Raw genomic sequence first — 117,607 nt, forward strand, 5'->3', positions numbered from 1 at the left:
GCTAATCAAAAAATCATCCTCTGGACAGGCTACTTGATAACAGTGAAAGGATTATACACACACGCAATTATTTTTTCGCCAGCTGCTTTATAATCAATGTTATTCTAAAAAAAATTACTTTAATGTAATATTTAGCATTTACAATTTGTTATGAAACATTTTATCCCTCAGTGGAACAGCGGTGAATTTATAGATTTACAACCCCTAAATCTGAGATTCAATGCCTTTGACTGGACACAGGCATTGAAATGTGGTTTTGGTCTAAAAGAAACAAACAAACTATATCGGTATTCAGTGTCATTTCTAATCTTATCCACCTATACTGTGCATTGGTTAAAATTTTGTTGTAAAGCAAGTAAATAATTTTATTTAAAAAATTGTGTAATTTACAAATATATTAAAATTGATGAAGTTGTAATCCGACAAACAGTTACTTTATGTATGTTTTCATCACTGATTGCAGGCGGCAGGTGTTGATGAGAGGCTATCCTTTTCAGCGCATCACGTCCACGGCAATAAATGCGCAGTTGCCAGGTTTGTATATTTCTGTGTGTGAATTACCTCAATACTTTTTAAATTACTATCAAGCGGTCACTAAAGTTAATGAAAGTTCATTCCTGCTACTTTTGACATTTTCCTCATCTTCTACTGTAGTCAGTTTAATGGTCATGACTAGAACACCACAGCTTTCATCGTAACGAACTTTTACAAAGTACGATGAAATCAACCTTAAACCACATCTTTTCACAAATTTTCCATTGTAGTGCAACTTACAAAACCACTTATAAGCAGATAAAACTACTATAGCTTATTTTAGGTGCATCAGAGGATTTGGCAAAGATGTGACACAATACGGTTGCTTTAATCTCAGATTACTTACCAACCCTCTTGTTAAACATCTGTTTAATTTGAGGAACGTTTATCATCGTTTATTATTTTGTTAAAGGTACCAGATGATATCGTGAGTTTGATCACAAAGGCTTTTTGAAACATTGTTTTTGTTGGGTTTTTTTTTCATAGTCATAGCTATCGTTTGGCAAATGACGGCATTGTTTGGGATTTGGTTGTACTATGGTTTCAGAACCGTTCTTGCCAAAAGTACTCTGTTGTAAGATTTTCTGTCCTTATCCATGGAGAACGCTGAAGACTGTTTTTGAAACATTGTTCTCTGTGTCTCTAAACTAGTTAACAATCTTATATGAATATTCTCGTTTTGTAAATGTGTATGTGTGTGTGCATAATGTATCTCTAACCATAACCTACCTTGGTAACATCGCACTGTCAAATGTCAGGAGTTGACTGTGGACCAAAGATATGTGCTCAAGACATTCAGACTCCAATATGCAGCAACATACTATTGAATTAGCACATAAGTCGTTAAAAGAAATTACAACTAACTTTGAGCACAAGAAAACAGTTTACCCTTGTTGAAAGAAATCCTCATGCGTCACGTATTTACGAACAGCTATTCAAGTTATTATTCTTATTTTTTATCTTTTTGATTACATTCCAAATGTTTCTTTCTACTTTCATTTTTCTTGTTTTTGAAGAGGAACTTTGTCATCCTTCTATCCTCTCCAAACATCAACACTTATCTTTCTATCTTATATAAAGTGTTTACATTTATGTATGTTACTATTTTTATGTTATTAGTGCTGCTTTATAAATCTATTTCATAAAAAAAAGAAACATGCAAAGACACATTACCAAAATATTTATGGAGTCTTTGGGTCCATTTAACACACCATATCATAAGAGACAGTAGATTGTACATGTAGGGATAACCAAAGTACTCAATAGACCTAAAACAAATACGCACGCTAAAAATCAACAATGATAGTGAGTTTTACTTTAAAGGATGGTTGTCACTCACACACACTCAAAAAGTCCAAAAACAAAAGAACTGTGAAACCGTCGCTAAGACACCAAACCAAAAGACTGACCCACAAGGTTGTTAATCTTTCTCTTTGGGTCAGTTAATTCTACAACTACTTTATCAGTAACGTTAGTTTAAACCTAAATATACTCTAGGTATTTCTGGACAGTGTATGATGTCATCCTATCTGCTTGTTTCCATTGTTTAAAGCACTACCATCTCTACATCATTTTACGTTTACAATTAATTAAGGTACATTTAGGTACATGAATAACATTAGGACATTGTTATGCTTAATTTATTATTCGATATATACAACAAAACAACTGTTCAATGATTGTTTTACAGATTTCAGATGTTAAAGAGAAAAATGTAATCTATGATGTAGAGAGCTCATGCATTCTTTGAATGACTGGACCCTCTGTAGTGTACTGCAGTTTCACCTATTCAAGACTTACCAACACTGCTTGGGTCAGAAATTCAAAGAAATACAGCTATGCCTCTTATAATTGTGATGTGTCTATAATAGTTTTAGGAGTTTCTGCCATTTTTTTCTCACCAATCAGTAATCTAAAGATATTATCTTAAAACCTAACCACGAATGTTTGTTTCTCCACAGAAATACCTGAGGTTTCCACACGACATCGAATAGTCGGGTTATATGGTCAAACCGTTGTAATGAAGTGTTATGTACAATCTTTAGTGCCTTTCATTGTACAGTGGTTTAAAGAGAACATTCCAGTTAGCGTGGACCAACAGTTTCCGTGAGTAACTCATGCAAAGGATCAAATGATCACTTAGTTTAAGAGAGTTCTGCTTTTGTAGGGTTAAACCTTATAAAGTTTTGAATCTAGGTGATCAGAGGTTATCATCTAGAGAGTCCTGCCTTTATAGAGTTTAACCTCACCAATGTTTCATTTCTAGATTTAAGAGGTTATCATCTAGAGAGTCCTACCTTTATAGAGTTTAACTTCACAAATGTTTCATTTCTAGATTTAAGAGGTTATCATCTAGAGAGTCCTACCTTTATAGAGTTTAACTTCACAAATGTTTCATTTCTAGATTTAAGAGGTTATCATCTAGAGAGTCCTACCTTTATAGAGTTTAACTTCACAAATGTTTCATTTCTGGATTTAAGAGGTTATCATAGAGAGTCCTACCTTTATAGAGTTTAACTTCACAAATGTTTCATTTCTATATTTAAGAGGTTATCATCTAGAGAGTCCTGCCTTTATAGAGTTTAACTTCACAAATGTTCCATTTTTAGATTTAAGAGGTTATCATATAGAGAGTCCTACCTTTATAGAGTTTAACTTCAGAAATGTTTCATTTCTAGATTTAAGAGGTTATCATCTAGAGAGTCCTGCCTTTATAGAGTTTAACTTCACAAATGTTTCATTTCTATATTTAAGAGGTTATCATCTAGAGAGTCCTACCTTATATAGAGTTTAACTTCACAAATGTTTCATTTTTAGATTTAAGAGGTTATCATCTAGAGAGTCCTACCTTTATAGAGTTTAACTCACAAATGTTCCATTTCTAGATTTAAGAGGTTATCATCTAGAGAGTCCTGCCTTTATAGAGTTTAACTTCACAAATGTTCCATTTTAGATTTAAGAGGTTATCATCTAGAGAGTCCCTACCTTTATAGAGTTTAACTCACAAATGTTCCATTTTTAGATTTAAGAGGTTATCATCTAGAGAGTCCTGCCTTTATAGAGTTTAACTTCACAAATGTTCCATTTTTAGATTTAAGAGGTTATCATCTAGAGAGTCCTACCTTTATAGAGTTTTAACTTCACAAATGTTCCATTTTAGATTTAAGAGGTTATCATCTAGAGAGTCCTACCTTTATAGAGTTTAACTCACAAATGTTCCATTTCTAGATTTAAGAGGTTATCATCTAGAGAGTCCTACCCTTTATAGAGTTTAACTTCACAAATGTTTCATTTCTAGATTTAAGAGGTCATCATCTGAGAGTCCTGCCTTTATAGAGTTTAACTTCACAAATGTTCCATTTTTAGATTTAAGAGGTTATCATCTAGAGAGTCCTACCCTTTATAGAGTTTAACTTCACAAATGTTCCATTTTAGATTTAAGAGGTTATCATCTAGAGAGTCCTGCCTTTATAGAGTTTAACTTCACAAATGTTTCATTTTAGATTTAAGAGGTTATCATCTAGAGAGTCCTGCCTTTATAGAGTTTAACTTCACAAATGTTTCATTTCTAGATTTAAGAGGTTATCATCTAGAGAGTCCTGCCTTTATAGAGTTTAACTTCACAAATGTTCCATTTTTAGATTTAAGAGGTTATCATCTAGAGAGTCCTACCTTTATAGAGTTTAACTCACAAATGTTCCATTTTAGATTTAAGAGGTTATCATCTAGAGAGTCCTGCCTTTATAGAGTTTAACTTCACAAATGTTTCATTTTAGATTTAAGAGGTTATCATCTAGAGAGTCCTGCCTTTATAGAGTTTAACTTCACAAATGTTTCATTTCTAGATTTAAGAGGTTATCATCTAGACAGTTTTGCCTTTATAGAGTTTAACTTCACAAATGTTCCATTTTTAGATTTAAGAGGTTATCATCTAGAGAGTCCTGCCTTTATAGAGTTTAACTTCACAAATGTTTCATTTCTAGATTTAAGAGGTTATCATCTAGAGAGTCCTGCCTTTATAGAGTTTAACTTCACAAATGTTTCATTTCTAGATTTAAGAGGTTATCATCTAGACAGTCCTGCCTTTATAGAGTTTAACTTCACAAATGTTTCATTTTTAGATTTAAGAGGTTATCATATAGAGAGTCTTGCTGTCATAACAGTTTAACCTTGTAATACTTTCATTCTTGGCCATAAAGGTCATAAAATAAAGCGTAACATCTGCTTTGCATCTTTAAAAAGCTTCTGTCTATTTGCTTGTCTTCATAATTTTTTCATTGACTGAAGAGTGCTGTGTAAAAGGTGACATTCAAGTCTCTCTAAACATTCAGAATATAAATATTAATGAAGACAAACTGTGTGTGTGTGGTGTTAATTGTGAATTCCAACAGTCTGTACAACAGTAAGTGGTTAACTTTTTAATATATCTCCCGTAACTGAAACATCTATCCTGGAAAGGCAGTGGGTGACAACGTTTCAGAAGACAGGTTACAAACGTCATCACCCACGGACTCTCTAGTCCAGAGTATTCAGTTATGGAAGACAGGTTCCTAAATGATCGGAGACGTCATCACCCACGGACTCTCTAGTCCAGATTATTCAGTTATGGAAGACAGGTTACTAAATGATCGGAGACGTCATCACCCACGGACTCTCTAGTCCAGAGTATTCAGTTATGGAGGACAGGTTACTAAATGATCGGAGGCGTCATCACCCACGGACTCTCTAGTCCAGATTATTCAGTTATGGAAGACAGGTTACTAAATGATCGGAGACGTCATCACCCACGGACTCTCTAGTCCAGAGTATTCAGTTATGGAGGACAGGTTTACTAAATGATCAGAGACGTCATCACCCACGGACTCTAGTCCAGAGTATTCAGTTATGGAGGACAGGTTACTAAATGATCGGAGGCGTCATCACCCACGGACTCTCTAGTCCAGAGTATTCAGTTATGGAAGACAGGTTCCTAAATGATCGGAGACGTCATCACCCACGGACTCTCTAGTCCAGAGTATTCAGTTATGGAAGACAGGTTACTAAATGATCGGAGACGTCATCACCCACGGACTCTCTAGTCCTGAGTATTCAATAGCACTACTAGTGCTATTGGAATCTATATTAAACCTTCTGACAAACGCAGCCGAAATTATATTATCTGTTAAAAGTCGTGTGGATGAATTTCTCCTACTATTGAACAAAGATATGTACAGTAGCCATGGCATTAACGCACCCAAGTGGTACACTGTTGTGCTTGCGGACTCACACCGCCAAATATCAGCCGAGTTTCGATACCCGTGGTGAGAAGAGCAGAGATAGCTCCTTGTGCAGCTTCGTGCTTAACATTTAACTTACTGATAAGAAACCTCTTATTATTTGTGTTAATAATAATTTAATATATGTTTAAAGACTTTGTTTAAAAACACTTGAAAATGATTCTTAATAAAATCAAAATTTCACGATTTTTCTCTCCAGTTTATTGGTCCGTTTTTTGTTCTAACTTCATGTCACATGCGGTTATCGTAAACTTGTGTATCTTGTATTGAAAACAGAGACTTTGTTCCATTCCTATGTGTATCTTGTATTGAAAACAGAGACGTTTGTTCCATTCCTATGTATATTGTATTGTAAACAGAGACGTTTGTTCCATTCCTATGTGTATCTTGTATTGAAAACAGAGACGTTTGTTCCATTCCTATGTGTATCTTGTATTGAAAACAGAGACGTTTGTTCCATTCCTATGTATCTTGTATTGAAAACAGAGACGTTTGTTCCATTCCTATGTATCTTGTATTGAAAACAGAGACGTTTGTTCCATTCCTATGTTTCTTGTATTGTAAACAGAGACGTTTGTTCCATTCCTATGTATCTTGTATTGAAAACAGAGACGTTTGTTCCATTCCTATGTGTATCTTGTATTGTAAACAGAGACGTTTGTTCCATTCCTATGTGTATCTTGTATTGTAAACAGAGACGTTTGTTCCATTCCTAATGTGATTTTCTTCGGACCAGGCAAACTGCTGAGGTAACCCTAGCCGTCTCCTGACGTGACCCTGCTGTCCGAGGGTCTGTTTTCGTGCAACGCTTCCAATATAGCTGGAAGTGCGTCCAGTACAATATACTTGGATGTCGTAGGTGAGATGGATGTTTATTTTCTTAATTTTCTTTAAAATTAAAACAAAAACATAGATAGTGTATTATTTATTAAGTCTCCCCATTTTCAGAAAATGATCCTTCATGTAATCCAAAGCTATATGTATTTTAATATAAGAAAATGTCGTAGCAAGGTTTTGTTTACAGTTCTCATACAGTGTCTATTTTAACCGTTAGGAAGTTAAAATTAAATAGTGCAAAGAATATCTACATCATATCTCACCGTAAATATGATACTGATATTTTGTCATCTGTTGTTAGTCACTTTAAAAGGTATCAAAACTCTTGTAGTTCAATATTTGTTGTCAATCGTCGTAAAAAAAAAGGGAATCCTCAACAGCTGCGGCGCTTCAAAGTCTTTGAAGCAGGGTTAGAAATAAATTAATCTATAAAATCTTGGGCGTGGTCAAATACACCAATCGAGAGGGTTTGACCTCCTGAGGCCAAAACTGTAATTAGATATCAAATTCGCTAAAAGATGGCAGAGTTATGAAGTGAATGTTAGTGTTTTAGAAACTGAGCTATTCTATGAGCCACCGTGCCGCGGCTAAAAAAATCAGACTAGCTTTCCGAATTAATCGTAGAACGGCTATAGTTAAGGATATGATCTACTCATATTTCTATATTTGTTTCTTTTATAAGGTTCTCATTTCCATTCTAATGATAACTTCCCACCGCAGAATCTGCTCTATGTTTATCATAAGAAGATTTCGTATTATTACAGAACCTCCGCCAGTTATCGCTAAGCCTAACAACATCAGCGTCACTCCAGGATCTGTGGCAGTGGTCACTTGTGATACATCTAGTCTTGTTGACCACAACACAACATGGGAAAGACTAATTGATGACGGTACAAGGAGTGGATACTTGCGGTCAGTTCCTGTTGAATTTGATTCACGAATAGAACAACTTGATAACGACTCCTTGGTGATACACGGTGTCGACCAGAACGATGAAGGCTGGTATCGTTGCATTGCAACTAACGAAGGAGGTTTATCTCGAGAAGATCTCCACCTGATTGTCCAGGGTCTGTTCTTCCCTTCAAGGGTTTTTAAATACATATTTGTTTTGTTCATGACATCTAAAACGCTGAGAACGTTTTCGAGTATTTCACTGTAAGAGTTGATCAAATAATAGGTAAAACACGAGAAAGTCAAGAATTACCTTCACAGGACAACCAATAGAATGTTTTATTTCTTTCAGATCCACCTAAAGTATCTATAGTTCCGTCTAGCGTTAACTTCACCAGAGGCAGTACAGTAAATCTCACGTGCCTTGCTGAAGGGTATCCGGTTCCTTTAGTTGAATGGCGCTGGGGTGAGCCCCACGATAAGGACGTTCAAACAGGCAGAATATTCACCTCAAGCAATTCTTTGATAATAGAAGAGGCCCACCAGCAGGACCAGGGACGGTACCTTTGTGCTGCTAGAAATTCTGCTGGGTCTGACACAGAGACTGTTCAAGTCCGATACATAGGTAATAGAAACGGTTACTTATCAGGAAGTTTTCTAGTGGGAGACAATCATTTCCAAGATATTATTGTGTAACAGTGACCTCCCTGTTGTTACTATGTAACAGTGACCTCCTTAGTTGTTACAGTGTTACTTATATATTACCGTATTACAGTGACCTACTTAGGTATTACTATGAAGCAGTGACCTAGTTCCTAGTTAGATATTACTGTGTAACAGTGACCTATTTGTTTATTACTGTGTAACAGCGACCTACTTAGTTATTACTATGTAACAGTGACCTAGTTGGATATTACTGTGTAACAGCGACCCACTTAGTTATTACTATGTAACAATGACCGAGTTGGATATTACTGTGTAACACCGACCTGCTTAGTTATTACTATGTAACAGTGACCTAGCTGGATATTACTGTGTAACACCAACCTACTTAGTTATTACTATGTAACAGTGACCGAGTTGGATATTTCTGTGTAACACCGACCTACTTAGTTATTACTATGCAACAGTGACCTAGCTGGATATTACTGTGTAACAGCGACCTACTTAGTTATTACTATGTAGCAGTGACTTAGTGGGATATTACTATGCAACAGTGACCTAGCTGGATATTACTGTGTAACAGCGATTTACTTAGTTATTACTATGGAACAGTAACCTAGTTGGTATTACTGTGTAACAGTGACCTACTTAGTTATTACTATGTAGCAGTGACTTAGTGGGATATTACTGTATAACAGCGACATACATAGTTATTACTATGTAACAGTGACCGAGTTGGATATTACTGTGTAACAGCGACATACTTAGTTATTACTATGTAACAGTGACCTAGTTGGATATTACTGTGTAACAGCGACCTACTTAGTTATTACTATGTAACAGTGACCTAGCTGGATATTACTGTGTAACACCAACCTACTTAGTTATTACTATGTAACAGTGACCGAGTTGATATTTCTGTGTAACACCGACCCACTTAGTTATTACTATGCAACAGTGACCTAGCTGGATATTACTGTGTAACAGCGACCTACTTAGTTATTACTATGTAGCAGTGACTTAGTGGGATATTACTATGCAACAGTGACCTAACTGGATATTACTGTGTAACAGCGATTTACTTAGTTATTACTATGGAACAGTAACCTAGTTGGTATTACTGTGTAACAGTGACCTACTTAGTTATTACTATGTAGCAGTGACTTAGTGGGATATTACTGTATAACAGCGACATACATAGTTATTACTATGTAACAGTGACCGAGTTGGATATTACTGTGTAACACCGACCTACTTAGTTATTACTATGTAACAGTGACCTAGTTGGATATTACTGTGTAACAGTGACCTACTTAGTTATTACTATGGAACAGTGACCTAGTTGGATATTACTGTGTAACAGCGACAAACTTAGTTTTTACTATATAACAGTGACGTAGTTAGATATTACTGTGTAACAGCGACATATTTAGTTATTGCTATGGAACAGTGACCTATTTGATATTACTGTGTAACAGCGACCTACTTAGTTATTACTATGTAACACTGATCTAGTTGGATATCACAGTTCCTGATGAAACTCTAATGACGAATTAATGAGCTAATCAAGTTACATTATGGAAATAATGGACGTGATTGTATTTACAAACCTGAGGAGTTAATATGTAAGTTAATATGTAAGCTATTTATACACTGGATGTTTTAATCTACGGTATGTACTTCACTCGTTGTGAAGGCGGACGGACAAGTGTTACTTTGTTATTTCATACCAGGTCATAGTGTTCTGTAGTACAAGTGTTACTTTGTTATTTCATACCAGGTCATAGTGTTCTGTAGTACAAGTGTTACTTTGTTATTTCATACCAGGTCATAGTGTTCTGTAGTACAAGTGTTACTTTGTTATTTCATACCAGGTCATATTGTTCTGTAGTACAAGTGTTACTTTGTTATTTCATACCAGGTCATATTGTTCTGTAGTACAAGTGTTACTTTGTTATTTAATACCAGGTCATATTGTTCTGTATTGCAAGTGTTACTTTGTTATTTCATACCAGGTCATATTGTTCTGTAGTACACGTGTTACTTTGTTATTTCATACCAGGTCATATTGTTCTGTAGTACAAGTGTTACTTTGTTATTTCATACCAGGTCATATTGTTCTGTAGTACTAGTGTTACTTTGTTATTTCATACCAGGTCATATTGTTCTGTAGTACAAGTGTTACTTTGTTATTTCATACCAAGTCATATTGTTAATGTAAAGCTCTCGTATTTATGACAAAACCTCGAAGATTATCAGTTGCTGTCCGTAATGTTGAACTACTGACCAAGATTATCAGTTGCTGTCCGTAATGTTGAACTACTGACCAAGATTATCAGTTGCCGTCCGTAATGTTGAACTACTGACCAAGATTATCAGTTGCTGTCCATAATGTTGAACTACTGACCAGAAAGAACCACCCACCAGCCCCAATTCACTAAGGGATTCATTGTCACTCTTATAACACTCACAGTTTAAAGTGCATAGAATGATTGATATCACACGGATTCGAACCTGGTTCAACTTTAGCAAAATCTAAAATTCCACTGGAGGGCCAGTCTGCATCCAATTCAACCTATCAGTGTTATCAAGTTTGTTCGTTTAAAGAAGTTGTTGTACGAAACTCGTTTGTTAAGTTTTAGTTCTGACACATTTCGCATCTTACTTTCATTGAAGTGTGAACATAACGTTTGTGTTTAGGTAAGAAATGTGTATGTACATTTACCTCACTAACTGAATACATTTTAAAACGTTACATAATAACAGGTATATTTTAGGGTGGAGATATGACATAGCCTGGTGTTTAGAGCACTCGCCGGTGGTGTTTGGTGAAGGAAGTCACCATATTGCAAAGCCACATCGGGCTATCTGCTGAGTCCACCGAGGGGAATCGAACACCTAATTTTAGCGTTGTAAATCCGTAGACTTACTGTTGTACTAAAGGTTGGCCTTGTTTGTAAAAAGAGTAGCCCAAGAGTTGGCGGTGGGTGGTGTTGACTAGCAGCTAATCTCCTAGTCCATCATTTCAAAATTAGGAACAACTACCCTAGATAATAATAGCTTTGTACAAAATACAGTATTTTATAATGATGGGTTATAAACTTTTCAGAGGCACCGACCATCAATATCCCCAGAAAGAACTTGTTAGTGGCGACAGGAGACAAGGCAGAGTTGAAATGTGAGGTGACAGGAGTGCCCCACCCTACAGTTTCCTGGTACCGTGGTGGGACACAGATTTTACCCCTGTCATACGTACAGATTACAAACGACGGAATGCTGACAATTCTCGGCAGTGAAGACTCCGACGCCGGAGAGTACACTTGTGTGGCAGAGAACGAGGCCGGGACAACTCAAGATTCCGTCAATCTGGATGTTGGATGTGAGTCTCAGATTGGGTTTTTAGTTATTATTATATTATGAGAAGGGTTGCCACCTGGACAGCCCTACAATAATGAAATAAGGAACACTTTGACGTCAGTAAGGTTTCAATAAGGAGAAAACTTTCTATACAAAATAAGCTTTCGTTCCGTTTTCACCCGAAACGGAACACTGTATATTACTACTGAATGGCTAACAGTTGTGTATACTACATAATAGGTGGCGCTTCTACTATAAAAATGTAACTTACTTTATAAGTGCGTCCCTGTGTAGAGGTAAATTATTCTAGAAAGTAAAACTAACAAAACAGACACATTTTTTAGAGCTTTACAATACGCTGAAAAGTGTATTTAGTTAAAGACTAGGCTGAGCCCCAGGGCCCATGGATTTAATGGGGTCCATTGATAATTTTATTCTATGTAAAATTACGTGGGATGTAAGGCCCGCAAACGTTATTAGCCTCTGGGCCCACACAACCTCACATCCGCCACTGAATACATTACTTTACTAATAGTAATAAGATGTGTATTCATTAGTGCTTTATCATACGTTACTTTACTAATAGTAATAACATATGTATTCATTAGTGCTTTATCATACGTTACTTTACTAATAGTAATAACATATGTATTCATTCGTGCTTTATCATGTTAATTTACTAATAGTAATAACAGATGTATTCATTAGTGCTTTATCTTACGCTACTTTACTAACAGTAATAACAGATGTATTCATTAGTGCTTTATCATACGTTACTTTACTAATAGTAATAACATATGTATTCATTAGTGCTTTATCATACGTTACTTTACTAATAGTAATAACAGATGTATTCATTAGTGCTTTATCATACGTTACTTTACTAATAGTAATAACATATGTATTAATTAGTGCTTTATCATACGTTACTTTACTAATAGTAATAATAGATGTATTCATTAGTGCTTTATCACACGTTACTTGACTAATAATAATAACATATGTATTCATTAGTGCTTTATCATAACGTTACTTTACTAATAGTAATAATAGATGTATTCATTAGTGCTTTATCACACGTTACTTTACTAATAGTAATAACAAATGTATTCATTAGTGCTTTATCATACGTTACTTTACTAATAGTAATAACAGATGTATTCATTAGTGTTTTATCACACGTTACTTTACTAATAGTAATAACATATGTATTCATTAGTGCTTTATCATGTTACTTTACTAATAGTGATAACATATGTATTCATTAGTGCTTTATCATGTTACTTTACTAATAGTGATAACATATGTATTCATTAGTGCTTTATCATGTTACTTTACTAATAGTGATAACATATGTATTCATTAGTGCTTTATCACATGATATTTTACTAATAGTAATAACAGATGTATTCATTAGTGCTTTATCATACGTTACTTGACTAATAGTAATAACATATGTATTCATTAGTGCTTTATCATGTTACTTTACTAATAGTGATAACATATGTATTCATTAGTGCTTTATCACATGATATTTTACTAATAGTAATAACAGATGTATTCATTAGTGCTTTATCACACGTTACTTGACTAATAATAATAACATATGTATTCATTAGTGCTTTATCATACGTTACTTTACTAATAGTAATAACATATGTATTCATTAGTGCTTTATCACACGTTACTTTACTAATAGTAATAACATATGTATTCATTAGTGCTTTATCATACGTTACTTTACTAATAGTAATAACATATGTATTCATTAGTGCTTTATCATACGTTACTTTACTAATAGTAATGACAGATGTATTCATTAGTGCTTTATCATACGTTACTTGACTAATAGTAATAACATATGTATTCATTAGTGCTTTATCACACGTTACTTGACTAATAATAATAACATATGTATTCATTAGTGCTTTATCATACGTTACTTTACTAATAGTAATAACATATGTATTCATTCGTGCTTTATCATGTTAATTTACTAATAGTAATAACAGATGTATTCATTAGTGCTTTATCATACGCTACTTTACTAATAGTAATAACAGATGTATTCATTAGTGCTTTATCATACGTTACTTTACTAATAGTAATAACATATGTATTCATTAGTGCTTTATCATACGTTACTTTACTAATAGTAATAACAGATGTATTCATTAGTGCTTTATCATACGTTACTTTACTAATAGTAATAACAGATGTATTCATTAGTGCTTTATCATACGTTACTTTACTAATAGTAATAACATATGTATTCATTAGTGCTTTATCATACGTTACTTTACTAATAGTAATAATAGATGTATTCATTAGTGCTTTATCACACGTTACTTGACTAATAATAATAACATATGTATTCATTAGTGCTTTATCATACGTTACTTTACTAATAGTAATAATAGATGTATTCATTAGTGCTTTATCACACGTTACTTTACTAATAGTAATAACAAATGTATTCATTAGTGCTTTATCATACGTTACTTTACTAATAGTAATAACAGATGTATTCATTAGTGTTTTATCACACGTTACTTTACTAATAGTAATAACATATGTATTCATTAGTGCTTTATCATGTTACTTTACTAATAGTGATAACATATGTATTCATTAGTGCTTTATCATGTTACTTTACTAATAGTGATAACATATGTATTCATTAGTGCTTTATCACATGATATTTTACTAATAGTAATAACAGATGTATTCATTAGTGCTTTATCATACGTTACTTGACTAATAGTAATAACATATGTATTCATTAGTGCTTTATCACACGTTACTTGACTAATAATAATAACATATGTATTCATTAGTGCTTTATCATACGTTACTTTACTAATAGTAATAATAGATGTATTCATTAGTGCTTTATCACACGTTACTTTACTAATAGTAATAACATATGTATTCATTAGTGCTTTATCATACGTTACTTTACTAATAGTAATAACATATGTATTCATTAGTGCTTTATCATACGTTACTTTACTAATAGTAATGACAGATGTATTCATTAGTGCTTTATCATACGTTACTTGACTAATAGTAATAACATATGTATTCATTAGTGCTTTATCATGTTACTTTACTAATAGTGATAACATATGTATTCATTAGTGCTTTATCATGTTACTTTACTAATAGTGATAACATATGTATTCATTAGTGCTTTATCACATGATATTTTACTAATAGTAATAACAGATGTATTCATTAGTGCTTTTATCATACGTTACTTGACTAATAGTAATAACATATGTATTCATTAGTGCTTTATCACACGTTACTTGACTAATAATAATAACATATGTATTCATTAGTGCTTTATCACACGTTACTTTACTAATAGTAATAATAGATGTATTCATTAGTGCTTTATCACACGTTACTTTACTAATAGTAATAACATATGTATTCATTAGTGCTTTATCATACGTTACTTTACTAATAGTAATAACATATGTATTCATTAGTGCTTTATCATACGTTACTTTACTAATAGTAATGACAGATGTATTCATTAGTGCTTTATCATACGTTACTTTACTAATAGTAATAACAGATGTATTCATTAGTGTTTTATCATACGTTACTTTACTAATAGTAATAACAGATGTATTCATTAGTGTTTTATCATACGTTACTTTACTAATAGTAATAACATATGTATTCATTAGTGCTTTATCATGTTACTTTACTAATAGTAATAACAGATGTATTCATCAGTGCTTTATCATACGTTTCTTTACTAATAGTAATAACAGATGTATTCATTAGTGCTTTATTATACGTTACTTTACAAATAGTAATAACAGATGTATTCATTAGTGCTTTATCATACGTTACTTTACTAATAGTAATAACAGATGTATTCATTTGTGCTTTATCATATGTTACTTTACTAATAGTAATAAGAGATGTATTCATTTTTGCTTTATCACACGTTACTTTACAAATAGTAATAACAAGACTTCAGAAATGAAGAATACGTAAATAAAGCTAAAGTTATCCACTTTATGTTTCTTTCACAACCAAGTTGTCAGAGAACACTCAGACACTAGTAGAATACATTATGTTATTGTCGATCAGATAATAATTAACTGATCCATCAGAAGAGATAATTAACATAACGAGATTTTTTGTGAAACGTGACATGGTATTCAAAATATTAAATAAACTACATTTTACAGTTATACTGTGTTTTTAAACAATGTACATTTTTAAGTATTTAATGTTTACATAATATACAAATAAGGTTGTTTTTTATCCATTTATTTTTGGAGAGGTATGTACAACTTTAAAGAAGTTTGTTTGTTTGGAATAAAGTACAAAGCTACACAATGGGTAATCTCTGCTCTGTTCACCCCGGGTATGAAAAGCCAGCTTCTGGTAGTAGGAATCAACAGACGTACTGCCATGCTACTGGGGAACCTTTAAAGAAGTCATAGTTGTTGATACGTTAGTATGATACACTTAGAAGTATAATAAAATAATACGATATACAGTTTTAATGTACACACATGTTACAGTGTAAAATATTAACATGGACGAAAATCACAAAGTGTACTGTAGCTTTCTTATTTTAATAAGTTATTTTGAATTTTATCATTTTCTTCAGAAAGTATTGTAGTGCCACCTGCAAGTAAAATATCTTATATACTGTGGTGCCATCTTCAAATTAGACAGCTCCATCACGTTAATAGTTAGATTTATTAGAAATGAGAAACTATAAACACACAGTGAAATTCGACCTCATTTTATTAGAAAATAAAGGTAATTTCTATTTAATATTAAAATAACAAAAGATTTAAGATTGTTTTAACAATAGAAACAAAGAATTTAATAATACTTATATGGAGGGAAAGATACAGTATTAAGTATGTCAACTACTTTTACGAAAATTAATACTTACTGAAGTGAATAAACAATTAAAATAATAAACTGATATAAGTCTACCTCAAGTTTCAATCACAAGTTTATTTCCTTCTAATAATGAATCATACGCCTTAAAATGTTATTTAACGTAACATATGTATAGCAAACAAATAGCCTTGTGTTGCTGAGTTTACCAACCAGAGAAATGTTACCTTGAAGTGTAAACTTTAATTTGTCTTACTATTTTCAGCCCCTCCTGTTGTTGTTCAGCCACCAACTGATACAAATATTGAAATATTAAAAGATGGTAGTATCTCCTGCGTCGCTACCGGTCATCCAAAGCCAGAGACAAGATGGAGGAAAAAAGGGGGCGCCCCTTTGATAGATAATTCAAAGTTTACCATAACGCCGGTTGGGAATCTTCTAATACATCGTAGGTTCTGTTCGTAACACTAACACTAAGAGTACTTTACCCCATAAACTAGTATTAATAAACTGTACATACTATCAATAAACAATAATTTTACAAGACATAAGGTTTAGGGAATATTATATATTGTGTTTTCTTTCAGATGTTGGCCTAGAAGATGAAGGAACTTATGTTTGTACAGTAGAAAATAGGTTAGGAGTGGAGGAAAGAGAGGCAGACGTGCACGTCATTGGCATTGGTGAGCTCTGATATACGTCAAATGTTTATTTGAATAATAACCTTGAGACGTATGTTCCTACTATAATGTCACAAAATAATTATTGAAATTGCTATTTTTATCATAAAGACTATTTCCAAATTAATGAAGTGTAAAAAAATATTTTCAAATCAAATGTTCCAGGAACTTGCCCAAATTGTGCAGCAGTGGTTAGTGGTGCAAAGTGCTGACGTGGTGAAGAAACATTTTGAGTGTTCTTATTCAAGTGTTACAATAAAACGAAAATATAAAGACTTATGTAAATTACTGAAATGTGTATAAAGATTGAGTGGTGAAAGTGCTTTCTCATTTCAAATCCTAAATCAGTGGATTTTAGAAATCTAGTTATCTCAAAGTTAAATATAATAACTCCTATGCTTTATTTGACATTGCATTAGTGCAGAAATCTGCGGTGGATCTCTGCGCCCTGGTGTATGTTTAGATCTATTGTATGGAACTCTTATGATCAACCCTTGTGCTATAACTATGTTATGCTGCACTTAAGGATATTTTTAATGTTAACTTATTCCTTTCAGAAGAACTTACAAAAGTTACCGTGGTTATGTACCATTATATAATGTTACATAATACTTAATTATACCTCAGATCTGGCTCAGTACTGATGATATGTACATTATGTACCATTATATAATGTTACATAATACTTAATTATACCTCAGATCTGGCTCAGTACTCATGATATGTACATTATGTACCATTATATAATGTTACATAATACTTAATTATACCTCAGATCTGGCTCAGTACTGATGATATGTACATTATGTACCATTATATAATGTTACATAATACTTAATTATACCTCAGATCTGGCTCAGTACTGATGATATGTACATTATGTACCATTATATAATGTTACATAATACTTAATTATACCTCAGATCTGGCTCAGTACTGATGGTATGTACATTATGTACCATTATATAATGTTACATAATACTTAATTATACCTCAGATCTGGCTCAGTACTGATGATATGTACATTATGTACCATTATATAATGTTACATAATACTTAATTATACCTCAGATCTGGCTCAGTACTGATGGTATGTACATTATGTACCATTATATAATGTTACATAATACGTAATTATACCTCAGATCTGGCTCAGTACTGATGGTATGTACAATATGTACCATTATATAATTATTACATTATACTTAACTATACGTCAGATCTAGCTTGGTGCTGATGGTATGTAAATTATCTTTAAGTTATATGTCGTATCTAGCCTCAATACTTTAAGTTATACATCTGATCTGTCTAAGTATTAACTGTATGTATATACGTTTGTTTTTGAATTAAGCACAAAGTTACACAATGGGCTATCTGTGCTCTGCCCACCACGGGTATCGAAACCCGATTTTTAGCGTTGTAGGTCCGCAGACATACCACTGGAGAGCAACTGTATGTAAGTTGTCTTATACATTAGATTTAACTCAGTACTGTTGGTATGTATGAGGTAATTTAATGTATTTGTCGTCTTCCTATTTGTATTTAAAGTTCATGACTTCAATAGATAACACAAACCACTTATTTATTTATATGGCTTATAAATGATATAGCTTGTTATTATATAGCTTATGGAAATAATAAATTATAAGCTTAGCAGTTTTGTAATATCTCATTTGAAATAGAAATGTTTGAAAGTTATTCATAACTATGAATACTATTGTAGCCATCTGAAAATCCATTCCCACTAACCAGGATAACCCAGGATTAATGTGTATATCCATAACTATGAATACTATTGTAGCCATCTGAAAATCCATTCCCACTAACCAGGATAACCCAGGATTAATGTGTATATCCATAACTATGAATACTATTGTAGCCATCTGAAAATCCATTCCCACTATATGAAAAACAAACAAACAAACAAAGGGGTTTAATGTGTATGAACATATACAAAATTCAGTGTCTACACTGCTGTGAATACTGTTATAATAGCAAAGGGGCTTGCATCCCCGAAACCCTTCTCAGTTTAAAAAAAATAACCCAGGATTAATGTGTATATACCATAAAGGTTCTAGTTTGGGTAATAGAAACACTTTGTCTACTAAAGCTGGTTTTGGACATATGAAAATCTATAGAAATTATTGTATAAATTTATATGAATTTTTAGCCATTTGATAAATATTATTAATTCTAATTTTCATTAGTGGCCCCTGTGCTGGCACATATTGATCCTCTGGTGGAAGTTATTCGAGGTAAATCACTCTCTGTACCTTGTGAGGTTACACAGGGAAATCCTCGGCCAACCATCCAGTGGTTGAAGGCAGACCAACTGATTGGAGGAGAAGCTGACATTGATATCAAAACTGATGGAACGTTTGTGATCCACCAAGTTAAGGACCATCATGAAGGGAACTACACGTGCCTAGCTAGGAACATTGGGGGAGATGATTCAGAAACAGTGTTTGTTAATGTGCAAGGTAATAAACCCTTCTAATGTAAGTAAACGAAAAAAAAATGATATAAAGAACTGTATAGTTGAACGTTCGTTTTGAACTGGATTATTACAAACTAGTAAACATTTCAAAGTGCTTTGTATGCTAATTGTCGACACAGATAAACTAAATGTTATTACTTCAGATTAACTGCTGCTGAGAATATAGCATTATCCTCAGTGCAAAAGTAGATTTTGAAGTGTGATTACAAAGATGAGTGTATAAATTTGGTATGATAATGGTGGCTAGAAAAACAATAACAACTAATTTATACCTTCAATGTATAGTTTGTCTTTTGAATGATTAATTATTGAAACATTTTGAATGATAACTTTGGTTCAAGCATCAAAACCTTATCTTTGAGTATAGTTCCTCCAAGTATAGCCCATGGTGATACTCGTGACTATGTGGTTATTGAGGGAGATTCTGTTGTACTTCCCTGCAATGTAAAGGGGGAACCCCGACCAATAATCACCTGGCAGATGAATGGCATCCCTATCCTCCCATCTCATCCCCGCTACCAGATTGGTGTTGATGACAATTTACACATTCTGAAAACTGTGGAACAAGACACTGGAACCTATGTTTGTACAGCAGCCAATCTTGCTGGTGTAACCAACAAAGTTACTTCTCTGTTTGTACAGGGTAGGTTTTGCTTTAACCATTAAAAACTTTTTAAATCAACAGTAACCAATTCTGTACTTCCTAGCGGTAAATATATTTGTCTTCTTCATATTAAAAACATTGTTGTGATAAAACATTAAAGTTAAGTTTTAGATTACACAAGAAACCAGAGAGAGAAATCAAGGCTTTGCTACTGCCAGATGATTGGAGAGATCTGACTACCAGTTACACACTCACATGACTACTAGTTACACAAGAAACCAGAGAGAGAAATCAAGACTTTGCTACTGCCAGATGATTGGAGAGATCTGACTACCAGTTACACACTCACATGACTACACAAGAAACCAGAGAGAGAAATCAAGACTTTGCTACTGCCAGATGATTGGAGAGATCTGACTACCAGTTACACACTCACATGACTACACAAGAAACCAGAGAGAGAAATCAAGACTTTGCTACTGCCAGATGATTGGAGAGATCTGACTACTAGTTACACACTCACATGACTACTAGTTACACAAGAAACCAGAGAGAGAAATCAAGACTTTGCTACTGCCAGATGATTGGAGAGATCTGACTACTAGTTACACACTCACGTGACTACTAGTTACACACTCGCATGACTACTAGTTACACACTCATATCTTCTACAAGGTATTACTTGTTGAAGATAGTTAGGCTGGAGTTCAGACAAACTCCATCTTAATTTTGTTAAATTTAGTATTGAGACCAATATATTAAGATGTCCTTATAATTTCTACACTGAGTATTGAGGCCAATATATTAAGATGTCCTTATAATTTCTACACTGAATATTGAGTCCAATATATTAAGATGTCTATATAATTTCTACACGAAATATTGAGACCAATATATTAAGATGTCCATATAATTTCTACACGAAATATTGAGACCAATATATTAAGATGTCCTTATAATTTCTACACTAAATATTGAGACCAATATATTAAGATGTCCATATAATTTCTACACTAAATATTGAGGCCAATATATATAGATGTTCATATAATTTCTACACTAAATATTGAGGCCAATATATATAGATGTTCATATAATTTCTACACTAAATATTGAGGCCAATATATATAGATGTCCATATAATTTCTACACTGAGTATTGAGACCAATATATTAAGATGTCCATATAATTTCTACACTGAATATTGAGACCAATATATTAAGATGTCCATATAATTTCTACACTGAATATTGAGGCCAATATATTAAGATGTCCATATAATTTCTACACGAAATATTGAGACCAATATATTAAGATGTCCATATAATTTCTACACTGAATATTGAGGCTAATATATTAAGATGTCCATATAATTTCTACACGAAATATTGAGACCAATATATTAAGATGTCCATATAATTTCTACACTGAATATTGAGGCCAATATATTAAGATGTCCATATAATTTCTACACGAAATATTGAGACCAATATATTAAGATGTCCATATAATTTGTACACGAAATATTGAGACCAATATATTAAGATGTCCATATAATTTCTACACGAAATATTGAGACCAATATATTAAGATGTCCATATAATTTTTACAGTAAATATTGAGACCAATATATTAAGATGTCCATATAATTTTTACAGTAAATATTGAGACCAATATATTAAGATGTCCATATAATTTCTACACTAAATATTGAGACCAATATATTAAGATGTCCATATAATTTCTACACTAAATATTGAGACCAATATATTAAGATGTCCATATAATTTCTACACTGAATATTGAGGCCAATATATTAAGATGTCCATATAATTTCTACACGAAATATTGAGACCAATATATTAAGATGTCCATATAATTTCTACACTGAATATTGAGGCCAATATATTAAGATGTCTTTATAATTTCTACACTGAATATTGAGGCCAATATATTAAGATGTCCATATAATTTCTACACGAAATATTGAGACCAATATATTAAGATGTCCATATAATTTCTACACTGAATATTGAGGCCAATATGTTCTATTTCTAGTACCACCAAGAATTTATCCATCCAGAGAACTTTTCGAAGTTATTGAGGGAGATATTGTTGTGTTGCCGTGTAAGGTGCGAGCCGTTCCACCTGCTTGGATTCGATGGAATCGAAATGGTTCATTCTTGCAGCCCAACACATTGGACTTCACCCAGCTGAGTAATGGGAGTTTACGCTTTGTGGCAAAGGTTACTGATGCTGGAGAATATTTGTGTGAAGCAAGCAACGAAGTTGGTAAAGATACCAGGAAGATGGCTCTGAGTGTTTTAGGTAAGACATGCCACAGAACAAGTAAACCTCATGTCTGTAATCATTTGATGTGTACACCGTATATTAGAATATTTATTACTTTCTATTATTACTATTATTATGGAGAATAATAAGTGACTATTTTTATTTTCAATTAATCTGTTATATCATCTGTCAGTATCTAGCTCATATTCTAATATTTGTATCTTGTAGATAGTTCAACCAATGTATTAGACAGAAACATATCTTATGGTCTTAACTCACTTTACACATTAGTTGTTTAGTATTAAACTGTTGAACACTACTAGTTCACCTATATTATAAATAAATGTATTATTTGATAGTCTAATTTCATATTCATACATTATTGAAGTATTGTGATATCTTTATTACTATATTTATTAAGGCCTGAGTTTATCTTGAATAATTTAACACTTTAATTCCACATACAAGCTTTAATTTATTAACAACAAATATTTGGGCTGATATCCAGTTTGTATAATGATCTAATCTGAACATTGTTTATCTAATATCTTACAGAAAAAAATTCATTCTCTCTTTGATGGTTAATTTATCTTCTATAGTTCCACCGTCAATTGTACCACTGCCATTTTCCAACCTTACTTCTCTTGTAAACCAAACCATTTCTCTCCCTGCCTAACTTCTGGATATCCAACACCTGTCATCCATTGGCAAAAAAATGGAATAAATGTGACCACAGGTGATAGAGAATTAAACATCAACTCTGAAGGTGTGCTTCATGTTAACAGGACACAACTACATCATGCTGGTTTGTACACTTGCATAGCTGAGAATCCTGCTGGGAAGGCCAACCAGAAAGTTCACCTTTCTGTATTTGGTAGGTTGTCACTAATTGATATTTTTAATAATCCACTGGTACAGCACATCTTTATCATACAGAGATAAGCATAATGGTACCTCACATTGTTAAATATACTGGTACATCACATCATTCAGAGTTAAACATACTACTACCTCACATCTATACCATACACATTTAAATGTACTGGTACCTCAAATCTGTATCATACAGAGTTAAATGTACTGGTACCTCACATCTGTATTATAGAGAGTTAACATACTCGTACCTCATATCTTTGTTATACAGAGTTAAATGTACTGGTACCTCACATCTGTATTATAGAGAGTTAACATACTGGTACCTCATATCTTTGTTATACAGAGTTAAACTTATTGGTATCTCACATCATTCAGAGTTAAACATACTGGTACCTCACACCACTCAAAGTTAACCATGGTGGTACCTCACATCATACAGAGTTAAATATACTAGTACCTCACATCATACAGAGTTAAATGTACTGATACCGCACAACTTTATCATACAGAGTTAAATATACTAGTACGTCACTTCATACAGAGTTAAATGTACTGATACCGCACAACTTTATCATACAGAGTTAAATATACTAGTACGTCACTTCATACAGAGTTAAATGTACTGATACCGCACAACTTTATCATACAGAGTTAAATATACTAGTACATCACTTCATACAGAGTTAAATGTACTGATACCACACAACTTTATCATACAGAGTTAAATATACTAGTACGTCACTTCATACAGAGTTAAATGTACTGATACCACACAACTTTATCATACAGAGTTAAATATACTAGTACGTCACTTCATACAGAGTTAAATGTACTGATACCGCACAACTTTATCATACAGAGTTAAATATACTAGTACGTCACTTCATACAGAGTTAAATGTACTGATACCACACAACTTTATCATACAGAGTTAAATATGATAGTAGATCACATCATTCAGAGTTAAATGTACTGATACCACACAACTTTGTCATACAGAGTTAAATATACTAGTACGTCACTTCATACAGAGTTAAATGTACTGATACCACACAACTTTATCATACAGAGTTAAATATACTAGTACGTCACTTCATACAGAGTTAAATGTACTGATACCACACAACTTTATCATACAGAGTTAAATATACTAGTACGTCACTTCATACAGAGTTAAATGTACTGATACCACACAACTTTATCGTACAGAGTTAAATATGCTAGTACGTCACTTCATACAGAGTTAAATGTACTGATACCACACAACTTTATCATACAGAGTTAAATGTACTGATACCGCACAACTTTATCGTACAGAGTTAAATATGCTAGTACGTCACTTCATACAGAGTTAAATGTACTGATACCACACAACTTTATCATACAGAGTTAAATATACTAGTACGTCTCTTCATATAGAGTTAAATGTACTGATACCACACAACTTTATCATACAGAGTTAAATATACTAGTACGTCACTTCATACAGAGTTAAATGTACTGATACCACAAAACTTTATCGTACAGAGTTAAATATGCTAGTACGTCACTTCATACAGAGTTAAATGTACTGATACCACACAACTTTATCCTACAGAGTTAAATATACTAGTACGTCTCTTCATATAGAGTTAAATGTACTGATACCACACAACTTTGTCATACAGAGTTAAATATACTAGATGCGTCTCTTCATATAGAGTTAAATGTACTGATACTGCACAACTTTATCATACAGAGTTAAATATACTAGTACGTCTCTTCATATAGAGTTAAATGTACTGATACCGCACAACTTTATCATACAGAGTTAAATATACTAGTACGTCACTTCATACAGAGTTAAATGTACTGATACCGCACAACTTTATCATACAGAGTTAAATATACTAGTACGTCACTTCATACAGAGTTAAATGTACTGATACCGCACAACTTTATCGTACAGAGTTAAATGTACTGATACCACACAACTTTATCATACAGAGTTAAATATACTAGTACGTCTCTTCATATAGAGTTAAATGTACTGATACCACACAACTTTATCATACAGAGTTAAATATACTAGTACGTCTCTTCATATAGAGTTAAATGTACTGATACCACACAACTTTATCATACAGAGTTAAATATGCTAGTACGTCACTTCATACAGAGTTAAATGTACTGATACCGCACAACTTTATCATACAGAGTTAAATATGCTAGTACGTCACTTCATACAGAGTTAAATGTACTGATACCACACAACTTTATCATACAGAGTTAAATATACTAGTACGTCACTTCATACAGAGTTAAATGTACTGATACCACACAACTTTATCATACAGAGTTAAATATACTAGTACGTCATTTCATACAGAGTTAAATGTACTGATACCGCACAACTTTATCATACAGAGTTAAATATACTAGTACGTCACTTCATACAGAGTTAAATGTACTGATACCGCACAACTTTATCATACAGAGTTAAATATACTAGTACCTCACATCATTCAGAGTTAAATGTACTGATACCCACAACTTTATCATACAGAGTTAAATATACTAGTACGTCTCTTCATATAGAGTTAAATGTACTGATACCACACAACTTTATCATACAGAGTTAAATATACTAGTACGTCACTTCATACAGAGTTAAATGTACTGATACCACAAAACTTTATCGTACAGAGTTAAATATGCTAGTACGTCACTTCATACAGAGTTAAATGTACTGATACCACACAACTTTATCGTACAGAGTTAAATATGCTAGTACGTCACTTCATACAGAGTTAAATGTACTGATACCGCACAACTTTATCATACAGAGTTAAATATACTAGTACGTCATTTCATACAGAGTTAAATGTACTGATACCGCACAACTTTATCATACAGAGTTAAATATACTAGTACGTCTCTTCATATAGAGTTAAATGTACTGATACCACACAACTTTGTCATACAGAGTTAAATATACTAGTACGTCTCTTCATATAGAGTTAAATGTACTGATACTGCACAACTTTATCATACAGAGTTAAATATACTATACGTCTCTTCATATAGAGTTAAATGTACTGATACCGCACAACTTTATCATACAGAGTTAAATATACTAGTACGTCACTTCATACAGAGTTAAATGTACTGATACCGCACAACTTTATCATACAGAGTTAAATATACTAGTACGTCACTTCATACAGAGTTAAATGTACTGATACCGCACAACTTTATCATACAGAGTTAAATGTACTGATACCACACAACTTTATCATACAGAGTTAAATATACTAGTACGTCTCTTCATATAGAGTTAAATGTACTGATACCACACAACTTTATCATACAGAGTTAAATATACTAGTACGTCATTTCATACAGAGTTAAATGTACTGATACCACACAACTTTATCATACAGAGTTAAATATGATAGTAGATCACTTCATACAGAGTTAAATGTACTGATACCGCACAACTTTATCATACAGAGTTAAATATGCTGGTACGTCACTTCATACAGAGTTAAATGTACTGATACCACACAACTTTATCATACAGAGTTAAATATACTAGTACGTCATTTCATACAGAGTTAAATGTACTGATACCGCACAACTTTATCATACAGAGTTAAATATACTACTACGTCATTTCATACAGAGTTAAATGTACTGATACCGCACAACTTTATCATACAGAGTTAAATATACTAGTACGTCACTTCATACAGAGTTAAATGTACTGATACCGCACAACTTTATCATACAGAGATAAATATACTAGTACATCACTTCATACAGAGTTAAATGTACTGATACCACACAACTTTATCATACAGAGTTAAATATACTAGTACGTCACTTCATACAGAGTTAAATGTACTGATACCACACAACTTTATCATACAGAGTTAAATATACTAGTACGTCACTTCATACAGAGTTAAATGTACTGATACCGCACAACTTTATCATACAGAGTTAAATATACTAGTACGTCACTTCATACAGAGTTAAATGTACTGATACCACACAACTTTATCATACAGAGTTAAATATGATAGTAGATCACATCATTCAGAGTTAAATGTACTGATACCACACAACTTTGTCATACAGAGTTAAATATACTAGTACGTCACTTCATACAGAGTTAAATGTACTGATACCACACAACTTTATCATACAGAGTTAAATATACTAGTACGTCACTTCATACAGAGTTAAATGTACTGATACCACACAACTTTATCATACAGAGTTAAATATACTAGTACGTCACTTCATACAGAGTTAAATGTACTGATACCACACAACTTTATCGTACAGAGTTAAATATGCTAGTACGTCACTTCATACAGAGTTAAATGTACTGATACCACACAACTTTATCATACAGAGTTAAATGTACTGATACCGCACAACTTTATCGTACAGAGTTAAATATGCTAGTACGTCACTTCATACAGAGTTAAATGTACTGATACCACACAACTTTATCATACAGAGTTAAATATACTAGTACGTCTCTTCATATAGAGTTAAATGTACTGATACCACACAACTTTATCATACAGAGTTAAATATACTAGTACGTCACTTCATACAGAGTTAAATGTACTGATACCACAAAACTTTATCGTACAGAGTTAAATATGCTAGTACGTCACTTCATACAGAGTTAAATGTACTGATACCACACAACTTTATCCTACAGAGTTAAATATACTAGTACGTCTCTTCATATAGAGTTAAATGTACTGATACCACACAACTTTGTCATACAGAGTTAAATATACTAGTATGCGTCTCTTCATATAGAGTTAAATGTACTGATACTGCACAACTTTATCATACAGAGTTAAATATACTAGTATCGTCTCTTCATATAGAGTTAAATGTACTGATACCGCACAACTTTATCATACAGAGTTAAATATACTAGTACGTCACTTCATACAGAGTTAAATGTACTGATACCGCACAACTTTATCATACAGAGTTAAATATACTAGTACGTCACTTCATACAGAGTTAAATGTACTGATACCGCACAACTTTATCGTACAGAGTTAAATGTACTGATACCACACAACTTTATCATACAGAGTTAAATATACTAGTACGTCTCTTCATATAGAGTTAAATGTACTGATACCACACAACTTTATCATACAGAGTTAAATATACTAGTACGTCTCTTCATATAGAGTTAAATGTACTGATACCGCACAACTTTATCATACAGAGTTAAATATGCTAGTACGTCACTTCATACAGAGTTAAATGTACTGATACCGCACAACTTTATCATACAGAGTTAAATATGCTAGTACGTCACTTCATACAGAGTTAAATGTACTGATACCACACAACTTTATCATACAGAGTTAAATATACTAGTACGTCATTTCATACAGAGTTAAATGTACTGATACCGCACAACTTTATCATACAGAGTTAAATATACTAGTACGTCACTTCATACAGAGTTAAATGTACTGATACCGCACAACTTTATCATACAGAGTTAAATATACTAGTACCTCACATCATTCAGAGTTAAATGTACTGATACCGCACAACTTTATCATACAGAGTTAAATATACTAGTACGTCTCTTCATATAGAGTTAAATGTACTGATACCACACAACTTTATCATACAGAGTTAAATATACTAGTACGTCACTTCATACAGAGTTAAATGTACTGATACCACAAAACTTTATCGTACAGAGTTAAATATGCTAGTACGTCACTTCATACAGAGTTAAATGTACTGATACCACACAACTTTATCGTACAGAGTTAAATATGCTAGTACGTCACTTCATACAGAGTTAAATGTACTGATACCGCACAACTTTATCATACAGAGTTAAATATACTAGTACGTCATTTCATACAGAGTTAAATGTACTGATACCGCACAACTTTATCATACAGAGTTAAATATACTAGTACGTCTCTTCATATAGAGTTAAATGTACTGATACCACACAACTTTGTCATACAGAGTTAAATATACTAGTACGTCTCTTCATATAGAGTTAAATGTACTGATACTGCACAACTTTATCATACAGAGTTAAATATACTAGTACGTCTCTTCATATAGAGTTAAATGTACTGATACCGCACAACTTTATCATACAGAGTTAAATATACTAGTACGTCACTTCATACAGAGTTAAATGTACTGATACCGCACAACTTTATCATACAGAGTTAAATATACTAGTACGTCACTTCATACAGAGTTAAATGTACTGATACCGCACAACTTTATCGTACAGAGTTAAATGTACTGATACCACACAACTTTATCATACAGAGTTAAATATACTAGTACGTCTCTTCATATAGAGTTAAATGTACTGATACCACACAACTTTATCATACAGAGTTAAATATACTAGTACGTCATTTCATACAGAGTTAAATGTACTGATACCACACAACTTTATCATACAGAGTTAAATATGATAGTAGATCACTTCATACAGAGTTAAATGTACTGATACCGCACAACTTTATCATACAGAGTTAAATATGCTAGTACGTCACTTCATACAGAGTTAAATGTACTGATACCACACAACTTTATCATACAGAGTTAAATATACTAGTACGTCATTTCATACAGAGTTAAATGTACTGATACCGCACAACTTTATCATACAGAGTTAAATATACTACTACGTCATTTCATACAGAGTTAAATGTACTGATACCGCACAACTTTATCATACAGAGTTAAATATACTAGTACGTCACTTCATACAGAGTTAAATGTACTGATACCGCACAACTTTATCATACAGAGATAAATATACTAGTACATCACTTCATACAGAGTTAAATGTACTGATACCACACAACTTTATCATACAGAGTTAAATATACTAGTACGTCACTTCATACAGAGTTAAATGTACTGATACCACACAACTTTATCATACAGAGTTAAATATACTAGTACGTCACTTCATACAGAGTTAAATGTACTGATACCGCACAACTTTATCATACAGAGTTAAATATACTAGTACGTCACTTCATACAGAGTTAAATGTACTGATACCACACAACTTTATCATACAGAGTTAAATATGATAGTAGATCACATCATTCAGAGTTAAATGTACTGATACCACACAACTTTGTCATACAGAGTTAAATATACTAGTACGTCACTTCATACAGAGTTAAATGTACTGATACCACACAACTTTATCATACAGAGTTAAATATACTAGTACGTCACTTCATACAGAGTTAAATGTACTGATACCACACAACTTTATCATACAGAGTTAAATATACTAGTACGTCACTTCATACAGAGTTAAATGTACTGATACCACACAACTTTATCATACAGAGTTAAATATGCTAGTACGTCACTTCATACAGAGTTAAATGTACTGATACCACACAACTTTATCATACAGAGTTAAATGTACTGATACCGCACAACTTTATCGTACAGAGTTAAATATGCTAGTACGTCACTTCATACAGAGTTAAATGTACTGATACCACACAACTTTATCATACAGAGTTAAATATACTAGTACGTCTCTTCATATAGAGTTAAATGTACTGATACCACACAACTTTATCATACAGAGTTAAATATACTAGTACGTCACTTCATACAGAGTTAAATGTACTGATACCACAAAACTTTATCGTACAGAGTTAAATATGCTAGTACGTCACTTCATACAGAGTTAAATGTACTGATACCACACAACTTTATCCTACAGAGTTAAATATACTAGTACGTCTCTTCATATAGAGTTAAATGTACTGATACCACACAACTTTGTCATACAGAGTTAAATATACTAGTACGTCTCTTCATATAGAGTTAAATGTACTGATACTGCACAACTTTATCATACAGAGTTAAATATACTAGTACGTCTCTTCATATAGAGTTAAATGTACTGATACCGCACAACTTTATCATACAGAGTTAAATATACTAGTACGTCACTTCATACAGAGTTAAATGTACTGATACCGCACAACTTTATCATACAGAGTTAAATATACTAGTACGTCACTTCATACAGAGTTAAATGTACTGATACCGCACAACTTTATCGTACAGAGTTAAATGTACTGATACCACACAACTTTATCATACAGAGTTAAATATACTAGTACGTCTCTTCATATAGAGTTAAATGTACTGATACCACACAACTTTATCATACAGAGTTAAATATACTAGTACGTCTCTTCATATAGAGTTAAATGTACTGATACCGCACAACTTTATCATACAGAGTTAAATATGCTAGTACGTCACTTCATACAGAGTTAAATGTACTGATACCGCACAACTTTATCATACAGAGTTAAATATGCTAGTACGTCACTTCATACAGAGTTAAATGTACTGATACCACACAACTTTATCATACAGAGTTAAATATACTAGTACGTCATTTCATACAGAGTTAAATGTACTGATACCGCACAACTTTATCATACAGAGTTAAATATACTAGTACGTCACTTCATACAGAGTTAAATGTACTGATACCGCACAACTTTATCATACAGAGTTAAATATACTAGTACCTCACATCATTCAGAGTTAAATGTACTGATACCGCACAACTTTATCATACAGAGTTAAATATACTAGTACGTCTCTTCATATAGAGTTAAATGTACTGATACCACACAACTTTATCATACAGAGTTAAATATACTAGTACGTCACTTCATACAGAGTTAAATGTACTGATACCACAAAACTTTATCGTACAGAGTTAAATATGCTAGTACGTCACTTCATACAGAGTTAAATGTACTGATACCACACAACTTTATCCTACAGAGTTAAATATACTAGTACGTCTCTTCATATAGAGTTAAATGTACTGATACCACACAACTTTGTCATACAGAGTTAAATATACTAGTACGTCTCTTCATATAGAGTTAAATGTACTGATACTGCACAACTTTATCATACAGAGTTAAATATACTAGTACGTCTCTTCATATAGAGTTAAATGTACTGATACTGCACAACTTTATCATACAGAGTTAAATATACTAGTACGTCATTTCATACAGAGTTAAATGTACTGATACCGCACAACTTTATCATACAGAGTTAAATATACTAGTACGTCACTTCATACAGAGTTAAATGTACTGATACCGCACAACTTTATCATACAGAGTTAAATATACTAGTACCTCACATCATTCAGAGTTAAATGTACTGATACCGCACAACTTTATCATACAGAGTTAAATATACTAGTACGTCTCTTCATATAGAGTTAAATGTACTGATACCACACAACTTTATCATACAGAGTTAAATATACTAGTACGTCACTTCATACAGAGTTAAATGTACTGATACCACAAAACTTTATCGTACAGAGTTAAATATGCTAGTACGTCACTTCATACAGAGTTAAATGTACTGATACCACACAACTTTATCATACAGAGTTAAATATGCTAGTACGTCACTTCATACAGAGTTAAATGTACTGATACCGCACAACTTTATCATACAGAGTTAAATATACTAGTACGTCATTTCATACAGAGTTAAATGTACTGATACCGCACAACTTTATCATACAGAGTTAAATATACTAGTACGCCTCTTCATATAGAGTTAAATGTACTGATACCACACAACTTTGTCATACAGAGTTAAATATACTAGTACGTCTCTTCATATAGAGTTAAATGTACTGATACTGCACAACTTTATCATACAGAGTTAAATATACTAGTACGTCTCTTCATATAGAGTTAAATGTACTGATACCGCACAACTTTATCATACAGAGTTAAATATACTAGTACGTCACTTCATACAGAGTTAAATGTACTGATACCGCACAACTTTATCATACAGAGTTAAATATACTAGTACGTCACTTCATACAGAGTTAAATGTACTGATACCGCACAACTTTATCGTACAGAGTTAAATGTACTGATACCACACAACTTTATCATACAGAGTTAAATATACTAGTACGTCTCTTCATATAGAGTTAAATGTACTGATACCACACAACTTTATCATACAGAGTTAAATATACTAGTACGTCATTTCATACAGAGTTAAATGTACTGATACCACACAACTTTATCATACAGAGTTAAATATGATAGTAGATCACTTCATACAGAGTTAAATGTACTGATACCGCACAACTTTATCATACAGAGTTAAATATGCTAGTACGTCACTTCATACAGAGTTAAATGTACTGATACCACACAACTTTATCATACAGAGTTAAATATACTAGTACGTCATTTCATACAGAGTTAAATGTACTGATACCGCACAACTTTATCATACAGAGTTAAATATACTACTACGTCATTTCATACAGAGTTAAATGTACTGATACCGCACAACTTTATCATACAGAGTTAAATATACTAGTACGTCACTTCATACAGAGTTAAATGTACTGATACCGCACAACTTTATCATACAGAGTTAAATATACTAGTACATCACTTCATACAGAGTTAAATGTACTGATACCACACAACTTTATCATACAGAGTTAAATATACTAGTACGTCACTTCATACAGAGTTAAATGTACTGATACCACACAACTTTATCATACAGAGTTAAATATACTAGTACGTCACTTCATACAGAGTTAAATGTACTGATACCGCACAACTTTATCATACAGAGTTAAATATACTAGTACGTCACTTCATACAGAGTTAAATGTACTGATACCACACAACTTTATCATACAGAGTTAAATATGATAGTAGATCACATCATTCAGAGTTAAATGTACTGATACCACACAACTTTGTCATACAGAGTTAAATATACTAGTACGTCACTTCATACAGAGTTAAATGTACTGATACCACACAACTTTATCATACAGAGTTAAATATACTAGTACGTCACTTCATACAGAGTTAAATGTACTGATACCACACAACTTTATCATACAGAGTTAAATATACTAGTACGTCACTTCATACAGAGTTAAATGTACTGATACCACACAACTTTATCATACAGAGTTAAATATGCTAGTACGTCACTTCATACAGAGTTAAATGTACTGATACCACACAACTTTATCATACAGAGTTAAATGTACTGATACCGCACAACTTTATCATTACAGAGTTAAATATGCTAGTACGCCACTTCATACAGAGTTAAATGTACTGATACCACACAACTTTATCATACAGAGTTAAATATACTAGTACGCCTCTTCATATAGAGTTAAATGTACTGATACCACACAACTTTATCATACAGAGTTAAATATACTAGTACGTCACTTCATACAGAGTTAAATGTACTGATACCACAAAACTTTATCGCACAGAGTTAAATATGCTAGTACGTCACTTCATACAGAGTTAAATGTACTGATACCACACAACTTTATCCTACAGAGTTAAATATACTAGTACGTCTCTTCATATAGAGTTAAATGTACTGATACCACACAACTTTGTCATACAGAGTTAAATATACTAGTACGTCTCTTCATATAGAGTTAAATGTACTGATACTGCACAACTTTATCATACAGAGTTAAATATACTAGTACGTCTCTTCATATAGAGTTAAATGTACTGATACCGCACAACTTTATCATACAGAGTTAAATATACTAGTACGTCACTTCATACAGAGTTAAATGTACTGATACCGCACAACTTTATCATACAGAGTTAAATATACTAGTACGTCACTTCATACAGAGTTAAATGTACTGATACCGCACAACTTTATCGTACAGAGTTAAATGTACTGATACCACACAACTTTATCATACAGAGTTAAATATACTAGTACGTCTCTTCATATAGAGTTAAATGTACTGATACCACACAACTTTATCATACAGAGTTAAATATACTAGTACGCCTCTTCATATAGAGTTAAATGTACTGATACCGCACAACTTTATCATACAGAGTTAAATATGCTAGTACGTCACTTCATACAGAGTTAAATGTACTGATACCGCACAACTTTATCATACAGAGTTAAATATGCTAGTACGTCACTTCATACAGAGTTAAATGTACTGATACCACACAACTTTATCATACAGAGTTAAATATACTAGTACGTCATTTCATACAGAGTTAAATGTACTGATACCGCACAACTTTATCATACAGAGTTAAATATACTAGTACGCCACTTCATACAGAGTTAAATGTACTGATACCGCACAACTTTATCATACAGAGTTAAATATACTAGTACCTCACATCATTCAGAGTTAAATGTACTGATACCGCACAACTTTATCATACAGAGTTAAATATACTAGTACGCCTCTTCATATAGAGTTAAATGTACTGATACCACACAACTTTATCATACAGAGTTAAATATACTAGTACGTCACTTCATACAGAGTTAAATGTACTGATACCACAAAACTTTATCGTACAGAGTTAAATATGCTAGTACGTCACTTCATACAGAGTTAAATGTACTGATACCACACAACTTTATCCTACAGAGTTAAATATACTAGTACGCCTCTTCATATAGAGTTAAATGTACTGATACCACACAACTTTGTCATACAGAGTTAAATATACTAGTACGTCTCTTCATATAGAGTTAAATGTACTGATACTGCACAACTTTATCATACAGAGTTAAATATACTAGTACGTCTCTTCATATAGAGTTAAATGTACTGATACTGCACAACTTTATCATACAGAGTTAAATATACTAGTACGTCTCTTCATATAGAGTTAAATGTACTGATACCGCACAACTTTATCATACAGAGTTAAATATACTAGTACGTCACTTCATACAGAGTTAAATGTACTGATACCGCACAACTTTATCATACAGAGTTAAATATACTAGTACGTCACTTCATACAGAGTTAAATGTACTGATACCGCACAACTTTATCGTACAGAGTTAAATGTACTGATACCACACAACTTTATCATACAGAGTTAAATATACTAGTACGTCTCTTCATATAGAGTTAAATGTACTGATACCACACAACTTTATCATACAGAGTTAAATATACTAGTACGTCATTTCATACAGAGTTAAATGTACTGATACCACACAACTTTATCATACAGAGTTAAATATGATAGTAGATCACTTCATACAGAGTTAAATGTACTGATACCGCACAACTTTATCATACAGAGTTAAATATGCTAGTACGTCACTTCATACAGAGTTAAATGTACTGATACCACACAACTTTATCATACAGAGTTAAATATACTAGTACGCCATTTCATACAGAGTTAAATGTACTGATACCGCACAACTTTATCATACAGAGTTAAATATACTAGTACGTCATTTCATACAGAGTTAAATGTACTGATACCGCACAACTTTATCATACAGAGTTAAATATACTAGTACGTCATTTCATACAGAGTTAAATGTACTGATACCGCACAACTTTATCATACAGAGTTAAATATACTAGTACGTCATTTCATACAGAGTTAAATGTACTGATACCACACAACTTTATCATACAGAGTTAAATATACTAGTACGCCATTTCATACAGAGTTAAATGTACTGATACCGCACAACTTTATCATACAGAGTTAAATATACTAGTACGTCATTTCATACAGAGTTAAATGTACTGATACCACACAACTTTATCATACAGAGTTAAATATACTAGTACGTCACTTCATACAGAGTTAAATGTACTGATACCACACAACTTTATCATACAGAGTTAAATATACTATTACGTCACTTCATACAGAGTTAAATGTACTGATACCGCACAACTTTATCATACAGAGTTAAATATACTAGTACGTCACTTCATATAGAGTTAAATGTACTGATACCGCACAACTTTATTATACAGAGTTAAATATACTAGTACGTCACTTCATACAGAGTTAAATGTACTGATACCACACAACTTTATCATACAGAGTTAAATATGCTAGTACGTCACTTCATACAGAGTCAAATGTACTGATACCACACAACTTTATCATACAGAGTTAAATATGATAGTACGTCACATCATTCAGAGTTAAATGTACTGATACCACACAACTTTATCATACAGAGTTAAATATACTAGTACGTCAGTTCATACAGAGTCAAATGTACTGATACCACACAACTTTATCATACAGAGTTAAATATGATAGTACGTCACATCATTCAGAGTTAAATGTACTGATACCACACAACTTTATCATACAGAGTTAAATATACTAGTACGTCATTTCATACAGAGTTAAATGTACTGATACCGCACAACTTTATCATACAGAGTTAAATATACTAGTACGTCATTTCATACAGAGTTAAATGTACTGATACCACACAACTTTATCATACAGAGTTAAATATACTAGTACGTCACTTCATACAGAGTTAAATGTACTGATACCGCACAACTTTATCATACAGAGTTAAATATACTAGTACCTCACATCATTCAGAGTTAAATGTACTGATACCACACAACTTTATCATACAGAGTTAAATATACTAGTACATCACTTCATACAGAGTTAAATGTACTGATACCACACAACTTTATCATACAGAGTTAAATATACTAGTACATCACTTCATACAGAGTTAAATGTACTGATACCACACAACTTTATCATACAGAGTTAAATATACTAGTACGTCTCTTCATATAGAGTTAAATGTACTGATACCACACAACTTTATCATACAGAGTTAAATATACTAGTACGCCATTTCATACAGAGTTAAATGTACTGATACCGCACAACTTTATCATACAGAGTTAAATGTACTGATACCACACAACTTTATCATACAGAGTTAAATATACTAGTACGTCATTTCATACAGAGTTAAATGTACTGATACCGCACAACTTTATCATACAGAGTTAAATATACTAGTACGTCATTTCATACAGAGTTAAATGTACTGATACCACACAACTTTATCATACAGAGTTAAATATGATAGTAGATCACTTCATACAGAGTTAAATGTACTGATACCACACAACTTTATCATACAGAGATAAATATACTAGTACGCCACTTCATACAGAGTCAAATGTACTGATACCGCACAACTTTATCATACAGAGTTAAATATACTAGTACGCCACTTCATACAGAGTTAAATGTACTGATACCGCACAACTTTATCATACAGAGTTAAATATACTAGTACGTCACTTCATACATAGTTAAATGTACTGATACCACACAACTTTATCATACAGAGTTAAATGTACTAGTACGTCTCTTCATATAGAGTTAAACATACTAGCACCTCACATCGTTATTATAGAGTTAAATGTACTGGTATCTTACATTGTTATCATATAGGGTTAAAGGTACTGGTGCCTCACGTCTTTATCACATAGAATTACACATTTGTGAGTTCAAATACCTAAACTTGATGTTATCAACTGGAAAGTCTGTTTCTTGATGTTTCACCAAGTATATTAATTTATATACCAATTTATATTAATAATATAAATTCCCTCATGTCAGCCACCTCACAGGGACAATATTTTTAAAGTTTTTTATGTCAGCCATCATGTGGGGACAGTATTTTTAAACTCCCACATGTTGACCACCATAAGGGGACAGTAGTTTTAGTTTTTCATATCAGGCACCACACGGGGACAGTATTTTTAAAGTTTTTCATGTCAGACATCTTGTGAGGACAGTATTTTTAAACTCCCACATGTTAACCACCATAAGGGGACAGTAGATTTAGATTTTCATATCAGCCACCACACGGGGACAGTGTTTTTAAAGTTTTTCATGTCAGCCATCACGTGAGGACAGTATTTTTAGACTCCCACATGTCGGCCACTACATTTGTACATAGTTTAAAATTTTCTGTTCAACACAAAGACATTTAATATCTGTTTATTTAACAAATATTGTATCTAATTTTACCACTGATTTCAGTAAAACATGTTACATGAATAGGAACTGGTTTGGTTTTCATTCATGGTAGAGCATTGTTGTTAACCTGTGTTTTTTATTGAAGCGTGTTTGATGTTAGCTTATATTTTGTTGTGGATTTTAACCCATGTTTTATCACATGAAGGAGTGTTGGTGCTAATGTGTGCTCTCGTACAGTTAACTATGTTTTCTTTACACTAGAACCTCCAAGGATTAACCCTTCCACTCCTAAAGAAGTTGATGTTCTCGAACATTCAAGTGATCAGCTACTGTGTGAAGCTAGTGGACATCCACCTCCAAGTATATCTTGGAAGAAAGATAAAAGACTTGTAACAGGTTCTTAAGAATATTACTTAGAACCACAATAATATTTTACTTTATAAGTGATGGGATTTAACAGAAAAAGTATTTCTCTTAATATAATTTAACTTTGTTTACAGCTATCATGTGGATTTAGTGATATATTTATTAATCTTTGTTTACAGCTATCATGGGGATTTAGTGATATATTTATTAATCTTTGTTTACAGCTGTCATGGGGATTTAATGATATGTTTATTAATATTTGTTTACAGCTATCATGGGGATTTAGTGATATATTTATTAATCTTTGTTTACAGCTATCATGGGGATTTAATGATATGTTTATTAATAATTGTTTACAGCTATCATGGGGATTTAATGATATATTTATTAATCTTTGTTTACAGCTATCATGGGGATTTAATGATATATTTATTAATCTTTGTTTACAGCTATCATGGCAACTTGATGATATATTTATTAATATTTGTTTACACCTGTCATGGGGACTTGATGATATATATATTAATATTTGCTTACAGCTGTCATGGGGACTTGATGATATGTTTATTAATTGTTTACAGCTGTCATGGGGACTTGATATATTTATTAATATTTATTTACAGCTGTCATGGGGACTTGATGATATATATATTAATATTTGCTTACAGCTGTCATGGGGACTTGATGATATATATATTAATATTTGCTCACAGCTGTCATGGGGACGTGATGATATATTTATTAATATTTGTTTACAGCTGTCATGGGGACTTGATATATTTATTAATATTTATTTACAACTGTCAGGGGATTTAGTGATATATTTATTAATCTTTGTTTACAGCTATCATGGACTTGATGATATATATATTAATATTTGCTTACAGCTGTCATGGTGACTTAATGATATATTTATTAATATTTGCTTACAGCTGTCATGGGGACTTGATGATATATATATTAATATTTGCTTACAGCTGTCATGGGGACTTGATGATATATATATTAATATTTGCTTACAGCTGTCATGGGGACTTGATATGTTTATTAATATTTGCTTACAGCTGTCATGGGGACTTGATGATATATATATATTAATATTTGCTTACAGCTGTCATGGGGACTTGATGATATATTTATTAATATTTGCTTACAGCTGTCATGGGGACTTGATGATATGTTTATTAATATTTGCTTACAGCTGTCATGGGGACTTGATGATATGTTTATTAATATTTCCTTACAGCTGTCATGGGGACTTGATGATATATTTATTAGTATTTGCTTACAGCTGTCATGGGGACTTGATATGTTTATTAATATTTGCTTACAGCTGTCATGGGGACTTGATGATATATTTATTAGTATTTGCTTACAGCTGTCATGGGGACTTGATGATATATATATATATTAATATTTGCTTACAGCTGTCATGGGGACTTGATGATATATATATATTAATATTTGCTTACAGCTGTCATGGGGACTTGATGATATATTTATTAATATTTGCTTACAGCTGTCATGGGGACTTGATGATATGTTTATTAATACTTGCTTACAGCTGTCATGGGGACTTGATGATATATTTATTAGTATTTGTTTACAGCTGTCATGGGGACTTGATGATATATTTATTAATATTTGCTTACAGCTGTCAGGGGGATTTAATGATATGTTCATTAAGAGTTCAAGTAAATTTAGTAAATTTAAAATATGTAGAATTTTCTTTCTCAAATAAATAAATTATTGATCCAGGAAATGAGCTGGGCCTGCTTTTGGAAGCTAATGGGTCTCTACGGATTGAACAAGCTCGAACTGAAGATTCAGGACTTTACACATGTGTGGCCTCAAATGTTGCAGGCAATGACAGTGCTCACATTAAAGTGAATGTGCTCGGTAAGACTCCTTTAGAGATCTTGTCACACAAGAATACACCTTCATAACTGTTTAACACGTTCTTTGTCATCCATTAGCAGAGAACAACTATACACATGAGTATTTGTAAATAAAGATTCTGAAACTCAGGAGTATTAGAGGTTGAAACTTAGTGTTATGAAACAATAAACATTGTTAACTGTAATACTGATATGAAACAATAAACATTGTTAACTGTAATACTGATATGAAACAATAAACATTGTTAACTGTAATACTGATATGAAACAATAAACATTGTTAGCTGTAATACTGGTATAAAACAATAAACATTGTTAGCTGTAATACTGGTATAAAACAATAAACATTGTTAGCTGTAATACTGATATAAAACAATAAACATTGTTAGCTGTAATACTGGTATAAAACAATAAACATTGTTAATTGTAATACTGGTATAAAACAATAAACATTGTTAATTGTAATACTGGTATAAAACAATAAACATTGTTAGCTGTATTACTGGTATAAAACAATAAACATTGTTAACTGTAGTACTGATATGAAACAATAAGCATTGTTAACTGTAATACTGATATGAAACAATAAACATTGTTAACTGTAATACTGATATGAAACAATAAACATTGTTAACTGTAATACTGATATGAAACAATAAACATTGTTAACTCTAATACTGATATGAAACAATAAACATTGTTAACTGTAATACTGGTATAAAACAATAAACATTGTTAACTGTAATACTGATGACACATTGTTAGCTGTTGTAATACTCTTCATATGTTGCTAGCTGATGTATTATTGATAATACATTATTAGTTGCTGTAATACTATTCATTCGTTGTTAGCTATTGTACATTGCTAGCTGCATCAATAGTGTTCATACATTGTTAGCTGCTGTAATAGTGTTGATAAACTGCTATCCGCCATAATAGTGTTGATGTTGATACATTGTTAGTTTCTGTAATATTGTTGGTACATTGTTAGGTGCTGTAATATTGTTGATACATTGTTAGGTGCTGTAATATTGTTGGTACATTGTTAGCCGCTGTAATATTGTTGGTACATTGTTAGGCGCCGTAATAGTGTTGATAAATTGCTATCCGCCATAATAGTGTTGATGTTGATACATTGTTAGTTTCTGTAATATTGTTGATACATTGTTAGGTGCTGTAATATTGTTGATACACTGTTAGGTGCTGTAATATTGTTGGTACATTGTTAGCCGCTGTAATAGTGTTGATAAACTGCTATCCGCCATAATAGTGTTGATGTTGATACATTGTTAGTTTCTGTAATATTGTTGATACATTGTTAGGTGCTGTAATATTGTTGGTACATTGTTAGGTGCTGTAATATTGTTGGTACTTTGTTAGTTTCTGTTATATTGTTGGTACATTGTTAGTTTCTGTAATAGTGTTGATACATTGTTAGCTACCGTAATAATGCTGATACATTGTTAGCTTCTGTAACAGTGTTGATACATTGTTCGAAGTTCTTTTCTATAATCATGATTGTATATATAACACAGATATCAACAATCCTCAAAGTTATTGAATGTAATTGAAACAGTAAATTGAGTTTTATTTTAATTTCTTTTTTCTGGTACTTTATTGGAAACTTGTATTAAGGTGAATGAGAAAAATTTGTAAATGAATTTGAAAGCTATATTAGTTTCCTTTGTTAGAAAATCAAATAATATTTAATTTGGGAAATTATCTCTCACTTGATTGAACATTTTCCTGTTTCATGAGGTTAGCTGTTGATATGTTTTCAAACCATTCCTACAAACAGTTTTAATTTAAAGACTTCCTTCATCTATAGGTGTGTTTGGGAACAACAAAAATCTAAAAATGTTTATGGAGAGTATATGGACCTGTGATCCTTTTTAGTTTACCAGATATGAAGTATTAGGACTATATGGACCTGTGATCCTTAGTAGTATGTGTTACTGTGTATGAGTCCTAGATATGAAGTATCAGGACTATATGGACCTGTGATCCTTATTAGTTTGTGTTACTGTGTATGAGTCCTAGATATGAAGTATTAGGACTATATAGACCTGCAGTCCTTATTAGTTTATATTACTGTACATGAGTTCCAGATATGAAGTATCAGGACTATATGGACCTGCAGTCCTTATTAGTTTATATTATTGCACACAAGTCCCAGATATGAAGTATTAGGACTATATGGACCTGTGATCCTTATCAGTTTATATTACTGTAAATGAGTTCCAGATATGAAGTATTAGGATTATATGGACCTGTGATCTTTAGTAGTTTGTGTTACTGTACATGAGTTCCAGATATGAAGTATCAGGAGACCTGCTGTCCTTATTAGTTTATATTATTGCACACAAGTCCCAGATATGAAGTATTAGGACTATATGGACCTGTGATCCTTATTAGTTTGTGTTACTGTGTATGAGTCCTAGATATGAAGTATCAGGACTATATGGACCTGTGATCCTTATAAGTTTGTGTTACTGTACATGAGGTTCAAAGATGAAGTATTAGGACTATATGGACCTGTGATCCTTATTAGTTTGTGTTACTGTGTATGAGTCCTAGATATGAAATATTAGGACTATATGGACCTGTGATCCTTATTAGTTTGTGTTACTGTGTATGAGTCCTAGATATGAAGTATTAGGACTATATGGACCTGTGATCCTTATTAGTTTGTGTTACTCTGTATGAGTCCTAGATATGAAGTATTAGGACTATATGGACCTGTGATCCTTAGTAGTTTGTGTTATTGTGTATGAGTCCTAGATATGAAGTATCAGGACTATATGGACCTGTGATCCTTATTAGTTTGTGTTACTGTGTATGAGTCCTAGATATGAAGTATTAGGACTATATGGACCTGTGATCCTTATTAGTTTGTGTTACCGTACATGAGGTTCAAAGGTGAAGTATCAGGACTGTATGGACGTGTGATCCTTATTAGCTTATACTCATCTTACATTACCTGTGACATGTACAAAATACATTCAGTTTTAAAAGCAAGTTTGAAAGGGTTAGATATGAACATACATTGACTGAATGCTGGCCAGTGATTGGTGTAAGTATTAACATGTAATTTAGATCAGGGCTAAGATACAAGTAAGAAATCAAAGTGTATTCATGAAGTTCTAGTTGTAATGATTTGTATAAATGGTTATGTTTCTTCTTATTACAAATCTCTGCTGCAAGTTGTTTTGCACTTAAGTAAAATTCATTAAATAACTTATAATAAGTTACCTCTTGTTCCGTTGATGGAAAGTTTGTTTGTCTGCACACTTTGTAGTGCCTCCATCACTAGACCAGACCACACTAGAAAGAGACGTGGAGGTCGTAGCTGGAAAAACAGCTCGGTTTGTGTGTCCTGCTAGAGCTATCCCACCCCCTCTCATCTCGTGGTTCAGGGAAGATTTGGGTCTTGTTGATCCAACTACTGACAACCACTTCAGAGTGTTAAATGGTGGACGGGTCCTGGAGGTTCTGGAAACCAAAGAAGATGATGCTAAAACATACACGTGTGTGGCCAGTAATGTGGCAGGAGAAACATACAGTGACTTTAATTTAGATGTTCTAGGTAAGACTAATCTTTCATTTTTATCCAATAAGAAGTATAATTTAACACCTTTATAAGTACTGGTTAGGTGTTTAGTCAGAATGGTAGTCAAGGACCTTTATAAGTTCTGGTTAGGTGTTTAGTCAGAATGGTAGTCAAGGACATTTATAAGTACTGGTTAGGTGTTTAGTCAGAATGGTAGTCAAGGACCTTTATAAGTTCTGGTTAGGTGTTTAGTCAGAATGGTAGTCAAGGACATTTATAAGTACTGGTTAGGTGTTTAGTCAGAATGGTAGTCAAGGACCTTTATAAGTACTGGTTAGGTGTTTAGTCAGAATGGTAGTCAAGGACATTTATAAGTACTGGTTAGGTGTTTAGTCAGAATGGTAGTCAAGGACATTTATAAGTACTGGTTAGGTGTTTAGTCAGAATGGTAGTCAAGGACATTTATAAGTACTGGTTAGGTGTTTAGTCAGAATGGTAGTCAAGGACATTTATAAGTACTGGTTAGGTGTTTAGTCAGAATGGTAGTCAAGGACATTTATAAGTACTGGTTAGGTATTTAGTCAGAATGGTAGTCAAAGACATTTATAAGTACTGGTTAGGTGTTTAGTCAGAATGGTAGTCAAGGACCTTTATAAGTACTGGTTAGGTGTTTAGTCAGAATGGTAGTCAAGGACATTTAGGGATTTCTTTTCTTTCACACCTTCTGAGTAATGATTTGTGACATAGCAAGGCCCTACCATAATCATTACATTGGCAACAACATAAAAAATGCCACACAGCTAATGGTCAATGAGAGCACAGGCTAAAATGGATTTTGAGGAATGAAATCCAAATAATCATATATATGTGTGTGCAAATGTATGTATACATAAATGGTGAGAGAATGTTGTGATGTATATATGCATACTCTCTTGTACAGTCATTCTGTATTCATAACTTGTTGTTATGATTTGGGTGGAAGATGACATTAAATTCCAATTTTGTTATCAGTTTATGAGTTGTGAATTATCTGCCTGCAACTTGCATGGCATTAATTGGCTCGTGTGTCATTTATTTTAATTATTTACAATGCTGTATGTTGACATGTGCTCATGCATTAATTTACAGATGGGAAGATACAGCACTACACTATAAATATTAAACCATGGTACTGAAACAGAGATAACTTAAGATAAACATTTCCATATCTTTAGTTCCACCAAGTATTCCTAATGAGCATCTAAAGAATGACATTCAAGTTGTAGAGCAGGACCTGTTAGTGCTGGAGTGCCAAGTGACTGGAAACCCAACTCCAAAGGTAAACATCACTTGTTTGTCATTTAGTTTGTCTAATTCAACATGTGGGATCTTATGAAGAATGTAATTACAAAACATAGAGTAAAATAACTGAACTTTGTTAAAATTATTATCTACTGAAATAATACCTAAACTCTGTTATAATTATTATATCTACAGAAATAATACCTATACCATGTTAGAATTGTTATATCTACAGAAACAATAGATAAACTCTGTTATAATTATTATATATGTAGAAACAATAACAAAACTGTTAATATTATTATATCTACAGAAACAATAGATAAACTTTGTTAGAATTATTTTGTCTACAGACACAATAAGAAAACTGTTAATATTATTCTGTCTACAGAAACAATAGGTAAACTCTGTTAGAATTATTATTCTATCTACAGAAACAATAACAAAACTGTTAATATTATTATATTTACAGAAACAATAGGTAAACTCTGTTATAATTATTATTATATCTACAGAAACAATAACAAAACTGTTAATATTATTATATTTACAGAAACAACAGGTAAACTCTGTTAGAATTATTATTTTATCTACAGAAACAATAACAAAACTCTGTTAGAATTATTATTATATCTACAGAAACAATAACAAAACTGTTAATATTATTATATTTACAGAAACAATAGGTAAACTCTGTTAGAATTATTATTCTATCTACAGAAACAATGACAAAACTCTGTTAGAATTATTATTCTATCTACAGAAACAATAACAAAACTCTGTTAGAATTATTATTATATCTACAGAAACAATAACAAAACTGTTAATATTATTATATTTACAGAAACAATAGGTAAACTCTGTTAGAATTATTATTCTATCTACAGAAACAATGACAAAACTCTGTTAGAATTATGATTCTATCTACAGAAACAATAACAAAACTCTGTTAGAATTATTATTATATCTGCGGAAACAATAACAAAACTGTTAATATTATTATATTTACAGAAACAATAGGTAAACTCTGTTAGAATTATTATTATATCTGCGGAAACAATAACAAAACTGTTAATATTATTATATTTACAGAAACAATAGGTAAACTCTGTTAGAATTATTATTCTATCTACAGAAACAATGACAAAACTCTGTTAGAATTATTATTCTATCTACAGAAACAATGACAAAACTCTGTTAGAATTATTATTCTATCTACAGAAACAATGACAAAACTCTGTTAGAATTATTATTCTATCTACAGAAACAATGACAAAACTCTGTTTGAATTATTATTCTATCTACAGAAACAATGACAAAACTGTTAGAATTATTATTCTATCTACAGAAACAATGACAAAACTCTGTTAGAATTATTATTCTATCTACAGAAACAATGACAAAACTCTTAGAATTATTATTTTATCTACAGAAACAATGACAAAACTCTGTTAGAATTATTATTTTATCCACAGAAACAATGACAAAACTCTTAGAATTATTATTCTATCTACAGAAACAATGACAAAACTCTGTTAGAATTATTATTTTATCTACAGAAACAATGACAAAACTCTGTTAGAATTATTATTCTATCTACAGAAACAATAACAAAACTCTGTTAGAATTATTATTCTATCTACAGAAACAATGACAAAACTCTGTTCGAATTATTATTCTATCTACAGAAACAATAACAAAACTCTGTTAGAATTATTATTCTATCTACAGAAACAATGACAAAACTCTGTTATAATTATTATTTTATCTGCAGAAACAATGACAAAACTCTGTTATTATTATTATATCTACAAAAACTATGAAATGGTATCTGTTTACTACTGTATTTTGTGGAGAAAAATTTAACTAAAATATCCCAAAATATCTAAGTTCTAACAGGGGTGTATATAGTTTTTGTACATATAATAATCTTAACACACTGATAACATTTCATAGTTACAGTAACACACTGATAACATTTCATAGTTACAGTTACACACTGATAACATTTCATAGTTACAGTAACACACTGATAACATTTCATAGTTACAGTAACACACTGATCACATTTCATAGTTACAGTAACACACTGATCACATTTCATAGTTACAGTAACACTGATAACATTTCATAGTTACAGTAACACACTGATAACATTTCATAGTTACAGTAACACACTGATAACATTTCATAGTTACAGTAACACACTGATGACATTTCATAGTTACAGTAACACACTGATAACATTTCATAGTTACAGTAACACTGATAACATTTCATAGTTACAGTAACACACTGATGACATTTCATAGTTACAGTAACACTGATGACATTTCATAGTTACAGTAACACTGATGACATTTCATAGTTACAGTTACACACTGATAACATTTCATAATTACAGTAACACACTGATAACATTTCATAGTTACAGTAACACACTGATGACATTTCATAGTTACAGTAACACTGATGACATTTCATAGTTACAGTAACACTGATGACATTTCATAGTTACAGTAACACTGATGACATTTCATAGTTACAGTAACACACTGATGACATTTCATAGTTACAGTAACACACTGATGACATTTCATACTTACAGTAACACTGATCACATTTCATACTTACAGTAACACTGATGACATTTCATGGTTACAGTAACACACTGATCACATTTCATAGTTACAGTAACATACTGATGACATTTCATAGTTACAGTAATACACTGTTATCAAGCAAAAGGTTCACATATTTGTTGTTTATTACAAAAAGTTAATCAAATTCCAGATAAAAGTTTAACTCTCTAATTGTTTTGCTTCTCTTGGTATGAAAAATGTTTATCCAGACCTAACTGTTACTATGTAATACAAACAGAAGAACATAATTTTTTATCAAATAATGATTAGAAAATGGAAACACAAGAACAAATAATTATAGATCATTCTTATATTCTGTATTTTTCAATAAAATTTACAAAACCTTTGTTTGAGGGTTACAAGTTTTATAACCTCAATGTAGCAACATACATTACTTTGTAGTTTAAACTGTTTATATATTTTATCCATACAGATAGCTGGGATGAAAGATGGGGAGTTTGTCTCACCTTTGAACACTCCTGGAGTGAATATCTTACTTATATATATTTTATCCATACAGATAGCTTGGATGAAAGATGGGGAGTTTGTCTCACCTTTGAACACTCCTGGAGTGAATATCTTACTTATATATATTCTATCCATACAGATAGCGTGGATGAAAGATGGGGAGTTTGTCTCACCTTTGAACACTCCTGGAGTGAATATCTTACTTATATATATTCTATCCATACAGATAGCTTGGATGAAAGATGGGGAGCTTGTCTCACCTTTGAACACTCCTGGAGTGAATATCTTACTTATATATATTCTATCCATACAGATAGCTTGGATGAAAGATGGGGAGTTTGTCTCACCTTTGAACACTCCTGGAGTGAATATCTTACTTAATGGACGTAAGCTTCAGATCAATCGGACTAGAGTTTTTGATACAGGCTCCTACAAGTGCATTGCATCTAATGTAGCTGGCCGGGGGGAACAGCAGTTTGATGTCAGTGTATTAGGTCAGTACTTGTAAGGTGTTTTACCTAAGGTAACTGGACATGTGGGAAGTTCACTGGAAATATTAGGTTAGTACTTGTAAACTGTTCTACATAATGTATCTGGACATGGGATACAGGAGTTTACTGTGAATGTTAGGTTAGTACTTGTAAACTGTTCTACATAATGTATCTGGACATGGGATACATGAGTTTACTGTGAATGTTAGATTAGTACTTTAAACTGTTCTACATAATGTATCTGGACATGGGATACATGAGTTTACTGTGAATGTTAGGTTAGTACTTGTAAACTGTTCTACATAATGTATCTGGACATGGGATACATGAGTTTACTGTGAATGTTAGGTTAGTACTTGTAAACTGTTCTACATAATGTATCTGGACATGGGATACATGAGTTTACTGTGAATGTTAGATTAGTACTTTAAACTGTTCTACATAATGTATCTGGACATGGGATACATGAGTTTACTGTGAATGTTAGGTTAGTACTTGTAAACTGTTCTACATAATGTATCTGGACATGGGATACAGGAGTTTACTGTGAATGTTAGGTTAGTACTTGTAAACTGTTCTACATAATGTATCTGGACAAGGGATACAGGAGTTTACTGTGAATGTTAGGTTAGTACTTGTAAACTGTTCTACATAATGTATCTAGACATGGGATACAGGAGTTTACTGTGAATGTTAGGTTAGTACTTGTAAACTGTTCTACATAATGTATCTGGACATGGGATACAGGAGTTTATTGTGAATGTTAGGTTAGTACTTGTAAACTGTTCTACATAATGTATCTGGACATGGGATACAGGAGTTTACTGTGAATGTTAGGTTAGTACTTGTAAACTGTTCTACATAATATATCTGGACAAGGGATACAGGAGTTTACTGTGAATGTTAGATTAGTACTTGTAAACTGTTCTACATAATGTATCTGGACAAGGGATACAGGAGTTTACTGTGAATGTTAGATTAGTACTTGTAAACTGTTCTACATAATGTATCTGGACATGGGATACATGAGTTTACTGTGAATGTTAAGTTAGTACTTGTAAACTCTTCTACATAATGTAGCTGGACATGGATACAGGAGTTTACTGTGAATGTTAGATTAGTACTTGTAAACTGTTCTACATAATATATCTGGACAAGGGATACAGGAGTTTACTGTGAATGTTAGATTAGTACTTGTAAACTGTTCTACATAATGTATCTGGACATGGGATACATGAGTTTACTGTGAATGTTAAGTTAGTACTTGTAAACTGTTCTACATAATGTATCTGGACATGGGATACAGGAGTTTACTGTGAATGTTAGGTTAGTACTTGTAAACTCTTCTACATAATGTATCTGGTCATGGGATACAGGAGTTTACTGTGAATGTTAGGTTAGTACTTGTAAACTGTTTTACATAATGTATCTCGACATGGGATACAAGAGTTTACTGTGAATGTTAGATTAGTACTTGTAAACTGTTTTAATAATGTATCTCGACATGGGATACAAGAGTTTACTGTGAATGTTAGATTAGTACTTGTAAATTGTTCTACATAATGTATCTCGACATGGGATACAAGAGTTTACTGTGAATGTTAGATTAGTACTTGTAAACTGTTCTACATAATGTATCTGGACATGGGATACAGGGGTTTACTGTGAATGTTAGATTAGTACTTGTAAACTGTTCTACATAATGTATCTGGACATGGGATACAGGAGTTTACTGTGAATGTTAAGTTAGTACTTGTCAACTGTTCTACATAATGTATCTGGACATGGGATACAGGAGTTTACTGTGAATGTTAGGTTAGTACTTGTAAACTGTTCTACATAATGTATCTGGACATGGGATACAGGAGTTTACTGTGAATGTTAGGTTAGTACTTGTAAACTGTTCTACATAATGTATCTGGACAAGGGATACAGGAGTTTACTGTGAATGTTAGGTTAGTACTTGTAAACTGTTCTACATAATGTATCTGGACATGGGATACATGAGTTTACTGTGAATGTTAGGTTAGTACTTGTAAACTGTTCTACATAATGTATCTGGACATGGGATACAGGAGTTTACTGTGAATGTTAGGTTAGTACTTTAAACTGTTCTACATAATATATCTGGACATGGGATACAGGAGTTTGCTGTGAATGTTAGGTTAGTACTTGTAAACAGTTCTACATAATGTATCTGGACATGGGATACAGGAGTTTGCTGTGAATGTTAGGTTAGTACTTGTAAACAGTTCTACATAATGTATCTGGACATGGGATACATGAGTTTACTGTGAATGTTAGGTTAGTACTTGTAAACTGTTCTACATAATGTATCTGGACATGGGATACAGGAGTTTACTGTGAATGTTAAGTTAGTACTTGTAAACTCTTCTACATAATGTAGCTGGACATGGATACAGGAGTTTACTGTGAATGTTAGGTTAGTACTTTAAACTGTTCTACATAATATATCTGGACATGGGATACAGGAGTTTGCTGTGAATGTTAGGTTAGTACTTGTAAACAGTTCTACATAATGTATCTGGACATGGGATACATGAGTTTACTGTGAATGTTAAGTTAGTACTTGTAAACTGTTCTTCATAATATATCTGGACATGGGATACAGGAGTTTACTGTGAATGTTAAGTTAGTACTTGTAAACTGTTCTACATAATGTATCTGGACATGGGATACATGAGTTTACTGTGAATGTTAGGTTAGTACTTGTAAACTGTTCTACATAATGTATCTGGACATGGGATACATGAGTTTACTGTGAATGTTAGATTAGTACTTTAAACTGTTCTACATAATGTATCTGGACATGGGATACATGAGTTTACTGTGAATGTTAGGTTAGTACTTGTAAACTGTTCTACATAATGTATCTGGACATGGGATACAGGAGTTTACTGTGAATGTTAGGTTAGTACTTGTAAACTGTTCTACATAATGTATCTGGACAAGGGATACAGGAGTTTACTGTGAATGTTAGGTTAGTACTTGTAAACTGTTCTACATAATGTATCTAGACATGGGATACAGGAGTTTACTGTGAATGTTAGGTTAGTACTTGTAAACTGTTCTACATAATGTATCTGGACATGGGATACAGGAGTTTATTGTGAATGTTAGGTTAGTACTTGTAAACTGTTCTACATAATGTATCTGGACATGGGATACAGGAGTTTACTGTGAATGTTAGGTTAGTACTTGTAAACTGTTCTACATAATATATCTGGACAAGGGATACAGGAGTTTACTGTGAATGTTAGATTAGTACTTGTAAACTGTTCTACATAATGTATCTGGACAAGGGATACAGGAGTTTACTGTGAATGTTAGATTAGTACTTGTAAACTGTTCTACATAATGTATCTGGACATGGGATACATGAGTTTACTGTGAATGTTAAGTTAGTACTTGTAAACTCTTCTACATAATGTAGCTGGACATGGATACAGGAGTTTACTGTGAATGTTAGATTAGTACTTGTAAACTGTTCTACATAATATATCTGGACAAGGGATACAGGAGTTTACTGTGAATGTTAGATTAGTACTTGTAAACTGTTCTACATAATGTATCTGGACATGGGATACATGAGTTTACTGTGAATGTTAAGTTAGTACTTGTAAACTGTTCTACATAATGTATCTGGACATGGGATACAGGAGTTTACTGTGAATGTTAGGTTAGTACTTGTAAACTCTTCTACATAATGTATCTGGTCATGGGATACAGGAGTTTACTGTGAATGTTAGGTTAGTACTTGTAAACTGTTTTACATAATGTATCTCGACATGGGATACAAGAGTTTACTGTGAATGTTAGATTAGTACTTGTAAACTGTTTTACGTAATGTATCTCGACATGGGATACAAGAGTTTACTGTGAATGTTAGATTAGTACTTGTAAATTGTTCTACATAATGTATCTCGACATGGGATACAAGAGTTTACTGTGAATGTTAGATTAGTACTTGTAAACTGTTCTACATAATGTATCTGGACATGGGATACAGGAGTTTACTGTGAATGTTAGATTAGTACTTGTAAACTGTTCTACATAATGTATCTGGACATGGGATACAGGAGTTTACTGTGAATGTTAAGTTAGTACTTGTCAACTGTTCTACATAATGTATCTGGACATGGGATACAGGAGTTTACTGTGAATGTTAGGTTAGTACTTGTAAACTGTTCTACATAATGTATCTGGACATGGGATACAGGAGTTTACTGTGAATGTTAGGTTAGTACTTGTAAACTGTTCTACATAATGTATCTGGACAAGGGATACAGGAGTTTACTGTGAATGTTAGGTTAGTACTTGTAAACTGTTCTACATAATGTATCTGGACATGGGATACATGAGTTTACTGTGAATGTTAGGTTAGTACTTTAAACTGTTCTACATAATATATCTGGACATGGGATACAGGAGTTTGCTGTGAATGTTAGGTTAGTACTTGTAAACAGTTCTACATAATGTATCTGGACATGGGATACAGGAGTTTGCTGTGAATGTTAGGTTAGTACTTGTAAACAGTTCTACATAATGTATCTGGACATGGGATACATGAGTTTACTGTGAATGTTAGGTTAGTACTTGTAAACTGTTCTACATAATGTATCTGGACATGGGATACAGGAGTTTACTGTGAATGTTAAGTTAGTACTTGTAAACTCTTCTACATAATGTAGCTGGACATGGATACAGGAGTTTACTGTGAATGTTAGGTTAGTACTTTTAAACTGTTCTACATAATATATCTGGACATGGGATACAGGAGTTTGCTGTGAATGTTAGGTTAGTACTTGTAAACAGTTCTACATAATGTATCTGGACATGGGATACATGAGTTTACTGGGAATGTTAAGTTAGTACTTGTAAACTGTTCTTCATAATATATCTGGACATGGGATACAGGAGTTTACTGTGAATGTTAAGTTAGTACTTGTAAACTGTTCTACATAATGTATCTGGACATGGGATACATGAGTTTACTGTGAATGTTAGGTTAGTACTTGTAAACTGTTCTACATAATGTATCTGGACATGGGATACATGAGTTTACTGTGAATGTTAGATTAGTACTTTAAACTGTTCTACATAATGTATCTGGACATGGGATACATGAGTTTACTGTGAATGTTAGGTTAGTACTTGTAAACTGTTCTACATAATGTATCTGGACATGGGATACAGGAGTTTACTGTGAATGTTAGGTTAGTACTTGTAAACTGTTCTACATAATGTATCTGGACAAGGGATACAGGAGTTTACTGTGAATGTTAGGTTAGTACTTGTAAACTGTTCTACATAATGTATCTAGACATGGGATACAGGAGTTTACTGTGAATGTTAGGTTAGTACTTGTAAACTGTTCTACATAATGTATCTGGACATGGGATACAGGAGTTTACTGTGAATGTTAGGTTAGTACTTGTAAACTGTTCTACATAATGTATCTGGACATGGGATACAGGAGTTTACTGTGAATGTTAGGTTAGTACTTGTAAACTGTTCTACATAATATATCTGGACAAGGGATACAGGAGTTTACTGTGAATGTTAGATTAGTACTTGTAAACTGTTCTACATAATGTATCTGGACAAGGGATACAGGAGTTTACTGTGAATGTTAGATTAGTACTTGTAAACTGTTCTACATAATGTATCTGGACATGGGATACATGAGTTTACTGTGAATGTTAAGTTAGTACTTGTAAACTCTTCTACATAATGTAGCTGGACATGGATACAGGAGTTTACTGTGAATGTTAGATTAGTACTTGTAAACTGTTCTACATAATATATCTGGACAAGGGATACAGGAGTTTACTGTGAATGTTAGATTAGTACTTGTAAACTGTTCTACATAATGTATCTGGACATGGGATACATGAGTTTACTGTGAATGTTAAGTTAGTACTTGTAAACTGTTCTACATAATGTATCTGGACATGGGATACAGGAGTTTACTGTGAATGTTAGGTTAGTACTTGTAAACTCTTCTACATAATGTATCTGGTCATGGGATACAGGAGTTTACTGTGAATGTTAGGTTAGTACTTGTAAACTGTTTTACATAATGTATCTGGTCATGGGATACAGGAGTTTACTGTGAATGTTAGGTTAGTACTTGTAAACTGTTTTACATAATGTATCTCGACATGGGATACAAGAGTTTACTGTGAATGTTAGATTAGTACTTGTAAACTGTTTTACGTAATGTATCTCGACATGGGATACAAGAGTTTACTGTGAATGTTAGATTAGTACTTGTAAATTGTTCTACATAATGTATCTGGACATGGGATACAGGAGTTTACTGTGAATGTTAGATTAGTACTTGTAAACTGTTCTACATAATGTATCTGGACATGGGATACAGGAGTTTACTGTGAATGTTAAGTTAGTACTTGTCAACTGTTCTACATAATGTATCTGGACATGGGATACAGGAGTTTACTGTGAATGTTAGGTTAGTACTTGTAAACTGTTCTACATAATGTATCTGGACATGGGATACAGGAGTTTACTGTGAATGTTAGGTTAGTACTTGTAAACTGTTCTACATAATGTATCTGGACAAGGGATACAGGAGTTTACTGTGAATGTTAGGTTAGTACTTGTAAACTGTTCTACATAATGTATCTGGACATGGGATACATGAGTTTACTGTGAATGTTAGGTTAGTACTTTAAACTGTTCTACATAATATATCTGGACATGGGATACAGGAGTTTGCTGTGAATGTTAGGTTAGTACTTGTAAACAGTTCTACATAATGTATCTGGACATGGGATACAGGAGTTTGCTGTGAATGTTAGGTTAGTACTTGTAAACAGTTCTACATAATGTATCTGGACATGGGATACATGAGTTTACTGTGAATGTTAGGTTAGTACTTGTAAACTGTTCTACATAATGTATCTGGACATGGGATACAGGAGTTTACTGTGAATGTTAAGTTAGTACTTGTAAACTCTTCTACATAATGTAGCTGGACATGGATACAGGAGTTTACTGTGAATGTTAGGTTAGTACTTTAAACTGTTCTACATAATATATCTGGACATGGGATACAGGAGTTTGCTGTGAATGTTAGGTTAGTACTTGTAAACAGTTCTACATAATGTATCTGGACATGGGATACATGAGTTTACTGTGAATGTTAAGTTAGTACTTGTAAACTGTTCTTCATAATATATCTGGACATGGGATACAGGAGTTTACTGTGAATGTTAAGTTAGTACTTGTAAACTGTTTTACATAATGTATCTCGACATGGGATACAAGAGTTTACTGTGAATGTTAGATTAGTACTTGTAAACTGTTTTACATAATGTATCTCGACATGGGATACAAGAGTTTACTGTGAATGTTAGATTAGTACTTGTAAACTGTTCTACATAATGTATCTGGACATGGGATACAGGAGTTTACTGTGAATGTTAAGTTAGTACTTGTCAACTGTTCTACATAATGTATCTGGACATGGGACACAGGAGTTTACTGTGAATGTTAGGTTAGTACTTGTAAACTGTTCTACATAATGTATCTCGACATGGGATACAGGAGTTTACTGTGAATGTTAGGTTAGTACTTTAAACTGTTCTATGGGGAATTAACAACTATATGGATTGTTGATACATTATGTAATTTACTTTGTTCTTCAAGCATTAGGAAGTTGTTTGTTTATTGTTACAGTAATGTTTTATTTATTGGTAAAGTGTTAATAACTATTTTCAGTTTTCTGTTCAAGTAAAACATTTTTTCTATACTTCATTTTGTTCACTCAAGCTGGTTAAACATGTCGGTGGTGAAGACAACTTACTAACTAATTTTGTATTATAGTAACTTTCTGTTAGACTTAGAGTATTGAAGTAATTAATACTAAATATTCAGTATAACAAACTAATAAGTGAAAGAAAATATTCTTGTACTAGGACCTGAAGCAAGATCTTCTTACTAAGAAAACCAGTGCTGCACTGCTGACCTACTCAAGAGTAGCAACCATCCCTCTTGATGTTCTGAATAGTAAATTTTACTTGTCTTCTTAGGAAGAGATCCTGGTTCAGGAGTCTCTTTTCACTTAAGTATTTAATATTAATTATTAGGATAAGATAATCTTATTGTTTCATGGTTTCCTTAAAGAATAATAAAATTTGGTAGTTTTTGTATGTTTCTAGTTCCTCCGAGTCTCGATGGTCCAGAAACGGATTACAAAGAAGTGGTTATTTCTCAGCGTACAGTTTTAGAATGTCTTGTAACTGGTCTTCCAACCCCCAAGATTACTTGGAAGAAAGATGGCACAATATTTGAACCTCCTCTCTACGTGAACCCACAGAGTCGCAGAGGTGATATTGTATCAGATGTTCAACTTATGGACAGTGGTCAGCGCATCCTTATCAATCATGCCAAGAATGATGATGCTGGGCAGTATACTTGTGAAGCCAGGAACATTGCTGGAGAAGTCTCCAAAGAAATTAATCTGGATGTTTTGGGTATGATAAACTACAATTGTTATTTACATTAAAACATTATATACATAATGTGAGTATAAATAACGTTTATTTAAAAATCTATCAAAAATAAGCTAACTCAAAAGAAAATCATGTTTCATTTGATAAATTGTTCAAAGTAATGTGTTACAAGTAGAAGTTAGTAAACTAATATTAGTGGTCATTATTAAATTGTTTCAGTAAGGTTTTAAAATTATTTTGGTTCAGTCACTAAATAGCCACAATGAACCATTTTGTTCCCTTACTAAGTGACCACACTTAATTGTCTTGGTTAAGGGCTAATGAGTGGCCACATTGATTCATCTTTTTACAGCCTTGTGGAAATAGTTTCTCTTCTTAGTAGTAGATTTAAAAATGTGTTACAGTGCTATTATTAATTTATGTAACTACTCAGTCTTTATTTGAATAGTTGTTTAACTATTTCAAGATATTACAACAGTTGTTTATGTCTTCCAAGTTCCCCCTAGGATTCAGGCCCAGGAGAAAGTTGAAAATGCCAAAGTTAAGGAAGGTGACAGCATTGTGCTCGAATGTGAAGCAAGTGGTCACCCAAGTCCTGTTATAACCTGGATGAAGAATGGTCAGCTTTTATCATCATTTTCCTCTCCAGACACAATCATTCTGCCAAATGGTCACCTTCTAGTTGACAAAGCTGCCATAAGAGATGGGGGTCGATACACTTGTTTGGCTGCTAACAACGCTGGTTCTGCAGAGAAAGATGTAAACCTCAAAGTTTTGGGTTGGTTGCTTCAGTTGTTGACTGTTTTGTTGTTATGATTTGGGTTGATAAAATGTTGTTTTTGTGGCAGAAATACACTGGGTGATTGCCATTATAACTGACAAAACTCTTTTATACATTTAGAAACAAACATTAATGTATGTGTTTTTTTATTCTCACTGACAAAAATATAAAAAGTCAGTAACTCTGACACCAACTTTTTTTTTAAATATATTTCAAGCATGTTTTACACCAAAGTTTTGGAATTATTTATATACTAACATTTATAATATTCTGTTTTCATGTTTTGGTTTGAGAACCCTTATAATGTTTTATGTTGTTCATTTATAAGTCTTCTTATTTTGTGATATAGTTTATAATCCAAGGATCCTTTTATGCCTCATCATATAAATGTTTTTTGTTTTTTTTAATTGGAGTGAGATAAATATAGTTCTAAAAGTCATAAGGTAAATATTCTCAATTTATAGAATCTAATTTTTAAGCTTTAATTTAACACTTTGTGAAGGGAAGCAGTTGACAACATTCTTTTAGAGATTAATCACATCTACATCATCAGTATATGTGCATGTTTGGTCCTGGTCTGATTAAAATCAGGTGTGTGTAACAGTATTTATAGGCTTAACTCAATCTGTTGGCTGTAATAAGTTTCAAACTATATTTAAGGGCTTCATTAATCGAATTGGCTTCAATGAACTTGAAACTTCACATGATGTACAGAAGGTTATGTTATTCTAAAACAGTGTTGCATCCTCACCTTGTTACAGTTCCTGTTCTCATACTTGGTCATGCTCTGTCTGATGACTGTACACTGTGAAGGCAGCCCTCCAGCATAATTTGCATTACAAAAGGTTTTGCTGTAAGAATTTCATATCCAAAGGCCAACATACCTTCCATACTTCTGTCAGTAACAAACATAGTGATTGATGACAAAAGTTTACCAGCATTAATTTCAACAGTTATTTTATACAGAACTACATGCATCTGGCAGTTTGATCAGTATGTTTTCACGTGAAACATTAGTAATACACATCTAATTTTCAGCTATAGAACAGTTGAATGGGAGGTATAAGTGAAAGTGGTGAATTTATACCCTTGTTGGCCTCATTTGTAGACAAGATACTGTTGTCTAGTCATGTTAATGGCTTTTTCTTAATGGATTCTCACCTGTTACAAGATTCTGTACTTTGTTGGCAAAAGATATGGTTAAAAATTATCTGTGTTGGTTGTCTTGGTGCCCAAATTTGATGTGATTAAATATTATCTGTGTTGGTTGTCTTGGTGCCCAAATTTGATGTGATTAAATATTATCTGTGTTGGTTGTCTTGGTGCCCAAATTTGATGTGATTAAATATTATCTGTGTTGGTTGTCTTGGTGCCCAAATTTGATGTGATTAAATATTATCTGTGTTGGTTGTCTTGGTGCCCAAATTTGATGTGATTAAATATTATCTGTGTTGGTTGTCTTGGTGCCCAAATTTGATGTGATTAAATATTATCTGTGTTGGTTGTCTTGGTGCCCAAATTTGATGTGATTAAATATTATCTGTGTTGGTTGTCTTGGTGCCCAAATTTGATGTGATCAAATATTATCTGTGTTGGTTGTCTTGGTGCCCAAATTTGATGTGATCAAATATTATCTGTGTTGGTTGTCTTTGATACATATTACACGTCATGTAGGCTCTAATCCTTCAGCACAACTTTATTATTTGAGTCCATGAATATTTTGCATTTGGAAGGACTAGTATTTACTTTTACTAAATGAAGTGAATATCAAATAATGTGAAATTTTTATTCTGGTATGTGACATTCCATTATTGGCTGTGGTTATTACTTGTTGATTTGCTTAAAATCTTTTCATAATGCACATAATAAATATTTCATTAACTAAATCTGTTGGCTTGAGTAAGGATAAACCTTCATTTAAAAAATCTATTAACTAAATCTGTTGGCTTGAGTAAGGATAAACCTTCATTTAAAGAAAGTATTAACTAAATTTGTTGGCTTGAATAAGGATAAACCTTGATTTAAAAAATCTATTAACTAAATCTGTTGGCTTGAGTACGGATAAACCTTCATTTAAAAAATCTATTAACTAAATCTGTTGGCTTGAGTAGGGATAAACCATCATTTAAAAAATCTATTAACTAAATCTGTTGGCTTGAGTAAGGATAAACCTTCATTTAAAAATTTATTAACTAAATCTGTTGGCTTGAGTAAGGATAAACCTTCATTTAAAAATCTATTAACTAAATCTGTTGGCTTGAGTAAGGATAAACCTTCATTTCAAGAAAGTATTAACTAAATTTGTTGGCTTGAGTAAGGATAAACCTTCATATAAAGAAAGTATTAACTAAATTTGTTGGCTTGAGTAAGGATAAACCTTCATATAAAGAAAGTATTAACTAAATTTGTTGGCTTGAGTAAGGATAAACCTTGATTTAAAAAATCTATTAACTAAATCTGTTGGCTTGAGTAAGGATAAACCTTCATTTAAAAATCTATTAATTAAATCTGTTGGCCTAAATAAGTTTAAACCTTCATTTAAATAGTGTATTAACTAAATTTGTTGGCTTGAGTAAGGATAAACCTTCATTTAAAGAAAGTATTAACTAAATTTGTTGGCTTGAGTAAGGATAAACCTTCATTTAAATAGTGTATTAGTTAAATCTGTTGGCTCGAGTAAGGATAAATCTTCATATAAATAGTGTATTAACTAAATTTATTGGTCTGAATAAATTTAAACCTTCATTTAAATAGTGTATTAATTAAATTTGTTGTCCTCAATAAAGATAAACCTTCATTTAAATAATGTATTAATTAAATCTGTTGGCCTAAACAAGTTTAAACCTTCATTTAAAGAACATAGTAACTAAATTTTTTGGCTTGAGTATGATAAACTTTAAAGAATGTATTAAATAAATCTATTAGCTTGAGTATGTTTAAACTTTAAAGAACACATCAACTGAATCTGTTAGTTTGAGTGTGTTTATACTTAAAAGAACACATCAACTGAATCTGTTAGTTTGAGTGTGTTTAAACTTTAAAGAACACATCAACTAAATCTGTTAGTTTGAGTGTGTTTATACTTTAAAGAACACATCGACTAAATCTGTTAGTTTGAGTGTGTTTATACTTTAAAGAACACATCGACTAAATCTGTTAGTTTGAGTGTGTTTATACTTGAAAGAACACATCGACCAAGTCTGTTAGTTTGAGTGTGTTTAAACTTAAAAGAACACATCAACTGAATCTGTTAGTTTGAGTGTGTTTAAACTTTAAAGAACACATCAACTAAATCTGTTAGTTTGAGTGTGTTTATACTTTAAAGAACACATCGACTAAATCTGTTAGTTTGAGTGTGTTTATACTTTAAAGAACACATCGACCAAGTCTGTTAGTTTGAGTGTGTTTATACTTTAAAGAACACATCGACTAAATCTGTTAGTTTGAGTGTGTTTATACTTTAAAGAACACATCAGCTAAATCTATTAGTTTGAGTATGTTTATACTTTAAAGAACACATCAGCTAAATCTATTAGTTTGAGTATGTTTATACTTTAAAGAACACATCGACAAACTCTGTTAGTTTAAGTGTGTTTAAACTTTAAAGAACATATCAACTGAATCTGTTAGTTTGAGTGTGTTTATACTTTAAAGAACACATCACTAAATCTGTTAGTTTGAGTGTGTTTATACTTTAAAGAACACATCACTAAATCTGTTAGTTTGAGTGTGTTTATACTTTAAAGAACACATCGACAAACTCTGTTAGTTTAAGTGTGTTTAAACTTTAAAGAACATATCAACTGAATCTGATAGTTTGAGTGTGTTTATACTTTAAAGAACACATCAACTAAATATGTTAGTTTGAGTATGTTTAAACTTTAAAGAACAACTGAATCTGTTAGTTTGAGTGTGTTTAAACTTTAAAGAACACATCAACTAAATCTGTTAGTTTGAGTGTGTTTATACTTTAAAGAACACATCGACTAAATCTGTTAGTTTGAGTGTGTTTATACTTTAAAGAACACATCGACTAAATCTGTTAGTTTGAGTGTGTTTATACTTTAAAGAACACATCGACTAAATCTGTTAGTTTGAGTGTGTTTATACTTTAAAGAACACATCGACCAAGTCTGTTAGTTTGAGTGTGTTTATACTTTAAAGAACACATCGACTAAATCTGTTAGTTTGAGTGTGTTTATACTTTAAAGAACACATCAGCTAAATCTATTAGTTTGAGTATGTTTATACTTTAAAGAACACATCAGCTAAATCTATTAGTTTGAGTGTGTTTATACTTTAAAGAACACATCGACTAAATCTGTTAGTTTGAGTATGTTTATACTTTAAAGAACACATCAACAAACTCTGTTAGTTTAAGTGTGTTTAAACTTTAAAGAACATATCAACTGAATCTGTTAGTTTGAGTGTGTTTATACTTTAAAGAACACATCAACTAAATATGTTAGTTTGAGTGTGTTTAACCTTTAAAGAACACATCGACTAAATCTGTTAGTTTGAGTGTGTTTATACTTTAAAGAACACATCACTAAATCTGTTAGTTTGAGTGTGTTTATACTTTAAAGAACACATCACTAAATCTGTTAGTTTGAGTGTGTTTATACTTTAAAGAACACATCACTAAATCTGTTAGTTTGAGTGTGTTTATACTTTAAAGAACACATCGACTAAATCTGTTAGTTAGAGTGTGTTTAAACTTTAAAGAACACATCGACTAAATCTGTTAGTTTGAGTATGTTTATACTTTAAAGAACACATCGACTAAATCTGTTAGTTTGAGTGTGTTTGTATTTTAAAGAACACATCAACTAAATCTGTTAGTTTGAGTGTGTTTGTATTTTAAAGAACACATCAACTAAATCTGTTAGTTTGAGTGTGTTTAAATGTATTAATTGAACATCTTTTTTCAGTTCCTCCTAAACTGGAGGAGACATCACAGACAGAAGACAGTCCAGACATCCTTCACAAGGAGAAAGTTTTGGAGAATCTCCCTGTCAGTCTTGTGTGTCCTGTCTCTGGAACTCCACCACCACATATTATCTGGCTAAAAGATGGAGAGGTTGTGTCTCCAGAGACTCATCCTGGCTTGTCCTTCTTTGACAGCAGAAGAAAGCTGTGGATTGAACACACTCAGGAAGGGGATGCTGGAGAGTATATGTGTGTAGCCAGGAATGAAGTTGGTGAGATTAGGAAGAAGTTTGATCTGGATGTTCTAGGTACGAATAATCCCAGTTATTATGTATGCATAAATGGCTTGTTTGGGTTGAGAAAATATTTTACATCCTAAACCTGACGATGACCAAAGAAGGTCGAAACGTTGTTCGCTCTTCTATGTAAAATATTTTCTCAACCTGAACGAGCCGTTTTTGCAAATATATTTCTCTACAAGTGGGTTTTCTCGACATCACTCATCACTAATCCCAGTTATTAATATGAAAAAGTTTGATATGGATGTTCTAGGTAAGAATAATCTCAGTTTTTAATATGAAGAAGTTTTATCTGGATGTTCAAGGTAAGAATAATCCCAGTTTCTAATATGAAGAGTTTGATGTGGATGTTTCTAGGTAAGAATAATCCCAGTTTTTAATATGAAGAAGTTTGATCTGGATGTTCAAGGTAAGAATAATACCAGTTTTTAATATGAAGAGTTTGATGTGAATGTACTTGGTAAGAATAATACCAGTTTTTAATATGAAGAGTTTGATGTGGATGTACTTGGTAAGAATAATACCAGTTTTTAATATAAAGAGTTTGATGTGGATGTACTTGGTAAGAATGATCCCAGTTTTTAATATGAAGAGTTTGATGTGGATGTACTTGGTAAGAATGATCCCAGTTTTTAATATGAAGAGTTTGATGTGGATGTACTTGGTAAGAATAATACCAGTTTTTAATATGAAGAGTTTGATGTGGATGTACTTGGTAAGAATAATACCAGTTTTTAATATGAAGAGTTTGATGTGGATGTACTTGGTAAGAATAATACCAGTTTTTAATATGAAGAGTTTGATGTGGATGTACTTGGTAAGAATAATACCAGTTTTTAATATGAAGAGTTTGATGTGGATGTACTTGGTAAGAATGATCCCAGTTTTTAATATGAAGAGTTTGATGTGGATGTACTTGGTAAGAATGATCCCAGTTTTTAATATGAAGAGTTTGATGTGGGTGTACTTGGTAAGAATGATCCCAGTTTTTAATGTGAAAGTTTGATGTGGATGTACTTGGTAAGAATGATCCCAGTTTTTAATATGAAGAGTTTGATGTGGATGTACTTGGTAAGAATGATCCCAGTTTTTAATATGAAAGTTTGATGTGGATGTACTTGGTAAGAATGATCCCAGTTTTTAATATGAAGAGTTTGATGTGGATGTACTTGGTAAGAATGATCCCAGTTCTTAATATGAAGAGTTTGATGTGGATGTACTTGGTAAGAATGATCCCAGTTTTTAATATGAAGAGTTTGATGTGGATGTACTTGGTAAGAATAATACCAGTTTTTAATATCAAGAGTTTGATGTGGATGTACTTGGTAAAAATAATACCAGTTTTTAATATGAAGAGTTTGATGTGGATGTACTTGGTAAGAATAATACCAGTTTTTAATATGAAGAGTTTGATGTGGATGTACTTGGTAAGAATAATACCAGTTTTTAATATGAAGAGTTTGATGTGGATGTACTTGGTAAGAATGATCCCAGTTTTTAATATGAAGAGTTTGATCTGGATGTTCAAGGTAAGAATAATACCAGTTTTTAATATGAAGAGTTTGATGTGGATGTACTTGGTAAGAATAATACCAGTTTTTAATATGAAGAGTTTGATGTGGATGTACTTGGTAAGAATAATTCCAGTTTTTAATATGAAGAGTTTGATGTGGATGTACTTGGTAAGAATGATCCCAGTTCTTAATATGAAGAGTTTGATGTGGATGTACTTGGTAAGAATAATTTCAGTTTTTAATATGAAGAGTTTGATGTGGATGTACTTGGTAAGAATGATCCCAGTTCTTAATATGAAGAGTTTGACGTGGATGTTTCTAGGTATGAATAATCCCAGTTTTTAATATGAAGAGTTTGATGTGGATGTACTTGGTAAGAATGATCCCAGTTTTTAATATGAAGAGTTTGATGTGGATGTACTTGGTAAGAATGATCCCACATAAAAATTACTGAAAATTTCTGAATTTTGTCAATGTCCTCTAATTCAGCTGGAAAACCAATCAGTCTTAACAGTGATACGAAGTGCTGTAGAAAAACATTTAGACAAACTTAAAAAGAGATTTTATTGTTAAATTTAGTTTTTGTTTTTTTGTTACTGTCCAACATTTAGAAAGCATTTATCAGTACTGGCCTGCCATCATAAATTTATTCTTCTGAGTAAGTTTTTTTGCAAGGATTATGATATAAAGTTTGAGATAAATCTGTAGAAATGTCAGTAATGTGTTCCTACACTGGATTTTCTCTTGTGATAAATAGTGATATTTAAAAGAAACTTCATTGTGTAAGGAAAATAATTCATTTAATGGTGAAATATTTTACGTTTTTAAAAATACAAATGTACTGAACTAATAGAAGAAAATTTATTACTTTTAGTAACCTGGAACAATGGTTGTTATTACTTCTAATTGACCGGAAGACAGGTCGGAATTACTTTTAATAGGCTGGAACAATGGTTGTTATTACTTCTAATTGACAGTAAGACAGGTCGGAATTACTTTTAATAGGCTGGAACAATGGTTGTTATTACTTCTAATTGACCGGAAGACAGGTCGGAATTACTTTTAATAGGCTGGAACAATGGTTGTTATTACTTCTAATTGACAGTAAGACAGGTCGGAATTACTTTTAATAGACTGGAACAGTGGTTGTTATTACTTCTAATTGACAGGCAGACAGGTTGGAATTACTTCTAATATACTGGAACAATGGTTGTTATTACTTCTAATTGACAGGAAGACAGGTCAGAATTACTTCCGATAGGCTGGAACAATGGTTGTTATTACTTCTAATTGATAGGAAGACAGGTCAGAATTACTTCTAATAGGCTGGAACAGTGGTTGTTATTACTTCAAATAGGTTGGAACAGTGGTTGTTATTACTTCTAATTGACAGGAAGACAGGTTGGAATTACTTCTAATAGGTTGGAACAGTGGTTGTTATTACTTCTAATTGACAGGAAGACAGGTCAGAATTACTTCTAATAGGCTGGAACAGTGGGTGTTATCACTTCTAATTGACAGGAAGACAGGTCAGAATTACTTCTAATAGGTTGGAACAGTGGTTGTTATTACTTCTAATTGACAGGAAGACAGGTTGGAATTACTTCTAATAGGTTGGAACAGTGGTTGTTATTACTTCTAATTGACAGGAAGACAGGTCAGAATTACTTCTAATAGGCTGGAACAGTGGGTGTTATCACTTCTAATTGACAGGAAGACAGGTCAGAATTACTTCTAATAGGCTGGAACAGTGGTTGTTATTACTTCTAATTGACAGGAAGACAGGTTGGAATTACTTCTAATAGGTTGGAACAGTGGTTGTTATTACTTCTAATTGACAGGAAGACAGGTCAGAATTACTTCTAATAGGCTGGAACAATGGTTGTTATCACTTCTAATTGACAGGAAGACAGGTTGGAATTTCTTCTAATAGGCTGGAACAGTGGGTGTTATTACTTCTAATAGACTTGAACAGTGGTTGTTATTACTTCTAATAGGCTGGAACAATGGTTGTTATTACTTCTAATTGATAGGAAGACAGGTCAGAATTACTTCTAATAGGCTGGAACAGTGGTTGTTATTACTTCAAATAGGTTGGAACAGTGGTTGTTATTACTTCTAATTGACAGGAAGACAGGTTGGAATTACTTCTAATAGGTTGGAACAGTGGTTGTTATTACTTCTAATTGACAGGAAGACAGGTCAGAATTACTTCTAATAGGCTGGAACAGTGGGTGTTATCACTTCTAATTGACAGGAAGACAGGTCAGAATTACTTCTAATAGGTTGGAACAGTGGTTGTTATTACTTCTAATTGACAGGAAGACAGGTTGGAATTACTTCTAATAGGTTGGAACAGTGGTTGTTATTACTTCTAATTGACAGGAAGACAGGTCAGAATTACTTCTAATAGGCTGGAACAATGGTTGTTATCACTTCTAATTGACAGGAAGACAGGTTGGAATTTCTTCTAATAGGCTGGAACAGTGGGTGTTATTACTTCTAATAGACTTGAACAGTGGTTGTTATTACTTCTAATAGACTTGAACAATGGTTGTTATTACTTCTAATTGACAGGAATACAAGTCAGAATTACTTCTAATAGGCTGGAACAGTGGGTGTTATTACTTCTAATTGACAGAAAGACAGGTCAGAATTACTTCTAATAGGCTGGAACAATGGTTGTTATTACTTCTAATTGACAGGAAGACAGGTAGGAATTGCTCATAATAGACAAGAACAAAGATTGTTGTTACATCTTATGCACTGATGAATAAATATTTATTATTTCTAGCAAATTGGATGAAAGTTTGCTAGAATTGTAAGAATGTTTTTGCACTTTATATGAAATATAATATTACTTTATAATTTCACTAGGACATTTTTAAACTCAAACAGTAAACCTTTAACTCAAGATATTTCTACAGTGGTGAGGTTTAGTTAAATTAGATTACTCGGACATTTTAATTTGAAAATAAAAAGAAATGTATTTGCTTCAAACTTTCCCTTCAGAACTTTTGGCAGGTAATTGTGCCCTTAGTGTTTTGTTATTATTTCTCCAAGGCTCTAGTGAAAGACTTAGAATGTTACGACAAGTTCAAGCTATTTGGGGATGAAAACTTATTACTTAAATCATATTAATTTAATAAATAATAGATTGACTTCATAGATAATGACTATATACAAAATAAAACAACAAGAATAGGTAACTCATACATGGTGTATCTCAAGTTCTGTCTATCTTTACTTTATAGCAGAATTTATAGTGATTGAGAAGGGGCATATCTGTATTTCTTTAATAGTCACAGACAGTTGAAACTTGACTGTATTTGACATTTTTTCAATGACAGGACACTGTATTACTCATCCATATAGAATTAAATCTAAGTTGTGTAGGAGTACTGACAAACCTATTGGTTATTTTCCTGTAGTTCCCCCTACCATAGAGGATCCTAGTGTTACAATAAACCTCAGAGCAAAAGAAAATGATTCTTTAGTGCTGGAGTGTTCTGTTGAAGGAAATCCAAAACCGGATGTGATGTGGCTAAAAGACAATCAGCTGATTTCTCCTGTCACCCATCCTAATTTCCACCTCACCAAAAACAACACTCTTTTAACTATACCTAGAATACAGGTAAGTGTTTCGAGAAAATGAAATAAAATGTTTTTAGTCACGTACTAGAGAGCTATCGTGACACCATTCAGTGACCTGCATCAGTCAGGTTTCCTGATACACATCCTGTAAAACTGTATGATCTAGTGAAACTTACTGGTGATGACATAGACTCATCTGATTTTACTATGATGATATTTATTTCATCATCATCGTGTTTGATTTTTTCTCATACTCTACTAATTAGATCATTAATTCATGCTCTGGCAGTAACAGGCTGATTTGTCCACTTACGTTTCATTTTATACCATTTATATATAAAGTCTGTACTAACCAAGTTTTCTTTATAGTGTGCATCATTTGTTGAATTTTTCTAGTTACTTAATTTAAAAAGCTTTGTCATAATGTGTATCATCCCGTTTAGCCTTTAGTGATACCCTTTATCATTGTCCAGTCTGTAGATGTACTCTTTATTGTCTGTCCAGTCTGTAGAGGTACCCTTTATCATCTATCTCTTCTGTAGTAGTACTTTTATCATCTGTCCAGTCTGTAGTGGTACCCTTTATCATCTGTCCAGTTTTTAGAGGTACCCCTTATTATCTGTCTAGTCTGTAGAGGTACCCTTTATCAGTTATCCAGTCTGTAGTGGTATCCTTTATCATCTGTCCAGTCTGTAGTGGTACTCTTTATCAGTTATCCAGTCTGTAGTGGTATCCTTTATCATCTGTCCAGTCTGTAGTGGTACTCTTTATCATCCATTCAGTCTGTAGTGGTACCTCTTATCATCTGTCCAGCTTGAAGTTGTATCCTGAATCATTGATTGAAGTGTTCCAGTTATTTAATTAAAGCAGATTTTTGTTGTATAATATTCAGTTGAGTCCACTGTAACATCCTGTATCATTTATCCAAATATCCTGATAAATTTGTGAATATCTTATATAATATGGATTCATTTTTCAATCCAGAGATTAGGTATGGTGGAAAGATACACCTTGTCTCATCCAATTACATTCAGTGCTGAGTGTTTTCTGATGATACCCTCTAACTAAATTATTATGTCTTCTCAGTTATTAACTGTGTTAACTATGGTATAAATCTGTATCATGTTTTAGTGTTAGTTTTCATTACCTTTAAAAGTCCTGCCTGTCAGTTTGTAAATTATGTAAAATTTGAATAAAATCAATTTTTTTGTTTTTAATGATAATTCTGGATGAAAATAGTTAATAATGAATTACTGGATTTTGATTCTTTTTTTATTATAGCTCAGTTGTGATTAATAAAGTATGGTGAGTTTTGGGCCTGATGCAACCCTTCAATCCTAGATGGACACTGCTTATTTTGTGAAGTAGAAGCTGTATCAGGGTTAACACCTAAAGTTGTGAAGTTTGGCAGTTGTCTATCAAAGTTACATTTATACTATTTATATTGTAACTAAAATAAGTTGAAAATGGTAATAATAACGTTTATCCAATGGATTTTTTTAAACATATTTTCTTGAACATTTCTATAAGGCCCACCATGAAGGAGGGTTTACTTGCATTGCTACAAACATTGCTGGATCAACAGAAAGAGATTTTAGTGTTGACGTTTTAGGTAGGATTCTGCTGATTGTGTACCTGTAGTCATAAAACTTTATTTAGTAAACAATTAGAAAATAGTTTGAGATAGAATTACAGTTCTGTGTAAAAGTGTAGCAGTTCTAAAACAAATACCAAAAGTGTAGCAATTCTAAAACAAATACCAAAAGTGTAGCAATTCTAAAACAAATACCAAAAGTGTAGCAGTTCCAAAACAAATATCAATTCCAATATGTCTATAAATTCCACATTTTGTCATTTTTCAAATTTGCAGTACGATAATGAAAACTTTTTTCTATTATACGCTGTGTGTGTGGATTGACTTTGTAACATAAGGGGCATTATTTTATGTTCATCCACTACAGTTCTGTATGGTTCAAATCTTGTATAATAATTTTTGTTTGTTGTGAAAATGTGATCATATATTACAATCTGAATTTGCATGGACTTAATTTTGGTGGATATAAACCAAAGATGGAGGATTGAAACCTAATTTAGTGGACAATTTGTATAATAATATATTAAACACTTATGAAAGTTTTAAAAAAGTCTGACATTAGGTTGTAGAATGACATCGATAGTATTAAGTATGGTAATGTTTAGCTCTAACTAAACTAAAGCAAAAAATATCCACAAGTTACAGTGTTAACTTATCTCTTTAACAAATACAGGTCATATTTAATATAGGCTTATCTAATGTTAGGTCTAAGACAAGTAGTCTTAAAGATTTTGATGCATGCTATTAAAATTCTTTTGTATTATTCTAGAAATTCTGTATTTAAATAAGTATTAGAATAAAGGTAATAATTTGACTGCAGATGTTTTCTGTGTCTCTGCCGGTCTTTGTTAATAGATTTACTATTTTAAGTCATAAACTTATCTTTGTTTTTAAATAACAGAAATTTCTCTTATCTCAATAGTAATCAGTAATGCCATTTAATGATACTTGTTATTGGTTTTTGGATTCATGTTCTATTGATAAATGATATCAGAATTACTTGAGTGTTATGAGTTTCAAGCAAAAGTCTTCTTATGTCTAGTGCCACCCAAGCTGGAAAGTCCAGACACTTCCTTGGATTTTGAACCAAAAGTTCACTTGAACAGACCAATAACCTTGAGATGCCCAGTTACAGGGAATCCACAGCCACAGATTCGGTGGTTTAAAGACGGCAGACCTGTTAATGACAGCTCTGATTCCCATGTCTACATCCTCTCTGATGGGCTGCAACTGAGTATTTTAAGAGCCAGGGAAGACGACACTGGAAAGTACTCATGTGTGGCACTAAACAAGGCAGGAAATAAACAGCTAGACTTCAGTTTGGATGTTTTTGGTTTGTACTTATTTAAATGTATTATTTGTTTTTATTGTTACAAAAATATCTGTGTTAAAGAAAGAATAATGTCTAATACAACAGTCACATTATATTTGTTACATACAATGCAACAGTCACATTATATTTGTTACATACAATACAACAGTCACATTATATTTGTTACATACAATGCAACAGTCACATTATATTTGTTACATACAATACAACAGTCACATTATATTTGTTACATACAATACAACAGTCACATTATATTTGTTATATACAATATAACAGTCACATTGTATTTGTTATATACAATACAACAGTCACATTGTATTTGTTATATACAATACAACAGTCACATTATATTTGTTATATACAATATAACAGTCACATTATATTTGTTACATACAATACAACAGTCACATTATATTTGTTACATACAATACAACAGTCACATTATATTTGTTATATACAATATAACAGTCATTATATTTGTTACATACAATATAACAGTCACATTATATTTGTTACATACAATACAACAGTCACATTATATTTGTTACATACAATACAACAGTCACATTATATTTGTTACATACAATACAACAGTCACATTATATTTGTTATATACAATACAACAGTCACATTATATTTGTTATATACAATATAACAGTCACATTATATTTGTTACATACAATACAACAGTCACATTATATTTGTTATATACAATATAACAGTCACATTATATTTGTTACATACAATACAACAGTCACATTATATTTGTTATATACAATATAACAGTCACATTATATTTGTTATATATAATACAACAGTCACATTATATTTGTTATATACAATATAACAGTCACATTATATTTGTTACATACAATACAACAGTCACATTATATTTGTTATCTATATAATACAACAGTCACATTATATTTGTTACATACAATACAACAGTCACATTATATTTGTTATATACAATATAACAGTCACATTATATTTGTTATATATAATACAACAGTCACATTATATTTGTTATATATAGTACAACAGTCACATTATATTTGTTATATATAATACAACAGTCACATTATATTTGTTACATACAATACAACAGTCACATTATATTTGTTATCTATATAATACAACAGTCACATTATATTTGTTATATACAATATAACAGTCACATTATATTTGTTACATACAATATAACAGTCACATTATATTTGGTACATACAATACAACAGTCACATTATATTTGTTATATACAATACAACAGTCACATTATATTTGTTATATATAATACAACAGTCACATTATATTTGTTATATACAGTATAACAGTCACATTATATTTGTTACATACAATACAACAGTCACATTATATTTGTTACATACAATACAACAGTCACATTATATTTGTTACATACAATACAACAGTCACATTATATTTGTTATATACAATACAACAGTCACATTATATTTGTTATATACAATATAACAGTCACATTATATTTGTTACATACAATACAACAGTCACATTATATTTGTTATATACAATATAACAGTCACATTATATTTGTTATATATAATACAACAGTCACATTATATTTGTTATATACAATATAACAGTCACATTATATTTGTTACATACAATACAACAGTCACATTATATTTGTTATCTATATAATACAACAGTCACATTATATTTGTTACATACAATACAACAGTCACATTATATTTGTTATATACAATATAACAGTCACATTATATTTGTTATATATAATACAACAGTCACATTATATTTGTTATATATAGTACAACAGTCACATTATATTTGTTATATATAATACAACAGTCACATTATATTTGTTACATACAATACAACAGTCACATTATATTTGTTATCTATATAATACAACAGTCACATTATATTTGTTATATACAATATAACAGTCACATTATATTTGTTACATACAATATAACAGTCACATTATATTTGGTACATACAATACAACAGTCACATTATATTTGTTATATACAATACAACAGTCACATTATATTTGTTATATATAATACAACAGTCACATTATATTTGTTATATACAGTATAACAGTCACATTATATTTGTTATATATAATACAACAGTCACATTATATTTGTTATATATAGTACAACAGTCACATTATATTTGTTATATATAATACAACAGTCACATTATATTTGTTACCTACAATACAACAGTCACATTATATTTGTTATCTATATAATACAACAGTCACATTATATTTGTTATATACAATATAACAGTCACATTATATTTGTTACATACAATATAACAGTCACATTATATTTGGTACATACAATACAACAGTCACATTATATTTGTTATATACAATACAACAGTCACATTATATTTGTTATATATAATACAACAGTCACATTATATTTGTTATATACAGTATAACAGTCACATTATATTTGTGACATACAATATAACAGTCACATTATATTTGTTTTATATAATACAGCAGTCACATTATATTTGTTATATACAATACAACAGTCACATTATTTGTTACATACAGTACAACAGTCACATTATATTTGTCATATACAATATAACAGTCACATTATATTTGTTATATATAATACAACAGTCACATTATATTTGTTATATACAATATAACAGTCACATTATATTTGTTATATATAATACAACAGTCACATTATATTTGTTATATATAGTACAACAGTCACATTATATTTGTTATATATAATACAACAGTCACATTATATTTGTTACATACAATACAACAGTCACATTATATTTGTTATCTATATAATACAACAGTCACATTATATTTGTTATCTATATAATACAACAGTCACATTATATTTGTTATATACAATATAACAGTCACATTATATTTGTTACATACAATATAACAGTCACATTATATTTGGTACATACAATACAACAGTCACATTATATTTGTTATATACAATACAACAGTCACATTATATTTGTTATATATAATACAACAGTCACATTATATTTGTTATATATAGTACAACAGTCACATTATATTTGTTATATATAATACAACAGTCACATTATATTTGTTACATACAATACAACAGTCACATTATATTTGTTATCTATATAATACAACAGTCACATTATATTTGTTATATACAATATAACAGTCACATTATATTTGTTACATACAATATAACAGTCACATTATATTTGGTACATACAATACAACAGTCACATTATATTTGTTATATACAATACAACAGTCACATTATATTTGTTATATATAGTACAACAGTCACATTATATTTGTTATATATAGTACAACAGTCACATTATATTTGTTATATATAATACAACAGTCACATTATATTTGTTACATACAATACAACAGTCACATTATATTTGTTATCTATATAATACAACAGTCACATTATATTTGTTATATACAATATAACAGTCACATTATATTTGTTACATACAATATAACAGTCACATTATATTTGGTACATACAATACAACAGTCACATTATATTTGTTATATACAATACAACAGTCACATTATATTTGTTATATATAATACAACAGTCACATTATATTTGTTATATACAGTATAACAGTCACATTATATTTGTTACATACAATATAACAGTCACATTATATTTGTTTTATATAATACAGCAGTCACATTATATTTGTTATATACAATACAACAGTCACATTATTTGTTACATACAGTACAACAGTCACATTATATTTGTCATATACAATATAACAGTCACATTATATTTGTTATATATAATACAACAGTCACATTATATTTGTTATATATAATACAACAGTCACATTATATTTGTTATATATAGTACAACAGTCACATTATATTTGTTATATATAATACAACAGTCACATTATATTTGTTACATACAATACAACAGTCACATTATATTTGTTATCTATATAATACAACAGTCACATTATATTTGTTATATACAATATAACAGTCACATTATATTTGTTACATACAATATAACAGTCACATTATATTTGGTACATACAATACAACAGTCACATTATATTTGTTATATACAATACAACAGTCACATTATATTTGTTATATATAATACAACAGTCACATTATATTTGTTATATACAGTATAACAGTCACATTATATTTGTTACATACAATATAACAGTCACATTATATTTGTTTTATATAATACAGCAGTCACATTATATTTGTTATATACAATACAACAGTCACATTATTTGTTACATACAGTACAACAGTCACATTATATTTGTCATATACAATATAACAGTCACATTATATTTGTTATATATAATACAACAGTCACATTATTTGTTTTATATTATACAGCAGTCACATTATATTTGTTATATATAATACAGCACTCGCATTGTTTGTTACATACAATACAACAGTCACATTATTTGTTATATATAATACAGCAGTCACATTATTTGTTATATATAATACAGCAGTCACATTATATTTGTTATATATAATACAGCAGTCACATTATATTTGTTATATATAATACAGCAGTCACATTATATTTGTTATATATAATACAGCAGTCACATTATATTTGTTATCTATATAATACAGCAGTCACATTATTTGTTGTATACAATACAGCAGTCACATTATATTTGTTATCTGTATAATACAGCAGTCACATTATTTGTTGTATACAATACAACAGTCACATTATTTGTTATATATAATACAGCACTCACATTGTTTGTTATATACAATACAACAGTCACATTATATTTGTTATATCCAGTGTTAATCGTGCTGTGGAAATAAGCACAGTTTTGATTTCTTAATGTATCAGTAATGGTTAACTAGATGTAGGGCAGAAAGGGTTAAATGGAGATACTGTTAACAGATGACTCCACTGCCTGTTAATATTCTTCATGCAAGGCTTGATATGAATAGTTAAACTAATTTTTGCCGATTAATCTAAAGATGTATTGTTTAACAAATTATATTCTTATAATTAGTGAAAATGATAGACAACTAAAGACATGGTGGGTAACTAGAAGGCTTCTTTCAGATTAGTTTAATTCTTTATATTTTATATGTTTTTTCAGGTTTAGTGAACTTATCTAAGAGTTGTATTTAAGATCTTCAGTTTCTCATATTTGTAAGTGAACAGGCTCAGTGTGAATCTTTATTACTTTTTATAAGATAACTGTTGTTTGTATAATTATGTATATGTGAAATATTATAGAAAAGTGCTCATTAGCTGTTAATAACACACATCCAAGATTATTATACATTTTTAAACTTGTGTGTTTGTTGCTTTAGTACCACCAAGAATAGAATCAACCAATCGTGATCATCGATACACTGTCACAGAAAAGGATCCAGTTATTATTGATTGCACCACACAAGGTAACCCCCCTCCGACAATTACCTGGCTCAAAGATGGTGACTTCTTGACCACTGATCAACTTTCTAGAATTCAGTTCTTGGACAAAGGTCAAAAACTTAAATTAACTGCAGCTGAAGTAAGTGATGCTGGGAAATACACGTGTGTTGCTGGAAACGAAGCAGGTGTAACAGAGAAGGACTTTAAAGTGTATGTTCAAGGTATAAAGTGGTGTTACAGTCCTGTATTAAGTGTATGTTCAAGGTATAAAGTGGTGTTACAGTCCTGTATTAAGTGTATGTTCAAGGTATAAAGTGGTGTTACAGTCCTGTATTAAGTGTATGTTCAAGGTATAAAGTGGTGTTACAGTCCTGTATTAAGTGTATGTTCAAGGTATAAAGTGGTGTTACAGTCCTGTATTAAGTGTATGTTCAAGGTATAAAGTGGTGTTACAGTCCTGTACTAAAATTAATGATTTTTATTTGTAAATATTTACTTTGATTTAAATTATCTTTATATGCTATCTGTGTAGAATAACAATTTATACTGAAAACAGTTTCTTTTAAGTGATTAAAACTGACATTTAAGTTCACAAGAGCACATCACTTTCAGACAAAGTATGACTAACAACAGTCAGAAACAGTGTAAGATTAACAACAGTCAGAAACAATGTTGGATTAACAAGTCAGAAACAATGTAGGATTAACAAGTCAGAAACAGTGTAGGATTAACCACAGTCACAAACAATGTGGGATTAACCACAGTCGCAAACAATGTGGGATTAACCATAGTCGCAAACAATGTAGGATTAACCACAGTCGCGAACAGTGTAGGATTAACCACAGTCGCGAACAGTGTAGGATTAACCACAGTCGCGAACAGCGTAGGATTAACCACAGTCACAAACAATGTAGGATTAACAACAGTCACAAACAATGTAGGATTAACCACAGTCACGAACAATGTAAGATTAACCACAGTCACAAACAGTGTAGGATTAACCATAGTCACAAACAGTGTAAGATTAACCACAGTCACAAACAGTGTAAGATTAACCACAGTCACAAACAGTGTAAGATTAACCACAGTCACAAACAATGTAGGATTAACCACAGTCACGAACAATGTAAGATTAACCACAGTCACAAACAGTGTAGGATTAACCACAGTCACAAACAGTGTAGGATTAACCACAGTCACAAACAGTGTAAGAATAACCACAGTCACAAACAGTGTAAGATTAACAACAGTCACAAACAATGTAGGATTAACCACATTCACAAACAGTGTAGGATTAATAACACTGAGAAGTATCATAGGATTACAGCTACAGTTAATCCATGATTAATAACTAACATTTGATGAGCCTCTTTTGTTGGCTGAAATGTCAGTTTTAATTTGATTTCTACTGTAAATGTGTTCACAATATTAAATTAAAGATTTCACTCTGCATGATTCCCATTTCCTAACAACCAAAACTAATCTCATATTATCATCAACCATGCTACAGGAAATTATTTGTTTGGTTCTGGTTGTTCACGGTGGATCTGCTACTTTGAATTGCTTTATTCTCAACTTACTTTAGTTTAACAACTTGATTTTATGTGTTACCAATTATCTTTACAACAGTTCCACCTAAGTTTGGAAAAGAAGAGCTGGATGAGAACCCATCGGTTATCCTTAATCGACCAATCACAATTCATTGTCCAGTAACAGGAGTTCCTCCTCCTGCTATCAAGTGGTTCAAGAATGGAGCACAGATAGGCCGATACTCTGATCCTAATGTTGTATTTTCTGCTGATGGACGTCAACTGAAGATATTTAGAACAAAGGTGACTGATGCTGGCCGCTACAAATGTGTAGCTGTCAACAGTGCTGGTAGAAGAGAGAAAAATTTTAATCTCAATGTACAAGGTTTGTCTTTCAAAGATAAAATCTTTCTTCCAGAAAGTATATTGCATGGACTTAACATAAATGATTCCTGTAGAGTTTTTCAGCACATTGATCATGTTCATGTATTTGGTTTTTGTTTTAATGAGAGTATGTGATTTAATTGCTTTGTATATGTGTGTGTACATGCTTGGTAACAGTTAAAAATAAACAAATTCTTATTCATTTCCAGTTCCCCCTAAAATAACCCATCAAAGTGAAAACCTAGTCAGGGGTCCTATAATGAAAGAAGAAACAGTGAAGGCTGTCTTAAATGGTACAGTGAAGTTAAATTGTCAAGTGATTGGGAACCCTGAACCTACAATCTTGTGGTTAAAAGATGGTCAGCTTCTAACTGCTACAGAAAAGTATGGACAGTATCAAGTTGAACACAATGGTCAGTTACTGCGTATCACTCGAGTTCAGGTGTCAGATGGTGGGTTATACACGTGTGTGGCTTCCAATGTGGCAGGCACCTCAGAGAAAGATTTCAAAGTAGATGTATTGGGTAGGAAGGTTCACTTTCTCTTTTCAAACCTTTGTGTCAATAACTGAGGATCAATTACAGAAATATTCTGTAAATTAATAACACTGATTGGAGTATTCATAGAGCACCAGTTAATGATGTATTCTGTAAGTTTGATAGCTGTATATATATAAATATAACTTGTGTTTATGTTCTTTTAATATTTGTTATTCATTTCTCTCATTTCTTCAGTACCACCCACAGTGAAAAATGACGAACAAGAATCACCTGAAGTCTTAGTGAATCGTCCACTCTCTATCGAGTGTCCAGTTGAGTCTCACCCACCTTCATCTTTTAGCTGGCTAAAAAATGGTGTGCCTGTAAACCTCACAAACAACCCTTTTATTAGGCTGCTAGACGGTGGACGGACACTGCAATTGTCAAGAACTCAGTCGTCTGACAAGGGTCTCTACACTTGTATTGCAGAAAATGAGGTTGGATCTGCTGAAAAGCATTTTGATTTGGACATTCATGGTAAGTTAGTTGTTTAGTGATTTGACAGAAAAATAACATTTTCTGATTCTTTATAAATGGCTTCTACTAGCTGTTTCAAGTATCTGGATTTTATATTTATAATATGTTCATCGTTTTCTCATTTCAATATCATTCTTATTCAATACGATTGTTTCTACAGTTACTCTTATATTAACTCAGAAGTATTATAAACATGTACCAAGACAAGAGATTCATTACATAACACAGAGATTTATCACATTAAGTAGAGATTCATTACATAACACAGAGATTTATCACATTAAGTAGAGATTCATTACATAATACTGTTTGTTTCATTGTCTATCATACACGATTTTAAACTTGTTTCTAATATCCCAATTGAGATGCAAAATTAGTATTCACACTAATTTGTTTTTATGAGAGATAATTATTTAGTTTTTTTTACTGTAAGTTTATTTAACTTCATCAATAAAGATCACCATAACAATTTGGTGGTCTAATATTATTATTATATTTCAACCACAAGTTAATATTTAAACAAAATTAGAAAACAAGATCTATATTTAATCCAAGCATCAATCAATATCCTTCATTATGTGGTAGAATTAAGTTCTGAAATTAATTTCCTGCCCTCATGGGTTTGAGTTCACCATTTTTATTTATCGTGTTTAAACGTCCTTTCAGATTAATACATATTATGTTAATCCTGGTCTATTTTCAACACGTAAGGTATTTTATCTTGTTGTCTCCTTAGAACCTCCAACTGTCCAGTCTTCCAGTTCAAATCCATTAAGTGTAAAAGGTGATGGGGTCCAACTAGAATGTAATGTCTCTGGTAACCCAACACCCCAAGTGTCATGGCTTAAAGATGGACAAATATTGACTGCACAAGACCTACAAGGCTTGGTGAGTCATGTGTTAGTTTTATCTTCTGTTATTGTTACTTAATTAACCCTAATAATGTATTTAGAAGTAGGAAACATAGTATTAACAGTTCCATACATACTTTAGCAGCAAGTCCAGTTTACTTAATTAACCCTAATAATGTATTTAGAAGTAGGAAACATAGTATTAATAGTTCCATACATACTTTAGCAGCAACTCCAGCATTAATCAGATATACAAACATTTATAAATAATTACTTTGATACATAAAGCTGCTAATGCATTATCATTCAAGGGTAAAATATGAAAGGAATGTTTTTCCTTTTACTATTATTATTATTACTGTAGATGGACTACTCTGGTCATGAATTAAAAGTCATACTGACCACAGATGGACTACTCTGGTCATAAATTAAAAGTCATACTGTCTGTAAATGGACTACCTTCATCCTGAGTGTCACTGGACATACTGATTATAGATAGACTGCTTTGATCCTGAATGTGACTGGTCATAATGACTGAAGATGGACTACTTTGTTCCTGAGGGTGACTGTTCATACTCACTGCAGATGGACTATTTCCAAGTCTGAATAAATTTTGTGTTAACAATAATGTTGACATCATAAACTAAAGACTAGTATATACAGTAACATATTGTGTTAACAATAATGTTGACATCATAAACTAAAAACTAGTATATACAGTAACATATTGTGTTAACAATAATGTTGACATCATAAACTAAAGACTAGTATATACAGTAACATATTGTGTGAAAAATAATGTTGACATTTTAAACTAAAGGTTAGTATATACAGTAACACATTGTGTTAAGAATAATGTTGATATTATAAACTAAAGACTAGTATATACAGTAACATATTGTGTTAAAAATAATGTTGATATTATAAACTAAAGACTAGTATATACAGTAACATATTGTGTTAAAAATAATGTTGATATTATAAACTAAAGACTAGTATATACAGTGACATATTGTGTTAAAAATAATGTTGATATCATAAACTAAAGACTAGTATATACAGTAATATATTGTGTGAAAAATAATGTTGATATTATAAACTAAAGACTAGTATATACAGTAAAACATTGTGTTAAAAATAATGTTGATATCATAAACTAAAGGTTAGTATATACAGTAACATATTGTGTGAAAAATAATGTTGACATTTTAAACTAAAGGTTAGTATATACAGTAACACATTGTGTTAAGAATAATGTTGATATTGTAAACTAAAGGTTAGTATATACAGTAACATATTGTGTTAAAAATAATGTTGATATTATAAACTAAAGACTAGTATATACAGTAACATATTGTGTTAAAAATAATGTTGATATTTTAAACTAAAGACTAGTATATACAGTAACATATTGTGTTAAAAATAATGTTGATATTATAAACTAAAGTCTAGTATATACAGTAACATATTGTGTTAAAAATAATGTTGATATTATAAACTAAAGACTAGTATATACAGTAACATATTGTGTTAAAAATAATGTTGATATTATAAACTAAAGACTAGTATATACATTAATATATTGTGTTAAAATTAATGTTGGTATTATAAACTAAAGTCTAGTATATATAGTAATATATTGTGTTAAAAATAACGTTGACATCATAAACTAAAGACTAGTATATACAGTAATATATTGTGTTAAAAATAATGTTGATATTATAAACTAAAGGTTAGTATATACAGTAACACATTGTGTTAAAATTAATGTTGATATTATAAACTAAAGTCTAGTATATACAGTAATATATTGTGTTAAAAATAATGTTGACATCATAAACTAAAGACTAGTATATACAGTAATATATTGTGTTAAAAATAATGTTGATATTATAAACTAAAGGTTAGTATATACAGTAACACATTGTGTTAAAAATAATGTTGATATTATAAACTAAAGACTAGTATATACAGTAATATATTGTGTTAAAAATAATGTTGATATTATAAACTAAAGACTAGTATATACAGTAATATATTGTGTTAAAAATAATATTGATATTATAAACTAAAGGTTAGTATATACAGTAATATATTGTGTTAAAAATAATGTTGATATTATAAACTAAAGGTTAGTATATACAGTAATATATTGTGTTAAAAATAATGTTGATATTATAAACTAAAGACTAGTATATACAGTAATATATTGTGCTAAAAATAATGTTGATATTATAAACTAAAGACTAGTATATACAGTAACATATTGTGTTAAAAATAATGTTGATATTATAAACTAAAGACTAGTATATACAGTGACATATTGTGTTAAAAATAATGTTGATATCATAAACTAAAGACTAGTATATACAGTAATATATTGTGTGAAAAATAATGTTGATATTATAAACTAAAGACTAGTATATACAGTAAAACATTGTGTTAAAAATAATGTTGATATCATAAACTAAAGACTAGTATATACAGTAATATATTGTGTGAAAAATAATGTTGACATCATAAACTAAAGACTAGTATATACAGTAATATATTGTGTTAAAATAATGTTGATATCATAAACTAAAGACTAGTATATACAGTAATATATTGTGTTAAAATAATGTTGATATCATAAACTAAAGACTAGTATATACAAAATATTGTGTTAAAAATAATGTTGATATTATAAACTTAAGGTTGGTATATACAGTAATATATTGTGTTAAATATAATGTTGATATTATAAACTAAAGACTAGTATATACAGTATCATATTGTGTTAAAAATAATGTTGATATCATAAACTAAAGACTAGTATATACAGTAATATATTGTGTTAAAAATAATGTTGATATTATAAACTAAAGGTTAGTATATACAGTAACACATTGTGTTAAAATTAATGTTGATATTATAAACTAAAGACTAGTATATACAGTAATATATTGTGATAAAAATAATGTTGATATTATAAACTAAAGACTAGTATATACAGTGACATATTGTGTTAAAAATAATGTTGATATCATAAACTAAAGACTAGTATATACAGTAATATATTGTGTGAAAAATAATGTTAATATTATAAACTAAAGACTAGTATATACAGTAAAACATTGTGTTAAAAATAATGTTGATATCATAAACTAAAGACTAGTATATACAGTAATATATTGTGTGAAAAATAATGTTGACATCATAAACTAAAGACTACTATATACAGTAATATATTGTGTTAAAAATAATGTTGATATCATAAACTAAAGACTAGTATATACAGTAATATATTGTGTTAAAATAATGTTGATATCATAAACTAAAGACTAGTATATACAGTAAAATATTGTGTTAAAAATAATGTTGATATCATGAACTAAAGACTAGTATATACAGTAATATATTGTGTTAAAAATAATGTTGATATCATAAACTAAAGACTAGTATATACAGTAACATATTGTGTTAAAAATAATGTTGATATTATAAACTAAAGTCTAGTATATACAGTAACATATTGTGTTAAAAATAATGTTGATATTATAAACTAAACTCCTAAATTTTTAAATAGAACTTATCAGGTTTTGCACAAAATAAGATATTAACTGTACCACATGAGGTTATATTTATGAAAAGATGCTAAAAAACTATGTAATTTTCATATAGAATTTAAAACTTTGTTTTCACAGGATATTCAAATAGAAAGAGATTCCCAAGTTTTAAAAATAGAGAAAACAGAGGAAAGTCACAAAGGAAAGTACACATGTATTGCTACTAATAAAGCTGGGTCCTTAGATAAAAACTTCAACCTTAATGTTTTGGGTATGTACTAAATATTTTTATTTTTAATATTATAAGTAATTTTAACTTAGTTAATATAAAATGATTTTATTTTTCTTCATGATAAACATTCTTGATAGTGTTTTAATTCAAACCTGTGTAATTCTCACAAATTCTTTTAATTTTAATATACTCTATTCAACCCTGGCATTTTTTGTTCAGCTGAATATTTGTTTTGTAATTTCTTTAATATAGAAGATCACATGTAACAAGGTATCTTGTGTATCATTTATACATGTAATTACCTATATCTGTGTTTACCATATTTACTAGATACTGGTATCATTAACCATGGTTTCAGTGTACATGTATTCCTCAGTGTCTGTAGTTACGTTAAAGTTATAAAACTTCATGTTAATGGTCTTCTGTCTTCTCTTTAAGATATTCAACTTTTATCTCAATCTGAACAGTTCCTCCAACAATATTGAACACCACTGACCCAAACCAGTCTGTACTTGTCAACCGACCTCTGTTCTTAGATTGTCCAGTTCAAGCTGACCCTCCAGCTCAGATTCAGTGGTTGAAAAATGAACAACCAATAGATCCAATAAGGGATCCATTTATTCATTTTATCAATGGTGGTCAGAAATTACAACTCTTACGAACAAGGGTAGAAGATGCAGGCACTTACACCTGTGTGGCAACCAGTACTGCAGGACAAGCCAAGAAAGATTTCAGGCTTCATATTTTAGGTATGTGAATATAATCTTGAAACCTCTTGTATAATTTCCATTGAATGAAAAGTAGTGTAACATTCAACTGAGTCTCCTCACAAGTCACTCGAGTTAACCTCAAAATAATTCAGTATATTATTTCTGAAATAAGATATCTGAAAACTTTTATTATTGTATAAAATCAAACTTTTATATCATTTTATTCTTTCAAGTCTTGAATGAACTACTTATGTTATCCTGGTTGGTTGACATAACTTAGTGGTCTATTGTTTCTTAAACTAATACATTTCTCCATTGCCACATTCTCCTGGTTGGTTGACATAACTTAGTGGTCTATTGTTTCTTAAACTAATTAGTTACTCCATTGTCACATTCTCCTGGTTGGTTGACATAACTTAGTGGTCTATTTTTTCTTGAACTAATTAATTACTCCATTGCCACATTCTCCTGGTTGGTTGACATAACTTAGTGGTCTATTGTTTCTTAAACTAATTAATTACTCCATTGTCACATTCTCCTGGTTGGTTGACATAACTTAGTGGTCTATTTTTTCTTAAACTAATTCATTTCTCCATCGCCACATTCTCCTGGTTGGTTGACATAACTTAGTGGTCTGTTTTTTCTTAAACTAATTAATTACTCCATTGTCACATTCTCCTGGTTGGTTGACATAACTTAGGGGTCTATTTTTTCTTAAACTAATTAATTACTCCATTGTCACATTCTCCTGGTTGGTTGACATAACTTAGTGGTCTATTTTTTCTTAAACTAATTAATTACTCCATTGCCACATTCTCCTGGTTGGTTGACATAACTTAGTGGTCTATTGTTTCTTAAACTAATTAATTACTCCATTGCCACATTCTCCTGGTTGGTTGACATAACTTAGTGGTCTATTGTTTCTTAAACTAATTAATTACTCCATTGTCACATTCTCCTGGTTGGTTGACATAACTTAGTGGTCTATTTTTTCTTAAACTAATTAATTACTCCATTGCCACATTCTCCTGGTTGGTTGACATAACTTAGTGGTCTATTGTTTCTTAAACTAATTAATTACTCCATTGTCACATTCTCCTGGTTGGTTGACATAACTTAGTGGTCTATTTTTTCTTAAACTAATTCATTTCTCCATCGCCACATTCTCCTGGTTGGTTGACATAACTTAGTGGTCTGTTTTTTCTTAAACTAATTAATTACTCCATTGTCACATTCTCCTGGTTGGTTGACATAATTTAGTGGTCTATTGTTTCTTAAACTAATTCATTTCTCCATTGCCACATTCTCCTGGTTGGTTGACATAACTTAGTGGTCTATTGTTTCTTGAACTAATTAATTTGCCCATTGCCACATCATCTTCACTAGAGCATTGCTATGTTCAGAAGATATATCTATTTCACACAACTTAGTGATCTGTTGCTACATTATAATGACCCTGGCTACCTGTCAAAAGTCATTGGTTTATTGTTACATTCTTATGACCCTGGCTACCTGACAAAAATCATTGGTCTGTTGTTAGAGTTTGATGACCCTGGCTGTTTTGAGAAAAATCGTTAGACTGTTGCTACAGTCTGATGACCCTGGCTGCCTGACAAAAGTCGTTGAACCATTGCTACACTCTGATGACTCTGGTTACCTGAAAAGGTCATTAGACCTCTTACATCCTGATTGCTATTCTGATAATGAAATCAGTTATGTAAACTTATTGAATAATTTCTCCATTGTAGTGACATTTCTTACTGAAACTGACTGCTTACTACTGTAGTGCACAGTGTTAATGGAACAGATACATGTATAAAAAATCTGATGATGTCTCATAATGTAAAACAGTAATCACAGAAAACATTTGTTTGTCATTATTAACAACAAAGTGAAATTTAGCTGTTTTTTCTTTGTAGTACCACCAAACATTGAAAATAACAATGTGTTGACGAAAGAACCACGTGTTGTAGAGAAGAGTAGTGTTGAACTTGAGTGTTACGTTTCAGGAGTCCCACAACCTGTAGTAGTGTGGATGAAAGATGGCAAGGTGAACACCTTATTCTGAGTTATTTAGTATAGAACAAACTGTATCCACTGAACACTAAATAATTATCAAATTTCAGTGAACACCTTATTCTGAGTTATTTAGTATAGAACAAACTGTATCAACTGAACACTAAATAATTATCAAATTTCAGTGAACACCTTATTCTGAGTTATTTAGTATAGAACAAACTGTATCAACTGAATACTAAATAATTATCAAATTTCAGTGAACACCTTATTCTGAGTTATTTAGTATAGAACAAACTGTATCAACTGAACACTAAATAATTATCAAATTTCAGTGAACACCTTATTCTGAGTTATTTAGTGTAGAACAAACTGTATCAACTGAACACTAAATAATTATCAAATTTCAGTGAACACCTTATTCTGAGTTATTTAGTATAGAACAAACTGTATCAACTGAATACTAAATAATTATCAAATTTCAGTGAACACCTTATTCTGAGTTATTTAGTATAGAACAAACTGTATCAACTGAACACTAAATAATTATCAAATTTCAGTGAACACCTTATTCTGAGTTATTTAGTATAGAACAAACTGTATCCACTGAACACTAAATAATTATCAAATTTCAGTGAACACCTTATTCTGAGTTATTTAGTATAGAACAAACTGTATCAACTGAACACTAAATAATTATCAAATTTCAGTGAACACCTTATTCTGAGTTATTTAGTATAGAACAAACTGTATCCACTGAACACTAAATAATTATCAAATTTCAGTGAACACCTTATTCTGAATTATTTAGTATAGAACAAACTGTATCAACTGAACACTAAATAATTATCAAATTTCAGTGAACACCTTATTCTGAGTTATTTAGTATAGAACAAACTGTATCAACTGAACACTAAATAATTATCAAATTTCAGTGAACACCTTATTCTGAGTTATTTAGTATAGAACAAACTGTATCAACTGAACACTAAATAATTATCAAATTTCAGTGAACACCTTATTCTGAGTTATTTAGTATAGAACAAACTGTATCAACTGAACACTAAATAATTATCAAATTTCAGTGAACACCTTATTCTGAGTTATTTAGTATAGAACAAACTGTATCAACTGAACACTAAATAATTATCAAATTTCAGTGAACACCTTATTCTGAGTTATTTAGTATAGAACAAACTGTATCAACTGAACACTAAATAATTATCAAATTTCAGTGAACACCTTATTCTGAGTTATTTAGTATAGAACAAACTGTATCCACTGAACACTAAATAATTATCAAATTTCAGTGAACACCTTATTCTGAGTTATTTAGTATAGAACAAACTGTATCAACTGAACACTAAATAATTATCAAATTTCAGTGAACACCTTATTCTGAGTTATTTAGTATAGAACAAACTGTATCAACTGAACACTAAATAATTATCAAATTTCAGTGAACACCTTATTCTGAGTTATTTAGTATAGAACAAACTGTATCAACTGAACACTAAATAATTATCAAATTTCAGTGAACACCTTATTCTGAGTTATTTAGTATAGAACAAACTGTATCAACTGAACACTAAATAATTATCAAATTTCAGTGAACACCTTATTCTGAGTTATTTAGTATAGAACAAACTGTATCCACTGAACACTAAATAATTATCAAATTTCAGTGAACACCTTATTCTGAGTTATTTAGTATAGAACAAACTGTATCAACTGAACACTAAATAATTATCAAATTTCAGTGAACACCTTATTCTGAGTTATTTAGTATAGAACAAACTGTATCCACTGAACACTAAATAATTATCAAATTTCAGTGAACACCTTATTCTGAGTTATTTAGTATAGAACAAACTGTATCAACTGAACACTAAATAATTATCAAATTTCAGTGAACACCTTATTCTGAGTTATTTAGTATAGAACAAACTGTATCAACTGAACACTAAATAATTATCAAATTTCAGTGAACACCTTATTCTGAGTTATTTAGTATAGAACAAACTGTATCAACTGAACACTAAATAATTATCAAATTTCAGTGAACACCTTATTCTGAGTTATTTAGTATAGAACAAACTGTATCAACTGAACACTAAATAATTATCAAATTTCAGTGAACACCTTATTCTGAGTTATTTAGTATAGAACAAACTGTATCAACTGAACACTAAATAATTATCAAATTTCAGTGAACACCTTATTCTGAGTTATTTAGTATAGAACAAACTGTATCAACTGAACACTAAATAATTATCAAATTTCAGTGAACACCTTATTCTGAGTTATTTAGTATAGAACAAACTGTATCCACTGAACACTAAATAATTATCAAATTTCAGTGAACACCTTATTCTGAGTTATTTAGTATAGAACAAACTGTATCAACTGAACACTAAATAATTATCAAATTTCAGTGAACACCTTATTCTGAGTTATTTAGTATAGAACAAACTGTATCAACTGAACACTAAATAATTATCAAATTTCAGTGAACACCTTATTCTGAGTTATTTAGTATAGAACAAACTGTATCAACTGAACACTAAATAATTATCAAATTTCAGTGAACACCTTATTCTGAGTTATTTAGTATAGAACAAACTGTATCAACTGAACACTAAATAATTATCAAATTTCAGTGAACACCTTATTCTGAGTTATTTAGTATAGAACAAACTGTATCAACTGAACACTAAATAATTATCAAATTTCAGTGAACACCTTATTCTGAGTTATTTAGTATAGAACAAACTGTATCAACTGAACACTAAATAATTATCAAATTTCAGTGAACACCTTATTCTGAGTTATTTAGTATAGAACAAACTGTATCAACTGAACACTAAATAATTATCAAATTTCAGTGAACACCTTATTCTGAGTTATTTAGTATAGAACAAACTGTATCAACTGAACACTAAATAATTATCAAATTTCAGTGAACACCTTATTCTGAGTTATTTAGTATAGAACAAACTGTATCAACTGAACACTAAATAATTATCAAATTTCAGTGAACACCTTATTCTGAGTTATTTAGTATAGAACAAACTGTATCCACTGAACACTAAATAATTATCAAATTTCAGTGAACACCTTATTCTGAGTTATTTAGTATAGAACAAACTGTATCAACTGAACACTAAATAATTATCAAATTTCAGTGAACACCTTATTCTGAGTTATTTAGTATAGAACAAACTGTATCCACTGAACACTAAATAATTATCAAATTTCAGTGAACACCTTATTCTGAGTTATTTAGTATAGAACAAACTGTATCAACTGAACACTAAATAATTATCAAATTTCAGTGAACACCTTATTCTGAGTTATTTAGTATAGAACAAACTGTATCCACTGAACACTAAATAATTATCAAATTTCAGTGAACACCTTATTCTGAGTTATTTAGTATAGAACAAACTGTATCCACTGAACACTAAATAATTATCAAATTTCAGTGAACACCTTATTCTGAGTTATTTAGTATAGAACAAACTGTATCCACTGAACACTAAATAATTATCAAATTTCAGTGAACACCTTATTCTGAGTTATTTAGTATAGAACAAACTGTATCAACTGAACACTAAATAATTATCAAATTTCAGTGAACACCTTATTCTGAGTTATTTAGTATAGAACAAACTGTATCAACTGAACACTAAATAATTATCAAATTTCAGTGAACACCTTATTCTGAGTTATTTAGTATAGAACAAACTGTATCAACTGAACACTAAATAATTATCAAATTTCAGTGAACACCTTATTCTGAGTTATTTAGTATAGAACAAACTGTATCAACTGAACACTAAATAATTATCAAATTTCAGTGAACACCTTATTCTGAGTTATTTAGTATAGAACAAACTGTATCAACTGAACACTAAATAATTATCAAATTTCAGTGAACACCTTATTCTGAGTTATTTAGTATAGAACAAACTGTATCAACTGAACACTAAATAATTATCAAATTTCAGTGAACACCTTATTCTGAGTTATTTAGTATAGAACAAACTGTATCAACTGAACACTAAATAATTATCAAATTTCAGTGAACACCTTATTCTGAGTTATTTAGTATAGAACAAACTGTATCAACTGAACACTAAATAATTATCAAATTTCAGTGAACACCTTATTCTGAGTTATTTAGTATAGAACAAACTGTATCAACTGAACACTAAATAATTATCAAATTTCAGTGAACACCTTATTCTGAGTTATTTAGTATAGAACAAACTGTATCCACTGAACACTAAATAATTATCAAATTTCAGTGAACACCTTATTCTGAGTTATTTAGTATAGAACAAACTGTATCAACTGAACACTAAATAATTATCAAATTTCAGTGAACACCTTATTCTGAGTTATTTAGTATAGAACAAACTGTATCAACTGAACACTAAATAATTATCAAATTTCAGTGAACACCTTATTCTGAGTTATTTAGTATAGAACAAACTGTATCAACTGAACACTAAATAATTATCAAATTTCAGTGAACACCTTATTCTGAGTTATTTAGTATAGAACAAACTGTATCCACTGAACACTAAATAATTATCAAATTTCAGTGAACACCTTATTCTGAGTTATTTAGTATAGAACAAACTGTATCAACTGAACACTAAATAATTATCAAATTTCAGTGAACACCTTATTCTGAGTTATTTAGTATAGAACAAACTGTATCCACTGAACACTAAATAATTATCAAATTTCAGTGAACACCTTATTCTGAGTTATTTAGTATAGAACAAACTGTATCCACTGAACACTAAATAATTATCAAATTTCAGTGAACACCTTATTCTGAGTTATTTAGAAAAGAACAAACTGTATCCACTGAACACTAAATAATTATCAAATTTCAGTGAACACCTTATTCTGAGTTATTTAGTATAGAACAAACTGTATCAACTGAACACTAAATAATTATCAAATTTCAGTGAACACCTTATTCTGAGTTATTTAGTATAGAACAAACTGTATCAACTGAACACTAAATAATTATCAAATTTCAGTGAACACCTTATTCTGAGTTATTTAGAAAAGAACAAACTGTATCAACTGAACACTAAATAATTATCAAATTTCAGTGAACACCTTATTCTGAGTTATTTAGAAAAGAACAAACTGTATCCACTGAACACTAAATAATTATCAAATTTCAGTGAACACCTTATTCTGAGTTATTTAGAAAAGAACAAACTGTATCCACTGAACACTAATTAATTATCAAATTTCAGTGAACACCTTATTCTGAGTTATTTAGTATAGAACAAACTGTATCAACTGAACACTAAATAATTATCAAATTTCAGTGAACACCTTATTCTGAGTTATTTAGTATAGAACAAACTGTATCCACTGAACACTAAATAATTATCAAATTTCAGTGAACACCTTATTCTGAGTTATTTAGTATAGAACAAACTGTATCAACTGAACACTAAATAATTATCAAATTTCAGTGAACACCTTATTCTGAGTTATTTAGTATAGAACAAACTGTATCCACTGAACACTAAATAATTATCAAATTTCAGTGAACACCTTATTCTGAGTTATTTAGTATAGAACAAACTGTATCAACTGAACACTAAATAATTATCAAATTTCAGTGAACACCTTATTCTGAGTTATTTAGTATAGAACAAACTGTATCCACTGAACACTAAATAATTATCAAATTTCAGTGAACACCTTATTCTGAGTTATTTAGTATAGAACAAACTGTATCCACTGAACACTAAATAATTATCAAATTTCAGTGAACACCTTATTCTGAGTTATTTAGAAAAGAACAAACTGTATCCACTGAACACTAAATAATTATCAAATTTCAGTGAACACCTTATTCTGAGTTATTTAGTATAGAACAAACTGTATACACTGAACACTAAATAATTATCAAATTTCAGTGAACACCTTATTCTGAGTTATTTAGTATAGAACAAACTGTATCAACTGAACACTAAATAATTATCAAATTTCAGTGAACACCTTATTCTGAGTTATTTAGTATAGAACAAACTGTATCCACTGAACACTAAATAATTATCAAATTTCAGTGAACACCTTATTCTGAGTTATTTAGTATAGAACAAACTGTATCCACTGAACACTAAATAATTATCAAATTTCAGTGAACACCTTATTCTGAGTTATTTAGTATAGAACAAACTGTATCAACTGAACAATAAATAATTATCAAATTTCAGTGAACACCTTATTCTGAGTTATTTAGAAAAGAACAAACTGTATCCACTGAACACTAATTAATTATCAAATTTCAGTGAACACCTTATTCTGAGTTATTTAGTATAGAACAAACTGTATCAACTGAACACTAAATAATTATCAAATTTCAGTGAACACCTTATTCTGAGTTATTTAGTATAGAACAAACTGTATCAACTGAACACTAAATAATTATCAAATTTCAGTGAACACCTTATTCTGAGTTATTTAGAAAAGAACAAACTGTATCCACTGAACACTAAATAATTATCAAATTTCAGTGAACACCTTATTCTGAGTTATTTAGTATAGAACAAACTGTATCCACTGAACACTAAATAATTATCAAATTTCAGTGAACACCTTATTCTGAGTTATTTAGTATAGAACAAACTGTATCCACTGAACACTAAATAATTATCAAATTTCAGTGAACACCTTATTCTGAGTTATTTAGTATAGAACAAACTGTATCAACTGAACACTAAATAATTATCAAATTTCAGTGAACACCTTATTCTGAGTTATTTAGAAAAGAACAAACTGTATCCACTGAACACTAAATAATTATCAAATTTCAGTGAACACCTTATTCTGAGTTATTTAGTATAGAACAAACTGTATCAACTGAACACTAAATAATTATCAAATTTCAGTGAACACCTTATTCTGAGTTATTTAGTATAGAACAAACTGTATCAACTGAACACTAAATAATTATCAAATTTCAGTGAACACCTTATTCTGAGTTATTTAGAAAAGAACAAACTGTATCAACTGAACACTAAATAATTATCAAATTTCAGTGAACACCTTATTCTGAGTTATTTAGAAAAGAACAAACTGTATCCACTGAACACTAAATAATTATCAAATTTCAGTGAACACCTTATTCTGAGTTATTTAGTATAGAACAAACTGTATCAACTGAACACTAAATAATTATCAAATTTCAGTGAACACCTTATTCTGAGTTATTTAGTATAGAACAAACTGTATCAACTGAACACTAAATAATTATCAAATTTCAGTGAACACCTTATTCTGAGTTATTTAGTATAGAACAAACTGTATCCACTGAACACTAAATAATTATCAAATTTTAGTGAACACCTTATTCTGAGTTATTTAGTATAGAACAAACTGTATCCACTGAATACTACATAATTATCAAATTTCAGTGAACACCTTATTCTGAGTTATTTAGTATAGAACAAACTGTATCCACTGAACACTAAATAATTATCAAATTTCAGTGAACACCTTATTTTGAGTTATTTAGTATAGAACAAACTGTATCCACTGAATACTACATAATTATCAAATTTCAGTGAACACTTTATTCTGAGTTATTTAGTATAGAACAAACTGTATCAACTGAACACTAAATAATTATCAAATTACAGTGAACAACTTATTCTGAGTTATTTAGTATAGAACAAACTGTATCCACTGAATACTACATAATTATCAAATTTCAGTGAACACTTTATTCTGAGTTATTTAGTATAGAACAAACTGTATCAACTGAACACTAAATAATTATCAAATTTCAGTGAACACCTTATTCTGAGTTATTTAGTATAGAACAAACTGTATCAACTGAACACTAAATAATTATCAAATTTCAGTGAACACCTTATTCTGAGTTATTTAGTATAGAACAAACTGTATCAACTGAACACTAAATAATTATCAAATTTCAGTGAACACTTTATTCTGAGTTATTTAGTATAGAACAAACTGTATCAACTGAACACTAAATAATTATCAAATTACAGTGAACAACTTTTTCTGAGTTATTTAGTATAGAACAAACTGTATCCACTGAATACTACATAATTATCAAATTTCAGTGAACACTTTATTCTGAGTTATTTAGTATAGAACAAACTGTATCCACTGAACACTAAATAATTATCAAATTTCAGTGAACACCTTATTCTGAGTTATTTAGTATAGAACAAACTGTATCAACTGAATACTAAATAATTATCAAATTTCAGTGAACACCTTATTCTGAGTTATTTAGTATAGAACAAACTGTATCCACTGAACACTAAATAATTATCAAATTTCAGTGAACACCTTATTCTGAGTTATTTAGTATAGAACAAACTGTATCCACTGAACACTAAATAATTATCAAATTTCAGTGAACACCTTATTCTGAGTTATTTAGAAAAGAACAAACTGTATCCACTGAACACTAAATAATTATCAAATTTCAGTGAACACCTTATTCTGAGTTATTTAGTATAGAACAAACTGTATCAACTGAACACTAAATAATTATCAAATTTCAGTGAACACCTTATTCTGAGTTATTTAGTATAGAACAAACTGTATCAACTGAACACTAAATAATTATCAAATTTCAGTGAACACCTTATTCTGAGTTATTTAGAAAAGAACAAACTGTATCAACTGAACACTAAATAATTATCAAATTTCAGTGAACACCTTATTCTGAGTTATTTAGAAAAGAACAAACTGTATCCACTGAACACTAAATAATTATCAAATTTCAGTGAACACCTTATTCTGAGTTATTTAGAAAAGAACAAACTGTATCCACTGAACACTAATTAATTATCAAATTTCAGTGAACACCTTATTCTGAGTTATTTAGTATAGAACAAACTGTATCAACTGAACACTAAATAATTATCAAATTTCAGTGAACACCTTATTCTGAGTTATTTAGTATAGAACAAACTGTATCCACTGAACACTAAATAATTATCAAATTTCAGTGAACACCTTATTCTGAGTTATTTAGTATAGAACAAACTGTATCAACTGAACACTAAATAATTATCAAATTTCAGTGAACACCTTATTCTGAGTTATTTAGTATAGAACAAACTGTATCCACTGAACACTAAATAATTATCAAATTTCAGTGAACACCTTATTCTGAGTTATTTAGTATAGAACAAACTGTATCAACTGAACACTAAATAATTATCAAATTTCAGTGAACACCTTATTCTGAGTTATTTAGTATAGAACAAACTGTATCCACTGAACACTAAATAATTATCAAATTTCAGTGAACACCTTATTCTGAGTTATTTAGTATAGAACAAACTGTATCCACTGAACACTAAATAATTATCAAATTTCAGTGAACACCTTATTCTGAGTTATTTAGAAAAGAACAAACTGTATCCACTGAACACTAAATAATTATCAAATTTCAGTGAACACCTTATTCTGAGTTATTTAGTATAGAACAAACTGTATACACTGAACACTAAATAATTATCAAATTTCAGTGAACACCTTATTCTGAGTTATTTAGTATAGAACAAACTGTATCAACTGAACACTAAATAATTATCAAATTTCAGTGAACACCTTATTCTGAGTTATTTAGTATAGAACAAACTGTATCCACTGAACACTAAATAATTATCAAATTTCAGTGAACACCTTATTCTGAGTTATTTAGTATAGAACAAACTGTATCCACTGAACACTAAATAATTATCAAATTTCAGTGAACACCTTATTCTGAGTTATTTAGTATAGAACAAACTGTATCAACTGAACAATAAATAATTATCAAATTTCAGTGAACACCTTATTCTGAGTTATTTAGAAAAGAACAAACTGTATCCACTGAACACTAATTAATTATCAAATTTCAGTGAACACCTTATTCTGAGTTATTTAGTATAGAACAAACTGTATCAACTGAACACTAAATAATTATCAAATTTCAGTGAACACCTTATTCTGAGTTATTTAGTATAGAACAAACTGTATCAACTGAACACTAAATAATTATCAAATTTCAGTGAACACCTTATTCTGAGTTATTTAGAAAGAACAAACTGTATCCACTGAACACTAAATAATTATCAAATTTCAGTGAACACCTTATTCTGAGTTATTTAGTATAGAACAAACTGTATCCACTGAACACTAAATAATTATCAAATTTCAGTGAACACCTTATTCTGAGTTATTTAGTATAGAACAAACTGTATCCACTGAACACTAAATAATTATCAAATTTCAGTGAACACCTTATTCTGAGTTATTTAGTATAGAACAAACTGTATCAACTGAACACTAAATAATTATCAAATTTCAGTGAACACCTTATTCTGAGTTATTTAGAAAAGAACAAACTGTATCCACTGAACACTAAATAATTATCAAATTTCAGTGAACACCTTATTCTGAGTTATTTAGTATAGAACAAACTGTATCAACTGAACACTAAATAATTATCAAATTTCAGTGAACACCTTATTCTGAGTTATTTAGTATAGAACAAACTGTATCAACTGAACACTAAATAATTATCAAATTTCAGTGAACACCTTATTCTGAGTTATTTAGAAAAGAACAAACTGTATCAACTGAACACTAAATAATTATCAAATTTCAGTGAACACCTTATTCTGAGTTATTTAGAAAAGAACAAACTGTATCCACTGAACACTAAATAATTATCAAATTTCAGTGAACACCTTATTCTGAGTTATTTAGTATAGAACAAACTGTATCAACTGAACACTAAATAATTATCAAATTTCAGTGAACACCTTATTCTGAGTTATTTAGTATAGAACAAACTGTATCAACTGAACACTAAATAATTATCAAATTTCAGTGAACACCTTATTCTGAGTTATTTAGTATAGAACAAACTGTATCCACTGAACACTAAATAATTATCAAATTTTAGTGAACACCTTATTCTGAGTTATTTAGTATAGAACAAACTGTATCCACTGAATACTACATAATTATCAAATTTCAGTGAACACCTTATTCTGAGTTATTTAGTATAGAACAAACTGTATCCACTGAACACTAAATAATTATCAAATTTCAGTGAACACCTTATTTTGAGTTATTTAGTATAGAACAAACTGTATCCACTGAATACTACATAATTATCAAATTTCAGTGAACACTTTATTCTGAGTTATTTAGTATAGAACAAACTGTATCAACTGAACACTAAATAATTATCAAATTACAGTGAACAACTTATTCTGAGTTATTTAGTATAGAACAAACTGTATCCACTGAATACTACATAATTATCAAATTTCAGTGAACACTTTATTCTGAGTTATTTAGTATAGAACAAACTGTATCAACTGAACACTAAATAATTATCAAATTTCAGTGAACACCTTATTCTGAGTTATTTAGTATAGAACAAACTGTATCAACTGAACACTAAATAATTATCAAATTTCAGTGAACACCTTATTCTGAGTTATTTAGTATAGAACAAACTGTATCAACTGAACACTAAATAATTATCAAATTTCAGTGAACACTTTATTCTGAGTTATTTAGTATAGAACAAACTGTATCAACTGAACACTAAATAATTATCAAATTACAGTGAACAACTTTTTCTGAGTTATTTAGTATAGAACAAACTGTATCCACTGAATACTACATAATTATCAAATTTCAGTGAACACTTTATTCTGAGTTATTTAGTATAGAACAAACTGTATCCACTGAACACTAAATAATTATCAAATTTCAGTGAACACCTTATTCTGAGTTATTTAGTATAGAACAAACTGTATCAACTGAATACTAAATAATTATCAAATTTCAGTGAACACCTTATTCTGAGTTATTTAGTATAGAACAAACTGTATCCACTGAACACTAAATAATTATCAAATTTCAGTGAACACCTTATTCTGAGTTATTTAGTATAGAACAAACTGTATCAACTGAACACTAAATAATTATCAAATTTCAGTGAACACCTTATTCTGAGTTATTTAGTATAGAACAAACTGTATCAACTGAACACTAAATAATTATCAAATTTCATAACTCTTATTCCAAACAAACTTTAGGTGCCAGTTTTAATCTTTCATTTTACCCACAACAAAACTTGACAAAATAGTTTATTTATTAGTTTTCAGATGATTAGAGTTATTGTTTACACTACATTAACTTGTCTTTAACTTCTTTCACTTTTATCCACCATAAGAAACCAATACTGGAGTTCCACTGGTAAATAATCTATTTGTAATTGTTCTACAGAGATCATTTCCTATTGAATAAGAGGATGACACCTGAAACTACATTAGTTTAGATATGTTATTTCAACATGGAACAAATTTAATTTTTACAGATTCTGAGACCTGATAATACTCCACAAGTTGAATTTCTTCATGAAAATCAGTTGTTAAAGATCACAGAAGTGGAAGTTTCTGATGGTGGAAGGTACACTTGTGTGGCTTCCAGCCCATCAGGTTCTGAAGAGAAACATTTTGACTTGACTGTACAAGGTAATTATTCTATAAGCTTTTTTGTAGGTTATAAGAAAAGTTCATTTCATAGTCTGTGAGGTAATGAAAAATTCATTTTATAGTCTGTGAGGTAATGAAAAGTTCATTTTATAGTCTGTGAAGTAATGAAAAGTTCATTTCACAGTCTGTGAGGTAATGAAAAGTTTATTTTATAGTCTGTGAAGTAATGAAAAGTTCATATCATAGTCTGTGAAGTAATGAAAAGTTCATTTCACAGTCTGTGAAGTAATGAAAAGTTCATTTCATAGTCTGTGAGGTAATGAAAAGTTCATTTTATAGTCTGTGAGGTAATGAAAAATTCATTTTATAGTCTGTGAGGTAATGAAAAATTCATTTTATAGTCTGTGAGGTAATGAAAAGTTCATTTTATAGTCTGTGAAGTAATGAAAATTTCATTTTATAGTCTGTGAAGTAATGAAAATTTCATTTTATAGTCTGTGAGGTAATGAAAAGTTCATTTCATAGTCTGTGAAGTAATGAAAAGTTCATTTTATAGTCTGTGAGGTAATGAAAAGTTTATTTTATAGTCTGTGAAGTAATGAAAAATTCATTTTATAGTCTGTGAGGTAATGAAAAGTTCATTTTATAGTCTGTGAAGTAATGAAAAGTTCATTTTATAGTCTGTGAAGTAATGAAAAGTTCATTTTATAGTCTGTGAGGTAATGAAAAGTTCATTTCATAGTCTGTGAGGTAATGAAAAGTTCATTTCATAGTCTGTGAGGTAATGAAAAGTTCATTTCATAGTCTGTGAGGTAATGAAAAGTTCATTTTATAGTCTGTGAAGTAATGAAAAATTCATTTTATAGTCTGTGAGGTAATGAAAAGTTCATTTTATAGTCTGTGAAGTAATGAAAAATTCATTTTATAGTCTGTGAAGTAATGAAAAATTCGTTTTATAGTCTGTGAGGTAATGAAAAGTTCATTTTATAGTCTGTGAGGTAATGAAAAGTTCATTTTATAGTCTGTGAGGTAATGAAAAGTTCATTTTATAGTCTGTGAAGTAATGAAAAATTCGTTTTATAGTCTGTGAGGTAATGAAAAGTTCATTTCATAGTCTGTGAAGTAATGAAAAGTTCATTTTATAGTCTGTGAGGTAATGAAAAGTTCATTTTATAGTCTGTGAAGTAATGAAAAATTCGTTTTATAGTCTGTGAGGTAATGAAAAGTTCATTTCATAGTCTGTGAAGTAATGAAAAGTTCATTTTATAGTCTGTGAAGTAATGAAAAATTCATTTTATAGTCTGTGAGGTAATGAAAAGTTCATTTCATAGTGTGTTAAGTAATGAAAAATTCATTTTATAGTCTGTGAGGTAATGAAAAGTTCATTTTATAGTCTGTGAAGTAATGAAAAATTCGTTTTATAGTCTGTGAGGTAATGAAAAGTTCACTTTATAGTCTGTGAAGTAATGAAAAATTCATTTTATAGTCTGTGAAGTAATGAAAAATTCGTTTTATAGTCTGTGAGGTAATGAAAAGTTCACTTTATAGTCTGTGAGGTAATGAAAAGTTCATTTCATAGTCTGTGAGGTAATGAAAAGTTCATTTTATAGTCTGTGAGGTAATGAAAAGTTCATTTTATAGTCTGTGAAGTAATGAAAAATTCGTTTTATAGTCTGTGAGGTAATGAAAAGTTCATTTCATAGTCTGTGAAGTAATGAAAAGTTCATTTTATAGTCTGTGAGGTAATGAAAAGTTCATTTTATAGTCTGTGAAGTAATGAAAAATTCGTTTTATAGTCTGTGAGGTAATGAAAAGTTCATTTCATAGTCTGTGAAGTAATGAGAAGTTCATTTTATAGTCTGTGAGGTAATGAAAAGTTCATTTTATAGTCTGTGAAGTAATGAAAAATTCATTTTATAGTCTGTGAGGTAATGAAAAGTTCATTTTATAGTCTGTGAAGTAATGAAAAATTCGTTTTATAGTCTGTGAGGTAATGAAAAGTTCATTTCATAGTCTGTGAAGTAATGAAAAGTTCATTTTATAGTCTGTGAGGTAATGAAAAGTTCATTTTATAGTCTGTGAAGTAATGAAAAATTCATTTTATAGTCTGTGAGGTAATGAAAAGTTCATTTCACAGTCTGTGAAGTAATGAAAAGTTCATTTTATAGTCTGTGAGGTAATGAAAAGTTCATTTTATAGTCTGTGAAGTAATGAAAAATTCATTTTATAGTCTGTGAGGTAATGAAAGGTTCATTTCATAGTCTGTGAGGTAATGAAAGGTTAATTTCATAGTCTGTGAGGTAATGAAAAAATCATTTTATAGTCTGTGAGGAAATGAAAAGTTCATTTTATAGTCTGTGAAGTAATGAAAAATTCATTTTATAGTCTGTGAAGTAATGAAAAGTTCATTTCACAGTCTGTGAGGTAATGAAAAGTTCATTTCATAGTCTGTGAGGTAATGAACAATTCATTTTATAGTCTGTGAGGTAATGAAAAGTTCATTTCACAGTCTGTGAGGTAATGAAAAGTTCATTTCATAGTCTGTGAGGTAATGCAAAATTCATTTTATAGTCTGTGAGGTAATGAAAAGTTCATTTCATAGTCTGTGAGGTAATAAAAATTCATTTTATAGTCTGTGAGGTAAAGAAAAGTTCATTTCACAGTCTGTGAGGTAATGAAAAGTTCATTTCATAGTCTGTGAAGTAATGAAAAGTTCATTTCATAGTCTGTGAGGTAATGAAAAATTCATTTTATAGACTGTGAAGTAATGAAAAATTCATTTTATAGTCTGTGAGGTAATGAAAAATTCATTTTATAGTCTGTGAAATAATGAAAAATTCATTTTATAGTCTGTGAGGTAATGAAAAGTTCATTTCACAGTCTGTGAAGTAATGAAAAGTTCATTTCACAGTCTGTGAAGTAATGAAAAGTTCATTTTATAGTCTGTGAGGTAATGAAAAGTTCATTTTATAGTCTGTGAGGTAATGAAAAGTTCATTTTATAGTCTGTGAGGTAATGAAAGGTTCATTTCATAGTCTGTGAGGTAATGAAAGATTCATTTCATAGTCTGTGAGGTAATGAAAAATTCATTTTATAGTCTGTGAGGTAATGAAAAGTTCATTTTATAGTCTGTGAAGTAATGAAAAATTCATTTTATAGTCTGTGAAGTAATGAAAAGTTCATTTCACAGTCTGTGAGGTAATGAAAAGTTCATTTCATAGTCTGTGAGGTAATGAAAAATTCATTTTATAGTCTGTGAGGTAATGAAAAGTTCATTTCACAGTCTGTGAGGTAATGAAAAGTTCATTTCATAGTCTGTGAGGTAATGAAAAATTAATTTTATAGTCTGTGAGGTAATGAAAAGTTCATTTCATAGTCTGTGAGGTAATAAAAATTCATTTTATAGTCTGTGAGGTAAAGAAAAGTTCATTTCACAGTCTGTGAGGTAATGAAAAGTTCATTTCATAGTCTGTGAGGTAATGAAAAATTCATTTTATAGACTGTGAAGTAATGAAAAATTCATTTCATAGACTGTGAGGTAATGAAAAATTCATTTTATAGTCTGTGAGGTAATGAAAAATTCATTTTATAGTCTGTGAGGTAATGAAAAATTCATTTTATAGTCTGTGAGGTAATTTCAAAAGGTTTTGCTTCTTCCAGGAAAATGGAATTATAAAAATGTTAATTAAATCACAAATAATAATATATTTTGGGGCAGACATGTTAATATATTTTTGGGCAGACATATTTATTCTTTTTTTTAAAGCAATAAGCTTACCCCATTTTCAACTTTGTTCTAAATCATTCTCTACTCTGTTGTTGCAAGTCAAACACCTTGTTCACCACTGTTGATATAAGTCAAACACATTGTTCATCAAAGTGTTGTTGTAAATCAGACACACTGTGCAACATTGTCTTGTTTTAAGTCAGACTGATTGTTCACCACTGTTGTTGTAAGTCAGACACATTGTTCTCCACTGTGTTGTTGTAAGTCAGACACATTGTTCACCACTGTTGTCGTTGTAAGTCAGACACATTGTTCACCACTGTTGTCGTTGTAAGTCAGACACATTGTTCACCACTGTTGTCATTGTAAGTCAGACACATTGTTCACCACTGTTATGGTTTAAGTCAGACACATTGTTCATCACTGTTGTCATTATAAGTTAGACACATTGTTTACCACTGTTGTCGTTTAAGTCAGGCACATTGTTCACCACTGTTGTTGTTGTAAGTCAGACACATTGTTCACCACTGTTGTCGTTGTAAGTCAGACACATTGTTCACCACTGTTATGGTTTAAGTCAGACACATTGTTCATCACTGTTGTCATTATAAGTCAGACACAATGTTTACCAGTGTTGATGTAAGTCGGACACATTTTTCATGACTGTATTGTTGTAAGTCAAACACTGTTTATCACATTGTTATTGTAAGTCAAACATTGTTCTTCATAGTGTTGTTGTGAGTCAGACACGTTGTTCACCACTGTTTTGTTGTATGTCAAATATTTTCCATCACAGTATTGTTGTAAGTCAGACACAGTGTTCACCACAGTGTATTGGTGTAAGTCAGACACAGTGTTCTCCACTGTGTTTATAAGGTTTAATGTGTGATTTCCTTTCCTAGTGCCTCCAAAAATCTCAGATGAGTTGGACACAAAGCCTGTTGGGAATCTGAACCATCATGCTGTTATTTTTTGTGAAACAACAGGTGACCCACGACCTCTTATCACATGGCTAAAAAATGGACAGCCAATTGACCCTTTCAGTGAACCAAACATGAACATATTGCGAGATGGCTCTGAGCTTCACATTCGAAGACTAAGAATAGGAGATGCAGCTAAATATACTTGTGTAGCTACAAATACAGTTGGTCAAGATGAGGAACATTTTGATTTCACCGTTCATGGTTAGTTTGTGTATTTTATCTCTTTGACGACCTGACTCTTTATACTGTCAAAGAAGAAAATTCAATTTATTTTAAATTTAATACTTTAAAAGTTTTATTAAATTTCTCCTGTCCATCTGGAACTTAATGTTTAAAAGTTTTATTAAGTTTGCTCCTGTCCATCTGGAACTTAATGTTTAAAAGTTTTATTAAATTTGCTCCTGTCCATCTGGAACTTAATGTTTAAAAAGTTTTATTAAATTTGCCCCTGTCCATCTGGAACTTAATGTTTAAAAGATTTATTATATTTTCTTCTGTCCATCTGAAACTTAATGCTTACATCTATTTCTAGTTCCTCCAACAATTGACAGGTCCAATTTTGTGCCCACTCCAATAGCTCTGTCCAACAGAACGATTACTCTAGAATGTCCAGTGAGTGGAAATCCACAACCTACTGTGACTTGGTTTAGAGATGGCAAACCACTCTCAGCACTAAATATGAGTTCCAGACATCAAATCATATTTGGTCTGTATCCACAGCTTATTTTTATGTCATCTGTACTGCCGCTTCTTGGCTTATACTAGCTGACTTGGTTATAAGATCTACCAACAACGTGCCTTTAAATAATACTACACAGTATTGAAATGATATTAGGGAGTTTCTATTTTGGATTATTGTTTACAATAAACAAAAATCTCTAAAGTATTATTAATATTTGGATATATCAGAACATCATTTTCTTTCAATAAAGGACTTAACTTTCCTTGACGATACATTTTTTCCAGAATGTTATGTGTTACTACTTTATATAATGATACACTATGGTTAAACTGTTAACATATCCACTTCTCATACAACACAATTTGTCTTCTGTATTGTGTAGAGGGTGAAAAGTTGAGAATATCCTCTGTACACTTGGAAGATGCTGGTCACTACAAGTGCAGAGCATCTAATCTGGCAGGGAATGATGAAGCTGAATTTATAATGGACGTACTCGGTGAGTTTGTACCTTGTGTTTTTTTGACGTGCCGTGAGTTTGTACCTGTGTTTATAGACGTGCTTGGTGAGTTTGTACCTTATGTTTATAGACGTACTTCGTGAGTTTGTACCTTGTGTTTATAGATGTGTTGATGAGTTTGTACCTTGTGTTTATAGATGTGTTTGGTGTGTTTGTGCCTTGTGTTTATAGACTACTTCGTGAGTTTGTACCTGTGTTTATAGACGTGCTTGGGGAGTTTGTACCTTATGTTTATAGACGTACTTCGTGAGTTTGTACCTTGTGTTTATAGATGTGTTGATGAGTTTGTACCTTGTGTTTATAGATGTGTTTGGTGTGTTTGTGCCTTGTGTTTATAGACTACTTCGTGAGTTTGTACCTGTGTTTATAGACGTGCTTGGTGAGTTTGTACCTGTGTTTATAGACGTGCTTGGGGAGTTTGTACCTTGTGTTTATAGACGTAATTCGTGAGTTTGTACCTTGTGTTGATAGACATGCTTGGTTAGTTTGTACCTTGTGTTTATAGATGTGCTTGGTGAGTTTGTGTTGATAGGCGTACTTCATGAGTTTGTACCTTATGTTTATAGACGTGCTTGGTGAGTTTGTACCTTATGTTTATAGACGTGCTTGGTGAGTTTGTACCTTGTGTTTATAGATGTTCTTGGTGAGTTTGTACCTGTGTTTATAGACGTACTTGGTGAGTTTGTACCTTGTGTTTATAGATGTGTTGATGAGTTTGTACCTTGTGTTTATAGATGTGTTTGGTGTGTTTGTGCCTTGTGTTTATAGACTACTTCGTGAGTTTGTACCTGTGTTTATAGACGTGCTTGGTGAGTTTGTACCTGTGTTTATAGACGTGCTTGGGGAGTTTGTACCTTGTGTTTATAGACGTACTTCGTGAGTTTGTACCTTGTGTTGATAGACATGCTTGGTTAGTTTGTACCTTGTGTTTATAGATGTGCTTGGTGAGTTTGTGTTGATAGACGTACTTCATGAGTTTGTACCTTGTGTTTATAGACGTGCTTGGTGAGTTTGTACCTTGTGTTTATAGACGTGCTTGGTGAGTTTGTACCTTGTGTTTATAGATGTGTTGATGAGTTTGTACCTTGTGTTTATAAACGTGCTTGGTGAGTTTGTACCTTATGTTAAAAGACGTGCTTGGTGAGTTTGTACCTTGTGTTTATAGATGTGTTGATGAGTTTGTACCTTGTGTTGATAGATGTGTTTATGAGTTTGTACCTGTGTTGATAGATGTGTTTATGAGTTTGTACCTTGTGTTTATAGATGTGCTTGGTGAGTTTGTGTTGATAGACGTACTTCATGAGTTTGTACCTTGTGTTTATAGACGTGCTTGGTGAGTTTCTACCTTATATTTATAGACGTGCTTGGTGAGTTTCTACCTTGTGTTGATAGATGTGTTTATGAGTTTGTACCTGTGTTGATAGATGTGTTTATGAGTTTGTACCTGTGTTTATAGATGTGTTGGTAAGTTTGTATCTTTATTTTCTGGTTTAGTTCCTCCTCGGCTTGACAAGAGACAGGTTATACCTGAAGCTCGTGTGATAAAAGGAGAGGATCTGGTTGTCAGGTGTCCTGTAGAGAACTCACAGTCAGTCTCAAGTATAACATGGCTAAAGAATGGAGAACCACTTTCACGAAGTGACCTTCCACCAAATGTGGACATTAGTCCAGATCAAAAGTCTCTAAAGATCATGAAAACTCAGACTTCAGATGCTGGCCTCTACACATGTGTTGCTGGAAACTTGGCTGGGGAAACAGAGCATGAGACTGAAGTGGACGTGTTAGGTAAAACACTTTGCTTTTATCATTATTTACAGTCTTAAAACGTAGCTATCTATGATACAGAGTTAACAGACAAAGTGTGAAATAAGAAGTGAATAACCTAAGCCGACAGATGTCTTTAAGTCTTTTGTTATCAACAGGTGTTTCACTTTCCACAGAAAGTTTCTAATGCACGTACCAGGTTTTTAATATCCACATTATCACCAGTTGGTTCTTTTCCTTTGTTCAGTTCCAGTTTTGTTTGATCATTACATTATCAACATTTGTTTACAGTTTTCTTAATAATAATTTCAAGTGTTAGAACTTAGAAAAACTTTGAGATATAAATAAAGGTCCAGAATGTTTATGTATTACTTTGAGATATAAATAAAGGTCCAGAATGTTTATGTATTACTTTGAGATATAAATAAAGGTCCAGAATGTTTATGTATTACTTTGAGATATAAATAAAGGTCCAGAATGTTTATGTATTACTTTGAGATATAAATAAAGGTCCAGAATGTTTATGTATTACTTGTGTATCCTTCCAGTACCACCATTCATACTCAATGCTGACACAACTACCACACCACGGGTTATAGAACATCAGGCTATTACCTTAGAATGTGAAGTTGATGGTAAACCTATACCCACCATTACGTGGTTGAGGGATGGTCAGTTAATATCCCCTGTAGAACATCCAAATCTGAAGGTCAGTCCAACCTTAAGTTTGAGCAGAGTTTTTTTGGTACAAAAATATCTTTATGATTAAGTTTATAAGTTTTTATAAGTGAGGAATACTATAGAAAATAAACTGAAGACATTAGAATGTAACATATGTATTCCTGGTTTTATTGAATTGTGGTCCTATATATTTGTTTCTAATTAACTCTTTTGCTCTAGAAATCCTTTCTGCAGATGACAAAACTTTGTATCTTACATTCAAGACTTTCTGTTTAAGTTATACCAGTTAGTTTAGCATAAAATATTAACAAATATTAGCACATTTTAATAATGTTTATGGTTTAAGTTCTCAATTCTTGAAGACAATATTTTAACAAATCCTTAATTTCCACTAGTGTGATACATGTGACTCATTTTCTCTATTTTATCCTTCTTTATTCTGAATGAGTTTCGCTTAAATGTCTGTAACCATTCATTCTTCCACCAAATTCGCACTGCAGGCTATATGGATTCCTATATTTCCATAGCTGTGTATGCTCACATGGTGTGTTTCACTTGAGTGTAAATTCCTCATGACTATACCTGTCCCATACTGTACTGTGGGTCAAGTAGAAGGAGATTGCTGTCCATTCCTGCCTCTCACTGTTCTGCTTTTAAAAATTGGATGTAGTGGTCAACCATTGCACTGTCTGCAGGTGTTACTCTACCTCCAGACTTTCTAGTACACTTCTATCTCCCATTCTTTCAGTGTAGTATGGGATTCCTTACTAGTTACCAGTTCCAAGCAGCTGGGGTGGTTGTTTATAGAGTAGGGTAGTGGTATTCTGCTAATTACGAGATCCTCCAAATGGGTAATTTTCCTGGAGTTGAGACACCCAAATGCAGTTCATCCTTCTGATTAGATGCACTCCTTCTATTCTTCTGTGGATGTCTCTATCCAGCAAAATAGGTTTAGGATGTAGTTGACTTGCTGAATGAGGTGTGTTCCTAGCTGCTCTACATCTTGGGTCATACATCATCCTCTCTCACATGGATGTACACAGTTCTTGTTCTGTCCAACCTGGTCCTCCTGATCCGTGTCACTTTTCACGACACCTGGCTCAGATGTATTTTGTCTCTCCTCAGATCTTCTTATTTGTTCCTTTCAGTTAAGGTGTGTCCTTCAAATGCTTCTGAGGGATACACCTGTGCTTCTCTCACATCAGTTCCTCCTCCAGTTTATTGTGAGATTCAACCAAATCTTGTGATGAGAGGGAGAGTACCATATTATAATTTTCCTAAATGAAAAATATATTTCTGATAGGTACTTCTCTTCCCTTATACTTCCCACCCTTCTCCCCAATATCTTCTATATTTCTGATAGGTACTTCTCTTCCCTCGCACTTCCCACCCTTCTCCCCAATATCTTCTATATTTCTGATAGGTACTTCTCTTCCCTTACACTTCCCACCCTTCTCCCCAATATCTTCTATATTTCTGATAGCTACTTCTCTTCCCTCGCACTTCCCACCCTTCTCCCCAATATCTTCTATATTTCTGATAGCTACTTCTCCTCCCTCACACTTCCCACTTTTCTCCCAAATATCTTTTATATTTCTGATAGGTACTTCTCTTCCCTTACACTTCCCACCCTTCTCCCCAACATCTTCTAGTGCTTCCATCTGCTGCCAGACTTTGAAGTGATAGTTCACTGGTGGAGGACAGAGGGAGTCACAAGTGTCACATGATGGTAGTGTTCTTCTATTGATGGAGAGGTGACATATAGTAATTTACATGAAAGACGTATTAAAACCTTGGGTTCCAACAGAGAGATGGTTAAAGGCTTGTGGCATGCATTCAAAAAAGTTCATAAATAGATGAAATTACAATACAAGGAAAGCAGAGGGAAGTAGCTATCAGAAATAGATTTTCATTTTGGAAAATTATTATTTCATGGCCTGTTATTGTATAGTATGTGTGGTTTCAGCTTTGTAGTTTTTTTCTTCCATTAATGTGTAATGTTGCTGTTCATCATTGTCTGTATTTTTATTCAACAATTTCTTTCATTTCTCTTGATACACAGTTTCTGTGGTCCTGACTGTGACATATTTTAATGTAAGATACAGTTACTTGTGTTTTCCTTGAGTTATTGAGTCTATGATACACAGTTTCTGTGGTCCTGATTGTGACATATTTTAATGTAAGATACAGTTACTTGTGTTTTCCTTGAGTTATTGACTCTATGATACACAGTTTCTGTGGTCCTGATTGTGGCATATTTTAATGTAAGATACAGTTACTTGTGTTTTCCTTGAGTTATTGAGTCTACGATACACAGTTTCTGGGGTCCTGATTGTGACATATTTTAATGTAAGATACAGTTACTTGTGTTTTCCTTGAGTTATTGAGTCTATGATACACAGTTTCTGTGGTCCTGATTGTGACATATTTTAATGTAAGATAAAGTTACTTGTGTTTTCCTTGGGTTATTGAGTCTATGATTCACAGTTTCTGTGGTCCTGATTGTGACATATTTTAATGTAAGATACAGTTACTTGTGTTTTCCTTGAGTTATTGAGTCTACGATACACAGTTTTTGTGGTCCTGATTGTGGCATATTTTAATGTAAGATACAGTTACTTGTGTTTTCCTTGAGTTATTGAGTCTATGATACACAGTTTCTGTGGTCCTGATTGTGACATATTTTAATGTAAGATATAGTTACTTGTGTTTTCCTTGAGTTATTGAGTCTATGATACACAGTTTCTGTGGTCCTGATTGTGACGTATTTTAATGTAAGATACAGTTACTTGTGTTTTCCTTGAGTTATTGAGTCTACGATACACAGTTTTTGTGGTCCTGATTGTGGCATATTTTAATGTAAGATACAGTTACTTGTGTTTTCCTTGAGTTATTGAGTCTATGATACACAGTTTCTGTGGTCCTGATTGTGACATATTTTAATGTAAGATACAGTTACTTGTGTTTTCCTTGAGTTATTGAGTCTATGATACACAGTTTCTGTGGTCCTGATTGTGGCATATTTTAATGTAAGATACAGTTACTTGTGTTTTCCTTGAGTTATTGAGTCTATGATACACAGTTTCTGTGGTCCTGATTGTGGCATATTTTAATGTAAGATACAGTTACTTGTGTTTTCCTTGAGTTATTGAGTCTATGATACACAGTTTCTGTGGTCCTGATTGTGACATATTTTAATGTAAGATACAGTTACTTGTGTTTTCCTTGAGTTATTGAGTCTATGATACACAGTTTCTGTGGTCCTGATTGTGACATATTTTAATGTAAGATACAGTTACTTGTGTTTTCCTTGAGTTATTGAGTCTATGATACACAGTTTCTGTGGTCCTGATTGTGACATATTTTAATGTAAGATACAGTTACTTGTGTTTTCCTTGAGTTATTGAGTCTACGATACACAGTTTTTGTGGTCCTGATTGTGACATATTTTAATGTAAGATACAGTTACTTGTGTTTTCCTTGAGTTATTGAGTCTATGATACACAGTTTCTGTGGTCCTGATTGTGACATATTTTAATGTAAGATACAGTTACTTGTGTTTTCCTTGAGTTATTGAGTCTATGATACACAGTTTCTGTGGTCCTGATTGTGACATATTTTAATGTAAGATACAGTTACTTGTGTTTTCCTTGAGTTATTGAGTCTATGATACACAGTTTTGTGGTCCTGATTGTGACATATTTTAATGTAAGATACAGTTACTTGTGTTTTCCTTGGGTTATTGAGTCTATGATACACAGTTTCTGTGGTCCTGATTGTGACATATTTTAATGTAAGATACAGTTACTTGTGTTTTCCTTGAGTTATTGAGTCTATGATACACAGTTTCTGTGGTCCTGATTGTGACATATTTTAATGTAAGATACAGTTACTTGTGTTTTCCTTGAGTTATTGAGTCTATGATACACAGTTTCTGTGGTCCTGATTGTGACATATTTTAATGTAAGATACAGTTACTTGTGTTTTCCTTGAGTTATTGAGTCTATGATACACAGTTTCTGTGGTCCTGATTGTGACATATTTTAATGTAAGATACAGTTACTTGTGTTTTCCTTGAGTTATTGAGTCTATGATACACAGTTTCTGTGGTCCTGATTGTGACATATTTTAATGTAAGATACAGTTACTTGTGTTTTCCTTGAGTTATTGAGTCTATGATACACAGTTTCTGTGGTCCTGATTGTGACGTATTTTAATGTAAGATACAGTTACTTGTGTTTTCCTTGAGTTATTGAGTCTACGATACACAGTTTTTGTGGTCCTGATTGTGGCATATTTTAATGTAAGATACAGTTACTTGTGTTTTCCTTGAGTTATTGAGTCTATGATACACAGTTTCTGTGGTCCTGATTGTGACATATTTTAATGTAAGATATAGTTACTTGTGTTTTCCTTGAATTATTGAGTTTATGATACACAGTTTCTGTGGTCCTGATTGTGACGTATTTTAATGTAAGATACAGTTACTTGTGTTTTCCTTGAGTTATTGAGTCTATGATACACAGTTTCTGTGGTCCTGATTGTGACATATTTTAATGTAAGATACAGTTACTTGTGTTTTCCTTGAGTTATTGAGTCTATGATACACAGTTTCTGTGGTCCTGATTATGACGTATTTTAATGTAAGATACAGTTACTTGTGTTTTCCTTGAGTTATTGAGTCTACGATACACAGTTTCTGTGGTCCTGATTGTGGCATATTTTAATGTAAGATACAGTTACTTGTGTTTTCCTTGAGTTATTGAGTCTATGATACACAGCTTCTGTGGTCCTGATTGTGGCATATTTTAATGTAAGATACAGTTACTTGTGTTTTCCTTGAGTTATTGAGTCTATGATACACAGTTTCTGTGGTCCTGATTGTGACGTATTTTAATGTAAGATACAGTTACTTGTGTTTTCCTTGAGTTATTGAGTCTACGATACACAGTTTCTGTGGTCCTGATTGTGACATATTTTAATGTAAGATACAGTTACTTGTGTTTTCCTTGAGTTATTGAGTCTATGATACACAGTTTCTGTGGTCCTGATTGTGACATATTTTAATGTAAGATACAGTTACTTGTGTTTTCCTTGAGTTATTGAGTCTACGATACACAGTTTCTGTGGTCCTGATTGTGACATATTTTAATGTAAGATACAGTTACTTGTGTTTTCCTTGAGTTATTGAGTCTATGATACACAGTTTCTGTGGTGATTGTGACATATTTTAATGTAAGATACAGTTACTTGTGTTTTCCTTGAGTTATTGAGTCTATGATACACAGTTTCTGTGGTCCTGATTGTGACATATTTTAATGTAAGATACAGTTACTTGTGTTTTCCTTGAGTTATTGAGTCTATGATACACAGTTTCTGTGGTCCTGATTGTGACATATTTTAATGTAAGATACAATTACTTGTGTTTTCCTTGAGTTATTGAGTCTATGATACACAGTTTCTGTGGTCCTGATTATGACATATTTTAATGTAAGATACAGTTACTTGTGTTTTCCTTGAGTTATTGAGTCTACGATACACAGTTTCTGTGGTCCTGATTGTGGCATATTTTAATGTAAGATACAGTTACTTGTGTTTTCCTTGAGTTATTGAGTCTATGATACACAGTTTCTGTGGTCCTGATTGTGGCATATTTTAATGTAAGATACAGTTACTTGTGTTTTCCTTGAGTTATTGAGTCTATGATACACAGTTTCTGTGGTCCTGATTGTGACGCATATTTTAATGTAAGATACAGTTACTTGTGTTTTCATTGAGTTATTGAGTCTATGATACACAGTTTCTGTGGTCCCTGATTGTGACATATTTTAATGTAAGATACAGTTACTTGTGTTTTCCTTGAGTTATTGAGTCTATGATACACAGTTTCTGTGGTCCTGATTGTGACGTATTTTAATGTAAGATACAGTTACTTGTGTTTTCCTTGAGTTATTGAGTCTACGATACACAGTTTCTGTGGTCCTGATTGTGACATATTTTAATGTAAGATACAATTACTTGTGTTTTCCTTGGGTTAATGAGTCTATGATACACAGTTTCTGTGGTCCTGATTGTGACATATTTTAATGTAAGATACAGTTACTTGTGTTTTCCTTGAGTTATTGAGTCTATGATACACAGTTTCTGTGGTCCTGATTGTGACATATTTTAATGTAAGATACAGTTACTTGTGTTTTCCTTGGGTTATTGAGTCTATGATACACAGTTTCTGTGGTCCTGATTGTGACATATTTTAATGTAAGATACAGTTACTTGTGTTTTCCTTGAGTTATTGAGTCTACGATACACAGTTTTTGTGGTCCTGATTGTGACATATTTTAATGTAAGATACAGTTACTTGTGTTTTCCTTGAGTTATTGAGTCTACTGAAGATAAATAACTTTTCCTCATTGGTGATTTATAATTTTTTTATTCATAATATAGAATTTAGTTTTGATTTTCGTATCATTCTGTGTCAACATATGATTGTTCTGCCTCTTGAATTGCGGTAAACAGGAATCTACCATGATAAGTGCATCAGTTAAAGGTTATTAATTTAATGTGATTTAACAATGTACCTTATTCTAAGATGACTCTAAAACTGGCATTATTTGTGAGAAATGATAAAATAAAAACATAAATTCTCTCTCTCTCTCTTTTTTATTTACTTCAGAATATTTTGATTTACTCAGATTTTGCCAGGAAATGTGAAACTCAGACTCATCAATGCTACAGCTAAAGATGCTGGCTTGTACACCTGTCTTGCAACAAACGAGGTTCAATTAGCAGAGAAGCATTTCAACGTTGATGTTTTGGGTATGATTGTTACTGTTAAACAGAGGTTAATGTTGTAGAATAAATTATATATGATTGAATGATGCATGCTGTGTACTCATTAGTTCACATAAGAAACATTAACTGTCTTTTGAAACATTTCTTTGAAACTTCAGTATCTGAGTTTGGCTTATTCCTGTAAATATTCCATATTTTGACAAACCTTTATGTTAGGACTAGTTTTTCTCGTGTTTCACCACACAGCTTTGACTTAAATATATATATACTGTTCCATTTTATAAAACAAGACACACTTGTATAATTGCTTTTGGAAGATGGACCCAACAAAAGAAATATCTGCATTATATTTCATCATACCAGGATAGCAACTGTGATGGGTGAAGGTTGGGTGGCTGTGTTATAGACTGTATTGGTGAGTTTCATAGCTTATTATTAAACAATAATTGAGAGTAACCTATGAAGGATTGAGGTTGGATGACTACATTAAGAACTGTATTGGTGAGTTTCATAGCTTATTATTAAACAATAATTGAGAGTAATTTATGATGGATTGAGGCTGGATGACTATATTAAGAACTGTATTGGTGAGTTTCACAGCTCATTATTAAACAATAATTGAGAGTAATTTATGATGGATTGAGGCTGGATGACTATATTAAGAACTGTATTGGTGAGTTTCATAGCTTATTATTAAACAATAATTAAGAGTAATTTATGATGGATTGAGGTTGGATGACTATATTAAGAACTGTATTGGTGAGTTTCACAGCTCATTATTAAACAATAATTGAGAGTAACCTATGATAGATGGAGACTGGATGACTATATTAAGAACTGTATTGGTGAGTTTCACAGCTCATTATTAAACAATAATTGAGAGTAACCTATGATGGATTGAGGCTGGATGACTATATTAAGAACTGTATTGGTGAGTTTCACAGCTCATTATTAAACAATAATTGAGAGTAACCTATGATGGATTGAGGTTGGATGACTATATTAAGAACTGTATTGGTGAGTTTCATAGCTTATTATTAAACAATAATTGAGAGTAACCTATGATGGATTGAGACTGGATGACTATATTAAGAACTGTATTGGTGAGTTTCACAGCTCATTATTAAACAATAATTGAGAGTAACCTATGATGGATTGAGGCTGGATGACTATATTAAGAACTGTATTGGTGAGTTTCACAGCTCATTATTAAACAATAATTGAGAGTAACCTATGATGGATTGAGGCTGGATGACTATATTAAGAACTGTATTGGTGAGTTTCACAGCTCATTATTAAACAATAATTGAGAGTAACCTATGATGGATTGAGGCTGGATGACTTAAGAACTGTATTGGTGAGTTTCACAGCTCATTATTAAACAATAATTGAGAGTAACCTATGATGGATTGAGGCTGGATGACTATATTAAGAACTGTATTGGTGAGTTTCATTGGTAGCTCATTATTAAACAATAATAGAGAGTAACCTATGATGGATTGAGGCTGGATGACTATATTAAGAACTGTATTGGTGAGTTTAACAGCTCATTATTAAACAATAATTGAGGTAACCTATGATGGATTGAGGCTGGATGACTATATTAAGAACTGTATTGGTGAGTTTCACAGCTCATTATTAAACAATAATTG

The 117,607-nt window shown here is 31.3% G+C and overlaps 1 protein-coding gene across 1 annotated transcript; it reads left to right on the plus strand.

Annotated features, from left to right (window-relative positions):
- The first annotated feature begins 7,377 nt into the window (after window positions 1-7,377).
- Window positions 7,378-116,376, plus strand: LOC143227925 (hemicentin-1-like). The gene is made up of 36 exons (XM_076459280.1): window positions 7,378-7,714; window positions 7,891-8,163; window positions 11,311-11,580; window positions 16,708-16,890; window positions 17,030-17,125; window positions 19,330-19,602; window positions 19,987-20,262; window positions 22,282-22,609; window positions 23,115-23,389; window positions 39,576-39,710; window positions 41,439-41,579; window positions 44,877-45,164; window positions 46,343-46,446; window positions 49,833-50,013; window positions 58,218-58,532; window positions 59,008-59,289; window positions 64,224-64,529; window positions 69,466-69,668; window positions 71,159-71,240; window positions 72,265-72,555; window positions 77,927-78,211; window positions 79,620-79,904; window positions 80,113-80,427; window positions 80,638-80,919; window positions 81,656-81,807; window positions 85,457-85,589; window positions 86,018-86,299; window positions 88,180-88,310; window positions 100,692-100,848; window positions 105,439-105,720; window positions 106,052-106,225; window positions 106,584-106,697; window positions 108,213-108,503; window positions 109,031-109,191; window positions 115,856-115,979; window positions 116,273-116,376. The coding sequence occupies exons 1-36, from the start codon at window positions 7,378-7,380 to the stop codon at window positions 116,359-116,361; spliced, it is 7,896 nt and encodes a 2,631-aa protein (XP_076315395.1). The 3' UTR covers window positions 116,362-116,376.
- Window positions 116,377-117,607: the final 1,231 nt, after the last annotated feature.

Source organism: Tachypleus tridentatus, chromosome 10 (genome assembly GCF_004210375.1).
Source record: "Tachypleus tridentatus isolate NWPU-2018 chromosome 10, ASM421037v1, whole genome shotgun sequence".
NCBI classification, from domain to species: domain Eukaryota; kingdom Metazoa; phylum Arthropoda; class Merostomata; order Xiphosura; family Limulidae; genus Tachypleus; species Tachypleus tridentatus.

Excerpts from the sequence above, each read along its gene's own strand:
- LOC143227925 (XM_076459280.1), top strand. The coding sequence starts at position 7,378 with ATGTTTATCATAAGAAGATTTCGTATTATTACAGAACCTCCGCCAGTT. Across the intron at positions 79,905-80,112 it reads TTTTAATCTCAATGTACAAG|TTCCCCCTAAAATAACCCAT; the intron begins GTTTGTCTTTCA and ends ATTCATTTCCAG. Across the intron at positions 109,192-115,855 it reads TAGAACATCCAAATCTGAAG|ATTTTGCCAGGAAATGTGAA; the intron begins GTCAGTCCAACC and ends TGATTTACTCAG.